This window comes from Artibeus jamaicensis, unplaced genomic scaffold (genome assembly GCF_021234435.1).
Source record: "Artibeus jamaicensis isolate MK-2021 breed Jamaican fruit bat unplaced genomic scaffold, CSHL_Jam_final contig_548, whole genome shotgun sequence".
Taxonomy (NCBI): domain Eukaryota; kingdom Metazoa; phylum Chordata; class Mammalia; order Chiroptera; family Phyllostomidae; genus Artibeus; species Artibeus jamaicensis.
In genome coordinates, this window is record NW_026521883.1 from 23,150,487 (window position 1) to 23,294,665 (window position 144,179).

A 144,179-nucleotide genomic window follows, 5' to 3' on the forward strand; every position below is an offset into this window, starting at 1 on the left:
TCTTTAGGTGAACACACCTTTGAAATGCCTCTTTACAGATCCTTCAAGAGAGCACAGAATCTTTCCTGTAATCTAATAATTCCCACCTTCATTTAATCTTCCTTACATTCCCTCTTTAATTCTGAATGCATAACAGAAACTGAAAACTATTCTTTCTGAAGTATTTGAGATGTTGCTTCTCAGCAATGTCACTGGTTTTGTTTCAAATAAATCCTTATGAAGATTTTCTACATGTTTAGACATTTCCTACCTAGATACCACTCAACAAAACTATCACCTCCCATTGAATTTCCCACTCCGTCCTCAGTATGACATCCATGTGCTATAAAAGACATACCTGCTAGATGCTCCTAATATATCCATCATTTTATCTTCATAAAATGATACACTCATACAACTCAATACAAAAAAAATCTGATTTAAAAAATAGGCAGAGGACTTGTATAGATGCTCAGCATCACTAATCATCATGGAAATGTATCAAGACCACAAGGAGATGTCACCTCACACCTGTTAGAATAGCTATTATAGAAAAGATAAGAGACAACAAGTGTTGGTGAAGACCTGGAGAAATAAAGGTTCTCGGCCCTGGCCAGGTGGCCCGGTTGGTTGCGGGGTCCATCAGAGGTTAGAGCCTGTACCTAGGTCGCGGTACATTTCCCTGGTCAGGGTGCATACAGGAGGCAACTGATCAATGTTTCTCTCTCTCTCTCTCTTTGCCTTCCTCTCTCTCTAAAATCAATAATATCCTCAGGTAAGGATTAAATAAAGTATTTTTTTAAAGAGGACCTTGTACACTGTTGGTGGGAATGTAAATTGGTGCAACCACTGTGGGTGATGGTGTGAAGGTTTCTCAAAATGTTCATGATAGAACTACCACGTAGCCCATCAACCCTGCTTCTGGTGTGCATCTGAAGGAAATGAAATCACCGTCTTGAAGAGGTATTTTCACTCTCATGTTGCCTGCAGCCAAGACATGGAGACAACATGTTTCTGCTGATGGGTGAATGCATAAAGAAGATGTCACAGACACTGAAATATTACTCAGCCATAAAAAATAACTCCCACCACTTGTGTCAAGATGGATGGAACACGAGAGCATTATGGTAAATGAAATGTCCAACAGCTAAAGACAAATATTGTATGATATTATATATATATGGAATCTAAAAAAGCCAAATTCATAAAAACAAAGAGTAGAATGGTGGTTGGTTGGGGGAGTGGGGAGAAATAAGCAGATGTCAGTCAAAGGATACAAACTTCCAGTCTTAAGATGAGTAAGTTCTGAGGATCCAATGTACCGCGTGTTGACTATGGTTAACAAAACTGTATTATAACTTGAAAGTTGCAAAAAGAGTATAGATCTTAAATGTTCTCACCAAACACACACACACACACAAATAGTAATTCTGTGAGGTAATGGATGTATTAATCAACCTTATTGTGGCAATCATTTTATAATATATATGTGCATTAAATTGTTATATGCCATACATATATATACATATATATATATACATATATATATACACACAATGGTATATAATAATTATATCTCAATAAAGTAGAGAAACATTTATTTAATAATTTTGGGGTATTCTACATATTCAAGTTCTATCTACACAATAACTCATAGTCTCTTATTTTCCTCAGTTTTTATTTTCTTTTCAAGAGATGAGTTAACTTTTAATCATGTTATCTGAGGGATTTAGTTTTATAAAAGGGGTAGTTAAATTGACATTTAATATTTTTCTTCAATATACATACATACACAAATTTGCAGTTTCTCAACATGTTCTCTCGTGTTATCCAATTAAATAGAACATTTAATTGATATGATTATTTTTCAGTTATACAATTTATTTTCTTTGCAGTAATATAGCTGTTGTCCTTAACAGTACATCTAAATATTACAGGTTCTTTATTACTTATTTAAAAGATTACCTTAAAATGGAGAAAGGAAAGAAAACATTAAACACAGCATTGCCTCAAGTATATTGTAATTCACAACAACCAGTGTTAAAAGTTTTCACCACATTAAGTTACACTGTGATTCAAACTGAAGTTTAGAATAAGCACATTTCAATAGCTGCCTTTTCAACATTATGGTCTAATCTTGTTGGATACACAGTGATTCACAGTTGAATTCTTCCCAGTTTGTTGTATGATTAAAATTTCCAGCCCAAAAAGTTGGAGAAAAAGGAAGAAGAAGGAGGAGGAGAAAGAGAAGAGAAAGAAGATAAAATAGCTTCTTTTTATTAATGTCTTCTTTTTGTGGTAGGATTATTTATAGTGAACTACAGTATTCGTATTTCTGAGAAATAAACTGAAAGAAGGAATGAGCAAGAAAGGACTATAGGTGATACTTCCATTAATAATTTCCATTCAAGCCTCAGGTTTACAGTGCAAACACACAAGCCTAGGGGTGCAGCCCCAGTCTCCAGCCCAGAGCAGGATCGTCTGAGGATGCCCCAGGGGGCTCTACAAAAGCCTGTAACTGGAGCTCAGGAGCACAGCAAGTACCTCTCTCTTCTGGGACTGAAATGCAAACCATGTAAAGGGACAAGTGAGGCAGATGGAGTGGATAAACGAGATTTTATTTTGCATCATTCTTCCATTGTTTTACCTTTTCTTTTGCTAAGTCAGGTGTCAGTAGCTAGCTGAAGCTTTAACTCTGTTCACTAAACAACAACCAAACAAACAAAAAACCCTACCTATGCAATGTGCCCTCTCAGAGTTTGCCAGCCAGAAAGCACAGTTTGAATTTGGATATTCAATTCTCAATGTCTTCAAGATCCTTACACACTTAAGAGCATACCCTGCCCACTCATCCCCATGGGGTAACTGGTGTTGTGGCTCATCTCCATTGTTTTCTAAGCTTGTGCTCTGTATTTCATGGAGACTCTGCAGCCCTGTCCTAAGGTGTCTAGGGAGAGACCATTCTGATCCTAGAATGCAACTCCTGTCTCTGCTGCTGTTGCCTGAATCCTGCAGCAATTTAAAATCAACTGTTCACCATGTTAAAAGAACTGGAACACTATCTCTAGTCTGATGCCCGAGACCCCAATCACCACTGCTGCTCAGAGTCAGAAGGGGAGGGTGGAGCTAGTGAGGGTGGAAGTCCAAGTTTCCCACAGAAATTCAGCTTGAGGTTTCAAAATGCCGCAACGATCAGTGATCTAACTCCTTGGCTAGGGGGCTCTGCGCTTACTTAGATCAGCAGTCCGTAGGCCAGCAGCTCCTCCGCAGTCCAGCTCCCAGGTGGAAGCCTGCTGTGTGTTCACACTAGTGAGTACTGCTGGCACCTGACTGAGGTATAGGGCAATATGCTAGATGTGCTTAAAGCCACACTCTTGAAGTAATGGTAGAAAAGGACTTCATTTTTACCTTAGAAAAGGAGTAAAGTTCCTAGAGCAAGATTACATGAGTAACTCTCATGTATGAGAGATATATTCTTTCAAACAAATCACACGCACACACACACAGACACACTCACTGTGCTAGTGTAGATGGATGTGGCAGATTAGAGATGGAAGCAAATTCTTTGACAGGCCTCCCACGGAGGGCGGGCCTCTGCCTTCCCTGTGAATCTGGCTGGCCTGTGTGGGACTGAGAGGACAGTGGAGGAAGTGAGTCTACACTCGACTGGCCCTGGTCTTTAGAGGACTTGCAGCTTCTACCCTCACCTCTGAGTGCACCGCACTACCTATAGGAAGTCCAGCTACCCCTGCTTGAGAAACTATGTGGAGAGGCCCAGAGACTACATGGAGAGGGAGGGGCCCCGCTGACTCCGGTCGTCCAGCCATCCCTGCCAAGGCCAAGGCATGTGAAGGGAGCCTCCGGCCCCTCCAGATGAACCCAGTCACCGGCTGAATGCCACATGCCAGCCGACTCCACATGATGCAGAGAAATCAGCCAATTCCTGACCTGTGTACAATGGTCCTTGTTTTGACTTACTAAATTGGAGAATGCTCTGTTATGCAGCCTGCTGGCCTGGATGCAAATTCTGTAGGAACCTCCACGCTGTGTTCCGAACTCCCATTCTCTCGTGACATACCCAGGCCTTGTTTTTTGTCCTTAACTCCTTGTCAGACTCCTTCCCACTGGGTGCAGACCTCTGGGATCCTCAGAAGTATAGTCTCCATGGCACCAGCCAGGTTCATTACACAAGCTTGAACTTCTTTCCTACTAGCCACTGTCGATACAATGACTATAGGCAAAGAGATATACTCAAGATACTAGAGTCCATCTGCGGCTCAGCCGGCACATCCTGTTCTACGTACTTTACTAATTGTCATAATTGTTATTTGAAAGTTCAAAAAAAAAAAAACCCAAAATGGTTGGAATATAAAGATTAAGCAGAAGAAAAAGTAAAGATTTTCAATTTTTTTCTTTTCAGAATGTCAGTGGAAAGAAATACTTAAGGTTGGGAAGTGCATAAATAATAATGGTACATTAATCCTATTGTTTTCTTTGTAATCATTGTTTCTCTTTCCTGAAATTGAACTCCTAAAGCCTGTGCTGCATTTCGGGATATAAATTCAAAAGTTCCCAATTATTATTCTCTGTTAGAGCTATTTTTTCACCATTTTCTCTTTCTTTGCCCCTGCCATAATTAGTGTTTCTAGCTTAGATCTGTAGTTGCTCTAGCTCAGTGTCGGATGCCAAGAACACCTTTTCAGCCTGGTTCCCAGGGTGCTGGCATTGATGTGCTATACGAGGCCATCAGTATGATGTTCAGTGATGCAGAGTTCTTTCTATTCTAAGGGCTACATTTGACTGTTTATAGAGCAGCAAGGAACAGCCTAATCTCTGCCTGCTGACAAAATGAATGTGGGTGAAATGCATCTCCATTCAGGGCACCAGTGCTCAGTGATCAGCAGAGTTCAGGTGTGGCTTGCAGCAGGCCGGAGCTTACTGGATGCCAGAGCCACAAATGGCCTCATCATTAGACATGGGCACAGACGGACCTTTCTTTAGCTGGCGAACATGAGAAGCATTCAGGAATTACCATGTTCCATTTATCAGGGGATCTTTACTTTCTGATCATCTCACAAGTTGTAGTGTGTTGGGGAAAAGCATAAAAAAAGACATAAAAGTTGACCGAGGAAGAATTGAATGGGTTAGTTAGGACTTGTTTCCAGTTATAGAAAAACTAGACTATTAACTAAACCTGTCAACAAACCAAAGTGGGGTCCGGCTGCCCACCTCCACCAGAAGGCAAACTCTGGAGGCAGAGGCTGGTGAGAAAGGAAACAGGTTTTTATTTAACTGCTGAATGATGTGGGAGAATGAGGGAGTCTGTATCACAGCCTCTCTTCTCCGCAAAATCCACGCATCCTCAGTAAGAGCAAAACAAAGGCAGTGCCCAGAATTCCTTCTCCACTTTAAAATTCCACCCTTTGGAACCCAAGGTATCTTCGAAGCAGTCAACCAGGTACCTTAGTTTGCTCCCAACTACCCCTGGCTTCAGGCTCCCCCTAGAGGCTATTTGTGGAGCTGGTGCTGCCATTGGTCACAAGGCTTCTAGGGCCCTGAGTTCCAGGGCTCCCGGGCCTCTGGTGCCTGAGGTTGTTTTTCCAAGGGGTCTGGGAAAAAAATTACTCTGTCAGTTCAAAAGTATGTTATCTTAGAAGTACAAAAACAACAGACAATTTCAAAGGTAAAGATTGACCTTGTCAAGGTAGTTATAGCCCAAGGATGTGACTACTGGCCCTGACCCACTTCTGGCTAGGAATTGTGACATTCAGACAACCCTGTGTAGTTACCTTGGTTTCTGGGTCTGTAAGGTCAGCCATGTGGGCCCTCCCTGAGCTTGTCAGGTTTTGTCTGTGGCTGCTTTTTCATCCACGTGAAGAAAGGAGATGAATACTGCATAGGTAAACAGCAACCATCTGCTCTATCAGAAACAAAATTGAAATTTAATAAACTGATTTTTTTCATGCTGTGGCAGTTAATACAGGGACTTCCTACATGTAATTCCAGGTTTTATCACTTACTATGTGATTCTGTACAAGTCGTTTAACTCAACTCTCTGTACAAGAGTTTAACTTAACTCTAACTTTCCCAACTTGGAACATAAGATAATCATAACTTCCTGATATGATTACTATGGATTAAATGAGATAATATATGCAAACTGCTTAGACTATTGCCTGGCATGTAATAAGGGCTTAATAAATATATATATTAGCCTCTATTGCAATAGTTATCTAAGTGATGACCCTTGGGGGTGTTGATGGGAATTTGTAAAGAAATGTTAAGGTATCGACAACAGAGAAATCCATTTTCTTGATTGAGAGGAAACAATGGAGGCAGAAATGAAAGCTGGAGAAAGGAACCAGGTTCGGACTGCATATGGGAGAAAAGAAGAAGAATCCCAAAAAGCAGGTGGATCAAGTCAGGTTTCAGAGGTTTTCCCATGGTTCCTGTCCAAGGTGAGCCTGTCATCCTTCTCCATGACAGCGGACTCCCTTCAGAGCCTTTCCAGTGTTTCATGGTCAGGAGATTCTCCCTTATATTCAAGACAAATCCCTCGGTCTGTGACATAAGCCTGTTTTACGTCTTCACGCAGGATGAAGCATGGGTGAAGGTCTGAGAGACATGGAGAGCTAATGTGGAGTGTTAGTGATATTGCAGAGGGAAAGTGACAAGCCTTCGTGACACCTGGGGCACAGAGCAGAGGGTGGTGTCAGATGCAGGCCTGTGCCAGCAGTGAAGACAGAGGAGACAACAGTTATCTCTGACAAAGAGGGAGCCGGGTTGACCTGCTGGATGAGAAGTGGGATCTATAAACATAAGGTATCACCAGGGCTTTGATAGTAAAATCAAAATGGTGCTGGAACAGTAGAAAGGACATTTTCTCTTTCTGTCCTGTAGCAGGCAAGTAGGCAGTTAAAAAGAGAGGAGAGGGGAAAACCTTGCAAACAATGGAAACTTGTAGCAATGTGCATGCATTCTGGCAAGGCTGACTCATTAGGAAATTATCAGAAATGGATATCTTGTCAAGTCCCGCTTCTTGGTGTGCGTGGGAGTCTGGATTGGCTTTACTTTGCCTCACAGGATCTTTGGTGGCAAAGTGATACTTTTTTGTGACACTAGCCAATCAAGTGAGCCTTCTACTTTACAAATACACCCCCAACTATTCATGCAGCATGTGTATGTGTAGCCCTTTTAATAGCTTTTATTTTTCTGCGTTTCCCTGTGCAGTTTTGGGGAGACTAGTCTCTTGTATTTAAAAGAGACATTATACATATCCAAATTTTGGTTGCTTATAAATATAACTCCATTAAATATAATTCTACCAAACTTAAAATAACCAGAGGTTTTATAAATACTTACTATAAATTGCTATACATGGAACACCTGCTAATCGTTTTGTATCAAACATAATAAAGATGAAGGGTCTGCCTCTGAAGTTTGTGCTTTGGTTTGGGAAGTACAAATATTCTATTTGCATAACTGATAGAAAATTGAAATTCTAAAGAGGATTGTGTCTCACAGGATATATATAAAAAATTTTTGTTACTTCTGTTCTTGCTCTCCCAGCATATTTTACTTACGTCTTACAAAACTTTCTTATCTACATTACCAAATTCATGGCAAATAACATGTTTTTTTTTCCTTTACAAATAATAGCTGCTTAAAAGCTAATCACAAATGAATGAATGAATGAATGAATTGATCTATTACACTTGAGAAAATAAGTTAGAGTCCTGAAGTGGTTCATGAGAAGCACTGAAATGTTGTGTGGATTGCTGCAAATTCATGGATACAATAAAGTTGCACTTTATATTATAAAGCATATCTGGCCATCATTTATTAATATGTTTAAGAATTTAATGTTTACTTAACCACTTGACCTACTACTGTCCACTAGTTTCAGTTATTTAACAACTTAAACTGACGTGGTAAGTATGTAAATGAAAGCACCCTAACGTGATACAGGTACCTTCCTAAGTGCCAATTATATGCCTCAACATTCCCTTCAATTTGAATGTGTTAGTAAGAATCTAATTACACTGCTTTATAGCTGATGGAATTACAGGAGGAGAAGATTCCTCTCCTACATACTTATTAGACCTCTATAAGTGTTCCTTTGCAATCTGTTGCTATTCAATTACCAAGTAATAACTGTCTTAATGAATCTAATTGAAATGCTTATTTCCGACTGCTCTTGCACACAAAAAGGAGGCTTCCGGGGAAGCTGCCGCTGGAGGGGCCTGACTTGTTTACCCAGAGAGAAGTGGCTTCGCTGGCAAGAGTGCACACCGGGAGGCTTGTTCAGAGTGTCAGGGTGTCTCCTTCCCCATTGTTTGTACATCACGCCCAAAACTGAAGCCCCTCCATAACACCGTGTAATGCGAGTCCATGTTTCCAGGAACACTCACGCAGTCATCCAGCCTGTATCTTATAATAAGAAACGTTGGTATAGCTTTCGTCCATGAAGACACAATGATAATACAACTGGAAATAGGAATGCTATGTAAGGGCACTTCCTAGTGCCAATGCTGCCTGAACACTTTACGTGTAGAAACTCATTTAGTCTCCACAAACTCCCTAAGATTAGGGATATATACTCTTATTGTACCCCTTTAACAATGACTAAACTGAAGATAGTTTAGTTTTTGGAGAAGAGCAAGTTCACACAGTTCATAGGCAAACAAAGGACAGAGATGGCCGTGCAACCCCAGGTCAACTGGCTCCCACCGCAAAAGCAAGACTTGACATAATGTTACAGTTTATCTGATGCAACCTCTTGTTGCCCAGGACATTGAGGCTACAAGTTCACACAGCAAAGAAGGGACTGGATGCTGAGTCCTAGCACTGTGCACTTTGACCTAAAACATGACACATTGTTTAAAAACAACAAAATAGTTACAAAACAAAAATAACCATAAAACCTCTTGAGAAAGATGTTCAGTGAAATATCCCCTCCACCTGTTTTGTAACTTTCGTTTGGGTCAACAACTGAGTCATGAAACTCATTCATCTCAGGGTGAGGGCTGAATTTGTTTGAAGGAATGCAGAAGAGAATTGCCCCAAACATACCACCATGTTTCTGTACTTCATGACGAGACTTAAATTCTACTGGCCCAAACACAAAAGCAAGATTGATTCAGGGAATTGCAGGTGCCTGACAATCCACAGTTCTTGTGCAGATGCTCTCATGCTGCTCCATTTGGATCCACCCTTGGACGGAGGGTGATGGCCAAGGAGGCTCTGGCACAGCTGTGCTCAGCCCAGAGCCACGCTGAAAGCTGTTAGCCTCAGCAGGATGTCGTCCTCGCCAGGCTGTGTCCTTATAGTCATGGTGATGGACGCACCCCACAGTCCAGCTTTGGGACGTATGCTGCATGGATTTTCTCCTCCAGACATGATGATGTGGTCAGGTGACAGAAACCTCAGTGATTGCAAAGATTTCTGGTGGAACAATGTCTCTATGGAAGTAGTGAGCAGTTTAGATTAAAAAAAAAAAAAACTATCCGACAAGAATAAAAACAATACTTTGTATCTACATTGTCTGGGTTTGCTGAAGCATCACCTTGTGACTTACACAGCTGTGGCTTTTATTTTTAACTATCAGTCCATCTCAGCAGTGACAGTGTGAGGGCTCCGGGTTTGAAGAGCCAGGAAGGGAGTTGCTCGGCCTGTTCCTGTCACACGTCCTCTGGGCAGCATTCTTCTCATTTCAGATTGTGATGTTTTCCTCCAGACATCCAGGCTGGTCCGTGCCAGTTCCAGGGGCTTGATGACTCCTTTCGCATTCACTTAGGAGCAGTTTTTAAGGAGCAATGGTCTTATCTGTCTAGTTGCTAGAGTATGAACGTCATGGAGGCTTTGAACAGGGAAATAACTTATTTTTATTATAGAAAACAAACAACATAGAGTAAGTTATTTTTTTTTAAAGAGTAAATTATTTACCCTCTCAAGAAAGCCCAAGTTTCTTTAGCCAGCCAGTTTAATTGTTTTGAGTTCCATTAACATGCCAAGCACTTTACTAGGGTCCCTGGCTCAAGGACCTAGAGCCCGCGCTTCTTTCCTCACCATGAGGTCCATGGGAAATTCACAGTGGAGGGCAGGGAACGCATCCGGGAGATACGAGAGTTTAACTAACTCCTGTCTTCCCTGTCCTGTCTTCCCTACACAGAAAAGACCCCAAGTGAGGTTCGTCTAGACTCCAGCAGCCAGGGACTGGTCCTATGCACAGTGGATTTGTGGGACAAAAGGAATTGCCAAGAATTTTTTAAGTCTAGAATTAACTTTTTTTAAAATGACTACTTATATGTATGGAAGGATCATATGAATTGCACATCTTCTAAAAATATTTTAAATATGGAATTGTGTAGATGTATACTATAGGTATAAGCAGGACATTTAATCAAGTATGTGGGAATAATTATTTTCCACAAGGGAATGAACTATATAGTATTCATAGAACATACACTACATACTGTGTTTTTATTTGATTTTTTCAAGATAGTGGGTTGTTTGGTGTTGGACTTCTAGAGGGATTATTTACTTTTGAAATGTGACTATGTTTACGTTGTTGATTTAAGGTACGTTGTGTCAACAGCTGTGAAGTGTTTGCATTGTTTTGTAGGTCATGGGAGGACCCAGCCTTCAGCGCGGCCGATAGTGGTGCAGCGGGGCCGCACGCCGGGGGCCGCAGGCCGATAGTGGTGCAGCGGACCCGCAGGCCAGGGGCCGCAGGCAGCTCCGAGTGAGGCTCCCGCCCTGCGGGCCTGCCCTTTCTATCTTCCCATTCTCTGTCTCTGTCTCTTTTTGCTGCTTCTTGGCTCTTCATTTTCCTCTTAAAACCTCAAGATCAATTTGAGACTTCTAATTTCTGGTCCAAAAAGTTGGCATGGATAGAGTTTAACAATCCAAGCTCCGGGTTTGAAGATCTTGATGCAAATGGGAAGGAAACAATCACAGGCTATTATGGGAGACCCATAGTGTGAGGGGAAGCACTTGGGGCTGAAGAAGGAGAATTTGTCATTCATTTAACATGTATTTACTGAGTGTTGGGTAGGTTCTAGAGGGTGAAGCCAAAAAGGAAACAAATCCTGCCTCTGTGGAACACACACTGAGTAAGACAAGTAGATAAAGCAACAAATAAGAGAATATCTGACAAGTGTTACGAAAGGCATAAACAGTGATGGGGCAGCCCAGGAGGAATGGGCTATTTCAAGTAGGAAAGGATTCTGTGAGAAGTAGCACTTGAACTGAGACCTCACTAACTGTGCAACTTTAAGGCGGATTGCCGAACCTTGCTAAATCTTTGGAGGGCGCAATCAGGTTGGAAGTCCCCAGCACTTAGTTTACTGTAAGACCGAAGGAGAGGAAAATATATATAAGTGGTCCAACAAATAATAGCTGTTATTGTCATTGACAAAATGCTGCATCATGTAGGGTCTGAGCAAGAAACTGACAGCACACTCCAATCAGGAAAATCTGAGTAGCATTTATTAAAGAAAGAATTCATAAAATTGTGGGCAGGGTGTGGGGAAATGAGAACAGGGCAGTGACTGGGGCCTAGTAAGAGCAGACGGCACTGTTCATCTTTAGACCTGAGTGGGAGGAAAAAAGCTTTCTCTGCACTGAAGGCTCTTCTGGCTGGTCTAATAGGCATGAGACAGAGGAACAAGAGAAAATAACCAAGTTCAGTACATACGTATATATTGGAACCCCACATGCGCGCAATCATCAGACACCCCACGTGCACAGGGGGTTCAGAGTTAGAAAGGGAACATGAGCATATAAGACATCCGGAGCTAGGGACGAGGTAAGTGCTTTGGGAGTTTTAAAGGCTCATTGCACTTTTTCCTGCCAGTGCTGAGCCTTGGGCATGTATCAGGACGATGGCACCAGTGCTGCAAGGCTGGGTGCAGGAGGAAGCCCCAGCAGAAGGAGCAGAAGCGTGACCCAGGACACCACGCTGCCAACACTAGGCTTGGCCCCGGCCGTATCCCATGGTCCGCGTGCTTGGAAACAACACGAGGAGCTGCGCCTTGAGCCCGGATGTGGGCAACTCCTCCCGGGGCTTGGAGTGCTGTGTACACAAAACAAGGATGATTGATGTTGTCCACAGCGCACCCAACAACAAACTGGTCCATGGCGAAACCCAAGCAGAGAACTGCGAGGTGCTCAGTCGGTTGGTGCTCATCGACAGCACCCCTTACCGACCATGGTTCGAGTCCCACTAGGCACTGCCCCTGGGCCACAAGAAGGGCGCCAAGCAGACCCCTGAGGAGGATGAGATTTTAAACAAATAACAGACATAGAAAATTCAGAAGAGACATTATGAAAGGGGAAAAAGTGCCAAAAATCAGTCGTCTTCTCAAGGAGCAGTTCCAGCAGGGCTAGCTTCTTGCGTGCCTTGCTCCAGGACCAGACTGACCCGGCCAGACAGGTGGCCCTGGCTGGAGGACCAGGGGCTGGAGCTCTGTCCTAGGAAAGCCCAGGCCCAGAAAGGGAGGGGGGAAAGGTCACTGTTATACAGTCGGATGAGGAGGAGAGCTGAACTTTAATAAAAAGAGCTTTGCCCTGCCCTATAGATAGGTCAAAAAAAAATATCTCTGAAGATAGTTTAGGAAAAACCTCTAATTCAAATTCCTTTTGGTAGTTAAGGTGGAGGTGGGTCAGTCGAATGTTACTCTTGAGCTTGAGACTAAACTTGCCTTTAGCTCAAAGCAACCTGTATCCCTCAGAAGCATGCTTTCAGGTAACTCCTTCTGGACCCCCACAGACGCAGGAGAGAAAACAGGGCGTGGTTCCCAGCACCTAGAGGCAGAGAGCCAGGTGGAGCAGGCAGTGACACTGAGGTATCCCCTGAGTGTCTGAAGGTCGTTATGTGCAGAGTTAGGTAAGGCATATGGGGGATGGCAGAGATGTGCACGGTGTCTGCCACCAACAAATAGGCTTACAGTGAAGACCGGAAAATGACGTGTAGCATGCAGTTCGATTGCAGCCTAGCTAAAGAATAAGGGCCCCAAAAGGAGCTCTGAGAAAGGTTAAGGAGTTCTCAGGGGCCAGATTACTTCCAGCCAACAGATCTGAGGATGTACCATAAAAGAGGGGGCTGTGTTTGGCCCACCCCCTAAAGGAGAAATGGGACTCACACATGTAGTAGTGAATATGGTAGGAAAACCCTACCTGTGCAGAAAATAGATGATTTAATTCAACTGGAGACTCTGGCACATGAAAAGGGTTTAGATTTTATGATTTCTGTTCTTTCTTCACTTTCTGGATATTTTTTTTCTTTCAACCTATACTTCTTCCCTCTTTCATTGACTTTCTCATTTTTCTCTTCCAGTTGTCCTCTTTTATGAGAGGAGGATTTGGGGGGAAGGGCAACTAGGAGTAAAGTGGAGTTGTGTGGAGTTTCAGAAAAACGCTGAGCTAGGTAACTGTGGGGGTTCAGAACGAGCCAAGGTATGACTCAAGGGCTGAGTGAGCTAAAGGCAGTTTGAGCCTCAGGCTCGAGAGAAACATGTCTTCCCAGAAGAACTTGAATTATAGGTCCTGCTCATAATAAGAGATCCTCAGAGATCTTCTTCTTACCTAGCTACAGAGCACGGAAAACTTCTCATCATCTTACCATCCTGCAATGGCCTTTGAAGCCACCAAGGCCCCTTACCTCCTCCCTAGCACAGGGTGTCTTATATACTCAATTCCCCTTTCTGTCTCTAAACTTTCACGTATGCAGTGGCCGTGACTCTCACACCTGTGTGGGGTCCCGTACATAGGATATTACACTTGATTTTCTCTGGTCAGTCCGCCTCCTATTGATTTATTATTTGGCTCGCCATGAGAACCGGAGGAGCTAAGGGGAATTTCCCCCTTGCCCACATTTTCCAGCCTCTAATTCAGTTCTATTCCAGGGATCACAGGATGGGAAAAAGACACACAAAGACCTCAGAGCAAAGGTTATTTAGTTTATCCCTTTAACTCAATTCTTTCGCTTCTCTTCCCACTTTCTGAGAACCAAAACCTACTTTGCCCACCACTGTATGTGTGGTCCATAAGAGGCCCTTGATACTTGTCTGAATGAATGAATAACTACTGAAGGAACAACCCAGGCTCCTAAGCATGACTTAGGGAAATGATAGAAAATAATGAGAACATGTCATTGAAGCCTTGTTTGCTGGGAAGGGCTTTCTATACAAAACTAAAGAAGTTGGACTTTCTTACTCATTCTTTTTGCTATACGGAATGACTGAAGCTTTATAAGGAACCAGAAATACTTTCACCACCAAGGCTGTTTTAGCAAGATCATTCTGATGGCTATGTAGATCAGTTGGTCTGGGACTGAGTTTGATGTATGGTACATCTAAGCTTCTGTTGCTTTCAAAAAGTGACAATAAAAAACTTCAATGAACAGAGAGCCTTTTGGTCCAAACATAGATATGGCTGTCTTAACTCTATAGTCTATTAATGGAAATAAAAACACTCTAGCCACCTCTCAGTCTGAGGGTTTGTATAGTTTTTTAATAGAATGTGTCCTCATGAAACTAGTGTGAGCGAATCCTGTTCAGTTACTTATCGTTTAAGTAAAGTATAAAGTCACAAGGAACACCTAGATCCTTAATGGCAAGCAAGACTATCTTCAAACTAAGAAAGAGAAATGACCTCGCCTATTATCAGTCCTGTGGGAAAGAGAATTCTTTTATTCCTATGTACCTTTAGAGTGCTGGGCCTCCAGTTGCCTGATCTTGTAGGCACCATGGGATTTGAAAGGTCGGACTTCTAGAAGCAGATTGCTCTGTTTGTTTCTGCCATCTGGGTAGTGGGCATCTGATGGTCACTCCTTAACCACAGTGCTGGTCAGCCTTCTGGGATCTTCTCTGTCAGAGCCACTGAAATGTGTTGGGCTACTGCTGAGGATAACTCAGGTCCAGCTATGCATGCTTTTGCACCTCTAAAACCATCCAAACACCTCTTTGTTAACATATCATCATAAATATCGGTTACTTGCTGTGACATATTAAATATAACTGTAATTTTTTTACAGCTCCTTTCATCGAGCGGTGGAATCTGCTCCCTGAATCTGGACTGGCCTTAAGACTTGCTCTAACCAAAAGAGAGTGGCAGTGTGATTTGGTGTGATTTTGCGCGATTTCCAAGCCTCTGCTTAGAAGTCTTGGAGCTTTCTCTTTCTTTTGGAACTCTGCATCTTGAAGCGAGCCTAGGGTAGCCTCTTGGAGGCTGAGAGATCACGTAGAGAGAAAGAGAAATTGGGGAGGGGAGAGAGAGAGAGATCATGTCACAAGAGGCCCAGCTATCCCAGACATCCTAGCTGACGCCCAAGATTATGTGAGACCGTCAAGAATGAGCCAGTCTCACAACCAGCTCCACCAACTGACTGGCATCAAAGACAACACCATGTGCAGCAGAGGTGAGCTGCCCAGCTGAGCCCTGCTTGGAATGGCAACCTATAGAATCATGAAACAATCAATGGTTATTGTTGTTAGCCATTACTTTTGGAGATAGAGTAGTAGACACAATTCTGAAGACATCCTCTGACCCCCAAGGTTCCCATTTCCTACTTATCAGTCAAATACTAATATAGGCACTGCTGTGAGGGGATTTTTCAAATACATTGAAAGCCCCAAGTTGCCTTGTGCTGTGGACCTGATGTGATCATTTAAAATGCTGAAGTGGGTGCTATAAAAGCAGCAAGTTTTCTTTGGCTGGTAGCAGAAGGGAATGTCATAGAGATTCAAAGAATGAGAAGGATGTGTTACACCCTTGTTGGCTTAAAGATACAGAGGGCCACATGGCAAGGAACACTGGAAGCCTCTGGAAGCTGAGGGGCTCCAGCTGACAGCCAGCAAAGGAGCTGGGACCTCCACCATACAACCAACACTGAATTGCACCAACGGCCTGAAAGTGTTGGAAGCAGATTCCTTCCCGGAACTTCCAGGTAAGAATGTAGTTCAACCCAGACCTTGAGTCCAGCTTGTGAAACTCTGAGCAGAGAACCCAGTCCAGCCTGCTCTCATCTCTGACCTAGAGAACTGTGTGCTGATAAATCTCTACGTTCGTGCTAATCTGTTATGCAACAACAGAAAACTAACACAAGTTGTTTTTTCAGTCTTAGATGACGGATACATACACTAAAAGTCGAATGACACATAGGAAAGGCAAAAGAGAGAGCAGGGCATTTCGATTCTGGCTGTGGATCAGAACCTTGTACACAGCACTTTAAAAATACCAATGCCTAGGTCCACCCTAGAGATACTGATTTAATTGATTTAATTGTTCTGGGATGGAGCCCAGGCATTGGTATGTTTTAAAAGCTCCCCAGGTGATTCTAATATGCAGCCAGAATTGAAAGCCACTAATATAGAACAAATCATATAAGAGCAGATAGAAGAGTGAGAAGATTTCTACCCTGTCATCCCTCCACTGCGAGATGACCACCTGGATGGAGCATGTCAGTGACTATCAGGTAGGACGCTTTCGGCGGAAGAAACTATATCTGATCAGCAATGGGACGATAAGAACATTAATCTCTCCTGTAATAGAAGATATGAAGGGCTTCCACTTGGTGAGATGAGCAACTCCACGTGGTCATCAAGGATTTGAGGGCTCCCCATCTCTGTGCTCTTGTACCTTCAGCAGGTGGGCCTTCCTCCCGTGCCACCTTCGTGGTCCCGAGGCGGCCGATGCCCTTATGTGGTGTGCCCCAGGCGTCACTCCCCGCCACCCACAGGAAGAGAGCTTCTCCTCGTGCACTCCCTTTCTGCTGGGGATGGAACCTTCCCCAACACCTTCCCAGACTGTGTCTCAGCTTCCACCGGCCAGAGGTGGGTTGTCTCCATGTTCTCACTGTAAGGGAGACGGGAAAAGACGGGCAGCAGGATTTTAAGGCCACTTCGTTCAGCGTTGTTCCATTATAACGTTGATTAGAGGCTATAGAAAATGAACTCTTGTTTATATCAATTAGCCTATGGTAAAATCGGTTTTGTTATAAGTCCTTTCTCTGCAGTTCTAAGAACAAATTTATTGACAATGTTCAGTGAAGACTTACTGCACTTGGCATTTTTAGCCTCTGTAAAGTTATTCACTGTGGTGATATCTGTAAAGAAGAGAAAAGCAGTCTTCCTCCAGATATCTCTTCATTCCCTGGTGGTGGGTGACTAATCTAAAACCAAGGGACACAAATCCAGATACAATCAGGGTAATTGTCTCCCATTTGCATCGTAAGCTTATTTTCTAAGAACAAGATCTTTCTATAGAAATGCCTTGGCTATTGACACTTGATGAGGTTAGAACAGTGGAAATACCAATGGAAAAAAATACAATGACATGTAGCTAGGCCCCTAAATGCCAGCACGCAAGTTGAATGCCATTCTGGCTTGCCGTTGGTTAAGATGGTCTAAAACAAAGTCTTTGGGGGACTTCCAGCCAAGTTGGTGGTGTTAGCAGACATGGCTCACCTCTTCACACAACCACATCAAAATTACAACTATAATACAGAACAACTGTCACTCAAACTGTCAGAAATCAAGTTGAATGGAAGTCTGACAACTACAGAATTAGAGAAACCACATCCATCCAGACTGGTAGGAGGGGTGCAGATGCAGAAGGGCTGGTCCCACACCCATGTGTGGTGGATAAAATTTGGGGCGGGATCTCTCAGGAGCAAGGAGTCCCAGCCCAATACCAGGTTCCCAGCCCAGGGTTTCAGTGCCAGGAAGATAAGTCCCCACAACTTCTGTCTGCAAAAACCAGTCGGGGGTTGAGTCAGTGGAAGAAACTAATGGAGCCTCAAGCAGTTCCTCTTAAAGAACCCACACATGGACTCACCTACTCACATTCACTCCCTCTGAGCTCCAGGGCTGGGATGGCAGCTTGAAAGGTTACCAGTGGCACACAGGGAGAAACTGAAGTGTCTGGCATCAAGGTGGGGAGAGGTCATTGTCCCTTTACTAAACCCTCCCCCCACAGAGCTGGCAAGCTGGTGCCATGACTGAGACTCCATCATCCTGGTTAACACTGTTTGACCTGCCTCAAAGATCCCCAGAGCCTGCATCACTCTACTTATGGGCCCACCCAAGCTGATTTTCCAAACGAATGGCTGGTCTTGGCTCATACTTCCTAAATCCTATCAAACAAGCAACAGCTGTCTTCACTGAACCCCAGGCCCAGCACTAGCAGCAGCCAACCTAGATTCACAGCTTGGCTTTGCCTAAGAATCTCCAAGCCCAGCACAAGTATCAACCATCTCAGATTGGTTTATAACTCAGGCAGGGTGCCCTTGGCCTGCACCACCTGGGAAATCCTATGGCCAGTGCACCCAGTGAACAGCTACAGCTCATGCTGGAGTACCACCACCCTGCCCCTGCATAGCTGATCCTCCACAGAGGATAGAGGTTGGTCACAGCAAGTCCTTGCAGCTGACCAGCCTGAGTAAATCCCTTTCATTGCTCTGCCAACAGCAACAAAGTCTCAATTACAAGAGGAGGATACTCGGTCCGCACAGAGAGCACACATTGAATACCCAGCTTGGGGGATAGGGGAGGCTGTGCCACTGGACCCTAAAGGACACCTACTATGTTAGAACATCCTAACAAGACAGAGTCAAAGAAGCTCTACCTAATACATAGAAACAAACACAGTGAGGCTGCCAAAACAAGGAGAAAAAGAAATGTGGCCCAAATGAAAAAACTTAAAAGATCAAAACTCCAGAAAAAGAACTAAATGAAATGGAGATGAGCAATCTATCATATGTAGAGTTCAAAACACTGGTTATAAGGATGCTCAAGGAACTTAGGACCTCAACAGCATTAAAAAGATCCAGTGAGAAACAAAGGATACACTAATTGAAATAAAGAACAATTTACAGGGAAACAACAATAGAGTGGATGAAGCTGAGAATCAAACCAATGATTTGGAACATAACAACAACAACAACAAAAACCAGTTGGAACAACAGGAAAGAAAGAGAATCCGAACAAATGAGGATAGTATAAGCAGCCTCTGGGACAACTTCAAGAGGTCCAACATTCTCATCATAAGGGTACCACAAGCAGGGAAGAACAAGAAATTAGAAATCTCTTTGAAAAAACAATGAAAGAAAACATCCCTAATTTGGTGAAGAAAATAGACATGCAAGTCCAGGAAGCACAGAGAGTTCCAAACAAGATGAATGCAAAGAGGCCCACTCCAAGACACATGGTAATTAAAATGCCAAAGTTTAAAGAAAGAATCTTACAAGCAAGCAGCAGGAGAAAACAAGTTAGTTACTTACAGGGGAATTCCCATAAGACTGTCAGCTGATTTCTCAAAAGAAACTTTGCAGGCTAGGAGGGATAAGCAAGAAATACTGAATCATGAAAAGTAGGGACCTACAGCTAAGATTGCTCTACCCAGCAAAGGTCTCATTTAGAATAGAAACGCAGATAAAGAGCTTCCCAGACAAGAAAAAACCGAAGGAATTCATCATCACCAAACCATTATTATATGAAATGTTACAGGGACGTAATAAAAAGAAGATCAAAACTATGAACAATAAAATGGCAAAAAATACAAATCTATTAACAATTGAATCTGAAAAACAAGAAAAGCAGAGACAGAATCCTGGATACAGAAAGTGTTTTGATGGTTTCTAGATAGGAGCAGGGTACGGTGAATGGGTGAAGAGGTGAGGGTATTAAGAAGCACAAATAGGTAGTAACAGAACAGCCATGAGGATGTAAAGTAAAGTACAGGAAACGGAGTAGCCAAAGAACTTATATGCATGACCCAGGGACTTGAGCAATGGCGTGGGGACTGCCTGAGGGAGTAGGGGGTGCTGGGTGGAGGGGGGCAAAGAGGAAAAATCAGGACAGCTGTAATAGCATAATCAATAAAATATCATTTTAAACAAAGAATAAAAGAAGCTTTTAAACTCTTCAAGGTGGTACACAGCTATAATAGAGAGAGGGGGCAAAATCACTTCTTCAAAGGGAGAACTTAAATTGTAAAAATTTACCTAAATTGTTTTTTTAGAAAATTCACTTTTTAAAGTGGGGATGTTATACCCAGCTAGGAAAATTACAGCTAGGGCATTACCCAACCCTAAATCTGCAGTTCCTGGAACAGGGTAATGAACAAACATCCGGGAACAATTGGGTTTAAAATTCTAGCCAAATAAGGTAACTAACCCGGCCCGCCAGAAAGGGCCCGCCAGCAGCAGCACCCACCAATCAGGGACCCTCGCCGTTTTTAAATAAGCCAATAGCTAACCGCCACCTCTGCTTCTGTATGCCTTTGCTTGCTTGCTAGAAAATATAAATACCCAGTAATCTGTAAGCCAGGCGCGACTTCCATTTTGTAGCTCTGAGTAGCTACGTGACTCCGATCACAGTTGGGGAAGTTCGCCCCTACGCAGGAAAAATCTTTGGCCATTAAAATTTTGATCAATTCGGTTCCAGACTCCAAGAGTGTGTATTTACCCGCCGATCGTCTACAACAGGGAGAGGTGAGGAAGCCAGGGGAATGTGAGAAAGGGGCTGTCCCTGACAGCCGGAGCTGGCAGGCTGCGGCACAGGAGAGGATTTTGCTCCACTAATTATTTCGTACTTTCACAAGTTGTCATTACCATGACAATCTCATTGTCCTCAGACCTGCCTGCTCCCTACTCACTCACCTCCTTGCTTTCTGTTATTCTGGAAGAGCAGACAAAGGAGAAATTAGGGCGGTGAGTTTCTCTGTCTCTGCCCTTTGAGACAGGACAGGACAGAGCGGACGGGTTCAGCTTCTCATTCTGAGCTCCGGCTCTGGACCCTCCGCCGCCTACTCCACACCCCCTCGGCTGCCGCCTGCTGTCCCGGCTGCTCCACCAGGGTCTCTGTTCTGTTCTTCAGAAATCTCTTTTCTGTGTTTGGTATTTCTAAAATGTCCATATTTCATCCATTGAGTCCCAGCATCTCCAGTGACACAAACAAACAACGCAGAGACACACTGTGTACACCCTCCAGAGACCTGGGGGCCCCAGGTCAGCCACAGTCAGTGACATCTCCCTCTCAGTGAAAGCAGACCTTCAGGGAGTTTGTTCTCAGTAGCGAGCCGAGTTCACCTTTTCTTGAGACCAAATAACGAAGTCAAGTCAGAATTTTTTTTAACAAATTTATAATCAAACTTAGAAACTTTCAAAGTGTTCGTTTTAATGACTATAAGCAGCTATTTTTGTGCTTCTTTCTAGACCCTCTTTTCTCCTATGGGTATATTTATTTACATTTAAAGTAATTTGAATTCTATCACTTTCTTTAGTATTTTACTATTTTCATTAAATAAGTTTTTGATATTTATGTAAATTAAGCAGACATTAAGAGTTTAGCGGTTTCCACCTCTCTGGAGGTGGGTTGGAAATAATAGCAAAGTTAGTCCTGAAATTCAGATGGACTTATTCAGGGGGCGGCCTTAACTTAGATAGTCTGAGGAGGCCATCAGGTCAGGTTTAATCTGGTTTCGACTTTAACATTATGAGTTGCCACTGTTACATACTGACCAGCAAACACCCAAAGTGCTTGGACTAGTGAATGGTTCTGTCACTCAGCCTGCGATGTCATAGAACCGTGGAGTCTAACTCAGATCCCAAATGCTCACGAACACCTGGTTTTCAAATTCACAGAAGTACCCTAAAGAAATATTCCATTTCCTTTTTACACTTTCTAAAGCTATCCCCAAACCCATGGGATGCCCCTTTCAGAATGTTTAAAGAATTCTCTAATCCTCTTATCTGGGGACCTGATTTGTAAATGCTTAAGACAGGGGGAGGAGCCGGTATGTTTCTAGTAGGCTTATTAGCAGTAACAATCGCAAATATCCAGCCAGGCCCAGCCACCTGACTTAGCATAAAACTCTGAGGGACAGTCATCAAATTGGCTCCTTCAGCAGACTTTTTCTGGGTGCTTACTCTGCACCTCGCAAAAGACTAGGCGGATCGAGCCACCAGAAAACATTCTCCTCTAAGATGAAGTCTGTCTCCTGTAGCTCCCCCAACCACGGGGGACTGTGGAAAAACTACAACTGTATTTATAAACTCCCAGTGTGCAAGCCTAACTCAATATGAATAAAGTGCATTCTCCCCTGACCGTTCCCAGATGCAGGTTTGGCAGGACGACCAGGGACCTCGGTGGGTGCGAGGAGGACGCATCAGGTCAGCTTCTTTAACATCTCACAGTCCAGTCTCGTCGGCTGCTTTCAACCTACTCTGCAACTCAGTCCACGGATTTTTCAAATAATCGATTTGGCATGTTCACCATGATGGCTCAGCATGTGACTGATTCACTCGATGTTTTATTTTTCGCTGGGTGTTTGGCACATATCACTGGATACTGTAATTATTCGACTGTTTTTGCTTCTCCTCATTATACACGAAGCGCTGGAGAGAGGCCACCCTTTCTGACCGAACACTGCTGTTCTCTCTCGTTCAGCCCTTTCACGGAGTGTGTTGGTGTGTACACAGGACATGAGTGTGCGAATTGGTGAATTAGCCTTCATTTTGAGTCGGCTGTCATCTGTATTTTTTCTAGTTGTCACAGCCCCCATGGACTTCGTTTCTGTACCTTGAAAATGGGAACGATGTATCTTGTCCCTTTCCAATAGAAAGCATGTTGGAGATTAACTGAATAGGCTTCAGAATCTCAAAATAAAACACCCTTAGAGAAGCCTGTCCACGCAACCCAAGTACTGACCCTCTCCCGAGTACCAGTGGATGTGCTCCTCACAGTGTCTAAATAGGAAAAGAAAACAAAACCTCAGACTAGATCTGTGATTGACTGGTGGTCGATTGTGAGACCAGCTGTCCATGAAGCAAACGGGTAGATAAACAAAACGTACGAAGCGCGTCTCATGCTCTCATCAGAGGCACGTCCCCGTGGGATTGCTGCATCCAGAGCAGCAGCCTGACCTCCGTCAGTGGTGGCAGGAGCGGTGGCTTTCTAGAGCAGCGCTGTCCAGCATGTGGCGGCTTGTGGCACTGTCTACATGCCAAGTGCTCAGAAGCCACGGGTGCTAGTGGCTGCCACACTGAGCCACAGAGGTAGGGAACATTTCCACCAGCACGGAAGGTTCCACTAGACAGGCCTCGTTGGCAAATCTTTCTTCTTACAGCCCCTCTAACTGGAGTCAAGTCCGTCTCTACAGTGGCAGCAGGCAGGTCCTCCTCTCCCAAATGAAGAAGCTACCAGTAACGGTACCCAAGAACAAATGTCATAGTTTCACACTTTCCTTCACTTAAACCCAGCATAACAGGCTGAGATGAACCGAACTGTATGTTACAAAGAGATTTACCCACCAGTAATCAATACCTAACTTTAAAAAGAGTCATATTATGGGACAGTATCTAAAAGCAGTTTGTTTTCCTTGGTGTGTAAATTCCACTTGATTTAGGTCCAGGATTTGATCACTCCCATCCCCTCACCCTGATTCCCATGTGAATTAAAGTGTGATTTTATTACAGATCCAATCCTTCCTGTTTATGGTATCACATCTCTTTGATAAAGAACGCAACATTGGCAGAGATTTGTTTCCCGTGTTATATGTGCAAAAGAGGTGAACACCAAATAGAGACCCAAGCTAAGTGGCTTCCAGTGCACTGTTTATCATGCCTTATTCTATTGCTAATTTCACATGTATTTCACATCTCACAGGCACAGACCTCACACACCCCTAAAAAGCCTACAAACTAAGCTATCGAAAGGGTGATATTTAAGCGTAGCATTCATAAAATAGGGAATAGAACCGTAGAGTTGACAGGTAACATAAAACCGTCAGATACGGAGGTCGACCCGCCCCTTTGCAGAGATGAGAAAACTGAAGACGAGCGACATACACTGCCACGAAGTTGCTTTGTGAGTGATGGAGTCAGGATTAGAACCCAGCTCCCAGACCTGGGCATGGGCCATTTAAAGGATGCTTTTTTTCTTTGCCCACTCCTCTGACAAGGAAGATGGAGATGAGCTGGGCAGGGGGGGGAGAAAGTTGGCCTCGCTCAGAGGACAGGAAGGTCAGTCCTGGGGCACCTGGCCAGCACCTCAGCCATCAGGTGCCTGCTTTGCACGGGACGTGCCCTTTCTTCTCAGCCTGCGCCAGCACCTCAAGGGGGCCACCAGCTTCAAAAGTGCCACACCCCAGAGTGACCTAAACGCCTAACCAGTGGGATTTCCGGACCCAGGTAACAGGTGGTCTCTCCTGGTTAATAATTTGTGCCTTTACGGCATCTTCCTCATGAAAAGCTCCTTCTCTTAAATGACTCCACAGTATTTATCTTGAAGATTCAGTTTTAGGGGTCTGGAAATCTCCTGAAAAGTAAAATTCAGCTCAGGCTGTGGCATTATTATCAAAAAATGTCCATAATTGAAAATAGGTTAAGTCTACCTCTCAGCGGAGAAGAGAAAGATGTACTTTTTAAGGAGGAAAAGAAGCAAAGAACCCAGGAAAACTGGTCTAATGGCCATAATACATAACAAACACCAATGTAACAGAAATACAGAATGTAAATAGGAGAGATATCAATGCTCAAGAAACCCAGAAAGAAACGATGAAGATGTATTTCCCTTGTCTCTTGGTCCATTCCTTTAAATTCTGAGTTACAAATGGACTTCCTGCAAGTCAGCGAGAGGGAGACCCTCCCACCGTGCTCGCCGGCGTGCAGTGGGGGCCAGGCTCACACAGACTCCCTGTGGTGGACCACAGGGCACAGGGTGCCAGTCAGGCTCCGTGACTGGTGGCGTTGCCCTGCTACCTGTGCAGCAGTAGTGGTGGGAGCCTTTTAAAGGGGCAAGTAGGTGTCCCATCAGTGTTGCTCTCACGAAAGAATTCCTGCAAACTCTTCCTTGCCTCTCTACACTACGCCATGATAAGAATGAAGAGAGACCCCGATACCATGAACTAGCATGGGACTAGTTCCCATTAGATGACACAGTGAATGAAAACTAGGACCAAGACAGGAATAGGGCAGCTTCTGCTTCTGCAGAGATGCTGCTGGGACTCTTGGAAAAGAAATGTGGCCACAGAGGAGATGCAGAGGGGCTTCAGCCAGGAGCTGCAGCTGGACCAAGGGGGCAGGGGTTGCTGCAAACATTCCAATCGTCTCTCCCAGAAGCGGTGTGACGCCATCAACGTCCACAAGAGCCAGTGGCAGCAGCCACCAACTCAGTCCCTGCTAAGGGAACAACTAAATGGAATCATAATTTTACCTTCCATGTCAATATTTGGGGGATAATATCTATTACTATGTTGTATTCAGTTAAAACAACAGAATTAAGAAATGCCACATTCCGAGCAGCAGGAAATGTTCACAGGAATTGGGTATATCAGCTGTAATTTTGGGACTTAAAATGGCATTGAAAAAAGTGGGAATAGAACTCATGCATTTTAAACATGTTTGAACTAGGTGCGTGGACACACATGCCACTAGCGTGTCCGCGGGCAGTGCTGACTGTTGGCGCAACACCGTTCATCTGGTGTCCGGAACCGTTTCTCAGTGTTGCAGGGCTGCCCATCAGCACCGGCCTCCCGAAAATGGGGGTGCAACCCTGCGAGGCAGCAAATATTCCAGGCAAGTATATTTTGGTAGGTTTTTTTTTTAAAAAAAGGAACTCTCACTGGTGTTGATTCAAAAACATTTTGGAAACACGGTACATTACAAACCTCTTCAATATCAAAAGGCAGGATATAATGATTTATATATTTATTTTGACTTTACATGCGGTGTTAAAAACCCAAAGTACATATTATTTACACTTCCACAATACAAGTTTACAAGATATCTACACATGTTAAAGTACTCTATAAAACAGTATAGAGCCACTTCACGTTAGGGTTACTTTTTATGCCGTAACATTAAAAAAGATACAATCTGTGTTTACCTTTGCACAAATGGATAAAGCATTTAAAAATTAAATTAACAGGATAGAGACTAGATTCAATGTTAGAAATTTCAACATAAATACTGATAGAACTCACATTACAAACTACAAGGCTGCACAATGTTACAAAACGTTACCCGGGGACCACACAGAGTTACTGTTCTGTTTTCCGCTCGCCGGGATTAATACGGGTAAAGTGAACGCAAACACGTTTGTCGGCGGTGGACTGAGCAGTGTTTATCGTTGGTTGGTTTAATTTATTATTACTCTGTAATATTTTAGTTGCAAAGCTGAAGTGTTTCAAGAACAGGAGTTTTAGCTTTTGAGCTTCCAGAGATCTCAGGGCATCATCACATTCTTCATAAAACAATATTCTCAAAGGGAAAGAATAACTCTATCAGTATTCTACATTTCGTATAAAAATGCTCTGGTCTTCTGTCACCCAGCCTCCCCCAAGTGATGTCTAGTATCAGCATTACCACAAGGAATCGGCTGAACTGATTCGTCTAAGTCAGGATCCCCCTCTGCCTGAGTGCTTTCTCGATCGGGGCCAATTAACGGAGGTGTGATGCTCAGCAGACTGACCACCGACAGGGGCGTTGGGGCTGCCCGTCAACAACTGTAAGTGGCTTCTGCAAAGCTACACATAAATGACTCTGGTTTCTGCAGGTGACACGTGACCCTGGAAACCTCACTTGACTTCACAATCTCGCTGTTGCATCCTTAGGAAAGCAGAAGTGGAATGTCTGTCATGGCGAAGGGCGTAATGTCGTTGTTTGGGTGGACTGTTTTACAATGGATTGTTCTAGGTTGTTTGTTAGGGTTTTTTAAAAAGTCTTTGCAGGTGCTGGTTGAAAAAACATTTACAACTGGCACTCAGTAAATGATGTGCTATACTGAACACACTGGACATATTTTAGTACTTCTATCATTCTCATGAATAAGGCACAAAATGCACAGATTCAGGTAAACTCACATGTAATATTTACAGTATTTTGTCATTACCTGCATGACTCAGGAGGAAAGTCTCCCGTAACACAACACAGACGACGAGATTGCACCGTTAGGTTGTAATAGACTAGTGTCTGTTAAGCCAATCACAATTCTTTTCACATTTCCTTCTTTTGTCTTTTTTTTTTTTTTAATTTAAATCTTGGCAGTGGGAAGAATTAAAGGAAGACACATTTGACCACATGGGAAAAACCAAACACAATAAAAATAAAACCATGTTAGTGTGTCCAAGGTTAAATAGAGTGACTCAGGCTTGGATTCACAGTGGACTGGTAAATTTTACTACTGTAAAACACCATGGGTAAATCAAGGATACCGCTTAACCTCTCCATCTCCTGAAGCTGGCAAGACTGTAATAAAAAGTTTTAACAAATAGCAGCACACAATTACTTAGAACTCTTATATTCTGGCATTGGGTACCCCAAAAGTCAATCATATGGATGGTCAAATCAGCCTTGATTTTATTTCTTCCTCAAAGCTGAACCCAATGGACCACTGTGGGATGTACTTCTTGTCTCTTATCCAGTCACGCTCCATGTAAACAACTCCATAGCACAGAAAGATGCCGTGGGCACCTAAACAAATCCTACTGGGCACAGAACACACACGCACACGCACACACACCACAGTTCATTGGTGGCATGAAAAAAATGCCCCACACGGAAAAAATGCTACAGTTTGGGTCAGAGACTGAACTTTTAGCAAATTGTTTGGTGATCTACAAGTTTGTTTCTTTGAGACATTACCATTGTTTTTGACACTTGTGCAAGAGGCAAGGTGAATGCATACATAGTAAAATGTTCACATTGAATGGGAAGACCACACATAATGGCAGTCTAAATGGAACCCATTTTCAAGTATTTGCTCACAGACTCTTCTGCGTACTGTATCAGCTCTTTACACGGGGGAGGTAAGGTAGCCCCTCGGGCCGCGCCCTCTCTTTAGCTCCAAACAAAAGAAATGGAATGGCCAGCACCTTCCTTTGTTTTTCAGGCAAGTACACAGAAGCCTTGTTGCAGTAGCTACATGTGGCAAGTTCTGATGCTGCCAAAGCTAGAAAGAGTTTCTTTGGCCACTTGTTTCTCTTAAAAGACAAGTAAGTCTCTTATCTTAAGGTACCCTCACAACATCATCCTCTCAACAACACGGACAGGATAAAGCCACATGGGGAACGGCACGCGTGAGGCCTAGTAAGTGTATTTGTTCAGTGGTCTGACAGACGTCGTTTGAGGAGCAAATGAAGGCTTTGGTGGCACGTCAGGTTTTAAGGACGGCGTCCTCTTTAGCCCCGTCCTAGGAAGGGTGCCATTACTGGTGTAGCTGCTCTGCCTGGAGAGGGAAGGCTGCAGGTGGACACCCACTGGTGTCCCCTGAATGTAGTCCACCTTGGTCCCCGTGGCTGTGGGCACATACCCGCCACGGTTCACGCTAGGCTGTCTAGACAGCAAAACGCCATTTGGCGAGTTTAAGTTTTTAGGCATAGCAGAGATGGAGTGCCTCTGGGAGGAATTTTTGTGGTAGCCTCTTTGTCTCTCTAGAGAAGTCATTGGGACTCCAGGGGTGGTAGGGACGTCCACTCGCTTGGTCGGGCTATTTCTGGGGAGAGTGGAAGGAGGAGAGTAGAGTGATGCCTCCCGGTTGGGGACCTTGGGCGGGACCTCCGACATTGGTCCCACGGGGTCCAGCATGAGGGTCTGGTGGGCCATCTGGATGTCTCCCATGATGGCTTTGGGGTTACTATTTGGGTCGTTTAGATGCTTCAGGAGGTCATTGAGGGTATTTCTGGAATCCACAGAACGCCGGTGATCTCTTTTACTGGATGACTTCGTGAGAGGGTGGTCAACGTGTTGAAGCTTTTTCTCAGCTTTGTGAGCGTTGGAGTTTGAAAAAGACGTGTTGTAGTCATGGGTGGCGTTAGGGAGCACAATGGCACTGGGGATGTGCCCATGGCTTAACGGGGAGTGAGGTGGAGGGCTGGATGGGAAAAACTGGGGGGTTTCTTTCCTGGAAGCTCCATGGCCATGGGCCTTGTCTGAGTGGCTCTTCATGGCCTGCAGGGTCTTCTGGTGCAGCACAGGGGTAGACTCAGGTGTGGGGAGAGCGGCCAGCTCCGGAGGTTGGCCTCGATGGTCCATTACCATAGATTTAGTGTCTCCAGTGGGTGGCAGCTCTTTCCGACTGGTTAGCAGGTTGCTGTACAATTTGGGAGAATCAATATTCTGCTGATATTCCTTGACCGGGCTGTCAAAGAGACCATTCAGTTTGGCAAAACTTCCACTGGAGTCTGTGCAGGACTGGGCAGATTCTGCATCTTTGTGGATCTTTCTGTTTTTCCGAACGAACATGTCGCGATAGCAGTATACGGCCACACCTGCAATGAATGCACCCAAAACAAACGCAGCAAAGACACACGTGATGAGGACATTCATGTGGACCATCTGATTGGACTCTCCAGACTGGACTTCCCACCGCACACCTGCAACAGACACAGGTAAACAGTCTGACTGAGGTGCTCTTAAAAAAGGATATCAGCCAGCAAATGGCTTCCATTGAGCCGACACTACCTTTACATGGTCTGTATGCTTAGCTTGGAGGGTCAGGTAAACTCTAAAATTCCATATATATTTTTTTCTTTAATTACAATAGGATCCCCAGAGACAAATTGAGATTAGAATAACTCTAATTTCCCACTAATCTAAATTCTCTGTCTTTTCTCCCCCAACCCCTTTTAAATAGTTGTGGTATAACATCAGCAATTTTAAGAGTTTCTACTCAAAAATGAGAATAAAAAAGAATATATTTCCTAAATGACCTGTTTTAAACTCATGGAGTGTTTTAGCTCATGGTTTCCTCCTAATTCATAAATCAGCATTAAAGGGCAGTGGCTAGGATGAGGGAAATGTATGAACTGGCATAAATATATATTATGGTAACATTAATTATGCTAATATAATTTTGCTACCCTAACTGGAATAAAAACACATAATTTGTTCACAAACTAAAAGCATCTGCTTGGTCACTGTTAGCTACAAACACAGACTTTTGTGTCTGCTTTGATTTTTCTTTTCTGTTCCATTTTGGGGTGAAGCAGCCTTGAATTGCCTGCTGTGAAAGAAATCGAAACAGTCTAAGGAAACACTACTTCGTATTAGTTAAGGAAGTTGACTCAAGTATCTCAAGATATTTAGACATCTTTCAGTTAGACCAGAAGAAGAGTGAATTAGTTTTCATTACTGGGATTTTTAATGCAACCACAGACATCTCGCAGTCGCCCACAGAAATGTTAGTTTAAGAGGTATCAGGTCTGTTACATGCTACCAACACAGCCGTCCCACAGTCAGGTAAGTCAGAGGGGTTCGAAAGATTTGGTTGCTGCAAGTTAGTACTAAGGCCTTTGAATGTTAGTTGTTTTTCACCAGTGTCCAGGGTTATGTAATTCACTTTGAAAGACAAAGAAAGAAAAGTAGGAATGGTACTGCTAAAAAAAAAAAAAAAAAAAAAAAAACAAAGCAGAAAGAATGATCATATAATTGTTTACAATGAAAATATATAAAACCAAAATCAACAGATGTAAAACATAAATGACAAGACACTGTCATAGAAACTGACTGGAAACCTGATCCCATAGTTTAATAAGCTCTAATGTATAGATTTTTTTCCCCTGTAGTAATCTATCTAATAAGCCTACTCCATAGGCAGCAATGTTATAACTGCTTGTATTGTGGGTTGAAAAGGATAGTTTTGGATAAACACTGTAATGTTTTATTGCTTGTGGCGTTCAAGCAACTTAGCACCTCACATATCCTTTTCATATGCATTTTGAACTACAGCTAAACAAACGACTGGGAAGGGCTCTTGGGCAAAACATCTGATATCTGGGTATCTGCCATGAACAAGTTTTGTTCTTTGACCTGGCTGAGTGACCCTCAAAATCACAATATCCAGAAGTCTGGTCCCGCTCCTTCAGACAGAAATCAACAGATCAGATTGTCTGAGTGGCTGTTTCACTACTCTTTCTTGAACAGCTCTCTGCCTTTCTCGTCTTTTGAGGAATGCACTCCAGTACATCCACAGAGCACCCAGTGACTGCGGCCAGTGCAGGTGGTGGGAACCTGAACGGCCTCTCCTCCCTGGTTCGCGTGTGCAGGGCCCCCAGTCCCTAGGTTCTCAGAGAAGGTCGGAATCAGGTTTCCACTCAGTGAGAGGTGATTTCCCTGGTGAGGCCTTACCCTTTGGGATACCTGATAAATGATCAGTAAAATCAGAAGTGTTTGGGTCATCTTGAACTACAAATTTCCGGGAGCTCGTCAATTTAGGTCTCCAGGTATCAATCACTTTAGGTGTGATTTCTGGGGTACTTGCTGTGGTAACAGAAGATGAAGATACCTCCATGTCTGTGGTGGCAAACAGATTTTTATTAACGTGGGTCGTGTCAGCGGATTTTTCTGACTGGTCTGTTGCATTTTTAAGGACAACTGAAGTTAAATTTCCTGAGGAAAGCCTGTTCCAAGATTTCACCAAAACACATTCACAGAGGCTACACCAAATCCTTTCCTCGCAAAGGGAAAATAAAAACTAAACATTAACAGTAAAGCTATATCAAGCAGATTTCAAAATGAACAATATCCAAAACACTCCTATGCAAAGAAGCCCCTGTGGTGACCCATACGTGACACTTGTGGAGAAGTTAACTCTAATCGCAAAGATTAATCACTATTTTTTTCATCCTTTTGTGAGACAACATCATTTCATTTCTTTTTGTGTATATTTTTTCAAGCACTTCCATAGACGGCGGGAGACGTGTATTCCTTCGCTGGGGAGCCTAAGTGTAACCTCATCAGAAGGCACCTGGGCAAGTCCGCGTAGACACTTGCCTTGGGACCAAACAGACCAGCTCTGCCTATGTCGTCCTGCTTTGCCAGGGCCCCCGTCCACCTGTACATCATTCACTGCACTGAGGGCTCACTGTCCAGGGTGAAGCACAGAAGCAGGGATGAACCTTGCCCATGCCTTCCAAAATGCCTGGGGAGTTGCTTCCAAAGAGTTAGCAGCAACTCGTGCAAAAGAAACGGCATTTATAGGCTCAATTAGGATGTTCTGATACGTTAATCTGTCACCCCTTCCCCAGTCCCTGCCCCAGAGGAATGAAACTGCTGGTGGGCTTTAGAAGCAGCAATAGGATCGGGAGGGACTTAACCTCTTAACATGTCTATTACTGACACTTTCCCTTAAGATGTAAGCATACAATTTTAGGTTAAAACTCCGGAGACCCCAATTCAGCCTGGTGTAAGGTCACAGATGAGGACTCCAATACAGATCTAGACAGAGGGGTGTGGGAAGCCCAATGAGCAACTTACTCCATCAGAAACCAGCTTTACTCAACCACGTTTTTCACACCACTGAGACCACAGCACTCAAAAATTTCCCCGATTACGGCAAACCACTCAAAAAAGATCTCTAAAATGTATAAATACACATTTTGGGGAAATGTGTATTTGTTTACTAAGTCTGAGGAAAGGTGAGGAGAGGAAGGGGAAAATAATGAAATCCTGCCATCCGTTACATGTAGATGGCTAGAGGAAGCATTCGCAATGCACAGGGCGGGGAGAAAGCTCGGTGGACGACGCGTGCAGCTGGAATGTGGTCTACGTTAATCCACTTGCTTTTCCTTAGAGGATGTGCCTTGGCCAATGATGGACTGTTAACATGCTCCACGGGGTGAAGTACTGAGCAGGAAAAAGTCTTTGGTGCCATCAGTAGGATTATGAGTCAAAGCACAAAAATGAAGGGCTGCCACACTGTGCAAAAGGAGGGAAGGGGGGGCTGAAAATGCTGAACCGGAGGAAAGAAAAGGTCGTTAATTCAAAAAAATTAAAAAAACTAACCAGATGTTGGACCGCCAAATATTTTGTAATCTGGTGTAGTTGAAGTAGGCAAAATTTCTAAAAGAATTAAAGGAACAAGTAATCAGTAAAAAGTAACCAAAAGAAAGCAAAAATGTATGAGTTCCAATTAACTAAAAAAGTCAAAAAGAAAAGACTATAAATGAAAAGATTAATCTACTGGTTAGACTACCTTTCTCTAGATTTCCTACAAAATTGTAAATGGTGAAGAAAAAAAAAGTAAGATTCTCTAAGGAAAAAAAAAAAAAGGTTAAGATTCTTCTCTACTATTACCCCCATGACCAAACAGCTCAGCTTTTGCGAAGTTTAAGTTACATACTAGGTGGCATGTGTCCTGTGTCATTAAATGGCTGGTTGTAAAATAATGTTCACGTGCAAATGTGGTCAAAACGAAATGCCAGGAGGGCCGGGAAGAGTGGGCCTTACCGTGGCAGTCCCCTAGCTGGGCTGTGTTGCCTTGTTCCGTGTCCTGCTCATATCCTCCAGTGCTGTGGTTATGGAAAGCAAAGAAGTCTTCAGTTAACAGCCTTCATAGGAACACAAGTGACAACCAGAGCAGAACCAAAAACACAAATCGATTAGTAGCAAGAACAGGCAGAGAGGAAAAAAACGGACATTTTGACACAGCTGGGTAAGTTGAGTTTGTCTATTAAACATTTGGTGACTGGAAGGTTTTAGAAAGCAGAAGGGAATTGCCTATTCTCACAGGTATTAGACTGTCTATAATGTCCCTTCCTTCCCACGGCTCCAGATTTCCCTTTTCTTTAATTACTTCAAAAACAACCAAAGGAAAAACAGAGAGAAAGAAAGAAAAAGAAAAAAGGGGAAAAAATAAAGGTAGCGCTATTGAAAGTTTTCTAAAATGTCTAGCTTTAGAGACACAAGAAGGACAGGAGCAGATGTGGAGATCTTGGCTGATGTGACAAAGTGTACTTACAACATCCCCTGGGTGACTCTACCACAGGCCCCCTGGCTTAACAGCCAGCCACAGTATGGGTCCCGAGATGCAATACAAGACCTGCGCAAAAGCGGAGAGAACGTAACTTGGATTTTCTCATCATCAAAGCTCGTAATGCTTCAAGACCTGGGATAAGAACAGAAACATCAGCTTACTTTTTACATGATCCGTAACGCTCACAGCGACTGAGGGGGATGCGGATAACGCAGCTGGAGAACGCCACGTACAGAGTGTGATGATCTTTATCCAGCTGCAGTGAGATGACCTTTTTGTCCTCCTCATTCTCAGCGTTACACCTGTATTGCGGGAGACAGTTTGAAGCCATACGTTTAGTTAAGTCAAAAGCTGCTTGAAGTATACAAGGCAAGTGGGGTTTGCTTTTTGCAATTAACTGAGAGCTGGGGAGGTCGTAAGGAGTGTCCTCAGTAGCAAACCAGGCAAGTGCGAAGTTTGGGAAGTAATAAGTATGTGATTCATCTTCTACTGCTCTGCATGGCTAGTTAAATCTCAGGCTGGATAAAAGGTTTTTTAAAGACTGCTTTCCCATTCTGATGATTGAAGGAAATTATATTTGTGAAGCCTGTGTTAAACTACAGGAGAAAAAAAGGAAAACGTTTTAATGCATTTATTTTATTTTTTATCCTTACTCGAGGACAATTTTTTCATTGCTATTAGGGCGGAAGGAAAAGAGAGAGCCCCGACCGGTGTGGCTGAGTGGGTTTGGCGTCATCCCATAAACCAAGGGGTCACATGCCTGGGTTGTCGGTCACATCCCCAGCTGGGGGTGTGGAGAGGCCATGGACGGATGTTTCTTTCCCTCTCTTTCTCCCTCCCTTCCCCCCTCTCTAAAAATAAATAAATAAAATCTTTTAAAATATATATATAGAGAGAGAGCAGCATTGAAGTGAGAAACGTTGACTGTTGCCTGCTTGTAGGTGCCTGACCAGGAACTGAACCCATGACCCTTCAGCCTGAAGGATGATGTTCCAACCAACTGAGCCATACCAGCCAGAGCTATTTTAATGCATTTAAATCCTCCTGTGCTAAATGTTTCTGGGATCTCTCCTTAGTCTCTTGCTCCATTTCTCTCATCTAATTCTGTTGGGAGCCGCCCTGCCTGGTTTTAGGAGCTGTAACCCCCCGGCCATGGCTAAGGCTGAGTGAGCAACCTTCGGACCATAAGCCACTAAGGAGACAAAGCTTATCTCCCTGGCAGGAACGCCGCTTCTGCTCCTTTTTTCATAACTGGCCCCCAATGCTTGATCAGTCAGCCAATGACGGGTAAGATTCCCCAAGGGGGGAATAACCTAAGACAGGCATGATCACGTAAAGGCCCCAGGGAAGAACTATGGGGACTATGGAGAAGGGGGGGTGATGGACCCCCACCCCTCGGCTTTGATGAAGCCTGAGTCCTCATTTTGTCCACAAAAAGTCTCCTAAATTCCTTGGCTATCTGCCTCTTCTGCCTGCCTTAAGCCTGAAACAATGACAGAGGGCGGTGCAGCCCTGAGCTGGAAAGGGTGGGCTCCCCAGGTGATCAGGCCTGAGAAAGGATATGTAGAACTCTGTGAAGCCTGCTTTGCTACGAATGCTCTTAGTTAAATGATACAGGCCCGAGCAGGAAATGAGTTTGTTTCCCAAAGTTTTGTAGCCTTTCAGCTAATAGACCCTGACTCAGAAGAAGCCCTAATAGTTCTTTGCATGCTATCATTTGATCCTTACTGCCTGACAATGATTAATGAGCTGTACCTGTATTCCTGTGCTAATTAAACACAATAGAAGCCTGTCTAGGCAAGGGTCAGCGTGCTCTCCCCTTGAGAGAGTGGCCAGGCCATTCTGAGGTGCTCCCCCCTTGAGGGAGTAGCCATGCCATCCCTTTTCCTCTACAGGACTCTGTAGTCTGTGTGAATTTGTCTCATGTCTCTCATCCATGATGCTGCAGGCACTGCAAGTTGATGTACACGTCATATTTCTTATTGGTTTTAATGATCTAAATAATCTTTTATATCAATGGTTGGAAAAATTGCATTCTCTGTGTGGGTATATGTGTGTGCCTGCAACTGTCAGCTGTGTGTAGCATCCCAAAATTTATCTGCGAGGTAGGAAGGCTCTCGAGGTAAAAGGCTCTCCACTTCCACAGGTGAAATGAAAGGGCTGAATTATTTTTAAACTCATCAACTGCCCACCTCCAAGCCCCATTAGACTCAGGGAGAAAACAAATCCAGGATTTATTTCCATGAGAAGAAAAAAAAACCCCAAAACACTAATATGGCAAACCACTGCTAATTTAGAGGGCTGAAAGGAAATGACTAGATGAAATAAACTCCGGAAATATTTGAGCAGTGCTGAAAAGCATTCTCGTAAAATATACCTACTTTGCATGGTTGTATGCTTCAATCTCTTCCAGTAATACACTGTCATTCAAAGAGAAAGAACTGGTCTTTGCCAAAATTTTAAGTACCACACCAGCTTCAGAGCCAACGAAGATGACAGTGTGGTTCTGATAGGGTCCGGCAGAATGGTCGACAGCGACGGCCGTCAGTCTGTACCTGTCGGACGAGGTGAGCCAAGTCAGAGCGTGAGGCCAACAGGGTGGGAAGGTACTGGATGGGAGTGGATCACCCTTTCAGCTCAACCTCACCTGATCCGAGTCTTCGTGAACCAGGGCTCCTCTGCAATGGGTGGGACGGCAGAGTCCATTAGGGGGTGGGACTTGATGAAGGACAGGGTGTCATCCGGGAAGTCAATGGAGGTTTTATAAGCTTCAGCAAGGCCATGCTTCGCACAACAGCCAGGCCTGAGAGGAAAACAGTGTTTTTTTCCCCCATGTCACAAATTCTATCTAAGGAATAAGTAAGTGTCCATTTTGAAAGAAGAGGCCAAGAGTAAAGGAAGGGTAAGTGAAAACCAAAGAGCAATGCCATTTCCCGGACTTCAGCGGGCTGTCTACACTCATGCTCACAGGGGCACGCTGCCTGCCCGCCCGCCTGTCTGCCATGCTGCACAGGGACCCCTTCCCGACGTGGGCGTTGCCCCCATCTGCTCTCTGAGGACGGACGCTCCCAGTGGCCGGATGGTGTTTGCTAAAGACAAAAACCCTTTTGTACAAAGACCCTTTTGTCTTTCCTTACCTTGGCTTTGGTACTTTGTCTTCCGGGACTGCTGTCCAAACAGAATCTGGAGTTTTCTGTTCTTTAAATCGTCCTTTGAACACTTTCTCAATGTCATCCATGCTAAATGCACAGACGGCAGAACCAGGAATGCTACAAAGGGGGGAAACCATCAGAAAACCATCAGGTGGCAACAGGCCTGTTGAAGGGTCCCACAAGCACGGACAGAGTGTCATCTGAGGTGCCCAGGATCGGTTCTCACCTGTTGAGCTGTGTGGTGAACACCCCGACCACGGTGGGGATGCCGTGGATCTGTATTATGTCCGTAATCGACTGCAGGACATCAAAGTAGAAAAACGAATCTCCAGGGACAGAGCAGTTAAGCCGAGCCTTCAGGAATGACGTCCAGTGTTTCTCCAGGACCCGCTGGGAGCCGCCCATGTCATTTTTACATATACGGGCCACACGGGAATAGACAGCCTGCCCGCGGGACAAAGCAGGGCAAGGGGTCATGAGCATGGAGGGGAAGGAAAACCCAAACCTGCTATTTGTGGGAGGGACCCAACACACTATAGCTGGAGCTGGTTCCAAAGAATCTAGCATTCTCGTCTGTAGGGATCTGTGGACTAAGAATGTAAACAAGATCTACCTGCGGGGAAGAGAGGACATTTTCCTGTTCTGCCAAACAAGCTCTCCACAAATGGCCTGGCTGAATGGAAACCATTCCTCCACTTTGGCTTGCACTTCACTTCCCCTGTTGCTAATGAAATGTGCCGTCCTTCAGCCTGGCAGAGCAGTAACTGAAACTCACGTGGGCTTTTACCGAAGCCCTCAAAACTGAACAAAGGCCTCTACTTCCATCCTGCCTTTGACACAGGGGAACAATAAACTATCGATGGACTGCTGAAGAGTTAAAGAAGCATCCCAAGCTCAAGGGTGCCCAGAGAGCACTCTCTTCAGAGACTGGCAAAATGAAATCATCTCCAGGTCCAAGGCCGCTGTTCCCATTCAGGTCACTGCTCAGGTGTGTGTCAGCAATTACTCTCATTAGCTACTGGCCTCTCCGCACGGGGCCCTAAGTGCCGTGAGTGCTGGAGGACACGCAGAGACCATCTCTCTGCCACAGTGGGCTCAATGCCAGGCGGGGCAAGTCCACAGTACAAGCCGGGGGCATATACTTGCCTTGCCTAAGTTATTGTGTTCCACAGCAATTTCTCGGAAGAAGAAATAGACATAGTTTCCATATTCTATGGCATGAAGGAAGTGTGGCTCTGCAAGAAAAATTACAAACAAACTGGTTCTGAAAGGGTAACTGAATCAGTGTACGGCCCTGACTGCTGGGCACGACTGACAGATGTCACAAGGCTACATTCAAGCCAATGAGAACGTCGATGCACCAATGGGTCTGAGGAGTCCTGACAGGGGGGACTTGAAGCTCCAGGGACGGCAGGGTCTTTAATGTCAGTTCACGGGCTATAAACAGCCTACTGGGAACTGAATTATAGCAAAGGCCTGTGTCTCAACAGATTTATTCATTAATCTATTCAACTGGGGAAGGAAACCTCTTACGTTGAGAATTTCTTTAAAACCTTGAGTTCTAGACTCCAAAGAATAAAATGATTCTGCAGATACGATCTAATTGATTCTCACTGTTGACTTTTCAGGATAGGCAGATGAGAGTGGGCAAGGAATGTTGTGTGCATTGAGAGTTTGGCCAATTGGCATACTGAAATGAGATCTCGCTCTCTCTCTCTCTTTGAGGTCATCTAAGCTAATATCCTGGATGAATCTACTTTCTTGCCTTGGCTACAGGTGTCTCCATTCCCTGTCAATGCCTCTGTTTACAACCAAAGCAGCTTATACTTGGTCTACCTAAATAATATAAAGTCATGCTCGGGACCTCTTGATGCCCATGGCTCCTGTTCCCACCTGGCCATCCCACAACACTGCTCTTCAAAGGTACCTTTTATCCATTTGGAGTCATATTTTATTGTACGAAGGGCAGATCCATCACCCATGCTTCGATAAATGACAGCGTCACTGGCCAAGAAGTCAGCCACTGTGGCAGAATAGAGCTTCCCATCTGAAACCAAAGTTATCATTTGAGTGAAAGAATCGTAATCATCCTGCAGTGTGTTGCCCTATGCAGTGTGCTGTGCTGTCTGGAGTGTGTTTGCCTGTCGTCTCTACATATAGAGATAAAGCTGAACCTGATGCCCACCATCCACCTGACAGGTCGGATGCCCACCATCCAGCAACAGATTGGCGCATAACATTACTTATTTTTATAATAGAAGAATCTAAGCATCAAAAAAGGTAAGCAACATATTCAGGGTCACTGGCCTAGCCGACAACAGAACCAAGTGTCAGAATACTGTACTGTAATATGCTTACTTTTAATTCTCTTTTGGAAAAATTTCCATAGCTTTTAGACTTTGAAACACCTATATTGAGGTAGCTACCTTAGTTTTGAGCTTTTATCTTCCTTTAAATTCCTTTTGCACCTTCCATGTCATTAATCATTTATATTCATTACACTCAAAGATCTTACCAGCAAAAAGGGCAACATTGGTTTGTCTGGCATCGAATGGGCATCTTGCCAGGCCACTAATTTCTTCCCCATCATACTCTAAGGTATTCAACTGCAGAAGAAAAATAAATAGCTAGTGTCGCATCTGTTCAATGTACCTGTGTGAAGGCAATACTGTTTTATTTGTACTGAAATTCTACTTGAAGAATTCTGTCTTTATTCTTCCATAGTGTTAGAGATAAAACAATTACTAGGTTATAGTAGAAAGGGTTCAATTTTAACAGCATACCAGTAAAGGAAGAAAAATTAATGAAAAAAACACGTTATATAAAGTATACTTACCCTATAGTATCTACACATGGGATTAAATGCATTGGTACCACATACAAAAACCATCTCATCGTTTCTTGGAACAAAGACTTTAATAAAGTTGTGGCATTCATCCTAAAGAAGGTAATAATGACATTGATATTAGACATTCCATATGCTGACATTGTAGGGTCAAGACCACAGAAAGACACGAATGTGGCAGGCACTTGTCTGTTTTACTCACTTTGTGTTTGCCTTTCATAGCACAGTTTTCTCGATCCTGTTGCCTTGACCGCCATGTCAGCTTCTGCATTAATCAAGCAACACCAAAGTCCAATTTTTAACTATGAAAATTCTGAGAGGGGTGGGGGACATTCTCCAAGTCGTGCGGGAATGCAAATAAATTCGCCAACCACACTCGCTTACCTTGGTTGGTACTACTTCTGTTTTGGGGATTTCATTTAAGTTCACTGTATAAACTTGATCCCTGTTGGAAGCAAGGCAGTAAGTCATACCATGTGAATGCATAAAAATGTTAAGCTGCTTCTTATTTTATTTTTACAGATCTGCTTTTATTGTGTCTTAGAGATCATTTGGATTTTCTCTGTCTCCAGCAAAGTCAACAAAGGGTACTTTTTCATTAGTGAGAAGCTTTTATATATCACTATGGCTAGGGAGCAAAGAAAGCCCTTCTCTCCAGGCATGGGTCAGACCGCTGCTTGTATTAGCATAGGCACACTTCTAATATTTGCTCAAATAATTCCAAGTTAAAAAAAGAAAAAAAAAAGATTATTTCCCCCTGCTGCTTTAGGAATAAAGAGCGATGTACCCTTTCTTGATGGCAGTAATAAAACTGTGCCACTGAAGGGCTTTGCTCTGTGTTTTGTTCCTGGTACACAATGCTGACTCTTCTCTGTGAATATTTTTGGCTACTTGCGATTTTTGATCACAATCACATATTAGTTTTTCATGAACTAGACACATTAATGCAAGCACCACGAGAGAAAAGAATTTTAATCTAATAAACCAATGAGAGGAAAATTACCTGCCAGCAATATAAAGTGTGTCTCGAATTTTCAGCATCAGCTGAAAGTCCAGCCTGTGCTGCGATTCATTGCCTGAAGGGCGTCCTCTAAACACCGGATATTGCCTTGAATCTGCAAGTGAAAATGGGCTAAACCATCAGTCAGGATTATGGAGCTGAAGAATCAATATACAGCATTGATTAACTGTATATACTAGTTGTAGAAGGGTTTTAACCAAATTCCTCTCTTCGGATCTTGAATATAAATGAATAAGAGATGGTAAATGCCAGCAAATGGTCTTTTTCTTTTAACTGAAAATATATAACCTATATGAGGACTGCTTTAGGAAAGCACCCAACAAAATTGTCCCATTTTCTCCAAACACAATTGGGGATAAAGCAATATGTAAAACATTATAAAGACATATATATATAACTCTCTTTCTAAAAACAAATACGCTTAGAGAAATCAAAACCAGAAACTCTCCCTTCTTAGGAAAGGAGGATATTCTTGGGATTACTTACAGTGATAGTCCACCGTGTTGAGGGGCTCGTCGTCTTCAGGAAAGCTGCCCGCCCTCAGCTGGGGGACCGTCAGGAGCAGCGTGTAGGCACAAAGCAGGAAGACCCTCATGGTGGGCCACCGTCAAGTGAGAGCAGCCCCTCCTCAGGAATCCCACTTAGCTACCTAGAAAACAGAAACAGTTGGAAAAGACCTCTGTGCTGTGATGAACCTGTTTTCTTATTTGTAATCAGCTCAGTTTTCACCACCAGCTCTCTCCAATGCCCTGCTCCCACCAGGAGTCCCAGCCATGGTGAAGGAGGTGTCTCTGAAAACACAGGCAAAAGACGACAGCGGGCCAGTCCTGATGAAAGCACCTGCTGGGCATATGGACGTTCTAGGGAAATTTGCGAGAGTTTTTGGGGTAACTAGGTATGTCATCGCAGCAAAATTCCCAGAACCACAAACAGAAATGCTGGCTGCTGACTTGGCAAGAAGAGGGGCGATGTTGGGATTAGAATTTTAATTAAACTCCAATCTGCTTCCCTGCCTCCAGCCCTGAAATACATCCAGTAGAGCTCGCCTCTGCCCCTCACAAAGTGCCCCCAGGCTGCCTAGCAAATATCTGGGGAGCTGAGGGTCCTTTTGCCCTCATCTGATCTTTGCTTAGGGCATTGCCAAATTCCCAGCATTACTCAAGCCTCAGCCCCAAATTCTTAAGTAGAGCAGTTCCCTAAGCTTAGTAATACCAACGTGGAAGCAATGATATGAATGACCTTGAATCAGGGTGAAAGGGAATTAAAAGAAATGAAATGATTTCACGATCAATCAATCAAGCAAAGCAGGGCAGGGATGGAGCAGCACAGCTGCTGCCAGACCACTGGGGACGTCTACACTTTTCCATAAAACCATTTGGACGCAAACCAATACCCTAAGTGCGCCTGTCCTCTTAGCTTTACTGAACTTTAGAGCCACAGGGGGCCTTAGGGACCATCTAGTCCAACCTCCTCGTTTTTCAGATGAGAAAACTAAGGGCTGGAAAAATGAAGGGACTCACTGAATTCCATGAAGCTGGGTAGGCAAAGAGCGGAGTCCAGACTCACATCACCTGAGTCCCCATTCAGGCTCTTTTCATCAAATTAGATGATGGGTTTTTGTCTTCGAAAGTATTGCAGTACAAAATATCTCTCTGGGGTAGTGAATACATTCACCATTTTAATTGAAGCGGTGTTCCACAGGGGTATGCATATGTTAAATTTTATCAAACTGTACATTTACATACGTGTAGTATGTTCTGTCAATATATCAACAAAGCTTACAGCATTAATTGTGTACTATTAAGTGTCAATTTTTAAAAAATCTTTAAATGCTATCCATTTATTAAAAAAATAAATTAGGGCCCTACTGGGCCAGTGGGCTGGGTATTTTCGTGAAACTGTAAATGCTCCATTTTCCCATAACACCACCCCTTCCTCCGCTGAAACATCACCTACAACCACTGTGTGGAACAGTGAAAACATTACGGCTTATTCTCAGTTTCATGCATCTAAACTAAGAACTTTAGGGGAGAGTGTAAGAAACACCTCAAATTCTGGGGGACTCTGGGCACTCCACCAGGTACTTACCATGCTTCTGTTACCTTCTAAATGTTAAACACACAGACACACAGTCACCCACGCAAGGCTTCACCATTTCTCTTTCCCACTATAGTACGAGCCAAGTCTATGTGAGTTTCAGAACCCTAGTTTTACAAAAAAGAGAGAACACTACTGGGATAGAATTTTTCTTCACGAATAAGCAACCCAGCACTAAGTCAGCGGGACCCGGGCAGTGCCCTTCTGTACTCGGGTGAGAGAGTGTGGAGTTGGCTGGCGGTCTGACTCGGAGAGAACTCCGTCACTTACTAACTAGCTCACTGACCCAGCAAGATTCCTTTAATTTCTCTAGCATTAGTTTTTTTAATGTATAATAGGTGGATAATACCACCTTCTCCACATGGTGAAAAAATACTAAATGCCTTGTGCATCCAGATTCTGAGCGAAGTTAGACCTCCTCACCTATCTCCTTCCCACTGGACACCAGGCATGTGACCAAGTGAGCGGAGCAGTCTGAGAAGGGTCTGGGAAAAAGAGGTCGTAACATGTTAAAGGCATTTGGCCAAATTTCTTCTTCCCAAATGAATGGTTATTTTTAAATACTAAGGAGTTATTTTTAAAGTAAATGTTACAACTTGAGCCTTTATCAAAACTGGAAAAACAAGGGAAAAAGAAAAACCAACAATGCTACCATCCTAACGCAGCAACTCTGATGACTTGGTTCTAGTCTTCTCACCGTAGGCACGTATTTTCACTCATTAACAAAATGACCTCTGTCGAACCGTCACTCCCCCTGAAGCAGTATCTTCCTGTCTGGCTTTGCCACAGTGTCTTGCCATTTATAAAGACCCCACAGAGCTGAAGCACTAGGAACATACAGAACGTGGTCCTGAAAACCAAATTCCATTATGACATGAATCCCAAGCTTCATTCTCTGGAAATAAAGTCACTGATGTTTCTGCAGCGTTGTCAGGGGAAAAAATAAGAAACACCAATCGGTCCTGAAAAAAACTTAGAAATAACTGCGTGACAACAAGAAGACAGTTCTGTGCATCTTTGTCCCAGGACAGGTGAGTGAAGAGTTCACACCGTGGGGCAGAGCCTGGCAACAGCAGAGCAGGGAGCGGTCTCACCAGGAACAGTGCCCATCACAGCTGCCTGTGATTCCCGTACTGAGGCCGAGGATGAGCTCACTGCTGACTCACGGGCGAGCACCAAGCTGCTGGCTGGGTGAGCACTTCCTCTAACTCATCCATCTGACATGGCAGAAGGCAATTTCTCCTCAGACCCTGCCCCTGCCAATCTCATCCTCCAAAAATAAAGCCTCGCCACTAATTGCTTCCTTTCCCTGAATACAGCCATTTTTTAAAGAATTACTTTTAGATTTGCCATAGACATTATAAACGGAAGTATTTAATGTAAAATGCGTATCAGTGTAAGGCTGAGTGGGAGAGGGAAGGACCTGGAAATACCTGAAAGAAGGGTACCAGGAAGGAGATTTATTTGCATGTACACCCCTCAGACTATGTAGCTCTTACCGTACCAAGGAAGTATCTCAAAATTCTAGGGCTCAGTAAAATCATGAAAGCAGTTATGCTGAAAGGGGGCCAGTTAAGAGGCAGGGCAAAATGTTGGAAAAAGAGCGTAGTCATGGGGTTAGAATAATCCAGGTTCAAGCTTGCATGTGCCATTTGCATCCTGGCTCTGGGACGTGGTTTAAGTACACCTAACCTCCTTAAGCTTCAGTTTCCTCAAGTGTAAAATAGAAATAATTACATTTTCTACCTTGTAGGCTCTTCTAAGGATTAAAAGAGATAATCTATATAAAATATCTAACATAGAACCTGGTCCACAGTAAGTCTCTAGGAACCTTTTGTGAATATTATCATGACGATTATTGTTACAGCTTTGGGGCAAAAATGCAAACAGGAAAGGAGAAAGGAGAAATGTTTACCCTTTGGTCTTGTACAACTGTTTGCAAAACTGTGTTCGTATGTCATCGTAACAGTGCTGGGGGGATTAAGGCACAGCCTCCTAGATGCAGATGCCTCCGAGGAGGAGGTGGGGCTAGCTTCCTACGTGTAAGATTATAGTAAAGAACAGAACTATATTATTATGTTATTCCTTTCAGCCAGAGAACAGAGATCGCACAGGATATTTTGTCATTTTTGGTATTGTATCAGCTTCTCCCACATATCCCTGATGTTAAAGCCAAATAACAATGAGGAAAGTTCTCAAAAGGAGCGTAGAGCGACCAAGACAGCCAGACTCTGAGTGGCGGGATCCTGGAGAGAAGGGTGGTAGGAGGACAGGGGCCCACACTTGGCACCTGGTTTCACATTATGAGATTTGCCAATTCTTAAATTGTATACAGATGAAAGAGCCGCTATAAAGAAAAGGCAGAAGTTCGGCGGTCTAAGGTTGAGGACCCACCAGGAAGGGGTTCTAGTAAATATCTGAAGGCTCTCATCTGGGTCTCTGACCATCTATTCCCCCCAGGAGAGGAGGGAAACATGAGATAGGCCAAACCTTACAAAATTCCAACTCAATCTCCAGTAAGCTAAGTTCTAGATTGAATAAATGTTACCTCCTCCTAGTCTAGCTACTTGCAGAAAAGACAGAGTGAACCTTCTCTAGACAACAATACCATCATCCACAGACTACAGTTTTTACATAACATAATGTTCAATCAGCATTTACCAGAGATTTTAAGAGTTAAGACTAAGAAAGAAAATAAAGACAACAGAAATAGACCCATGGGTAAATATAAGTTATTTGATATACATTTAAAAATACCTGTATTTATTTTGTTCAAGAAAAAAGATAAGATGGAAGAAAAAAGATAAGATGGAAAAGTTACCAAAGAAATGGAACCTATTTGAAAAGAATTAAATGGAAATTATACAACACAACAACAAAAAAACACAATAACTAAAGCTTCTTAATAGATTTTTTAATCAACATATTTCTTGCAGCTGAAGAAAGGATTTGTCAACTGGAAGATGGGTTATCAGGCAGAAATATGGAGAGCAAAAAAGGTTGGAAAAAACAGGTAAGAGACACACAGGCACTTTGGAAATTTCCAACATACTGGAATCCCTGAGAGTGGAGAGGAGGGAGGGGGAGAGAGGGAAAGAGAGAGAGAGAGAGAGAGGTGGACAGAAGCACTATTTGACAAGATAATGGCTACATCCTATTTCAAAACTAATGAAAGACCACAAGTCATACATTCAAGAAACTCTATGAACTTCTAAATACAAAGAAAAACACACCATAGTCAAGATGCTAAACACAATAACAAAAAAAGTTAAAAGCTGAAAGATATATTACCTTCAAAGGAGAACAATACTGACAGCTGACTTACCAATAGAAACAATGGAATCCAGTAAACCATAGAGTGACATTTTTAAAGTGCTGAAAAGAAATAAATTTCCACCTTAGAATCTATTACCAGTGAATCTATTTTCAACAATGAAGGCAAAATAAAGATGGTTTAGACAAACAAAGACTGAGAAATTTGTTGCTAGCACACCCAAACTAAAAAAATTTTAAAAGGGATTCTTCAAGCGGGAGAATTTACAGAGTTAGTTAATGCAAGTTCTTTTTATGGTTACAGCATAGTAGCCACATTTGAGATTAATGAATCCCAGATAGAAAAATTGGTATATGATCTTTGCCTCCCTGAAAGCCTCATTAATTCAAAGGAAATGAGAATTCAGAAATGGAGTAAGCCGACTTTATCCCCAGGCCCAAGAACCCAGGAAGAGACCTTGCTGCTTGTAAAGCTCCCCCGCTGGCTCTCTGCTGGAGAGGCCGCTTCTCATATTCCATCCACCCCCCGGATCCAAAAGTGGCATCAGTCCTTTCTGCTTCCCAATGATCCTTTGAGTCTCTGGGCTTCTGTGGTCTTAGAAAGAAAAATCTTTGCTTTCCTGAGGCTCCGCCTCTCCTCCTCTCTTTCAGTTGATAACTCTCCAGTAACTTCCTCTGAGAAGGACATTCCGAAGTCTTTAGTAAGCCCAGTGTGTGGTTCCACTCTGGGACTTGTTATCAGCCTTGCTTCTTCACCTCCGAGATCACAACATCAAGCATTACCTGCTTTGCTGCCCATCTTGTTTTTCCAGCCTGCTTGTCTGACCACTTTTGCCACGACTACTTGTCCTTCTTATCAGGACCTTTTGTCCTGCTAACTAACTGCTCCCCCTTTTTCCAATTTAATGGCCTTCCTGAATCTTGACAATTTTACACATCTTACCTGGAACAGTTCATAGTCACTCGTTTTAATAATATAGTTGCCTATACCTTAGGTTCCCTCATCTTTTGTCTCTGTGTCAGCCTTTCTCGCAAAGTTCTTACCCTGGGTGAGTCTGGCTGTTCATCTTCTGCGCCGGTCCCAGTGCAGCTGAGCTCTCGTGAAGACAGCCACACTCTGGGGCAATTTGGCAGTGACATCACAGCACTCTTGATCACCAGCTACAGCTAGTTTTCTAAAACTCTGTTTCTCTATTAGATTTGCTCACTCTCCAAATCAGGAAGTTTACATTTTTTTTTCCGTTTTCCTCAAGGCCCTCATCAGTACTCTCTCCTTACTCCACTGCAGTCTTCCTCCTGCCCTCCGGCTCCCTGCCCCAGCTACTTCACCTAGAAAATAAAAGCTACAGACAGGAACTTCTTCCATACCCACCTCCTGTTACCAACTATATCAATGTATCAGCATCTTCGTCTAGTTTTTCCTCCTTCTCTCCTGTTGTAAGGGCAGATTTCAACCCCCAACTCCTCTCCACATGTTTAACCCAACCCCTTCTGTCTTTCCTGAAGCAGAAAAAAACATCCTTTTCTGTTGTTTTCTCTCTCTAAATATTCTATAACTTTGTATTGATTAAGTACTATACCCCAGCACTTAAATTTGCCAAGTCTCTCTCATCTTAAAAAAAAAAAAACAGGAGTAAAAAAGGCCCAGTCCCCCAGACCCCCCGCGGCCACCACCCATCTCTTCCCCTCCATTCACAAACACTGGAAAACTTTTAGGGCCCACGGTTGTCATTTCCGCACCTCTTACTCATTCTTCCACTTCCTGTTTAGCTCCTCTCTCAATAAGGCCTTTCAGTAAAGTCACTGATGGCGTCCAGGTAACTAAATTAAACAGACCTGTCTCCTGTAATTGCTCAACAGCTCTAGAAACAAATGAGTGTCCACAGCTTTTCAAAAATTCGTCCTTTCCCTGCCTTGTGTCACATTCTCCTGCCCTTTCCCAACCTTTCTGTCTGTCCCCTGCTGGCGTCCCACTCGTTTTCTAGATGGAGTGAGAATTACGATCTTTAGTCCGGTAACTTCATAATCCAATAGCTTCCCACAGCTCTTAGGAGACAGCCCAGATGTCTGAGCCCTGTCTCCCCCTTCAGTCCTCACCTGGGCTTCTAGCACCCGGGCTCTGCATCTGGCTTGGATCGTGTCCTGCCACCTATGTCCACCCAGCTTTTTCTTCTGCTCTCCTCCTGGTGGCCCTCCTTCTCTCCCAGTCTTGGCCTCCTGATTTGTCAGAGCCTAGGGAACCTTCTTCTCACTCCCTTGGGGCAAGCCTTTCTCACAGTTGTCAGTTCTTGAGACAACTGCGAATGAGCAGTGAAGGAAGGAATAATCAAAGGAACCAGTCGGTGCCCTGAATCGCCAAAGCCCTGCTGAATCCCTCAGGGCAAGATTAGCATTCTGGACTCTTGTCAAATTTAGATTTATTTAATGCTGTTAAATCAACAATAACAACAACAAAAGAGGGCAGGAGACCCGCGAGGGTGGACACCCTATTCCCAGGAGGCAGCACTCATTTTTTTTAGCTGAGAGTGCTAGGAACTACAGGAGCGAATGGGGGCACAACCAGACCTGCAGCTAGAGGGGCACCATTCACTCCGCAGTCCCTGAAGCTCCAAGGTGCATCATTCGCACGGTAGTTTGCACGGTACTTGATGGGAATGGCAGACCCTGGAAATACAGGGCTTACAGGTCCACCACCCAACGGCCCCACATGATCCAGTGGAAGAGGAGCCAATGATGGGTTTAGGTAGATTGAAAAAAGAGCCACGAGAAACAAGTTAGTTGCTACTCCTTGGAGCCTACAGAGAGAGGGCTGTAACTGAAGGTCGTCAGGAAAGAGCGGCTGTATTTCCACAGCATTCACATGTGTAAATTCTAGGCAGTGTGTTCTGTGCCAGGCTGTGGATTGTAATCAGTGCACAACATCAGTATTTAATCAGAAGGGTATGGTGCCCAAAGGGGACGATGCACCACCACTACACACACGGGTTTCCAGGAAGCTCCTAAGTGAAGCTGAGGCAAGGGCCCTTCTGAGCAGTGTGCACAGCTGCTTGCACCCAGGCTCCCCAAGGGACTCAACTGCTGAGGTCTCCTGGGACAGCACTGTCTCTCTCGTTTAAGGAATCTCCACTGCCACCCCACCCACCGCTCCTTGGAGCCCCACCCCCACAATCCGCTCCTGCACACAGGCTTGGAGACCGGGTGCCATGAATGACCAATATATCCTCCTCCCTTACTCTGGACCAGGAAGAGGTGGCCGAAAGACCCTTGACTCCGAGATCCTTCCTCCCTCTGGCAGCTTGGGTGCTCAGGAGAGACAGAGGCTCCCGGCCGTGCTATGTTGATGACACCCTATAGTTAATCACATAAAACTTTGCCCCACGGCACTTGAGGAAATGACAGCAGTTCTCTGACTCCCACTCTTTGGGGCAGAAGCCCTGCTGATCAATCAGAATCTGGCAGGATGTGCACGCTGAAGGAGCAGGGAGAGCCACCCTGGGGGCCTGGGACTCAGAACCGGAGGCACATCTCAGGGATCCTTTTGCTCCCACTGACAATGGCAGGGGGAGAGGAAAGGGCCCAGGTACCAGGTCTGGTGTCGTGGGTTGGCTATGTGACCACACACAGGTCACTTCACTTTTCTGGCTTGAGTTTCTTCATGTGATAAAAGGCGGGTAAATTGAAAGTGTAGGAACACCGTTTTCAATCCGAGTCCCTGATCTCCTTCCGACGGCTGGAGGGGAGAATCCTAAGTCCCCGACCTACTCCGGTCAACGTCCTCATGTAATCCCCACTGCTTCTCAGGTTCCCTCTCCTCTGCCTGCCTTCCAGCCGCTCCGGTGGGCCCCAAGCAGATGGTCCGTCCCTGTTCTGGAGGCTGCCTCCATTATCTCCCCGTCTCTCCAACGTCTCCAGCTTCTTTGAGTCCGAGCCCATTGTCTCCATTTTCTCACTTAAAAAATTACTAATCCATGTCAGTCTAACTTCTGCTCTTGCCCATGAACACCTCAATGCCAAAACCAACTCAATCCTCATTTTAAATCTTTCATTTCCCCGAGGAATTTAATCAAGTTGGTCCCTCCATCAGACCTTGAGACTGTCCCCTTGACTTCCACTGTTGTCTTTCTCTAGCTCCTCCCTCGCAGCAGCCCTCCCCAACTCGCCCAAACACACGCACCCTCACACCTGGTTCCTCCTGGCTCTTTTGGGTTTCACCCAACACTACACCCTCCTTCTTCACCACCACCAATAATTGAGGAATCCCAGTTCCCAATGTCCAGCACAGCCCACATCCTTCAGTTTCAGATCCAGCTGTCCAACTCTCTGCTAGATATTTAAACATAAGCAATTTAAATTTGGTATGTGCAGAACTGAATTTAAGATACTTCACCTGGACTTGTCCTCCTGCTCAATTCCCCAGAGAGCGCAGGCTCTGAGCTCAGAGTGCCTGGGTTCAAATTCATGTACCGGCCACTGAGCCTTGCGTATACCTGTTACTTCACTTCTCAAAGACTCGAGTTTTCCTGCCTAATTATAGCACTAATACTATAATTTTTCAATAAATAGTCTGTGTAAAGCATGTAGCCAAATCCTTTGTGCCTGGCAAGGATCCAATAATTACAGACATTATTAATATTCTTGTTGATGCTTTTGATATCCTTATAGTCACGTGAGCCTTAAACCTGGGTGTCATTCTAGATTGCTCCCTTTCCATTGTCCTCTTTCCAAATTATCAGTATGTCCCCTGATTCTTTCTTGCCATTGTCCCAGAGTCCACTCTTACCTGGTTCCTGCTTTCCTAGACTTCTACCTCGTCCTCTACCAAGCCACCAGAGCGACCTTTCCGAAGCACAAATAGTGTCATGTTATTTCCTCCATGGTTCCCAAAGACCTATATGATAAAGCCCAAATTCATTTCCAAGACTTACAAAGTTTTCCATAATCTAAATTTCTTGCCAACTTGTTTCAGCAATCAATGCTTCTCCACCTTAAATCTCAAAGCAGCGTCTTTTGTATACACTATTCCTTTTCAAATGCCCTTCCTGAAAACTGTCTACTCACCAGCTCAAAATGTCCCCGGACATCTTCCCTGTCCCCTTCTTCCTCCTACACCCCAAATCCCTCTTCCTTGGCCACACTGCTCCCCTCAGGATGGCTGATCATACTCTGATACCATGTAAATGCTTCTGTACGGAACTGACCGCCTCCTAGTGATGTTAACGTATTTTCACATTTGCTCTATCAAACTGGGCTGCTTGAGGAAGACAGCACACCTTCCTCGCCCTCTTGGTCTCCAGCACCAGGCACAGGGCCTGGCACCGCACAGGCCCTTAGTCGGTGTTCCCTGGACAGAGGAAGAAAGTGGCACACGTGCCCGGGCTCGGCCGCGGCACAGGCTCCACATGACCCTGACCCCTCTCCGCCACCACCCCGAACACCTGGGCCCCCCAGTGCGCCCCTACAGCACTGGCGTGCGTCCTTGCTGGTCCCCGTCCACGGGCTTCCACGTGCTGCAAAGCCATGAGGCTCTCACAATCAGCAACAGATGCCTCTTTTCACACGACCCGTCATTCACAAAGTGCTCTTTGATGCCAGAGAGAGATGGGCAACGCGGGCCAAAGGAGGAAGTGATTTCTGCCGCCTCCCAGAACAAAGGCAAGTAGACCCACTCCTGAGATTAAAGGGCAGGACATACCGGGCTGGCAGAGAAGGTAGCCTAGTCGGCTCCCTGCGACCCAACAAACAAAAATAAAATAAAAATCAGTTTGCCTAATGGCTGGCTGATGTTGGGGTTTCTGCAATGGGAAACTCTTTTCTTTGGCTGTTAGCCTTTTTTTCCAGCTATAAAGTAAGTAGTGTTAGAGTGTAATATAAGCCAGAAATCCGTATGAATACATTCGTAACTTCTGTTTCTTGCAGCTACATTCTGATGGAAGAGAAAAGAAAGAGAGGTGGCAGCAGATACCACGGAAGGGAGGCCAGGGCAGGCTGCGGAGTCCAGGGTCTGCTGGGTTCTTTAGTACTGCCTTGTTTTTATCACCAACATTTTCCTCAAAGGTAGGGCACTGTGTTTATGTTAATTATACTGTGCATGCATGAGGAAAGCTGTCTATTTAAAGGAGCTTCCTGAAAATGAAAGCAGCTCTTACTGAAGATTTTCACTTTAAGTCTGACTTTTCAATGCTTCTGGACAAATATTAATAATTCAAAGGGAAATTGAACTGTAAAGGAACTGGGCAGGAAGGGACACGAGACAGGATCTAACCTGTCTTCGCCCAATTCTGAGCAAATCTGGACAGGGATCCCAGAATCTGACCTCTGATCAGCACCGTGGTGGCTCTGGGGAGCAACATCCTAGTGGCAACCTGCCTACAAGTTTTTGCCTGTCCACCCTTGCTGAAATCAGGCAACATTTTAAAGCGAAAACACCCCCGAAACAGTCTTCGCTGAAAATGAAAACAACGCAAGAGACTAATGAGCCCTGTCTCTAAGCAGAGGGAATCTGCTTCCAGGCAGATGACACCACACATCAACTTCTCCAGAGATAAAACTGAGGACTTGCTTTGTGAAAATACAAAACATGGGGAACCTTCCACAATCACAAAAGAGAAAACAATAGACGGCAGAAGGTGGCAGAAATGAGCGCAATTATGTGTTGTGTGTTCAGGGAGGGCCGTGAGGCTTTCGAAGGCTAACTAGTAACAAGAGAAGTTACAAGCCTTTTCCTTTGTTGTCTTCTCCACAGAGTGGTCCCAGCGGAGGGGGCGGTGGGGGGAGGACGCTGCCGCCCCTGGACATCCAGGAAAGGAACCATCCCAGACAAAGGGAGGGCCAGGGTTCCAAGGGACGAGTGAAGACGCCAGAGGACTCCGCCTGTCTTTGGAGCATCAGCTTATTCTACCAGATGACCTGCTGGGGCTGCCATATGGCCTGCGGGTGACATTCTGTTCAGGGTAATAGGGCCTGGGTCCATGCCTGGCTCTGCCCTCAGAGCAGGGATCGCAGAAGTAGAGCCTGTTTGCTCTCATTCCACTGACTTGTCCGATGCCACCACGGCGGAGCCACGGCCTTCAGCATCCTCCCCGGTGCCTTTTCAGGTTTTCATAGAACATGACTAATACCCAAGCAAGGAAGGCCTGTGCATGGACCGCTGCTGCTCTTCCTGGGTGAGAGTAAGATAAATTAGGGGACTTAAAAATCCCAGAGTGGTTAAGCCAGCGCAGCACCCAGGTGTCACAAGAGTGCAGTGATCTATGTTTATCATCACCGCCAACGACAACAGGAATTTGCTGTGTATGAAGGCGCTCGTGTCTTCACGTTTTATATTCTGCACATCACCTCACCAGAGGTTCCCAGGTGATGTCATGGTTTAAAACAGTGGATGAAGGGTTCACAGAAGGGTTAAACAATTCTGAGAAAGAAAAATGGTGTTTAAAATTTTTTTCAAGCCAATAATTCCTGGTCCAAGTCCTGTGGTTTTTCGGTTACCAAAAACATGGCCTTTGTATGTGCCCTCTGCATTTGAAAACACAGTTAACAGTTGTTTGTCTATGGCAAACGTGGAGAATGATTACTAATTGTTCCAAAGGCTCTATTACCACTGTCCCTGTTCCCTTACAAAATTCCATTGATTTGCTTTTAAAAACATCCTTTCTGGGTGATGACGACACGGACTCACTACTGTCACAGCTCCCTATGAATGTGTGTGCACACATATATGTACATGTGTCTCACTGATGGCAGTGAGATCCCAAGGGGTCAGGCTCAGCCCCACAGCCCTGGACTAAACACGCAGCTGTAATCACGAGTGAGAACAGGAAACCCAGGGGAGTTTTATAGTAAAGGCTTTCCGAGGGCCCACACTGGGCCTGAATCAGTTCACGGTGACTCACCGGTAGACCTTCGTCTGGGCTCCATATCGGTTACCTGACCTTTCCATACCTCTGGGCCCACAGAGACAAAAAGGGAGTTTAGGTAAATTGTTGTCGAGAGCTGATTTTTCTCAGCTGACTCAACACCCAGAGGGCCTGAGAAACACCGGGCCCTTCCTCCTCTGAGCGGTGGAATCTGCCTGCAGGCCAAGCAGCGCGGCACCTACGTGGTCACAAACACGAACTCCGGAGTCTGAATGCCTGGGTAGGGGTTCCGGCTCTTCCACTTAATTAGCTATGATCCCGCCTTGGATCTGTAATCACAAAGTGGACTTGTGTAGACAAAAATAAAAACTAGGACCCAGAAAACCAGGAGCCCTGGTGGGAGCAGACCACCGCACACGTGTGCGGACTCACCGAATCCCAGAACAAAGCAGCTGCCTCCTCGGCCTTGGCGCGTGCTGCGTCCACCTCCTGGAATGCGCTTCTGGTCCTTTCTTCTTCCCGAACCTGCCCTTGAGCAAGCTGGTGACCTGCCCTGTACCTCGGTTTCCCTGTTGGGGAGAATACTAGCAGCCCCTCAGAGTCGCTGTCGGGATTACTCGAGTTGGGGCATTTCGGGACGGCTGGCCCGGCGCGCACCAGGAACCCTGTTTCTCCTCGCATCAGGGCTGAGGGCGCGGAGGAACTGTTGTGTGGTTCTAGCGCTTCAAACGCCACCTCACCCTCACCTACACTTACTCTTGCCTCCCTTTATGAATCACCCCAGGGAGATGTTAATCTTTTCCCAGACAGTGAACACGCCTGGAGGGAACAATCAGTTAAGATATCTGGATTCTACTCTTACTCAGCTTCTGAGAAGCGGAGAGGCCAAGCGATGGCCATTCGCCTCCTCCAGCGTCAGCTTCCTCACCTACGCAAGGCGAGGTTGAGCTAGAATCTCAGTAACCTCACAGGCCCCCTCCAAGTCGGTAGATTCTACAAGTCTGAGTTTGGTGTCTGGGTCACAAACTGTTCTTTATGAAAAGTAAAATGACTCTCAATTTACACTTCTAAAATTTTCCTATAGCATTGGCATTGGCTAGGATACAGAGTGCACTGTGCTTCTTCTGAAGCCCCAGACAGGAGGCTGCCGGGGTCCTGATCAGTCACCACAAACAGGTTTTGTAGTGCAAACGGGCTGATGCCTCCACAGTGACACCAAAGGAGTCTCCGCCGGCCCTTACAAACACGGATTTGGCATTCGGACAGTGTCCCAGATGGGATGGCCCAGGATGCATTTCTCCCCTCACAAGCACGTGGCCTTGGGAAATGCTGCCTTTAGGAGCTGCCTCTAGCTTCCCTGGACCCAAGGGGTAAAGTGGTGCAGGCCCTCCCGCAGTCAATAGGTCACTTCCAATTTCCTCTTTAAATTCTTCAATATGCTTGTGAGAAGCTCTGGTCGAGTACACCCAGGACCTCCTGATTTCTTAGCCTTCCCAAAAGTACTCTGCAGCTGATAGAACAGGGATTGGTCAATGAGCTTCCACTTTTACATCTTATGCTTTCCAAAGCGAATGTGCCTCACCTGTTCTGGTCTTTAAAGGTTTTGGACAGAAGTTATTATCTCCAGTGAACTTCCTGCCAGCGTCATGAGGACAGAAGTTAGCACCAGGTCTATTCTATTTTTCATCTTTATAAACCACTATGGTTCTGGGTAACCGGTATCTACTGAGGGAATGCTGGCCAGTCAGTCCGTGCATCTCCACTGTACAGAAGAAGAGTTACAGAACTGCCTGAGGTTAGGCTGGTAATGGGGTTTCTGGAACATCTGTCTGCAGGTCCACTGCTCTGTCACCTCAGTGGCTAATCGCAGAGAGGTTCCAAGTGGATTTGTGTGGCAGAAATAAAAACTAGGTTCCACAGTGATCTCACAAAGATGAGGCCCAGGTGGGAGCAGAGGACAGCATTCGGATGACGCTCTGTTCTCTGTACAGATTCTCCTAAGTCCACAACACACCGGCTTCTCCTGCTATTCTGCTGCCTTTGTGTGGGCTGCACCCACCACCTGGAATGCCCTTCTGGCCCTTTCCTCTTCCTCTGCACGGCCAACTCCTAATCAGAAACCACTTCCCACCAGGCTTTTCCCTCTTTTCCTCCTTCTGCCACCAAAATCTGGGCTTATTTTTATCAGCGCACGTACCAAACAATATTACATTTCCTTACTTTGTCGACTTCCTCTCCCCTCCCCAGCCCCACACTGTGAGTTCCTTGAGTGCAGAGACTGTGTCATAAATAAATTCCTTTCATAGTGGTTGGTACACAGGTTTTTAACAATTGTTTGCTGAATGAGTTGTGACATGCAAGCCTGCACCTTATCAAGGGAGAAAAAAGCTGAAAAACCTCCAAAGAGCACTTTTCCCACTGACGGTGAACTGCTAGCGAGGGTCACCCAGGTCCGCAGCAGCGAACATGGACACCCCCCTCACGTGACATTATGCCGCAGCCTGAGGGGAGGGCACTCCTCTGACAGCTGCTGACCTGACCCCAGTAAGACCTGGGCTTCCACTGCGCTTGCAGTCCCTGGGTGGGCACAGGGGACCGCCAGTGCCCCGGTGTGTGCTCTGGCCCGCGCCTGGACCTAGGGTCCCAGACTCTGTCCTAGTCACTGGAAGCATCCCCAGGACGCAGAGGAAAGAGTGCTGCTTGAGGCACACTGACAGGGCTTAATTACCTTTGGAGGGAAAGGTGTGGCTGGCTGTCCTCACTCCACCTACCCTTTTTACAGACTTGTGGCTCCTTGATAAAAGGAAAGGATTCCAAAGTCATGGAAGGCGGAGGGTTTGGGGTCTTTTGTATAAAGGGTACAGGGATAAAGCGGGTTTACAACCAGCGGAAGCAAATCCTTTAAAAGGATCTGGAGAAAAAACACAGAAGCACCTCTGGGTTTTTCCCTCCGCTGTGTTCTACACGGAGCTGGGGAGAGAGGAGCGCCGCCTGCGTACAGTGCGGGCTGCAGCTTCCAGGGCGCCTTCGGAGTGTGGAAACTCCAGGAGAAGCAGCTGTTAACGCGGCTCCGAGGCAGTGGGCCTGGGGCGGGGGGTGGCGCACTGCTTTCCGAGGCATTCTAATCAGAAGTTCCCAGGCCCTGAGCACCATCTCAGGTCAGCTGTTCACACCTTCTCTGCCCACTTGCATTTTCTGCAGCATCCAACCTGCCCAAGGGGCAGGAGGAAACAGAGGCCACTGAGAAGGATTGAAGGGACCCTGCAGTACGGGCATCTGTGGCCCCCCGGGCCCCCGACACACTGTCACCTCTTTCGAGGTGAGATGAGGGAGCATCACTGCTGACTACCTCCCTGTGGTTTTTTTAAAGGACAAGTGAGAAAATGTGAACAAAAATACTTTGTAAATTGTAAAGGTGCTATAGAAGTGTGAAGAAGTCGTATTATTATCAGTGCTTTCTTTAGTCGCAGCTTGGCTCAGCACGGCACACTGAGAGTGCTTATGCTGTGGCCCAAGTAAATGTTAACCTCCCTATTTCCACGGAAGCAGGCACTCTGCAAGTCTCAGCCCCACGCAGCCTCCTGCCCTGGGGTCCCACTGCGCTCTGGACCTGCACCGCCTTCTCAGGCTTCTCCGACTGCCCAGTTCCTAACAGTCCCTGCGGACCCATCTCCAATTTGAGCCCCTTCCCACCTCTCTCTGCGATCTCTCTTCTGCAACACTCCATCCATTTGGAGTACAGGCTTACCAGGGTGGGTAGCACCCACCCGTCGTCCATACTTGTCTTTCTGATTAGACTGTGAGTTCCCGGGAGGGAGAATTGATGCCATATTAGTGGATATAAGCTTATAAGCTTACGTGGCAATGCACAAAATATTTCCTGTGCCCGTTCCACTGAGAGAGCAGTCTGCCTCACAACACACTCTTTCTTGTTTCCATGCGACACACCTGGAGTTACCTGTAACATGCACGTGCTGGAGGCTGGGAAACTGGAGACAGTAATGATCATAACAAGCCATGGTTGAACGCGAAGCAAGTGAGAGGCGCTGTGATAAGCACCCCCTCGGAGGTTGGTGCTATTTTTCCGAATTCGCAAATGAGGAAATAAAGAGGTAATCTGCCTTCAGTCACACAGCTAAGGATCGCGGCGGCTCTAGTGTCTGTGGTCTTAATCACTGCACCAGACAAAGGTAATGCAGAAAAAAAGGAGAAAGAAGGGTTTGTGATTTATTAAGACAGAAATACTGTCCTATGTGTAGCTTGGTTTTATTAGTATTACTTTAAGATACAGACAGCACTATTTCCTCCCAACCCATGACTCCTTCTAGTCTAACTGTATGAGACAAATAAATAAACTTTCTGTGAAACAATAAAACAAGAGAGGAGTTCCATGTGGGGAGTGAGCTGAGGTCCTGCCTCTGCAGGTCTTGGGAGCTGGTTTCTACCTCTTGCCCCCAAGTGTCCCTTTGAAGTGGTCAGAGGCCCCTTCCCTGCCATCTCGGACCCAACATCAAAGCCTTTCAGTTGTTTCCGGGAATGACAGGGCAGGGGCTGCAGCAGCACCCCCCCCCCCCCAAGGCCAGGGAGCTTCCCTGCTCAGGTGCCCTAGTGTGGGAACACAGTGAGGGCGGAAGCATGGGCTCCCGCAGCCCCTCGGCCCTCCCCAGTAGAGAGGGGCTCCCTCCGAAATCCTTCCTCACAGCGATGTGGGGGGGACGCATGTAAAGGAGTCTCCTCCTTTCCAAGCCTTGTCTACTTTCTACCTTCAAGGACCAAAGAGAGACCAGTGAAGGGTGAGGATTTCAGCCACACCCTATAAAATGGCTGAAGAAGCGGTCGTCAATGTGTGAAACCCAAGTAAGGACCCCTAGGAGGATGAGTCATGTCCTCACCAAGCCTGGACCAAAAAACCCTCATGCCATCCAATGAGGAAGCACGGCTTACAAACACCCTGGCTCTGCCGCCTGTTAGCTATGTGAGCTCAGAAAAACGACTTCACCTTGCATCTGAAGAAAACAGAAAACAACCGGACTTATTTTAAAGGGTTGTTCTGAGTGTTACAGACTTAATATACAGAAAAGCTTTAAAACCGTGCCTAGCCGAATAAGTGCAACAAGTATGAGCTATTATTATGGTTATTGCTGTTAGTATCATTAGCATGGCTCTGCTTTCTCTTTCTCTCTGCTGTGTCCCCTCCCTTTTGTATGATACTCTAATCTTTCTTGAAGACCACCTCTGGTGATTTGTGTTGTCTTCTACGTTCCAGATTTTCTCCTGGCATATTCTTTGGAAGACTGGACAGAGAAGCTGCCTTCAAATAATTTCCTTTCCCTGGCACTAGTAATAGGAATGCCTAAATCAGCCACTTAGCAATCAGGTGAGATTCTCATAAATATTAGCTCTCGGCATATTAGAAGTTAAGCATTTTCCCAGTATAAATAGACCAAATACATTTGATGTCATTATTCTTGAGATGCATCGCACACGCAGGCCCACCTCTACTATCTGTCTTACTAGAAAAGAGCCGTGCCACAGGCGATGAAAAGCACCGAGACCCAGGGGAAGACTGGGATGGGGCGGGGCTGCAAGGCACACGGGTAGATTTCCAGGAAGGAAAAAAATCAGTCCAAGAGACACTGGCCTGAATTCCTTGCTGTGGGAAAGGTGAATTGGGTGGGTGGAGAATTCACTGCTGGAGCATCCTGAAAAGCAGAAGTGGAGGTCAGTGTGGCAATGCCTCCCAGCCCATAGGGTTCTAAATACTGAGATTTTTCTGTCTCTCAAAGGGCTAGACATAGTCCCCAAGTATTTTTATATTGTTCCCATAAAGAAGTGGATATATCTCTCCTCCCCTTGAATCCACAGTATCACTGCTTGAATGACAGAATATGGTGGCAGTGATGTGTCAGTTCTGGGCCCAGAACCTAATCAATGGGTAAATTGTTGAACCCAGTCACCGTCATATGAGGAAGCCTATACGCTGCCTTGGGAGAAGCCTTCATGAAGAGCCCACCTGGAAAGGCAGGAAGGCAGTGGCTCTCAGCCTCAGCTGAGCCCCCAGGGGACAGGCAACACCCCACTCTAGCGGGCCCCCTCAGAAGTGGACCCTACAGCCCCTACCCAAGCCTCAGTTGACACGACGTGGAGCAGAAATGAGTCTCTACCCAAACTGTAAACTCGTGAGTCAAATCAATGATCATTTTTTTACACACTCAGTTTTGGGACAGTTTCTGGTGCAAGTAGATAACTGATGATTCTGTGGTTTGGGAAGAATCCTTTGCTGGTCCTATCAGGTATTCTCTCTATCCCCAAATATTGCTTTCTTTGCTCTCTCCTCTTAGACCAGCTGAAGACTGAAATTAGCTGTCAAAGCTGGATATACTACAGAAGGGCAGGGAGCCTTTGGTCAGGATGCAAATGCTATGACAATTCCTAAGTAATAGTCTTCAGACTGTCTATTTATGTGTTAAGCAGTACAAACCTTGTCTGCAAAATGACTGGACCCAGTCTCTTGAAATCAGGCTTCTTGTTGTTAATCACAGAAATACAAATGATATCAACGAGATGCAATTTCACACTGGCCAAATTAGCTGGCTTTTTATAAAAAGGGTAATAAATATTTAACGTTACTGAAGTTGGGATGAAATCAATATATTGCCTACGACAAGATAAATTAGTACAACCACTTAGAAACTAATTTGGCAAGTGTAACATACAAGCTCCCATCCATGCACATTAACAATGCTAACCTTTGACTCAGTAATTTTACTTCTCATAATTTATCCTAAGTGACTAATCTAAAGGAAGAGAGGAAAAGAAAGAAACTTATTAGAGGAAGATGCTTACTGCAGCCTTATTTATCATGGTGAAAAAATTAGAAACGGATTAAATTTCTAAACGTGAAGAAATACTTTAAATAAAAGTATGTGATGCCCTTGTCATGGAATGTTGTGCAATCATTCAGATGCTAATAATGAAGATGAGTTGTCCTCAGCTTATGATGGGGCTGTGGTGGGAAAAAATGAGAATGCAGGGGTGGGCAAAAGTAGGTTTACCGCTGTGAATATGCGAAACAAAGTCTATTCTTGCATTATTATTTATTCTTCTATTATTTATTTTTCCATACAAACAACTGTAAACCTACTTTTGCCCACCTCTGTATAAAACTGTATGCTCCCCGATTACAACCTAATAAGGAGATACACATAAACAAGCATTAAGAGAGCAGATAAAGGCAAAAAATTATTTTATATAATAGCTTATACTAGTTTTTTCCCTTTTAAAAACAAAACTTTAAAAAAAAGATTTTATTTATTTATTTTCAGAGAGGAGGGGAGGGAAGGAGAAAGGGAGAGAGAAACACTATGTTCCGGAGTTAACACGGATGGTTGCTTCTCTCCTGCGCCCCGACCTGGGGGACTCAGCTCACAACCCAGGCTTGTGCCCTGACTTCAAATACCAAACTGCTGACCTTTTGTTTTGCCAGACGGCACCCAACCAACCGAGCCGCACTAATCAGGGAGAAAACACTTTGTATTTTTTTGAACATTTTAAATAGAAGGGATGGGGGGGTGGTTCATTAAAAACAATAAAATCACCCTCCCACCCAATTAGTGCCCCAGTTATTGCCCTTCTGTTGAACAAAACCAAGAACTAATACTGGATCTAATGGAATATGTTTCTTGAAATAGATAACTTAATGCTAAGGTACTTCAGTAACTTCCTTGAGAATAAGTCCTCTATCAACTGACATATTTATACTCCGGGGGTTTAGTACAAGAAAATGGAGGTAATTCAGAGATTGTGGTTAAATTAGCATATGATAATTCTGGCTTTGTTTCCCTTTCACCCTCCTACTTTTCTTTTCCCGGGCTCCTAAAATATAGAGCGCTAAAATAAAATCGGCAACAACAATTTGTATTTTTGGAGTGAACTTTAATCCGAATTTCACAAAGATTCGTGCCAATTCAAAAAAATCGCTGCTGCTCTCTTCCTGCTGGTGACACAGGGGCGGTCTATGCGATTACGCGTTCAGAACTGCGGTCACGTGGAGCACGGAAACGGGGCTCAGCCTCCTCTGTGGTCAAACCTGCACCCACAAAACCGAATGGACAACTTATTGCAACTGTGTGCTTAGATATATTAAGCCCAAACCATTTTTACTCTAGTTCTTCAAATACTGGATTTAAGGTCTCCTTTCTCTATTCTAAAAACATGCACAGAAAAGTAGAAAAGGAAACCCCAGTTCATTCAAATCCCAAACTTCCAGTTAAAGCCCTGCATGGGCCGTGGCAGGAAGTCCGGGTCCTCCCTCTGCTGGTGCCTCGCTCTCCAGTGGGTCAGTGCCCTGATGCACCACCATCCAAAACCAAATACTGTTGATCTACAGTGCTAAGTAAACTTTTATTTGAATGTGTAGCAAAACACTGAGTATGTGTTTTCATAAACTAATTCCCAAGTGTAACTGTGTACATTTTACCTTAAAGATAAATGGCTGCTGGAACACTGAATCTATTTCAGAATTTCAGTCACACTGAGTCATTCTTCTTAGTCATAAAAATGAAAATACCATAGCAGGTAAGAAAAATTCTGTAATTCTAGTCTAGCTAACCAGACTAGTTACTAGCTTTCAGCTCTCTCTGTGGCCCTTTTCAAATGAGCCCACTCAATGCTAATACAAATATAAATATGTCAGTCAATCAACCATCAGGGCTGAAGAAATATCTTGGGAGCTAAAAATGTAAACTCCTATTTGGTTCCCAGACTTCTAAGCTAAGCATCCTATTACACATAACAGGCAGAAGTCAAGATGTTCACCACCACGATGAAACAAAATTAAATAAGGTTAATCTAAACTAAGGAAATAAACCCCTAAACTGAGTAACTTTTAGGAGGCTCAAAGACATGATACTTTTAGCTCTTGAAAGAAGAAACATTTACCATTCTTGTTCTTTCTCTCTAAATTATTGGAGTTGTTTAAAAGAATCTACATTAACACCTCTTGATCAATGTCAAAGTAAAAATTGCTTAATAGTTAAACGATGAAATCGGGACCACTAAGTATCATGGCTTTGATCTTAATTGGCTCTTTGGTACTGTGTCTTAAGCTGGAGTTGTCCGTCCGTGCGCTTTTAACACCACAGAAGGTCGCCCCCCCACTACCCCAATCTCTTTTTTGCTCAAACAGGCTGGCGGCATACTTGTAAAGTGGAAAGGCCCACTTAATGATGCAAATGTTTGGGTGATGATTAGAGACTCTCTGAGCTGCAAATTCTCGTGTGATCTAAAATTTGCTCAAGTAGAAGGTGCCTTCAGGCAGAACTGAAGGTGTATCTACCAATGACGATTGCAAAACGTGATTTGTGTCTGAAGTCTGCTTGCCATTAAACAGCTATAAGTTTTAATTTGGATAGTGTAACGATGCTCTCAGGGATGTCGGAATGACTGAACCAGGCAAGATTCTGGTTCTCTCAAAGAGTAGAGAGGGGTACCTCCTTCTTACATCTTGGAGAGACAGAGTCTCTGTAGAACTAGATATCTAGGCCACCGTTAATACAGTGGCATTTTTCTAAAAACTAACATTCAAGTGTAAGACTACATGGCATTCACCCAGAGCTGGCATCCACTTGGTACCACACTGTGGGGTCCATGTTAATTGGTCAGCACCTGTGCCAGAGGGCTAGCTAAATATTTTGACCATCTTGCAATAAATAAAACTTCCTGGATTATAAATTACAGAATTTGCAAGGGTGCCAATACTTCCATATTAGAGTTTTAGGGTCTTGGATACAGATTTTTTTAAAGTGTGGCAAAACTACTGAAGTGAGTTAAATTTCCTCTGAGATATTAGCATAAAATCTATAGAGAGGAAAGTTCAAATCCAAATGAAATGAGCAGAATAATGCCAGTGCTCAATCAATTTGATTTTCTACTGTAAAACCACCAAATAGCATGTTTATGTACACCTAGTCCAGAGGTCAAAGGTTTCAACTACACAGCTCGACTTCTTAAGAAAGAGTTCTGATTTCAACTTTGTTTTCTTCTGATCCCATGACCCCCAGCTCCTCATTCTGAGTGCTCAGAGTGTGGCCACCACAGTTACCATCCAAATTCAGGCCTGACACCGTTTTACACTCATGTCTTACTGTCCCGAAGGGTGAAGATGAACGGCAGTGACTCCGGAGACAGGTCCACGTTGTCTTCGTTTACGACTGAGAGAACAAGGCCCAGAGAAATTGGGCGGCTTGCCCGAGTAAGTGCTACAGTGGGAACTGGCCCAGTCTGGGCCTCTTTCCAAAAACTGATGTATGTCTACTCAGATTAACACAGAGTAAACACCAATGGTGAAAAGGAGCAATCAGAACAGGCCACCTGATTTGCACAGGCCAATACAAAATGAAATAGTGGGGCTCCTTATAAAAAATATTAAAAATTTCAAGATGGCTAGAGCAGAGCACTCTGGGCATAGGGCCAAGTGTGACTCTGCGGGTTCCTATACCCATGAAACTGACTAGCAGTGAGCTTTCATTGTTTACTAGGCTTTGGCTCTATGAAGGCAAAGGGGAAGGAAGACTCTTTGATCACTGAAAATGCTCAAAAATGATCCGTTGCATAGATAAATGAATAAGTGAATGAGTGAAGGAAGGCACCTAGGAAATCGCTAAGACCCAGAGTCAGGCCGAGTGAAGGCGGTAAATCACCAAAAGTACCTGGTCCATCTTTTTAAGGGTCATAATTCATAATCTGAAAATACTTTACCACATAATAAACTTTCCAAGCCCCAACACAATTAAGTCACCAGAATCACGTCCAAAATAGGAGTGGCAATGAATACCTGTGATAGCATTATTGTGCTTTTACGTGATCAAGAAATGCCGATTATTTTACCAAAATCGTTTTGTAGTTTTTTTCTGTCTCTGTGCATTTAGAAATAGCCATCCAGATGTTTTATGGAACCTATCCATATGCAAAATCTACAATCCCTTCAGATATGAATATTTCATTCATACATTGCTAGGCAACCTTGTTTTGAAAACAATAGTACTAATAACAAAACTAGTACAATATATTGAGTTTTTATTATGTCAGATACCATGCTAAATCCTTTGCATACATTCCCTTCTGAAGAAAGACATCACATCTCTAAGGATAGACACATTATCCTATTTTCCATAAGGAAAACAAGGTTCTGAGAGATTGAGTGGCAGAATCAGAATCTGACCTGGGGCCATGTGGACTCCTGCAGAGACGAGAGTTTTCTGGAGGGAAAAGAATGCAGGTTCATATACAGAGAACATACCACAGGGCTGTTTCTCATATGAAAGAATACGACTTTCATTTGATAAGGCCTGCGTGAAGTTTCACTTTGTTGAACAAAAACACAACCATAAAACACCAACTGTAAGTTTCCGATACTGAAAATCTAGATGGTTAATTTTACAGCACACTGCCAAGGCAGACCAACTGTACAAAGGCAGGTACAAAGTTGAACAAAGAAAGAGCCTCCTCACCCATATTTTATTGGGCCCCAGAGACAACTTTTTGCATTTATTGTACCAAGAAAAGAGGTTAGTTAAACAATCCAGAGTGAAGGAAGAACCATGTTAAGCTTTCCAGCCAGGGAACCTGAAATAATAAACTTCATTCATGAACAAGGAAGAAGAGGGTAAATTTCCCCTGTACATACAGGATTTGTAATATGTAGCCAAAATACGTGCAACTTTCACTTTAGAGCTTCAGGGGTTAATGGTTGTTTTGAAGTAAGAACCATGAGAAAATGCAAATTTCTAAGAGAACAAAGCTAGTGCTTCTGTCTCTACTTGAGGAGAGATAAAGGTGCCTCCACACTGATGGCTTATGTTTATTATGATGTTTCAAAGTGTTAATCTGGCAGGGACATCTTATTTCTCATTTAAAACAAGCTACAGGAAAAAAATTAAGAAAAAATATGTAAGGATAAGAAAGGCATATTCATCTTGCAGATTTTTGTCCGCATTTTTGTAGTACTGCCCTCCAGTGTCATGTCTTTTAATAATTTTTAATTGCCTCATTAAGTGAAAATTCCATCCTAGGTATGAAAAATTTTCAAATAATGGGAGAAAGATATTTCTGGCCAAATATGTGAATATATTTATGTAATATACACTGTGTTTACACCATATGCACATGTAATGATGTAAAAATGCAAACACTTTGCAAGAAAACACTGATTTTGTTCCCATATCCATTGGTGAGTATCCTCCATCTCGGTGCATCCTGGCAGTGGTGGTCTCTCCCCTGCCCGAGACTACATCAGTCTCGGCGTGAGCACCAGCAGGACGCTGTCCACAGAGACGGAAGAGAACTCCACTGCTAGGAAAGGTTTCTTAGGAAGGCTCGGCCTCCTGATCAGCTTTATTCGCACCTGGAGCGTGCCAGTCTTCGTGGGTCCAGGCGAAGAGCTAGCCGAGAACAGGTGGACAGGGTGAGCACCGCAGAGAACGCAGGCAGCCTGGAAGTCTTTGATGACGCTTTTGAGCCACCTTGCCTCCGGGCTTCTCACTATGTGACCTGACATTTCTTCATAGTTTATGCAATTTCGAGCTGGGTTTTCTCTTACTTGTAGGTAACACCTACTTGACTGAGCACTTACTGTGTTCTAAAAAACAATACTGGCCAATTTGTACAGTCTCTCTAATGATTTTAACATTTCTGAGTCTAAGATAAAGACTGTTTTCTCCACTTAAAAGAAAAGGAATCAAGAGTCTTGGAGAAACTAGTGATATACCCACTTTCTTACATCAAGTTAGCAGCCAGGGCAGGGTTCCAATCTAATCTATCTAACTTTGACAGCTTTCACTTAAAATCTCCATATGTGTCTGTGTATATGTGTGGTGGTGGTGTATTTTAATATATGTCTACGGTTATACACCTATGGTGAAGGTGTTATTTGTAGTAACACAATCATTTATCTCATTTCTGACTCTTTGATAAAATGTTAATAATAGTGGGGGGCGTAATTGAGGGCATATGCAACAGAAGAAAGCAAATGGTTAGAACTGGGAAAAGTAATCATTAGCAAAGTGCCTTCTCCATTAGGAGTTACTTATTTTCCTTCTCCTGGGTCAGATAATTCAAAACTCTGTCCTGCGGTTAGCCAAGACGCTATGCCAGATAACATCCTCATTAAATACTTATCACCAAGACCATTAATGAGTAAGTGTTTTAAGGGTGATATGTGTCTCTAAAGAAAATTCTGGATCAAAGGTGGCAAATTTTCTATGTGGAGGTTACAACCATGCACTCTCTCTGTCCCACAGAATAATTTGCTAATCAATCAGGGCATTCTTTCTCCCCCGACCTTGCATGCGGACCCACAAATTTGTACAACACAAGCTGGAGCAATCGCTACCAAGCAGCTGGGTTGGGCTTTCTACTTTGAAACTCATTTGCCTTGTCGGCCCTACACACGTGTTCAGTGGGGGCCGGTTCTCCAGGGGAAAATTACTGGGAAATTGGGCATTGGGAGTGCATCAACCTGAGAGCTGAATGAGGTGCAATTACTGCTCACTGAAAATATTATCCGTGTATGTCTGAAAATTGAGTCTAAAAACTATATTAACAGCAATGAAGTTGAAGTGATCCCGAAAGAAAAGGGCAAAGTGTTGTAAAATGTAAATGGCAATAATAAATTTGAGAAGTTAGATGATTTTTTGTCTGTCTTTTTACAGATAGCTGGCTAGATGTGCATGTGTGAAGTGGATTCATAGTTTTTAAATCACCATTAGATCTGACCCTAGGCCCTATGTCATGAAAATACAAAAATAAAGATGGCATTAAGGAATCCTACTACTAAAATATCCCGTGGAGATCATCCAGACCCTCTCTGCTGCCCACCCCCCCTCACTCTGTTCTACTGAGAAAACCAAGGCCAGCAAGACCAGGGCCTTGCCCATAGAGATCTGCTTGGCTAGCAGCTGAGCCAGGCTGGGCTTGGACTCCCAGCTCTGTCTTCTTCCTCCTTGTTCAAACTGTTCTGTTGGCCTTGGCAGTGACGGGGGCACACTTTGAACTCGATAATTACGTTAAGCTTTAGATATCACCTAAGCGTGCAGAAAAGAGAAGGGGGGCAGGGAGGGGGGAGGGAGAGAAACGAAATGAGTGGGGGAGAAAGAGCTGTCTAATGACATGTTTACAGTTCTCTGGAGACTTGGCAGAACACAGGTTTCTGATTTTCTCACTGACCTCTGAGGACATCAAGTCCCATGAGCTAGAGATGGTCTTGGATTTCAGTGAATGGGGAGGGGGAGTTTTACCTGCGGACCCCCACCCGGCCGGCCTAGAGACCAGCAAAGGCAGAGGCAATGCCAGAGCCAGCAAAGGATGACTGGCTTATCGCCATCCCTTTTTGTCAACCAGTCTTTGTTAAACTGGTGGCTCCGTTAGAAAACCTTCCTAAAGTCTTCCCGAATGCTTCCCTGGTCCCCAAAAGGCGCCTTTATTCACTCACCTCACAAAACACAACTGGATTTAGGGACCCTGTAAATTCAGTTAACTAAGTAAATAATATTCAAGCTCACAAGAAAGCGATAACTATACATAGCATGCTTTGTGCAAAGTAGGACATGAAGATCAGTAAGGTTCATTTCTATGCTGTTACTACCATAATGATTACATTTAAAAGCCCCCAATAGATTATTCTAAAAGTAACAAGGCCTCCTCACCACTCACGCGCTATGTTTTTATTGTTTCTTCCACCAAATGCGACGAGGAGGTTTTATAGTAAGTGGTTGAGATGACGGGCTTTTAGGTCACACGGGCATGGGCATGAATCCTGCCTCCTCCTCTGGGTGTTCTTAGCAAGGGACTTCACTGTGGCAGACGGAACAAGGTCTCCATCCCTCCCCAGACATGTCTGGGCCTTAATTCCCGACCTGTCATATGCCGCTTTAAACAACAAGAGGGACACATGTGATTAAATAAAGGGTCTTAAAGTAGGGAAGCGGTCTTCGATGACCTGTGTGGGCCCACTGTCACCGCAGGGAGGCAGGAGTCCAAGGAGGCGTGACCTCGAAAGCAGAGTCGGGGAGTTGGGCACCGCCCACTGTGGCTGACCATACAGGGGCTGCAGGTGAAGAAATAAAGGCAGCTCCTAGAAGCTGGAAAAGACAAGAAAATGGGTTCTCCCCTTGAGCCTCCACAAGGAACAGCCTTGACTTGATCCCAGTGAAACTGCTTGGGGCCGTCTGACCTCCAGAACTGTGAGGTATGACTTTTGTGTCATTTTGGGCCTCTCAGTTTGTGGGAAGTTGTTACCGTAAACGGATGCTCCTTGAACATCTGTGTCCTCGTCTATAAAACGGTAAAAAAACCTATGTGCCCCAAAGGGCCGATACAAGGATTACGTAAGAAAATGTAACTAAAACACGTCAGTGCTGGGCAGAGACTGAGATCTCAGTAACTGTTCCTTGTCATGATGCACATGATATCATCATACAGAGAAGCGATGTACATATTGCTGATTATAATGAACGGTGATTCTGTAAGTGTCATTTATTGTATCGTAACAATACCTCACATTCTGAGCAGCACTTAGGTGGTTTTTACAAAGCACCTTCACCTCCTCTGTATCACGGGAGGCTCGTTACCCTTGTGAGTCCACAGATGAGGGGAAAGTGCTTTCCTGGGGCACTCGGAGTGCGCTGCTGGACCAAGCAGAGACCTAGGTCATCTCCTTGTAAACACAGTAAGTTTCCAGTCTCATCATGCGGCTTACAGAAATACGCACAGAATGAGGAACCTTCACGTGAAAATGAAACTGACGACGGGGCTGTTCACCCCACATCAGACCTTTTCCCAGATGAATTTATCTGGGGGAGTTTTCTGCCAGGGCCTGGAGGCCGGGCTTCCCCAAACACAGCCTGAGCACTCTCTCTAATGCAGCTAGTCAATTGTGCAAAACACAAAAGAAAAAATTCCATCCTGACCGCAGCAGGCAATCACCTTATGCCCTGAAGCATGAAGTTTGATTACCCTTATCTCTGTTTATCATTAAATCAAAAATGTTGCTGTGAATACTGGCCTACAACTCCATTTATGAAATGATATAGGCCAGCCAGCAGAAATAAGTGAGTGCCCTTTTTCTTTCTTAGTCTCTGCTCACTGTCAAGCTCCTTTGCAAACTGGAAAAAAAAAAAAAAGCCCTCTTTAGCTTTGAGCAGATTTTATTACTCTTTTGCTCTTTCACGAGTCAGCTGGGAAGCCTTCGGCTCCTAAGCATTCTCCTTGTGCCGCAGGCAGAAGGCTTCGGCCCTCCTACTGAGTAGCCTACAACACTGGCCTTGAAGTCCAGTGCCTGGCCTGGGTGGAAATCTGAGCCCAGCTGCACTCGACCATCGTTTCTCAAAGTGTGGTCCAGGGACAAAATGGGGCACAAGTCATTCGAGGTGTTTGTTTACCATGCAGACTCCTGGGCCCATCCCAGACCCACTGGTGCTGGGGCCCTGAGAATTTGTATTCCAACCCTAGGGGATTCTAAGGACATTTAAAGTTTGAGGACCACTGATAGTGATCAAAGATGTGGGTGATGGCAAGGATGGTCCAGGAATGTGCCTGAATTTCCAGTGTTATCCAAGCTTTCCTCAGCCCAGGGGGCCACCAGCAGAGAACACATGCCAATCATCTACGTTTGTCCCTGGACACAACCAACAGTGACAGCCTGACTTTCTGACATCGTGAGTCTAAACAGCTGAAATCTGGGTCAGGGGTAGGCAACTAGACATCAAGGTCGGGTAAATCTCCCGGCTACTGGACCCCTCCTGCCAAATTCTCCTTTCCAATCAGGCTGAATCTGTGTCAAGTGTAGTAGGCCTGGGGGGGGGGGTAGCTTGGTTGTGAACCTGGCTTCAAGGTATATGCGTCAGTTAAAGACATAAGATAAACTCAGGTGAAAAGGTGGTGCGGTGTCGGGGGCCAGCACGTGGGCTCTGTGGCCTGGCTGCGTTCACTTTTCCTGAACAGACGCGGAGACGTATACAGCACTCCCTGCACACCAAGCACGACTCTACTCGCTGCCCAAACAGTAATTCATTTACCTCACAACCACCCTACCAGGTGGGTACTACCCGTCATCATCCACCTTTTATGTGGCGAAACTGAGGCTCAGAGATATTATGTAATTTGCTCAAGATCACACAGCTTAGCAGTCACACAGCCAGTACTCGCACCACAAAAAACTGGCTTCCGAGTTCCCGTCCTGAACCCCCTACTGTGCTGCTTCTTAGGATTCCAAGCCCCTGGTTTCACTCCTTGTCAGCTGTTCGACCTGGGGAAATCAGATGAGTCTCCCATCCCTCAGTTTCCCACTATGTGCTGATGTTATTAATAACAGTATCCAACTCATAGAATGCTGATCAAATGATTTATTATTTAAAAGATTTTATTTATTTATTTTTAGACAAAAGGGAAGGGAGGGAGAAAAGCATCATTGTGTGGTTGCCACACCCCCTACTGGGGACCTGACCTGCAATCCAAGCATGTGCCCTGACTTGGAATCGAACCCTTGACCCTTTGGTTCGTAGGCTGGCACTCAATCTACTGAGCCACACAAGGCAGGGCTCAAGTAATTTAATATATACACTTAATGAGTATCAGACACTTAGTCAATAAATGCTACCTCTTAGCTATTAGTCCTACACTCTCAGAGGCAGCGTGAGGATTAAATTAGGTAACATATTTAAAGTTCCTGGCACAGTGCCATAGCACACGGTAAGCACACAGTAAGCACACGGTAAGCACACAGTAAGCACTAGCTGTTATTATTAGTCGAGCTGAGCCAGGCCAGGTTATTTTAGGTCCCGTCTGGAAGGCAACTGTGCTCTCCGAGGGGGAGGAGGGGGACCGTGCCCTTCACTTCACGGAGTAACTGGGTGGGAGCCAGACTAATTACTAGACTCAACAGGTTCTCTGCTTTACATCACTGGAATATTCCTGAAAGGTTCCTGATATTGAATTTGTGTAGGCTTAATCCTTTTCCCCACTGACCTATTTTATAATTTCTGATTGATCTTTCATTGGCAGTGATTCTTCGGACTTAAGACTCTGTCTGTCATGTAACTGTTAACTTGCAAAAGACTTAAATATACCAAGGAAAATTAAACTACTGGAGCAATTCTTGGCAAAGCAATTGGCTTAATCACTCCCTAATGTAAATGTTTTCATTCTACTTTTTTATTATGTGTTCTAATAAGCATGCTTATACTAGACAGAACTTCCGGTCCCTCCTTCCACAAAACATATCCAGTCCACTACTACACTTAACCACTGGTCGATTACAGTTTGTGTTAACTCAAGGGGTCAATGATGGCTTGAGAACAACCCCCAGACCCAAACAGTGCAGCGGCTTGGAGTAGAAATGGGCCTGGAGGGAGCTCCCACAGTGGGGTCTTGGGGAGCCATTGACGGGGCACATGTTTATCTCGAAAGATCAGACTCAGAAGGGGGTGCTGAACCCCCAGAAACTCTTAAAGATGGGGTTTTCAAAAAGGAAGGATTAGTAACTTTCCAAGTCATTTACTGCTTGTACCTTATTACGAAAAGACAGTCAAGAGCCCCAACCCCATTTCTTGCACAGCTTACCAGCCACCGCAGGCTCTACATGCAATGTATTAAAAAGTCAGACTCAGTGAACACTTACTGAAATATTTGCTGCTCATCAACGATGCGTCATCACTTTGCCAACTTAGAGGGAAACAGATAGTCAGGCCTCTTGGGGCTGCAGGCTGTGAGCACCTAGAAGCCAGCTCCTTACCATTTTCTGTTTCAAGAGTCTACTCTCTCTTCCACTGCCTACCTCCATAGTCCCTTCTCCCACCACCAAAAGTTCTCATATGTATGCAATTTACTCTTCTTTATAGAGTCTATGTCTAGAATCCTTTCATGTTAAAAAAAAAAAAGATGAAGCCTATGAGGCAATGGACCTGCTGGGCTGGGTCTGCTAAACAACACTGTGGGAGAAGCCCCATTCCTGGGAAATTCGAGGCGAATCATGCCATCTCCTCCTGCGCAACGTTCGCGTGTGACATCGAACCATTTCACAGATGATGTGGGGGAGGGGGGTTCAGTTCTGATCAAGGAGCAATCTGCTGAATCATCACAGGATTGATCCCATTCATTCTGATGGCTTCAGCAGCAGGGCCATCTGCAAATGGCTAAGGACAGTAGACCAGGGACAATAAATGTTTGTGGATTGCAAGACAAACTGCCTCTTCACACCTGAAATGCAAGCCTGTCCTAGGTTAGGACTCAAATGTGGACAAGTGATCTAGACCCCCACCCCCGCCCCAGGACTTTTGCCTAAGCTGTTCTCTATGCCTGGAATGCCCTCCTTCTCCCCACCTCCCCCACTGCCCCTCACTGTCCACCTGTCCAAATCCTACCTAGTTCAAGGACCAGCTCAAATATCAGTGGCTCCACAAAGCCTTCTCTGACCACCCTCGCCAGAAATAACCTCTCCCTCCTCTCAGTTTCCACAGGTCTGTGTGCATGTTTCCCAACACTGAAAACACTTGCCCTTTTATTTTGGCTATGTTGACCTCGTCTTTTCCAGATACCGCTGGGTAAGACTCCTGACAGAGTTCTGGAACTGCGTCATGTTCCTCTCTGAACCCTGTCCCTACCCTGGCACCAACCTGTAAAGCACAGACACTTGGGAAAAGTGAGCTGGATGAACAAATGGCAAAAACAGAAACATTCTTCACTGAAACGGCAGCATTCTTTATTTCCCCCTCCTGCAGCTTTACAAATATATTTACTAGCCCTGGCTGGTGTAGCTCAGTGGATTGAGCGCGGGCCTGAGAACCAGACAATCACGGTTCGATTCCCAGTCAAGGCACATACATGCCCAGGTTGCAGGCAGGTTCCCTGCAGGCCAGTTCCCAGCAGGGGACGCACAAACGCAACCATACATTGATGTTTCTCTCCCTCTCTCCTTCCCTTCTCCTCTAAAGATAAATAAATAAAATCTTTTAAAAAAACCCCAAATATATTTACTCCATCCACCAATTACCCAGGGGAGATCTGGGGACTTACTGATACCTGCAGACAATGCTGCAGACCAAAAGAGCTCCCGAGACCCTTAGAATGACATGCAAGGCCAAGGCTGACGCAGACGCAGGGGGAGTCTGAGCCCCTGCTCTTCTGACAGCCGGCACCTGAGCGTGGAAGTGGTATTTTCTCAAAGAGCTTCATCTGCTCCAGTTCATACGTATGTGCCAATTCCTCAGCTGAGCAGAAACGCCAGACTTTATTTTTAAATACAGACTCCAATAATAGGCTAAGTAATTCAGATCATCTTGAGGCCTTATTATACATGTACCAACAACAGATTGAACTTTGTAAAACCCGTATTTCCTTCCCAAAAATATATGTTGGAAAACCTGAAGTTTCGGCCTTGTTACAGTAATGTGTGTTTGTTTTTCTTCCCTCCCATAGGAATACTGAATAAAAAGGAACAGCACCACGCTGATGCAGAAGTGCCCGTTTGTTAATGAAGTGTCTGATGACTCATGGAGGTGAAAGGATTCTCTCACAATCAGTCCTAACGAAGACAAATGCATATTACAAGACAATACCTACTCAAACTTCAGCACTACACTTTCCCTTCTGGTGTCATGAACGCTTGAACAGCTGCAGTTCTCACTGTCTCTGCTGATGGGGCCCATAAATACTCCTGGGAAGTGGGACAAGAATACAGAATGGGTCTTTACCTGCCAAGATCAGGGAATGAATGTCAGTCGCTCCCTGATGCAGGAGCACTTTTTGGTGGAGAGTGATGGATTCTGTCATTTGTCCCCCGCCACTGTAATTTTGGACAGGAAAGTCTAACGTGCAGAAGAATGGCGGGAGAAGACCACTGTTCCATGACACTTGACAAGAGCGTGTCACAGTTATTTGGCCACCAGGAATAAAAAGGAAAGAAGAGCACAGTGTTACTATTTAGTTCAGAGAAAGGTTAACGTTTAAGTGCACACCCAATCTGTACATATCATTTTAGGCAGTAGAAAATTTTCCTTCAGAATCTAACTCTATTTTTTTTTTTTTAAACAAATGTCAGAACTATCAGGGACTCAAAAAACTGCAGAATGGCCCTGGTTCCTGGAAACAGTTCAGCGCAGACCTGGTTCAAAGCCTGCCTCACACGCCTTCTGCCCTGTGACCTTAGGCAAACAACCTGACTTCTCAGGGGCCTGCGTGTCTTTTCTGGTCATGCAGTGAGGCATCTAGAACCTGCCTGAGGCAGTTGTGGGGGGTAAGATGATATAATGAAGATAAACATCTTGGATGGTGCCTAGAATTTTGTAAGCAGACCAACAACAAGTGGCTGCGTTTTCTCCTCTTTCTCTTTATCATCAGAAGCATCACGGCACTGAAGGGAGCTACAGTTTTGCCACCCTGAAGCAGCCTTTCTGGATACTGATTTTCAGCTGTTTATTAAGAAACAAAAGACTCAGAACTGTGACCCTTCCCCCTTCCTGCCCTGAGATTCAGACAGATAAACCTGCTTCAGGAAGGAGACTTTAGGCTGTTGGCCTAACCCTAATTTGAATTAAGTGTGGTAAATCAGAGGGCTTTTCAGGCAGGGGCCTGTCAGCTAGGTAACTACTGGGTTGCCTAGCAAGAATTGAACTGCCAAGTGTGTTCTGTTCTTCCTCAACTACCTGGAAACCGCTCATTCTCATTTCTGAAATCCAATGCCCCATTCTGCCCATTTATCCTTCGTCCACAAATGTCTTACACACCCAATGTGGCTTCACTGTCTTTGGAATTCTCACGCCTGTCTGAAACACCCATGCGCATGTACTGAATTTGATTTTTCTCCAGTTAACCTATCTCTGTTAATTTGATTATTATCCCAGCTAGGGGAACCTGGAAGGTGGGAGGAAAAGCATGACTTCCTTTTTGTGGTCTGCACACGAGCACCCCAGCTGTTTGTGGCTGACTTCATCAGTAACTATTAGGAGAAGAAGCAAAGATGCCGTCTCCCTCCAGAACATGAGGTGCATCGAATGCCCCTTCTTCCTACATCAAAGTCCAAAGGCAATACTTCTAATTATACCAGTTTTGTTTAAGCTTGGCAACACCCCTTAACAAATATATCCACCTAGTTCACATCACTCTTGCTTTAATAAGAAATGACTGCTGTAGCAGATCTCTTATCGAGTAAAAAGAAGGAGACAAAGTAGTAGAAAGCGTTGGGCACTCTTGGACATGGGTCTCAGACTCAGGGATGGCATGTGTTCCTTGTGGAAAGGAACAGAACAGCAACCTGTTTAGTTCTCCAGAGAACCAAACTGGTTATTTTCTGTGGTCAGCCTTTTGGTATCACAAGCTAAAGGACACTTCATTTTTCCTTCCTCTTTTCAAATAGAGTGAATTCTGAAGCTCTAGGATTCAGTGGTGTCCGAATGGCTCCTGCTAATTCTGTAATTCTGGTGGTTTAATCTTATCAGGCTTAAGGAGGCCTTCCAGTGGGTCGTGTAAGGTTGGAACGTGGTCCCTCTTAAGTGGGACACGCCACTGCAAGCCAGCGTTTCTGCAGGTGTGCTCCCCAGGACTGGACAAGGGGCCCGGGCCCAGGTTGCCAAACAATGGAAACTTCCCATTCTGGGTGTTAACTTTAGTTACCACAGCCAGACAATGCCGCCAGTGGTGTGGAAGGAAAAATTGCTGTAGCCAGCTGTGCTGTTCACAGTCAGATGGATTCTGTGTAGCTCCAAATGGTGATGGAGCCAGCAGCCTGTTGTAGCCAAGGACAGGATGATGGATGATCTACACACTGTGTCCAAGTAGAGAGAATGGCAGAAGTTCACTTCAGGGTTGTTAAAATGCTAATCTGGATGAGTTAACAGAAGCTTAATAGAAAAGAGAAGTTTGAGAAATAAGTATACCTCATGTGTGGTACCTATGTAAACCACTGATTGGATCGCCCTTGGTTACATAAACAGTTGCTTTTCGGAGGAGAATGTTGCCCCGTTTTCTTGTTGGGACAGTTATCAACTGTCATCAGGGGCTGAGGAGAAGTTAGCCAGACAGCCGCCACCTCAAGTAACAAGATTATGATATGCTCAGTACAGTTATATGATTTTTATTCTCTCCACATGTCATGGGAATATATCAAAACATACTTTTTTCTCCAACTGGAAGTTGGCAGCAAGTTTGCAAAAATAAGCAGCCACTTAAGACTCTGGCTTTGGTATATTGTAACACTACGCATCCATTCACATGATCCACGGAAAGTGAGACCTTCCACTTTAACGACACTTTCAGTACATGAATTAAACGCTAATCATACATTGGGTTATTCGTGTTTAAAGCAGGAAGGCTGGACCTCTGCAAATATTTGGTATAGTTAATCTTGCTTTTAAATTTCTAGGACAAAATAATATGCTTCCTGAAAAGGGGTGCGTATTTACATTTCTTGCCTAATGGCATGTTTGCCCATCTCTGTTTCTTTTCATGCTGATTTAACTTTAACATACAGAAACATGTCCCCTCACCTGGTGTTGGAATGCTGACGAGCATAGCTTCTTGCGAACCATAACACTCCATAGATACTGAGTGCCTCTTGCTTCTTCTAGAAATGAATCTAGAATGTGCAAGTTTAGAGTCTATTAATTGAAATAAAAGGTAATATTTTATCCTGCAATATGCTAAGGAAGGAGTTCACCTCCTATGGTTACACCAATAATGGTTAGGCATTCGGCCAGGCTCTTAACTCTGCATAAAATGCATCAGGAGGCTGAAAAATGACCCTATTTCAGATGCATTTTTCACTCCCTGTATCTTAGTGAAATTCACAGGCAAGAACAATGACTAAGCTAATTACCAAGGTTCATTATGATGGAGCAGCAAGACGTGAAGAACTTCTCCAGTTTCAGTAAATCCTTAAAAATTATAGGCATCTTTGTGAATCAAAGCTCTGATTCCTGCCTACTTGCCTGAGTGTCTTTGAAGCAGCAGGAACCATGGCCCAGGATCCAGGGGCCCACTTACCCAGAGCAGTAACTGGACGGATCCCTCCTGTGCAGCCAGCAGCCAGTGAACTGAAGTCCACTGGATTTCTAAGTGGTCCTCCCTCTAAGGACTAATAGGTTTACGTCACAGCTATCTTTCAAATCCATCAAACCAGGGGGAACAGGACAAAAACAGGGCAGAGTGTCCACACACTAAATCAAATTCAAGTTAACCAGCTGTTTGTTTGGTGGTGGAGAAGTCACAATATTCCTGGCACACTGTTCCACATCACGGAAACATGCCTCAAAAAGAGATGATCTATGTAGAGCGTCTAATAGAAAGAAGGACAGGGAGCAATATTCTGCAGGAGCCAATAAGAAACAGTAGTTGGTTGTTAATCTAACCAAATGTGCCAATGGAGGGAAATGGTCTGCTAAATAACACATTTTGGAAATCTGAGGGTTACTGTGTTTTTGAGAGTACATTCTAGAGATCTAAATCAAAGCACATACAGTAATTAAAGAAAAAAAATAAGATCCAGCTATGGCTGTGCTATACTTTATATGGCACATCTTCAGATGTTTAAGTTTGTGGTAATATACATAGGCCCAAATCTCAGAGCTTATCTGGCAATTTCTATTTACCTAAGGCAGGGTAAACGTTTGTGTAATACTTGCCAGGCTGACAGAATATGCCTGTCACTCACTACATTGAACATGACTACACACAACTTAATTTCCCGACTTAGACAGCTAAGAGAGCTCGGGGGGTTTTCAACAACAGGAATAGACAGGCATGGAAACCTACTGTGTAAACCACCTACAAGGAGAGGAAAATCATCATCCTGAGCTCAGATTTCTCAGTTCTACCAGGAAAAGACCTTGTGAAGATCCTTTAAATAAGTATTTCTCCTATTTTGCGAGACAGAGACAATCCAATTTAGAAAAAAAAAAAAAAACTTTACCCTAGGGCTTCAACCTTGAAATAAACAAAGTAATCTACTTTATTGCCCCAAATATAGGTAGATTCTGCAGACTTAAAATTCTTAATAGCTGGAAGTTCTTGGGGAAATTGCCCTAGACACTTATTTTCTTTAGAAAATGGAAACACTGCCGTTATTTTTATGGGAAAGTAGCCGCCTGTAGAGGTAGACATAGGTCCAATTACTGTTTACAAAATCTATATATCTAGAATAACGACCCAGTGTCCCTTCTGTGCGAAAATCATCCAGCTGAGAGAAGTGAAGGGTTGGGGATGTCAGAACTTGGGCTACTGACTGCTCACCTCCGAACTGGGAGCTCTCCCCTGACTTCCTCCAACACTGTAATTAATTCCGCTACTTCATTCCGCCTTAGCTTCTTGACATTTAGCTTTTCACAAGTTCAGGATTTAAACAATCACCTGACAGCACTGGTCCCGAGAGTCGATTTAACAGAAATTTTTCAAACCCAGTTCTGATCCACACCTTAAAGTCCTTTATGACCTCTTATTTCAATCCAAGAGTAAGACAGGACGAAGGAAACGTTAAACCCGTCTGCAACCCAGGAACAGACAATCGCTGACAAGACTGGAAATAAAAGTTTCCCTACCTTCCTCCTCACCATCCCCCTGCCAGCGGCTGCCGACGAGAGCGGCGGTTCCCTCCCGGCTCCTGGACGCCTCTAGCCGCCGGGGAAGGGGCTCATGCAAAATTGACTCTTCCTTATTTGTTTCCATCCATAATTGATGGGTAGATGAGAACGTAACACATTTCAGCGCCGGGCTCTTGCTGCCTGGCGGAGACCCTGTCCAAGACGCTTCCGTAAATCATTTCCAGGCGGAGAACAAAGCACGGAAAGTTGCGGGGGAGAGTGGCCGGGAGCAGAAACCCGGGCGCCGGGTGGGAGGTGGGGTGGGCGGCGGGCAGCCCCCGGCCCCCGAGCGCGTCCTCCGCGCGCTCCACCAGCAGGGGGAGAGGGAAGGCGGGCAGTGGCCGCCCTCCGGGCAGGAACCCGTGCTGGAGCTTCGAGGATGGGGGAGGCCAAGTGCCCCGAGCCCCCGCCCCTCGCCACTGGGCGCAACAAGGGGGGCGCACTGACAGGTCGCCGGAGTAGGCTGGGGAGCTGCTCGGGTCCCCGCGGCTGTGCTACGCCCCTTCTTCAGGCGCTGGCGAGAAGTCGCCTGTCCGCTCCCAGCCGGGCCCCGCGCTGCCGACCCCAGCGGTCCCAGTGCGGGTTCTGGGGCGGGCGGAAGTGGGTGGCCGAGCCCGCAGTCCGCTCCAGGGGCCTGGGCTCGGCTCCCTTGCTGGCTGAAGACGCTGTGCTCAGTACAGTAGCAGCCTAGGTTGCCCCTGATAAGGTAAGAGCAGCGCGGACCTGGCGCTGCCTGGAAAGAAACTTTTATTTGCCCCCTTTTTTCGCTTTTTCCCCACAAGGGGTGCACAGTGCAGGGGGGCCTCCAAGTCCCCATGCCCCTCCCCCAGACTCCCAGCTCAGCCAGTTTTGACGGGTCCGCCAAACCTCTCCAGCCTGTGTGCGTCCCTTGCACGGCAGGCGGAGAAAGCTGGTTAGAAAAGAAATCAACTCTCCAGTGACAACGCACACACACACGCGCACACTGGCTTCGATTCAGGCTCGGAGGATCTAGGTCCGATCCCCACCAGGCGAGCACAGCATTAGAACATTTTTACCCAAGGGTCTTACCTCATGGGGGTAGGCTGGTAAAAATAAAGCTTGTCACGTTCAAGAAAAAAAAAAAGAAAAATAAAGGAAAAATGCAAAATATACATATATATCCCTCTGTCTCTTTAGATCTTGGCTTCCTTGATATAATCCTGAAACTCGCCACCACCAGTCCTTGCAGCAGCGTCAGCAGCAGCAGCAGCAGCAGCAGCGGCAACAACAGCAGCAGCAGCCGCGGGACCAAGCAGGAGCAAAACAAATCGAGGCACGGCAAATGGTGTAATTCGATCCATCTCCGAGTCAATCCGTCAGGCGGCGCGGGGCCCACCCCCAGGAGCGGACAGCAGGAGGCGCGGGTGGCCCGGCGCACTAGTCCTGGCCCCGCGGCCAGCGCCGCCTGGAGGCCCCCAGCCCGGCGCCGCGGCCCCGCTGACCCCTCAGTGGCCTCAGCGTCCCTCCTCCCTGACGCTCTGCTGCTCCCTCTCCCTCTCCCCACCTCTGAAGAGCTACTCCTAACAGCAACTCCCAGCGCCTCATCCAGCTCCTGGTGGCTGCTGCAGCCTGCGAAGAAGCAGCGTTTTTGCTTTTCTCCCTCTTTCCCTCTTTCTCTCACTCCGTCACTTTCCTCCAGCTACCCAGAGGACAAAGTATTGAGCTCAGATGAGCTGCAGGCGCAGTTGCTTTGTAAAGTTCTGCCTTAGTTTCCTAATCTAAGATTTGTTTTTTAAGCGCATCTTTACAAACCCGCCCCCATATTATCTTTCTCGCCCTACCCCCTTCCAATTTTTCTTTATAACCACTAACCAAAACAGCTGGGAAGAAGCAATCAAACATTGCTTTATCTTTATAAAAATACAGAAATTGCCTACTAAAAATCCCATTTCTAGTTTGAGCGAAAGCCATTCAGTACAGTATAATTTTGCAGGCTAATGAGCCAGTTTTACAGGCAAGTGTTTCGTGTAATATGTTGTGGGAGAAATGAGAATGTCCTTGAAGTGGCATCATTTAAAACTGACTGTCACAGATGAAAGAAAAAAAATCATGTATTCCAAAACAAGAAGACCTGAATCCAAACTTCATTTCCAAGAATGGGCTGCGTTTTCCTAACTTCCAGTTGAATTATGAATCACCGAGGGCTCTAAATGGCTGGGATGAACCATGGTGCTCTATTTAAAGGAAAAGAAAGAGGAGAGCCTTTTCGCCAAACTTTTAATTTTCATTTGAGTATGGTTAATTACCCTGAAAGAGAGAAGATGGGGGCAGAAAAAGGATTTTCCTTCTCTTGAGGGTTCCTGCTTTTTCCTCAGCACAAAGTTACAAGATTACATTGGGAAAATATCCTATTCTGAGTTGTTTCTGAACCTTCCACTGACAGCCTTGAAAAGAAACTCAGAAAAGACACCTCAAGGATCTGCTTGCTGCAGGACTCAGGAGGACTGTTTCCTGGGTAGTTAACACTTTCTTACCAAAATGAAGGAGGAGGAAAGAGGAGGGGGAGGCTTTTAAGATAGAAACTCTCTTCCTGCTGTTCTTTCTATGGGAAGTAAGGGGTGGGGGGGTGGAAAGAAGAGCTTTGGCAACATAGCTCTTTCATTTTTTTGTTGTTGTTAAGGCTATTGTTGGCTGGGTGGCTGGTTTTTTGGGGTTGTGCTGGGATCTGACATCATTGCAAGTTACTTGGCAGTCAGGGCCCTTCCCCAGCCAACTTCTGACCCAGAAAACTATGCTTGTTTTACTGGCATCCAGTCATTCTGTGTTTTGTCCATCAAGGGAGCGAGCCCTGCTGCAGGCAGAGGGCTCTGTGCCCTGAATGAAGATGCGGGAAGGTGACCACTGGCTTGATGAGGAGTCAGATTGTCACCCACCTGGAAGCAGAAAGCTCAGGAGTTGTGCTGCGTCTGCTGCAGCAGCAAAGAGAAGAAATTCAGTTCTCTAGATTCCTGAATTCTCCATGGAAATTCAGCGATGACGACCTCTCCAGTGTCACCTGACGGAGCGCAGGTGACAGGGTCCTAGACTGAGTTCTTAAATCCAGGAATGAAACAACTTTAGAATGCAGCAGGATGTGGCAATAAGTCACTTCGAACCAAAAATTAGACACGTTCTCACTTTCAGTATCAGTCTAGACCCTTAGAGCCAATCCCTTAGGCTTACTGGGGGGACAGAAGTTGGGAAGTGGGCAGTCCACTGACATCCAAGGAATCACCCTTCGTCTTTTGGTCAGGATCAACATGATTTTGACTTATGAAGGACTGATCATTTCCCTGGTTCCCAGGGAAATGGCACTCTTTTTATTTGGATTTTAGTGGAAAGAATTCTAAGGAAACTGCTCACCCTTTATGCAGTTTAGGGGCATCTGGCCCTTTCCGTTGATTTCATACACTTTTAACCTGCTAGCCTTGTTTACTTCTCTAGTCTGACCCCGCACCCCAACCACCACCTTATGCTGTAGACAGGTAGCTCCCCACCCTGTGACATGTCTTTGTGTCTTCACTTGTGGCATCTCTGATTTCTGGGGTATTCATTCCCCATAACTGATGCACTTTAATTTCTGCTTTTCTTGACTTTGAACAAAAATTTTGGTTAGGTGTCAAAATTTTCCCCATCCCACTGCCTCTGGAATGGGTTTAGCCCCCTCTCTTCTGTGCTCTCCTAGTAACTTCACTTATGTAACTTACCAGATTGAAGGGAAAGTATCTGTTGAGGATGTCTTCCCTATTGGCTGCTGCTTAACTACAGAGATTGTATCTTACTTACCTGGGCAGCAACAGTGCCTAGCCCAGTACCTGGTTTTTAATGGATACTCAATAATACTAGTTAAACAGATCTGATCAGGGAACCTTGAACTTGTCCACATTATTTTATGTGCCAAACCAGACAGTATAGTCATCTTTAAATTACCCGCTCCTCCAAAGTAGAAATTTATTCACCTGGGCAAGCATAGTACCTGTGAAAAGATGTTTGTTGAAAGAGTGAATCATGAAGGAAGGGAGGGAAGGAAGATGTCTGGCTTTTTCTGTCCCCGGAAAGGCCACTTAAAGGGCTCAGTGATGTAGGTGGTTGGTGACTATACTTTATACTGTTATCTGCATACATCTCTCATCCGTGGTATGTAGTAACCTAATTTACAATCTATTTTTTGTTTATTTACTTCAAAAGTAAGGTTCAGAATTTTATGTCTGTTTTATTTCCAATCCAGTTTTAAGAATGAAAGCTAACTGAAATTTATAGCAAATCTGTGTGTAATAGTCAATAAAACTTTATCAATCATCAGAGAGTACCACTCTTTAACTACTACAGTTGTTAAACAAAACACTGATGCTCAACATTCGCCAAATGCTGTTCTAAGCAAATATCATCTCACAACAGGTCTATGATGTAAGCACTACTATTGTCTTCATTTTGTATAAGAGGAAATTGAGGCTTAGAGGGTTTAAATGAATCGCTAAGGTGCACAAAGATAGTAACTAAATAGGATCTGAATCTTACCTATTAGTTTCAATAATAGTTTTAAGAGTGAGGGCCCAGTTGATAGAAGGTTTTGGAACATTAGATGACTGGATTCAAAATCAGACACTTCCTCTTGGGATAATTTATTTAACCTCACTGTGCTTCAGTCTCCTCATCTGTGAGACAGGGCAGGTGGCAGTGTTTCAAACTGATTTCACAAAGACTGAAGGCGGTAATGCATGTGAAGTGTTTAGCATGTTGCCTGGAACACAGCCAGCACCAAATGAATATTAGTCAATGGTACGGCACATGCCCTGAAGGCATGCATCTTAGAATCCTGTGGAATTGAATCAGACACCTAATCCCACCTCACAATAAATGTGAGATTTAAAATAAAAGTATTGGGTATCTGTCACACAGTGGGTTTGCAACTAATTTTGTTCCATTTCATCTCCCTCATTCTCTTATCGGAGTGTGTGTGCTTATTAATTCAGGTTCACTATTCACTATCCAAAGTGAAATAACATTTGTATGAATTTTAATGAATAATACAGGTTAGGATGCAACCTTTCATGTTTCGAAATAAAAACATAGAGGTATTGGAGTTTTGAAGGTAGCTCCAGCTTCTGTGATTACTTTAATTTGAAGAGCACATGTTGCATTCCTTGCATTTGCACATTATAGAAAGTGCTTCTGTGGCCAGGGATTGCTTCCAAAACTAATCTAAGTTCTCCATGACGTGATAAGTCATTAATAATATAGACCCAAATCTCGGTATCCGCATAGGCACAGCTGGCCTCCTTGTGTCAACAGTCTGCATATATGAAAGTGACTCTGCCTAGATACTTCACTTTAATGAAAAATATTTATCATGGTAAATCTTCAACCTCAAGAGTTTACTGACATAATTCATTTCTATTATTATGTGCTATGAGAGGGTACCACCACAGCTAGGCTTATATTTGGAATGATAAAAATGTGCTTTTTAAGGCATTTTGATTGCCCTCCCCTTGCATGAATAATTTTTGCAGTACTCTCTGAGTAAAGGGAATGCACCGTGCATTTATAGAAATAATAAATCAGTTGCTTATCTAATTTTGCTAATGACTCTGCAGGTGCTGCGTGGAAGGACACTGAGTGTGCAAGCCCAATGAAAAGAGTTAAGCTTTCTTTTTCCATCAGAAAGATGAACATCAAACAGCCTTTATTAATGCTAACTCGTCTGAAAACAGACAAGAGATAGGAATGCTATCACTATTTTGTCAAAGATCTTTTGAACAAACAGAAGCAAAATAAGTTTTTTGGAGGGAGGCTAAAATAAAAAGATGGTAATTCCACCGGAACTGCATAATCGTACTTCTGTGTACTTTGGGAAGAAATAGTCAGGGTACAGGGGTTCCAGCTCACATCCCAGCAGATGGAAACTCCTGACAGTTGTTTCTCCACCAGTTTACAGTGACCAAGCCAGTGACCTTGAAGAACTGGGGCTGAGTGGTACCTATTAAATACTTTATTTATTTATTTTCCGAGAGAGGGGAAGGGAAGGAGAGAGGGAGAGAAACATCAATGTGTGGTTGCCTCTCATGTGTCCCCTGCTGGGAACTGGCTTGCAACCCAGGCATGTGCCCTGACTGGGAATCGAACCGCGATACTCTGGTTCACAGGCCCACGCTCAATCCACTGAGCTACGCCAGCCAGGGCTGAGTGGTACCTATTAAATGTTAGAATGTCTTAACAAGAAAGAGGGAGAATGAAAATAACCTAAAGTAGTAAAGAATTAGAACTTTTTATCTGTTTTTCTAAAATACTTTTAAATTTGTTTTTAAAAACAAACCTCCCTTGCCTAATCTTTCATCTTTTTTTCCCTTTAAGTCAATGTTAACATTCAAATCAACAAAAGGAGAAGAAACTAACTGGATACCTGTTTCATCCCGGATACTGGTGAGTCACAGTAGTGTCACTTAATTCTTACCACTGCTCTTGGAGACAGGCGTCATTCAGGAACAGAGAAACCCAGCCTGTTAAGTTACCCATCTTATCAGGGTTTTCAGCCCTAGCAGATGATGGCTCTAGGGTCCAACACAGGTCCGCTGGGCTCTCGGGCCTACTTTTCTTTCTAGGACACTGTGCTATGGAACCAATGGAAAGAGTATAGGTTTGAAACGGTATGTCTTGGATGACACAAAATAAATCATCTAGAAACACACAACCAGATGCTCAAAGCTAGGTTAAAACGTGCTTCAATTGCTAGTTCTTTGATTGTTTTGGCTCGTCACATACAAACTAGTGTCAGGCACTGTGCAGTGGGGTTGATAGCAGAGTTAAGTTTAAACCTCTGTGCATTATAAACATTCTCTTATGTATGCATCTCTGAATCACTTAGAAGTAATGAGAAAAAAGACCCATTTACTCGCATGCCTATTTTTATTAAATTAAACCTTACTAGTTAGTTTATAAATGTTGCAATTAATGGTTAGGGCAGTACAACTGCAACTTTCACGCACACACAGAACCGAAAGAAAAACACCCGGATCCCTGAATGCATACGGGAACTACTGTAGTAGGTAGAGTTTCAAAGCCAGCTGATTGCCAGAAACCGTTTGTGCTGCTGGTTGGTTAAAAAGGAGAGTATAGGCAAGGACTGAAGGGGGACAGGTGTATGGGGGACAGGAAGAAGTTGACATTCTGGGATAAAAATCAATAGCAAACACTCTTTGAGGTCCACCTTAATGACAGGACTTTTCTAAAATCCCAAACGTCCCGTTAAGCTGTGATGCAGTGGCGAGGCCCAGCAGCTCATGGGACGACACCTTTGGCCAACAGCGTCTAAATCTGGGTCTGGGGCACGGTGTCACTGAGTCAGCAGCAACACAAAGGAGGTGACCGGAGGCAATGCTCTCTCCACCAGCCCCAGTTACAGGGGTTTCATCGATGTCCTAGAAGGAGGCTCAGGAGAAACCTACAGTCTGTCTAACCTTTGGCTGGTTCCACGGAGTGCTCTGCCTGAGTTCTCCTTGTCCCCAGAGCTCTTTGAACCAAGAACCTATCATCAGTTGACAGCCAACAGGTAAAAACACTTAAGGCTTATGAATGTTTATAACAGACTTTCTCACCAGGTTGACGCTAGCAACCAAGTTAGACTTGAACATTATCCGATTCACTCGACTGTGGTCAAGAATGAGCTCCCCCTCAACGGCTGTCTTCTGGATCCCCTACCCCAGGATCAAATAAAAAGATGGTAATCCCACTGGAATTGCTTAATCATACTTCTGTGTACTTTAGGAATAATAGTTAGGGTACAGATTTTTTCAGCTGAAAAACCCCTTCAGACTTGTCTTTTCAAGGAAAGCTTGGATAAGGATACTCACAGAGTTTGCCATTGTCTGAATTTGTATTTCAATAAGAAAGCTGAAGGAAGGAACCGTTTGGCCAAGAGCCCTTCTGGAAAATCTGGAAAGGTCCAGAGGACTGTTTAAAGGTTTTTAACATCATCACACAGCCATTAAATGAGAGTATTTCCATGTTAAGTTTGTGTTCCATGATGGACTTTTAAATTCTTAGTGAATCTGGATCCATGCACATACACGGAGGGGGGGCATGTTTCTCTCTGAGTTCCTGTCTGAAGCCTTTGTGAGTTCTTTGCTATGTTAAAATCTTTGGAACTGTGCTCATAAACCGCTCCAATATGTTCTGAGTCTGGGTCATAATTACAGAGCAAACGCATTCATTTCTCATCAAAAATTTTAATTAAGAATTCCAGTTGTGCAATTATTTGCTAATGAATAATACCTACTCAGGACCAAAACACACTATTAAATATGTTTACTCAAAGTATGTTTTATAAAGATAGTTTCCGTGGGTCACTTTCTCATTTTTAAGTCATTGACCTTATATTAAAATAAGAGGAAACCACCCTGGCTGGTGTGGCTCAGTGGATTGTGTGATGGCCTGCAAGCCAAAGGGTCATCGGTTTGATACCCAGTCAGGGCACATGCCTGGGTTGCAGGCCAGGCCTGCAGTGGGGGGCACTTGAAAGGCAACCACACATTGAAGTTTCTCTCCCTCTCTTTCTCCCTCCCTTCTCCTCTCTAAAAATAAATAAATAAATCTTTAAAAAATAAAATAAGAGGAAACAGTTTTATCTCCTATTTTGTTGAGATGCGTGGGGATTCAGGAGGCAAGAATAGCCTAAAATTTCTGGGAATAATTTAATATTAGTCTAATCAGTCATGATTTTGTCATTAATATCAAGTTACTGAATTCTGTGGTTTAACTGTATCTAGGTCATTTGGTGAGGCTCCCGGGTCGCCCATTTCTTGGCTAGGCTTTGCTTAGAAAAAGGGAGGCAGTACAGGCAATTATTTGTGTTTTTATTGTGCTTTCAAGAAAAGTACCCCTCTCTAAGCTACTGTTTCTTTAAATATGCTCTTAGCTTCCATGTAATAAGGGAATAATCAATTTGCTTTCATTGAATGTATTTGTGATTTTTTACTTTGATGAACCAAAGATATATTTACATAAATAAACAAATAGGTAATCCATCTTTGCTTTTAAGTAATTGTGCAGCCTATAGGAGAGTGCTTCTAGAAAAAAAATTGCAAACATAATTAACCCTTTCAAGTTTAACCACTAGAAACATGCAAGGGTTGAGAAAGTCTATTGGCAGAAATGTCTTCCCTAAGAGACAGCGAGTTCTAAGGGAATAGGGACCTTCCGAATCAAATTAGGCATTGCAGAATCCAATGAAGGTGACAAGGAGGTATTCTCCCGATAAGAATGCAACTAAAGTGGAGGAGGGCAAGATCATTCACTCATTCATCCTTGCATGCATTCATTTCACCATTTATTAATAGCAGTAATCTGCTTTGTGTAAAGCACCTCGTAGAGATAAATGAGAAATACCTTGCATTTAGACAGCAACTTAAAGTTTGAAAAGCAGTTTTATCAATCAGAGACCTGGCAGGGAACAGATGGCACATTTCACTTGGGTAATTTGCAGAGCCTTTAATAAAGGGATTATTTGTAGAAGTGCGGGCAGAGTGCAGAGAAGCCACAAAGGAGAGAACCCTGGGGCTTGCCTGCCCCTAGGACGAAGGAGCCAGAGGAGAGAGCAATGAGCAGAGCCTGGAGACATAGAGGTGCTGTGGAGAGGCATTTAGAGGTCGACTTCTAGAGGGACAGAGTAGAGAGGAAGGACAGGGAGTGGATCTGGTGGAGCAAATGGAAACTCACTGTTTACTTTTACTTTGATCCTTATAGAACACTATGTAGTAAGGATACTAATTTTGCAATGAGAAGATTGAAACCAGGAGATTTGCTTATCATAACTTAAGTTACATAGCAGTGCCAGACCTTGAACACCTGACTCTTGAGTCTAGGTCCTGTGCTTATCACTCTACCTCCCTAATTTTTCTCCTTTGGACTTCCTTACGATGCTTATCTCATCATAATGCATTACTAACAAGTTTTTATCATTTACTGGGCTGAGCTTCTTTAGAGAGAGAACTAGGTCTTTGTGTCATTGGTGCCAAGGATAGTGAGTGGGGCAGGAAACCTGGAGACACGTCTCATGGAAGGAAAATCATGAGAGTGTGCAACCTATGCTAGAGATGGTGTCAGAGGCTAACCTCGTGAGCGGCAGGACGCTGTAGATGCTAAATCCAGAGGTGGAGGGAAAGTGTTGCAGACAGAAAGAGGGGGGATGAATAATAGTGTGGGTTGTAAAAGACTTCATGACATGGGGTCACAGGAGCTGAACCCCCAGAACACTGAAAAGTATGTCAAAGGTAGAGGAATATAACCAAGTTACTGTGGGCTGAGGGGGCAGCAGAGGCAAGAGAGGGTGGTAGGGTTTGGGTATGATTGGTGTTCATGGGGGCAAGCGGTAGAAGATGTGACTGGAAGGACAGGAGAGAATAATTGCATGGGATTTCTGAATTGGCACTTGCTGGAGTTTGAATGTTTTTCTTGGGGTATTTAGAATCTGTAGATTTTTGAGGCAAGGAATACCATAACCTAGGCTGAACTTTTGAGAGACAATGCATGCTAGAGGGAGCAACAGGTTGGAGAAGCAGGAGATTTCAGAAGCAAGGATGCTAGTGCAGGGCTCAGGAGAGAAAATGACTTCGGTGGTGGTGGAATCAATAGAAAAATAAGAACACATAGTAGAGACACAGCAGACTGAACTGATGTTCGAATGTCAGCAAAGGCAAGGAAGATGTTTCCAAGTTTCTTAGTCTGGCCCAATTTAAGAAAAGTTGAATTATTATAAGAGATGGGGACACAGGAGGTGGAGCAGGTTTGCAGGGGTCATAATTGACTTTGGTCTTGGACAAGTGGAGCTTGAAGTGCTGGTTTGGTAACCGTGGGGGGATGCCCAGTGGCAAAATCAGAAATTGTTATTATAATTACAGTTGGTAGACAGGGGAAACTTTTTGTCTTCCAGAGAAACGCCATCATCCAAACGAGCCAAATACATGTATGAAAATAAGAGGAAATCTAATTTTCAACAAAAGACCCGGCAGAGCCTATGTGACTGAAGTCTCGTGTGCTCAGAAACATTGAAGTGAGAAATGTCAGTCCTTCCCACTCCGGGAATGTTCCATCCAACATGGAAACCATACTAAGGAGAGTCATGGCGTTATTCCTGCTCTCTGCTCATGTCTTACAAATGCGGGAAAAGTAGGCCTGGCCATTCATCATAGTTTATCTAATTCCTTCTTAAGCCAGCTGTTCAGTGATGCCTTTGCAGAATAGTATTTTTCAGAAAATGCTGATAGTTGCTTTTAAAATGTTTTGTGAAAACATCCAGAAGTCATTTTCGAAGTGTTAAGGGAACCTTCGTCTTAGAGTGGTGTAGATGAGAAAAAATGTTCAAAAATTAATTTACTTAAGCCATTATCACTCCATGTAAAATTAGGCATCCTTTGACTTTGATTATCAATCTTTGCTGCTAAAGTCTAAATGAATTACAGAAATACAGTTCAGTGGCTTTTTCCCCCAATTATCTTAAACAACATGAGCATTACCATTTTTCTTTATTTGAAATATTAACATGAAATATAATAGAAAATGGATCATTTCAGAGTAAGAAATCACATTTTGACAGCCAGATGATAAAATGTTGTAACAATAAAGATTAGATCACTTATAATTCTCTTTACCAAAAGTTCTGGAAAAAAACAGAATATGATTTTAATTCTTCAAGTGTATTTTCCCTTTTAATTGGAAAAAGAGAGTCTATGGAAATGGAGTGGTGGAGCTGTGTGCATCACGAGATCATTCAATGACCAGGGCGAGCTTTGCAATAACTCCACTATATATATATATATATATATATATATATATATATATATATATATATAAAATGCCATAGTGTGAGGTTAAAAAAGTGGCCACTTTATGTGTTTCTTATGGTGATCAGTTTCTTCATTTGTATTATGCAGGCCATTTAAAAAACTCATAGCATTCGGCTAGCATTTAAGGGAGGACGAGAGGCAGAATAAAGGGGAAGGGCAGGAAAAAAGCACAGCAGAGTGAAATGAAAGGAGGACACATGAGAAATCTAATTACATTTAATGGCACATTTCCAAGAAAAAGATAAAGTCTTCAGCAACATCCACAGTTTCAATTTTTGAACTGTGAGTACTTCTATTGTCAGGAACTTAGTTGTTTTTTTCTTTTTTGTTTTAGTATTTGCCATTAATGGAATGAGAAATAAAATAGACATAAGTATTTGTTAATTCCTTGCAAACCATTGCAAATTACAAAGAATGTCATAGACTTTATGCTTAATTACATGAGCAACCTTTGTATTAAAAACATCATTTTACTACCGTTTGTAAACATTTTATAGATCCATTTAGTTTATGGTTAAATTAAGAGGAAGTGAAAGGCAGGGAAGAACTACAAAGGATTCTTTCCTCATCTTTTAAACTGACTTCATTAGAACCATAATTTAGTGCTATGTATATCTAAGCAATTCAAGAGCAGAGATGGGGCAAATCTACACTTGTATTATTCAGTCAAATGTTGAAAAAGTGGTGTTTAGCTTTTGATGAATATTTAACATGCCAGAGAGCTCTCAAGACTCCACTTTAGCACTGAGATTTGAAGCCATTTTCAGCAGAGACTGAATTGCCAATCTGGCCTCTTGAGCTCTCTCTACCACTTTTCTTCCTCAGATATTCCTTCCATTGCAGGGAGGTGGAAAAATACAACACCCTGTTGCTGAACAGTCTCCTATGTGTGCTCTGTGGATGAAGTAGATTAGGAAGAGGACTCTGGGCCTGAGGCAGTGCCCACTCTGGAGCAGGAGTAGGAGCAGAAGCAGGAGCAGGAGCAGGTTCCCTTTGATCTGAGGTTGCAGGAGTGTGGCTATCCAGCAAAGGTGTATGACTCCCAGTGATGGCCTTAAGCCTTGAAGGCTCAATAGAAGGCCACATGTTTCACACCACAGCATGGATTTGGGCCCCACTTTGAGCACCCCTCCCATGCCCCTTGATCAGCTCAAGTCAACGAGGGACCAGAACACAGGGCTTTCACAGAGCACTGGTCTTAGGTATTTGTGCAGAGGGATTGATTGGAAAGTACTGGTTGGGATGGCCTGGTGTGACTCTCGGACTGAAATGGGAAATGGGGAACTTTGGGGTAAAAAATCATGGAAGAATGAATTCTAGAACTCTGATAAAGATTATGAAATTATTAAGTCATATATTGTTATCCAACTGTTTTTATTAAGGTATGTGCAAGGAGCATAAATTTTCTTTTTGCTTAGCTTTGGTATTCCAACAATTCCAAGTTTCCATTTCGTCTTCTGTAATGTTGAGATAATATATAACATGAGGTTATTGTTAGGAACAAATTAATTAATATTTGTGAAAACATTATCTAAACTTTATGGAGTAAAACTGTAAAACCCCATAATAAGTTTAGATTTTACTAAAGCCCAGTGTTTAAGCTCATGGCCACATAAGAATCACATGGGTGCTTTGTTAAGTGTGTGCCATGCCCGCCTCTCTTGCTTCACCTCCAGTGTGCCTCTTCTCTTCTCTCTCACGGAGCATCATCGCTGCAGTGATCCTCCGTTAGACTGTTCCCCATTAGTTCTTCAGAGTAATACACAGGCTAAAGTAACTGCCCTCAGCAGTGAGTGCTAGAAAGCTGGAACTGTATTTGTATCCCTAGTGCTTAGGACAGACAGCATCTGGCTAAATATATACATTGAATAGACAGGTTGAGTGATAACACAGAAATTATAATCAGCAAGATAAATGTATTCCTATTACTATAATATACATTTTTTAAAAAATTCATGTACATCTTGAACACAGATCTGAAACAAAACTAGAAAAGATAATTCTCTAACATGGGCAAAATGTAATGTGCACATATCAAAATCCAATACAGTTCTTAGTGGTAAAATATACCAATCTTTTCCAAAGGAAGCCATAGATATCAGTCACCAATTACTACTATTACATACCATGTTTCTAAATGTGCCAGCTAAAGCAATAAGTCAAGAAAGTGAAATATATTAATAGATATTAGAAGGAAGTAGGCAAACATTATACATTTTTTAGAAGGAATGAATGTTTACTAAGGTTAATAGTTCACAAAATAATGCAAAAGTCACTAGCTTTTCTTTCTTTTTTTTTTTTTTTTTGGAGACACAGTTAATTCTTTATTTGTTTACCCAAGTAATACTGACATGATCCTTTGGAATATGCCAAATATCACACAAATATTATGGCAACATATAATGGGGAAAATACCACACTCACAAAGGCACATTAAACACAGATCACTTGCACATAAACTTGGAAAGAAATATGCTAGACGTATATGAAGAAAATTATAATGCTCTTCAGAACAACATGGGAGAAGACAAGTAAATGAAGAATCAAATTTTATTCTTATATGAGAAGTCTCAGTGTGATAAATATATCCATAATCTCTAAATTAATATTTAATTAGTGCAATTGTATTAGGTTTCCAGTGTTTTTTTTCTTTGTTAAGATATTAATGACTGCTTTTAAAAACATTTGAACTGTAATGATAGTATATGACTAGTTTAAATAGAGCTGGACAAAGAAGGTAACACTTACTTTAAAGGTACAACAAATAAGGACTTCCAACCAAGATGGAGGCATAGGTAGACACACTGTGCTTCCTAGCATAGCCAAAACAAGGACAACAACAAATTTAAAAACAAAAAACAACTAGAACTGACAGAATATCACACTGTATTGAAGTCCAACAATCAAGGAGTTAAAAGAGAAACATTCATCCAGACCAGTAGGAGAGGGCGGAGTTGGGCAGCCGGGCAGAGAGGACTGGTGGACTGGTGAGACAGTGGCTTACAGACTGGGTGGTTCCACATTCATGTGCAGATAAACCAGGAGGAACACCTAGGGAGCGAGAGAGACCCCACAACCCAGGGGAAGACCCCACAACCCAGTGAGGGGAAATAAAGCCTCAAAGCCTCAAAGCCTCTAACTAAAAATACCTGTGGGGGTTTAGGCAGCAGTGGGAGAAACTCCCAGACTCACAGGAGAGCTCGTTGGAAAAACCCACAGGGTCCTAGGATGTACACAAACCCACCCACCTGGGAATCAGAACCAGAAGGGCCCACTTTGCTTGTGGGAAGCAGGGGAAGTGACTGAAATCCAGCAGAGAGCAGAGCAAGCACCATTGTTCCTTCTTGGACCCCTCCCCCACACAAAGTGTCACAATGCAGCGACCTGGGTTGCCCCACCCTGATGAGCACTGAAGGCTCCGACCCTTTACGTAAAAGGCAAGCTGCTGAGACAGAAAAAGAAAAAAGACCCAAATGAGAGAACAGTTCAAAGCTCCCGAAAAAATACAACTAAGCGACAAAGAGATAGCCAACCTATTAGATACACAGTTCAAAACACTGGTTATCAGGGTGCTCTAGGAACTCACTGGGTACTTCAACAGCATAAAAAAGGCCCAGGAAGCAGTGAAGGTTGCATTATATGAAATAAAGAAAAATCTACAAGAACCAACAATAATGGGAAGAAAACCAGGACTCAAATCAACAGTTTGGAGCAGAAGGAAGAAAGAAACATTCAACCAGAACAGAATGAAGAAACAAAGATTTTACAAAATGAGGAGAGGCTTAAGAACCTCTAAGACATCTTGAAACGTTCCAACATTTGAATCATAGGGGTGCCAGAAGGAGAAGAGGAAGACCAAGAAATTGAAAACTTATTTGAACAAATAATGAAGGAGAACTTTCCCAATCTGGTGAAAGAAATAGACTTTTAGGAAGTCCAGGAAGCTCAGAGAGTCCAGAGAAGTTGGACCCAAAGAGAAACATACCAAGGCATATCATAATTAAATTGCTCAAGATTAAAGATAAGGAAAGAATCTGAAAAGCAGCAAGAGAGAAGGAGGCAGTTACCTACAGAGGAGTTCCCATTAGACTGTCAGCTGATTTCTCAAAAGAAACCTTATAGGTAAGAAGGGACTGGCAAGAAATATTCCAAGTCATGAAAGGCAAGGACTTACATCCAAGATTACTCTATCCAGCAAAGCTATCATTTAAACTGGAAGGGCAGATAAAGTGCTTCCCAAATAAGGTCAAATTAAAGGAGTTCATCATCACCAAGCCCTTATTATATGAAATGTTAAAGGGGCTTATCTAAGACGAAGAAGATCAAAACTATGAACAGTAAAATGACTACAAACTCACAGCTACTAACAACTGAATCTAAAGAAAAAGCATGCAAACAAACTAAGCAAATAACTGGAACAAGAACAGAACCACAGAAATGGAGATCACATGGAGGGTTAGCAGTGGGAGTGTGGGGTGGGGAGAGAGGGGGAAAAGGTACACAGAATAAGTAGCATAGATGGTAGGTAGAAAACACACAGGGGGAGGTTAAGAATAGTAAAGGAAATGTAGAAGCCAGAGAACTTATAGTACGACCCATGAACACGAACTAAAGCGGGTAAATGCAGGTGGGAAGTGGTGTGCAGGGTGGAGGTGAATAAAGGGGGGGAAATGGGACAACTGTTATAGCATAGTCAATAAAATATATATTTTTAAAAGTACAACAAATAAGACAATGCTACAGTGATGTTGGAGGAAGCATCAGAGTCAATGGAACAGAATACAGAGATAGACACAAATTTTAATATAAAAGTTAAAATCAACATAATATGCAAATTAAATATATAAATATGTAGCATTTTAAGGAATTGGGAAGAGATAAACTATTAAATAACCAAGTTGAAATAACGGATTATCCATTTTAGAAACAAAAGCTAAAATCCTCTAGTGTACTTTGTTGTCCACCAAAAAATAAATTTTTAATGAATCAAATTTCTAAATTTTCAAGAAAGATTACAAGAAAATACAAGTGATTATTTTCATGAACCTAAAGAAGAGAATTTCTAAATATGGCACAAAATTGATGGATAGATAAATAAAAACTGATAAATAGATAGAAAGATTGATATAATGACTACAAAAATATAAAAATTTATATACAGTGAAAAACAATAAAACTTGAAAAAAGCAATTTAAAGCCATTTGCAATATAGGAACAAAAAGATTACTCTTTTAAAAATAATAGCTACATTGAGACATAATTCACATGGTAAGAAGTTTATTCTTTTATAGTATACAAGTAGTGATTTTTGCATATTGATAAAATTGTGCTTCCACCACAATCTAATTCTAGAATGTTCTCATCACCCCATATAACATCCCTGTTTCCATCAGCACCTTCCCCTGCACCTGGTCACCACTAATCTACTTTCTGACTCCATGTATTTGCCTATTCTGGACATTTCATACACATGGAATCACAGATTATGTGCGTGGTCTCTTGTGTCTGGCTCCTGCCACTCAACATAAATTGTCAAGGTCCATCCATATTCTATCATGTATCAGTACCTCATTCTTTTCTTATGGTTGAGTAATGTTCCTTTGTGTGAATATACCTTTTGTTTATCCATCCATCAGCTTATGGAAAGTTGGGTGGTTTACAATTTTTGGCTATGGTTAATGATACTGCTATGAACATTTACATATGAGATTTTGCATGGACATATGTTTTCATTTCTCTCCAGTTTATACTTAGGAGTGAAACTGCTGTGATAATCCTATGTTTATTTTGTTGAGGAGTGCCAAAGTGTTTTCAACATTGGCTGCACAATTTTATATTTTTACCAGCAGGGTATGAAGGTTCTAACTTTTCTACATTCTTACTAACACTTGCTATTACCTGCTTTTTTAATATAGCCACTTTAGTGGGTGTGCAATAATACCTCATGGTGGTATTGCTTTGCATTTTTTCTGATGATTAAAGATATTGAACATCTTTTAATATGCTGATTGGCCATTTGTACATTTTCTTTGGAGAAATGTTCATTCAAATTCTTTGCCCATTTTAAAATTGGGTTATTTGCCTTTTTATTAATGTGTCAAAAGAGGTCTTTATATATTCTAGATAAAAATCCCTTAGCAGATATACATAATCTGCAAATGTTTTCTCTCATTTCATGATTTGTCTTTGCACTTTCTTGATGGTGCCCTTTGAAGCCCGAAAGTGTTAAAGTTTGATGCAGCCCACTTTATTTTGTATTTTGTTGCTTGTACTTCCAGTGTCATATCTAAGAAACTACTGCCTAAGCCAGGGTCACAAGGATCTACTCCCTTGTTTTCTTCTAAAAATGTAATAATTTCAGCTTTCATATACAAAGCTAAGTTATATTTTGAGTTAATTTTATATGGTGGGAGGTAGAGCTCCAAATTCATTCTTTGATGTATGAAAAGACTAATATTCTTAATATGTTAAGTGTACTTCATAAGAAAAAGTACAAATGTGTTGATAATAGAATGGACAAGTGATATTAAGCAGATCATTTCAACCAATTGATTTATAAAAAGATTGACTTCAATAGTAATCAAAATGAAAATTAAAACATTTATTTATTATTTATATTCAATAAGGTTGGCAGTAATTTAAAAGATTGGTAAAAGGCAACATTGAGAATATGTGGGGACACGAGCATCCTTGAATGAGTTGGTGGAGTAACTTGGGACTATGTACCTGAATGTAAGGTGCCCTTATCCTTTTAACCGGAAGGTCCATCTCTGTAAGTTAATCCTCTAAACAAGAATTAGGCAACTGCACATGACTTAGGGCTATTTATAATAGCAATACATTTAAAACAATCAACATATCTATTCATAGGAGAATATTTAAATTTAAGTGTATTCAGTCAGTAGAATACTATATAACTATTTAAAGTTATGGAGCATATTAATATTTTCTACATAGAAAATACATGTACTATATACTAAAGATAAAGATAGGCTATAGATAAAGCTTATTTCATTCGCTTCTCTTTTTGAGAAACAAAACCAAAATGAGAGGTGTGTTTTAAAATAGCCCAAAGTTTTCCTTCTTCTCTACCCTCCATGTACTACCATAAAATTTTCTTCTTTTATTGAGAAAGTTAATTTTATTAGAAAAAAATGTAATCTTTATTAAGAAACTCTAACCCCCTGTAAAACTTTTCCATATGTGCCCACATATGATATACATGCACTCATGAGCCTACCTCATCTGCTTTCTTCTCCAAAAAAATCGAGAAAGAAAACTAGGCCATTATTTAATGTTAGACCCAAACCTTATTTTTATCTCTATTATCAATTTGGATATTTTAAGCAGGGCTTTTTTAAATCAGGATTATCTAGATATTAATTTTGTACTTTACTTTGATTTATAAAAATGTAAGTTCAAACAGTAGAAGGCATATTTCCCAGGCATCATTTTTCCCTGCAAGACATTTCTGGAAATAGTCACAAAGTGTGTCACTTCATAATGGGTTCTTTTCCCTCTTTCTACGGGAACAGTGATATGCCTGAAAGTTTAAATAGCTGAACAAAAGTGGGTACTGTTATTGATACTTATGGCATAAATAACTGCTATAGCCAATGTCATAAATTTAACTATGTAAATGTGGACCTTCATATTTACTTTAAACAGCAAAATATTTCATGTCCTATTAAAGGAGCATTAAAATATTTTATTGATTGGACAAAAGGCCCCAAAGTACTATAAAATGAATGTATAGCTACAAAAGTACTATTCCGCCATGCCATAAATTACAGTTAGCTAAAGCTAATGGGCTAGCTATAGTAAATATTAAATACTGGATTGACAATATGCACAACTGCATTAGAACTTAGACATTCTCTTGGACGGTTATGTCAATAGCTAATGTCATTTTTGAAAAAGTTGCACATGGAAACTTGAAATAAGAATCCATTTTCTCTTAATAATAAATTCATGGAATGGTATTCAAAATCCTTCCATGCTTTTCTTTAAACACACACACACATATTGCATCATAATCAGTTTTTAGAAGTGTTGACAAACACTCTGCTGCGAGAGGGTGATTGGAAAGTAGGACTAACTTGAATTTTCTTGATTTTCCTGTTTTCTTTTCTCCCCCAAACATTTCCCTTTCTTCCTACCAAGTCGATGCTCCATGCAAGAGGGCTATTCAAGCTTCATGTTTAGGAGTAGCCTGCAGAGAAAGCCACTATTCTCTGTGGCTCGTAGCTTAGGTTTCCAGGATTCAGTTTGCTTATTTGTTAATAAAAAGAGTGCCAAGTATCTGAGGTCGTTTTTAAAGGTAATTTGATGTAGTAGAAAGAAGACTGCATAGAGACAAAGCAGCCAGGTTTGTATCCCAATTCCACTTCTTAACAGCTGTTTTACCTTGGAAAATTTACTTTAATTTGATGAGTTTTAAATTCCTCATGTATAAAACAGGAATAATATCAATATCATAATATCATAGGGTTGTTAAAAACTTAAATGAGAAAATACAGACAAAGCTTTTAGCATAGTGCTTGGCACTTAGTAGCCTTTCAATAAATCTTAGGTCTGGTGCTCTTTTACCTATAATTATATGGAGGTTGGCTTCAGAGATGAAAATATAAGTGCCAATTGAGCCATGTTAAATAAAGGGAGAAGGGAAATAAAGGCCTTTCAAATGCTGGCATAGATGTGCCCTTCTAATCTTCACTAAGATGGGTACAGAGTATGTGTTCAATAAATTGTATAGATAATTGGGATAAAAAAGCAATTTAGGAATTATCCTTGTTCATCTTCTCCATCTTTTATAATTATAGTTACTTCCTTTAAGTCTGCCATTGCTTTCGTGGACATTTTAATGTATTTATTTTTATTAAGAAAATTTTAAATTATATTTTATTAAGTATACTGTTACAGTTGTCCCAATTTTCCCCCCTTTGCCCCCACCAGCTAGTACCCTAGTCCCTCAGGTAATCCCTACACCATTGTTCATGTCCATGGCTCATGCATGTAAGTTCTTTTGCTATTCCATTTCCTATACTGTACTTTACGTCCCATGGTTATTCTGTAACTACCAACTTGTACTTCTTAATCCCTTCACCTCTTCACCCATTTCCCCACACCCTCTCCCAGTTTGGCAACCACCAAAATGCTCTCATATCCATGATTCTGTCTCTATTCTTCTTATTTGCTTAGTTTCTTTTTTAAATTCAATTGTTGATAGATATGCACTATTTTGCTATTTTATTGTTCATAGTTTTGATCGTCTTTTTCTAAGTAGGTCTCTTTAACATTTCATATGATAGTGGTTTGGTGATGATGAACTCTTAGGGTTTTTTTTTTTGTCTGGGAAGCTCTTGATATGCCCTTCAAATCTAAATGATACCTTTGCTGGGTAGAGTAATCTTGACTTGTAAGTCTCTGCTTTTCATGACTTTGAATATTTCTTGCCAATCTCTTCTAGCCTGCAAAGCTTCTTTTGAGAAATCAACTGACAATGGAAACTTCCCTGTAAGTAACTAACTTCTCTCTCTCTTTCTTTCTTTTTTTTTTTTTTTGTGGCTGCTTTTAAGATTCTCTCTCTATCTTTAAACTTTGGCATTTTAACTATGATGTGTCTTGGAGTGGGCTTCTTTGCATCCATCTCGTTTGGGAATGTCTGTGCTTCCTGGACTTGCATGTCTATTTTGTTCACCAAATTAGGGAAGTTTTCTTTCATTATTTTTTCAAATAAGTTTCCAATTTCTTGCTGTTTCTCTTTTCCTGCTGGCACCCGTGTGATTGTGAATGTTCGAATACTTGAAGTTGTTCCAGAGACCGCTTACACTATCCTCATTATTTTGGATTCTTTTTCTTCTCGTTGTTTTGACTGGCTGATTTTTTGCTTCCTTATGTTCCAACTCATTTATTTGATTCTCAGCTTTATCCACTCTACTGTTGTTTCACTATAAATTGTTTTTTATTTCAATTAGTGCATCCTTCATTTCTGACTATACCTTTTTATGCTGCTGAGGCCCTCACTAAGTTCCTTGAGCATTCTTATAACCAGTGATTTGAACTCTGTATATAATAGGTAGCTTATCTCCATTTTGTTTAGTTCTTTTTCTGGAGTTATTGTCTGTTCTTTCATTTGGGCCCTATTTCTTTGTTTCCTCACTTAGGCAGCTTCCATTTGTTTATATCTGTGTATTAGGTAGATAGAGCTGCTGTGACTCTCTGTCTTGGTAGTGTGGACTAACATCGTAGGTGTCCTTTGGGGCCCAGTGGCACAGCCTCCTCTATCACCCAAGCTGGGTATTCAAGGTGCACTCTTTTCTTCTGAGTACACTCTTCTCTTGTAGTTGAGCCTTGATTGCTGTTGGCAGGTCAATGAGAGGGATTTACCCTGGCCAGTCAGGAGCAAGGACCAGCTGTGATCGCTGACCTCCAACCTCTGCCTTCTACGGAGGATCGGCTATGGAGGGGCAGGGTAGTGAAACTCTGATGCGGTCTGCAGTTGTTCATTAGGTGAGCAGGCTCTGGGGTTTCCCGGGTGTTGTAGGCCAAGGTCAGCCCCCAGTAGTGTTGCCCATGGCCACCGTGCCTGAGCTATAAAGCATTATGAGATGGCTGCTACTTGTGCTGGGCTTGGAGATTCCCACATGAAGCCAATCTGTGAGCTGGCTGCTGCTAGTGCCAGGCCTGGGGCCGCTTAGCAGGAGGTATGAGGGCTGGGGACTCACTGAAGCTGGCTGTTGTTTGAGAAGATTTAGAAATTTGTGAAGCACGAGACAAGACCAGTTACTCATATGGAGAAGCCGCTGTTAACAGCTTTGGTGTGCTGTGCCATAAATTGAGTAGGATGGAGCCTCAGGCAATCTCCTGGGGTGGGGCAAACAGTGTTAGTCAGTTGATTAAGTCAGATATGCTGCCTGCCCGCTGGGTCTGTTGCTCTTTTGTGGGAAGGGTTCAGAAAAGAGACAACGGAGTCTGCCCACTTTTCTGTCTGGGATAAAGCTGTCTCCTAGCTCTCACCTTGGTGCCAGACACTTCTGTTCCCCCTGTATGCCAGTGGTGCCTTTCAAGCTGCTATCTTGGTGCTGGAGCTCAGAGGAAGTGAGTCTGAGTAAGTCCGTGTGTGGGCTCTTTAAGAGGAACTGCTTAGGACTCCAGAAGTTTCTTCCAGTGAGTCAGTCACTGCTGTTTTGTGCACCAGAAGTTATGGGGATTTATCTTGCTGGCAATAGCACCCTAGGCTGGAAGGCCTGGTGTGGGACTGGGAGTCCTCACTCCTGACCTGCCCCTTCTGAATTTTTATCCACCACATGTGTGTGTGGGATCAGCCTGTTCTGTATCTGAGTCCCTCCTACCAGTCTGGATAAATGTGGTTTCTTTAATTCTGTAGTTGTCAGGCTTCCATTCAACTCAATTTCTGACGGTTCTGAGTGATAGTTGTTCTATATATTAGTTGTAATTTTGGTGTGGCTGTGTGAGGAGGCGAGCTGTGTTTACCTATGTCTCTATCTTAACTAAAAGTTTCCTCACAGGCCTTTTTAAATGTAAGTTTATTGAACGATACAATGGAGACGGATGTGGCTACTACTTTGAGGATGGTGGTGGGCTGTCACTGGGCCTGGAAAGCCATGTTATTGGGAACCTAGTTTACAGGAGGCCATAAGTGTAATATACTGTGCCAGCTTTGATAGATAGTGACTACAGGAATTGTTGCATTGACAAAAACACCGTGGCTGCAGGAGGATGCACAGGAAGGGATGCTCTGGTTGATTAATTATTCCTGCCACAGGCACCAGAAAAGGGGCTCGGTGCCTGTGCACCGCGTCTTTCTACTTCATCTACGTGAATCAGCTCCGCCCGAGAAGACATGGAGGGAGGGACCAAATAACAGGTGATTTCCGGACAGGAAGGGAATAATCAAGTGTATGAATGTTTCTCATTTAGTAGATTCACATTTTTACATTTCATCTAGATCAAAAAATTTTCATTTCCCTCTTGAGAAGTTTTCCCTGGTAGGAAGATTTTAGTAGCCATGCTGTAAAGAAGTCTTAAGAGAGTTTTATTTTTATTGCTGGAGGCTTTGCAGTAGAAGCAAAAAGCATTTATAAAATGTTGTTCTTGCCATTGGAAAGTTTGGTCATTTTGTCTGTTAAATACTGCCTAAGCTTATACTGGCCTTCTTCTTCTCATCTCTCATCTCTTCCATTGGTTACATAAAGAGGGAGGCAGAACATCTAAAATAGCTTGCACTGAAATGTTTATCGACCATTCCCCACTTCACCATGAGCACTGTTCACGTGTGACATTTCATGGATTACAAACAAAAATATGTGATCCCCAACAGATGTCACTAAACCCATGTTGTAATAATGTGATATAACTGTTTTGAGGGAAAATTTAGAAGTATACATAGTGCCTACAGTCATTTTAAAGGCCAAGTGACTCTGGTGGAATAGACTCAGGGTGGAAGAGCTTCTAGAGATCATCTATGGCTGAGTCTTCTCTTTTACTGATAGAAAACCTGAGGCCCCAGGGAATTTAATGATCCTTTTGCTTTAGGGAGTTAGGTAAACAACACGTTGAAATGCAACCAAGTCTCTGAGACTCAGTCATCACATTTTTTACTAAATGTTGTCCCTGCAAAGAGCTGTCAGAAATAAGATGGTAGGAATATGTATTAAGGGTGATAAGAGGCTTGTCTAAAGGAAAGGGTGAGTAGGTTGAATTTGAAAACTGAAGAAGATTTAGTTAGTGATAGACATAAAATTAGATTAATTAGAATTCATCTCAAGTCAGCAGAGCTTCTCAATATAAGGAAGAGAGATTTTGAAAGAGACTGAATGACGATTGAAAAACAAACAATGGGCTAATGCTTTTTTGGAGTCTGAATTCTAAGAAATATAATTTATTGGATTATTATCTGAATATGATTAAAAGTTACAAGTAAAATAGGATCAATCTTGGAATCCAATGAATATTAGTCAATAATCAACCAAAGGGGAAAATCTTCCACAACCTTTGTTGGTGGGAGAGCAGAAGGGGCAAGGGATGGCGGCAACCATCATGGCGGGCCCTCCGTCCTGAGAAGTCCTTACGGGGAGTTCAGAGAGCAAAGCGCGGCAGGACTTGCTGTTTTTGGAGAGCAGGATGACAGCTAAGACTCCAAACACAGACCAGGATACCCCTGTGAACAGATGCGCCCTTCCCGTGCTCCTCTGCTGTGGCGGTGGGGAGAGATCTTCAGGACCCCACGTCCCATTCCCTTGTTTCCAACAAGGTCACAGATGCGCATTGTCCTTGCCTGTCCTGCACAGAGGAAAAGCAGCCAGCACATCCTACTGTGTGTCTGATGTGAGAGTGAGAGATGCAGTAAATATATCCTTTTCCCAATTTGATAATTTTATAAAATGTATTAGACTCTTACGAGGTGCCCAGCAAAGTGTACCATGACATAGTCACATGGGTAATAAGATGACAATGATGATTCCCATGAAGAAGCTGATGATGACGATGACAGTCATAGCAGTTTCCATGGATTAAGTCTCTACTGTGTCAAGTACTTAATTAATTACTTTACAAATGTTTACCTTTGTAACAAATCTGTGCAACAGGCACTGTTATCACCAGTACTAGATGTACATTCTATGTGTAGGCAGTCCCTACAACATGGTTCAAATGACAGGTCGATCACCACCTATGTGTCTTCTATGAAATAAATAAACTGAGCCTCAGTTCCTTATGTGCAAAATGGGAGCATTAACCCCACACTTCTGGGATTTGGTAGAGTGTCTTTCACAGCACTTAGCCTCCAAAAAGCTACAGAGCAGATGTCAAGTCCTTACCACTGCCTCTGTCCTTTCCATTCATTTTGGCAGCAAAAAAGTCACATGGAGCTTTTGCCAAGTTTTCTTACCACAGAGACCCCCTCTTGTTCCCTCCTCCCACCCCTACTTCTAAAAATAACTGGGGAGAGTTGCAATCCTTGAAAGCAATGTCTAAAGTGTGTTGTTCAGGCTGAGAGAAACCTCTGGAAGTCCCTCCTCCCTCTTGAACTTAGCAAGAGACCTCGTTCCCCAGGAGACTTTTAGAATTTCAGCAACGGACAGCTTTGACTTTTGGGGATGAGTGGAGATTGTCAAACTTCCAACCAACACTTAGAGTCGATAATACGACCTGCTGCATTTGATGGCTGAGTCATCTTAAGAGACTTTGGACTGCCAACAAGTTTTTAAATTCCTAATCAAAGTGAGTTTGGGTTGTCTTCTTAATCCATTGATCATTGACTGTCATCAAGAAAGCACATTGGAGGTGAGTGAGGGAAGGTTTCTCTTGTGTTAAGGAAAAATGTTATTTTCCTCCAGTGGGTAAAGGAGAGAATTAAACATGTGTATATGCATACACTATTGTAAATATGCATGTTCCTTCTTGCAACAAATGCTAGAAAATGTGTCCTGATTGTAGTAATACCTTACTGAAACCTATGCTTACTGGATATACTGATGGCTTACTGGTTACAAAACTGTCAGCTTAGTTTATCACAGATCGATAACTCATTACATGTCACAGAATATACAGAATCCAATATGAGTCAACTTGCTGTCACATCCAGGCATTCAAATCCCACACCAATATGGACCTTCAGTCATGTGACTATTTATTTTTACTAGCTTTGGGAATTAACATCCATTTTATATGTTGTTAGGTAGGAAAATAATATGTACTAAGTTAAGATTTCATTTGGAAATGTTGACAGGTGAAGGGAAGGCATCCGATGAAGGTAAGAATTATGAACTTTATTTAACAAGCCCTGTTCAATTGTGTGGGGGACACGGGGGTGCAACTGTGTGTGCACACATCTCCTCTCTTTCCTAGTTAGAAGTTATCAGGGCTTCCACAATTCAAATTAGCACATCTTTTCCAGCTGATTTTAGCTGAGACCAATCTTGGCATCTGTCAAGGGAATGAAGATATCCAAATTGTGTCTAGATTGTTTACGCCGTAAACTATCAGAGTCTGAAGCGCAGCTTTGTTGAAGGGAATGTGGTTTACATGGCTGTGCTAGCAAGAATCTTACAGGCAAGCAAGAACGAGAGCATATTGCCTTTTTTGTTTCCTTTATTGCATTTGAAAAAGTAGAATTTGGGTTTGGCATTGGTATTACCCATCAGCTTGAGTCCACAGAAGTTTGATTTACATTTGGGCACAGATGAGGAACTTCATTAAGTTGAGCCCACCAACAAGCTTGACCACCTAGTGGTTAGGCAATCTGCTTGTCTGGGTAACTTAGGTTTTAAGTCCTGAGGGCCTATCGCAGGCACAGTGTTGCCATTTAATGAATAAGTAATCTTCATCAATATTAGCTTTAATTTTTGCCTAAGGCAATGCCCCGCTCAAAAGTCTAACGATTTCCAGGGGTATAGATCCTCTCTGTGGTACTGACACACATTACTGCTATCTCAGTAACTGTAACTCGAACTCTAATTGAATACAGATGTATTTTAATTACCAACCTTCTCTGCCATGATTTTTTGTCTTTGTCACTTTCACATAGAAATGATCCCGACTTGAGAAAAGCTGCCATACTCTTCTCCAGCCCTGCTGACAGACATAACTTGCAGTTGACTGGCCACAACAGACACATGCATTGATCTTTTCACAGCTGGGTTGTTTGTATTCACGTGAGCCTAGGAAAAAATATTGCCATTTGTATCAGGTGAGTGGATGCACAGCTGCACCTCAGGCCTGGAAGCCACTACAGGGAAATTGATGGCGACAGCGGGAGGCTTGGGCTTCACCCAGGCAGCCCCTGACTCAGCCGGAGAGGCACAGGTGAGCAGGACAGGGGAGAGAGAGGCCTTTCTTAAAAGGCGACTTATTTTGCAGTTAAGAAGGGACAAAAGGCTCTCTCCTAAATGCATGGTCTGTTGGACTGGAGGGAGATTGGTGTCTTAAGTTCTCAAACGGGATCTTTAGACCCTGAGAGACATGTCCACAGATCAAGGTATAGATCTTGAACACCCTGACAGTAAATGTAAAATGTTGGATACATACACTTTTCTTTCAGATTCTACGAGCTGCCATCGTGTAAAACATCAATGTACTAGACCAATCTATTTCAAATGTGAGCTCATGTCAGCGTCATCTGGAGGGCTTGTGAGAGCACTGACCTCTAAACCCACCCTGGAAGTTTCCGGTTCGGCAGGGCTGATGTGGGGCCTGAGAATTTGTGTTTCTAAGGAGTTCCCAAGTGGCTTGGATGCAGCTGGTCTGGGAACCACATGTTGTGAACAACTGCAAGGTTTCCAAACCTATTTTCACCATGGAATCACTTAAAGAACGTTTAAATCATACCAGAGGAAAGTATCTGTCCTAGATCTTTCCCCTTGGCTTATAAGAGGCAGTCTTCTTCATGTGGATTTCCCTCTGTTCACATCTCTGTGTCCAAATTCCCCCTCTTTAGAAAGACACCAATCACACTGGCCTAGGGCCCACCGTAATGAACTCATTTTAACTTGATTACCTCTGTGAGTATCCTGTCTCCATATAAGTCACATTCTAAGGTTAGGACTTCAATGTATGAATTTGGAGGTGGTTAGGGAAGAGAATTCAACCTATAACACATGCAGTTTTTTCCTAAGACTGTGAATATCGGGGGGTTGGGGAGGGATACTCTCTACTCCTTTCTGCAGATTTCTTATTCAAACCAAAGCCTTTGATAATTGCAGAGAGTCAATCTTTTGTAAATATTGTCTTCTCAGCCTATGATTGCAGATTCCAAGCTTTTCATATGATGCTTTGAGGCAGAACTGCAAAACACCAGAATGAATTCCAGGGTCATTGCTACACAACTAGAAAATAGATGGTCATTGGTATACACTGTGATAAGCTCATCCAGTTGACACCTGGGTCACATCTAAGACTCCAAGAAAACTGGAGCACCCTTTCCAGTTCAGCTGGCCTAGATTTTTCCAACAGGTTTACATGATTCTCCTTTGCTCTGAGCATTGGAGAATCAGGTATAATGTGTTTTTAATGTAATATGACAATATTTCAGGTGCTAGACAACCTTGTTTTCACAGTTTAACTCTCTGTGCTAAAGGGGTGCTATGTTTGCAGCCTGCTCAGGGATTTTTGAAAGCAGAGCAAATTGCATAATCAGCAAGTGGATCTCAGCAAGATCATTACCAGGGTGGTAGAACAGCAGTTGGCATCGGAGAGTGGGAAACACACCGCAAGTGGGTGCACGTTCAATATTCTGACATGTTCACAGAAGAGGAAGGAAAACTATGGAATAAACAGCACTTTTAACTATGGGCAGAATTGAGATAAGGGCTAGCGGCGGGGTGGAGGGGTAAGCAATCCATTTCTAACACCACCAGCGACTTAGAAAATTGCCTAAAACCGAGCAGGAGTCTAGATGGTATTAATGAAGAAAGAGAAGAAAAAACGTGAATGAGCTTTCTGAGGAGTGTTGGGTATTAAGTACAGGCAGCTCTTCAACTCTTCTGTGTGGCAGCCATTCTGGCCACTTTCCATTTCCTCACACACCTCCGGCGCTTTCTCACCTCAGAGTCTTTCTCTTTGCTATTCCTTCTGCAGAAACACTTTCCTTTGGCTCTCTGTAGTCAGCAATCCTTGCCATCCTTTGGGTTCCATCATAAATGCCACCTCTTCAGGAAAGTTTTCTTTTACTAGTCCGTCTAAATATGTTTCTTCTCCCATTTTTCTTTTATGAGAGCTTCCCATTTTATATGTTTTCCATGTATTCGTTGGCTTTTCTTTTACTGGAGCCTAAGTCCCATAAAGGCAGAGACTGTACAACCAGCATCTGGCTTCTGGTAGGCATTCAACCTCATTCACAGAGTTTCTGAATGAGTGAGTGAAAGAAGTTAATGCAAGTTTCATGGATGTGGACAGCTGACCAATGTTACACTGGGACAGAGACATCTGCCCTGTCTCCCATCAGACATGCTTAATACTCGTTGTTAAAGCACCAACTGTGAGCCCAGCCCTACATGGAAACCTGATATTTATAATCTCAACTATTCAAACCAATCCTGCAAGATAGATACCGTTGTTATTATTTCGTAGAAGTGCAGGTTAGTAACTTGTCCAACACCACAGTCTTATGATTTGAACCGAGGATGATCTGACTCATTCGTTTGCATCTTTTCACGAGCATAGCAATAGTCCTCTCAGTCACTATAGTCCCCTGCTACCGTACACTAGAGCAGCTGGTGACAGCGGAAAGAGGGGAGAAGTATTTACACTGCCTACCACTGCAGTCAGTATAGATACAGACGGGAAAGAGCACGTTTCAGTGCTTTATTGCAAGCCCCCTGAGGTGCACGGTGATAACTATAATGGGTTATGGGCTACGTGAGCTACAGGGTATCATCTTGAAACCCTGTCTTTTATTAAAAATAATAGTTTCAAAGGGAAAAATAGTAACTTTTATAGTGGAGAAACCTGGGAGACACCATCATTGGTAATAAGACGTTGGCATAATTACCTTCTGATACGCTGTTCTGTGATGGGCTCAGTATTGCTTCTTTGTTACTTTTGAAACGTATGTATAGATATCTTCATTTTAATCCCAGGACAACATTAGTAACTCCAAACTGAGGCACACGCTAACAAATAACTAGCCAGCACTCTTCAAAAGTTTCATAGGCCCAGAGAAACAGTCCCAATTAGAGGACATGAAAAGACATGACAACTAACAGCAAGGTGGACCCTGGGTTGACCCCTGAGCTAGAGGAGGGACACTGGTGGGACAAGTGCCGACAGTCTAATGAGGTCTACAGAGGAGTTAATACTACGACATCAATGTTGATTATTGTTCTACGATTGTGCAAAATGTTGACAGGAGGGGGAAAAGTTGGGCCAAAGCATTAGTAGAACCCTGAATACACTTTTGTAAGTTTTTAAAGTTTAAAATTAATACAAAATGAAATGTCAGAAAAGCTACAAAACTATTTCCATTTCTAAATATTAAAACCAAACAATAGCGCACCAAAGTGAGTTTAGAGCAGAGTTTGTTTGTACGATGGGCAATGTCAGCTGGGTTTCACTGGGCGCCACTGTGCAGTGCCCAGGCTGTTCCATGAATTATGAAGGTGCGATGTGGTAATTCTCTGTCATTACTGTGTCTCCTAGAAGTGGAATCAAGAAAAAAACATGGGGAGTCTCCAGGATCACCCCCATACCCCATTTCTTGAGAAAATGAGGACTTCCTTCTGGAAAATAGTAATTAAGTCTGAAATCAAGAAAGGATGTAGATACTAATTGCCTATCCATAACTACCACTCTCTCTTAAAATTTGTGCTTCCTCCTTTCTCCATTTATCACTAAGGATTAATTCAAATGTTACCCCTTCCCTGTCTTTGCCATACATACCATGCCTGAGAGAGACCAGGAAAGGTTCCCAGTAATTTAATTATGAGTCAGCCTCTGGGAGCAGTGACTCCTCAAAACCATAGAAGAGAGTCACCTAGGTTTTGACGCTTCTGAGCTTTGCAGTCACTCCGAGTTGTTTCCTGTGGTAGCTGACCTATAACTTCATAAATGGGCAAACCGCCATGCCTGCAGAAGGGCAGCCCTGGGTATAATTGATGGAGGGAGCCGGTGCCTCTGTCTTTATGACGGTAACACTCCACTTAATAAAGGGATGGAGACATAACGGCCGTGGAGGAGCTTTTAAACAGCAGAATGGGCCAGCCTAGGCAGTGTGTTTCAGGGAAACACTTTGCTCTAAATCCCTGCTTTCCCCGCCCCATAGCAAATCTGCTGCTGCCCAGGAAGCCCCCGAGGAGCTGTGAATAGGAGAGATGATGATGAGCAAAATTCATGCATACAGAAAAGCCGTGTGCCCCAGCAAGCTCATTTCATCAGACTATTGTGGAAGCTGATGCTTTCGGGAAAGGCGTGCCAAGGAGGAGCCGGAATGAACCCTGCAGGCCAGTTCATTTCCCACGTAAGCTGGCAGTGCAGCTGCGGGATGCGGCAGGCCCAGTAGAAATTAGGCTTCATAGAGGCCAAATATCCCCTTTGCTAGAGCTTGTAGGCTGACTGGGCCTCTACGTTGAAGGTTCTGAAGGGAGGAGAGGAGCTTTTTCATTTCATCTGATGCCCAGGGCCACCCATGACACACTGACGCTCTGGGAAATACGCTGCACAAAGCAATGCTAGAGACTAGTTATTTTATTATTTTTTAAAATTCTCGCCCAAGGATATGTTTTTATTGCTTTTTAGAGAGAGAGGAAGTGGGGGTGGGGGAGAAGACAGAGAGAGAAACATCCAGGTGAGAAAGAAACATGGATCAGTTGGCTTCTACTAGCGCCCCAACCGGGGATTGAGCCTGCAGTCTAGGTACATGCCCTCATTGGGGATCAAACCACTCACCTTTTGCTGTTTGGGATGGCACTCTAACCAACTGAGCTGCTTGGCCAGGGCCAGAGACTACTTATTTTCTAATGTTCTTTCCTGTCACTTCTTTGAACTAGAAGGTGACTTTACAAAGCCAGAATCCTTAGTCGAAGGTACAACCAACTGGCTAAGCATGACAGAATTCTCTGGGAACTGCCATCCAATTGGTGTGGTTTTATACAGACTCATTCATGAAGGAACCAAACCAACTTGGACCAGGAATTCAGTTGCATGCTGTCTGTAACTGCCTTCCTCTAGCAACTCTTAGGATTTCACCCCTTCTGAACAGGCCATCAAAACCTAGAGATGTTCCAACTACCCATGGTAAAAGGAAATTCAAAAGAGTTACTAAAATTAGAAGCATACATTTAAAAAATCTGAATGTAAGTATAATTGTTCAGCTTGACGAGTATGAACAAGTATCACTGGCATGTACTGTAATGAGAAATCTAAGCTAGTATCTGCCACTGGCCTCTGGACCCTCCTTTTCCTGGGTGGGTCTTGGAGCCATATTAAATCCACTAAACTCATCATGATTCAAAATGGCTTATTCATCACTCAAAATTGGCTTACCCTGTCTGCCAGCTTGCACAGTGAGCCAAAGCTTATTTCCTTTTCCTCCCCAGTCCTCTTTTTTTTTTTAAGTCCTTCCATCCAACCACAATAGGCATGAAATAAATTTGCATAGTTAAAGTGTATTGGCTATATGTGGGAAATGTGGGAAGAAAATTTTGCCAGAAATAATAGCTAAACAGTACAAAATGTGACAGAATTCCAGGACCTTAGCAAACATTCCGTCAATCCCTCACCTTTCAGTCTGTTGAGATTGCCAGGTTATGCTATTAAATGGCCAACTCAGAACCATGAAGCAAGTGCTCTTCTAGGAAGTCCACCAAAATTATGTTGCCTCGTATGTGTTCCTTTCTCATCTGTAGTCAGCATGAATCATAGAATCTGAAGGTTGGAAAGTACATTAAAGGTTTGTTAACCTTGCCATCTGTCTGATCTTATCACTCTATAAAAAATTTACCAGCTTATGCTTAAATAAATAACCCTGTGACCAGAAATGACTTTTTGACTTTAATAAATAATTGTGGAATAAGTGAATGCATAATAAGTATAAAGATTTTTTTACTTATTTATTTTTAGAGAGAGGAAAAAGGGAGGAAGAGAGGGAGACAAGCATAGATGTGAGAAAGAAACATCAGTCAGTTGCTCCTTGTACGAGGCCTGACCGGGGACCGAACCTGCAACCCAGGCACAGGCCCTCCCCAGGAACTGAATCAGTGACCCCTCACTGTGGGACAACACCAAACTGACTGAGCCACACCAGTCAGGGCAATGCATAGTAGTTTTAATACAGCTTCTGATTGCCTTTTTACTATTTGATGAAGAATCTTTTACTTAGACTGAACATTGATGCTTGCTTTAGTCATTCTTAAGTCTCATCTTGATTTTCAGTCCTTCATCACCTGGACTCTCTCCTCTGATGCTTCTGGTGCTGTGTCCACTGTGACACTCAGCGTGGTGGATCAGCTCCAAGGAGAACGGGACTCTCTGCTCCCCTTATTTAGAGCCCCAAACTCTATTAAGATGTACTGTCATCATTTTGCCTTTTCGGTGGTCACATCACATTGTTGACTCTACATATTCTACCACTAATTCACTGGTTTTATTTACTCCCATGGCTTTAGTTATTATGTATATGTTGATTCTCAAGTATATACCTCAAAATGCTTAGAACTCACTCATGAGTTCTAGGTTCTTATGTCCAACCACACCCAGGTTGTCTGTACTGGGGTAGCTCATTGACATGTCAAATTCCACATGACCCAAATTTTAGTCCTTTTTTTCCTCTCCTTAAACCCTCAATCTGTCCCCTTAGTATTTTCTTCTCAGTGAATGGCTCAATTGTATAATCAGGTTCCTACCTGGAAATGGTGGAATCGTCAGTGAGTTTCCCATCCCCTCCCCTCTCATGTCCAATAACTCACCACATCAGTGGATTCAGCCTCATAATGTCCCTCTACGTCTTTCCATTCTCACTGTTCCTGGGTGTCAGCCTGGATCTCTCCTACACATGCTTACATCCCAAATGCTTCCAGGTTAACACTTCAAGGCTCATATCTACTCATGTTACTTCCCTGCTTAAAACTGTCCATTGGACTTCTGTTGCTTTAATAATAAAACCTAATCACTTAGTGGGGCTTTCATAATCTGGCTTTTGCTACATTTTCCAATTGAATAAACCGTGCCACACACTGCTCCCTTCTGAAACAGCTCTGCCTCACCGACCTAACTTCTGATCTTTCTTTAGATTCCAGCCTAAAGGTGACTTCTTGGGGCTAGGAAGACAGCCCCCAGGGAAGTTAGGTACCCCAACACTATGGCTACTATCACAGCACATGGCCACACATTCTCACCCTGCTCCTAATGACTTTCCTTCTCTGCTTAGGGGCCCTGCTGAACACTAGGTGCTGGGAGGGCAGGGCAGTGTCTCAAGCTTGCCCATGACTATATCCACAGTGCCTGGCACAGAGGCAGGTACATAGCAGTTCTCAAAATCATTAGTATCTGTGGAAGGATGAAAGTGCAGGAACTTCTATGTTAGGTCTGTAAAAGCGTCATTTTCCTAGCTCTGTTCCATTGCTTAAGACTTTCGAATTCCTTAAGGGTATTCTGTCTGTCATAAGTCATTTAGAGTTTTGATAAGGCTATCTTTTGTGTGTTTATTCAAGGGATTTGACACACGTGTTGAACTGGTGGTGAGCTCGCATGCTGAGAGATGGCTGTGACTGCCGGGGTGGGGCAGCTACGAGGGCGGCCGACCAGAAGGGCGGGACAAACGACCGTGCAGCTACGCTGGCGCCTCACCTGGTTTGGCGACAGTGAATGCGTATGATGCCTTTTCACGGTTTTGCTCGTCTGAAATGTGAGCAACCTAGGTAAATGTATTATCATTGAGAACATCTTAACCTCTTTGAGATAGCTTGTTTGGCAGAATCGCATTCCATGGAAGCATGGGTATCTTTTCTCTAAACAGTGTTGGAGTCTGTATAACCATGGTTCTATGCCTAACCCTTTACGTCTCGGGGGAAAAACTGCCATTGAAGCACCTTGTAGACAGTTTCAGAAGGTTGGAACTTAGCAAAATGACAGGTCTAAGATGTAAAAGCTGAAAATTTTTCCTTTTTGTTCCCAGTCCACGACTTAATTTTAATTTTACTTTTGAACCATTTCAAATTATTTTGTAATATAGTTCTTCTAGGAAGTTTTAATGGGTAGTTTAGGTAGTTATAAATGACTGAAGTCTTCTTAACAATATATCTTTCCACCATGCAAGAACTCATCATCCACTTCTTCCACCTGGACAGCAGCTAAGAGTAAATATCCACATTTTCACTTAAATAAATGATACCAATATTTTCATGTCTCTCTCTCTCTCTCAGTCCCCCCCCCCAACCTCTCCCTTGAAGGAGAGGGAGAGGGAGAGAAACATTGACGTGAAACAAACATCAGTTGGTTGTGTTCAATAAGCCCCTACTGGGATGGACTGGAAACCTAGGCAAGTGACCTGGCTGGAATTGAACTGTGGACTTTGGGTTCTTGGAAAAGGTACAACCGATCAGAGCTATTTCTGCTTTTCCCTGTGTATCAAGACCCAACTGCTGCTAAGTGGACTCTCTGTATCAGTCATCACACACTGATCCACTGGCCAATTTCTCAGATTTACTTTTTTTTCTTCAGGAACACTGGGATTTTAATTTTGTAAACCATATATTAAGTAATCAATAACAGACCATTGCCCATAGAGAACTGCGGCTTAGGCTGAGACCTAAAATTTTTCTTTTCCCAAATGCAAGATCATGTGTACTTCAATAGCTGTGGAGAGAGCTGGATTCTTCCAGACGACTCAGAGATGAAAACTGAGGCGCAGCAGCTGCTGGGGCGGGTGCGGTCAGGGTGCAGGGCGGATTGCTCAGCAGGTTGCTCAGCGGCCTGTGGGAGCCTTGGCCTCAGGATGACTTCCTGAGGGTGATCCCCAGTCACACTGCATCGTCATCTGCCAGGCCCCTCAAAGAGGTGTTGGCACTGGGCAGCCGCAAAATGCCAGAAGAGGAAGTCAAGAGTTGGTTCAATAGGTTCTGGAGAAGTCTGATATGGTGGCAACATTTGCCACAGCCTCACAGATATGTCTTATAAAATCAGGCCGTGTCCCCCTCTGTTACAAGTTCTCCCACAGGTGTTGAATGCAGTGGAAAGGAGATGTAGAGCCACAATGGCAATGTGGTACATCTTCCTGGGTTCAGTTTTCCTTGTGGGTTGTATTAAACTCTTCATGGGGTTGAGCCCAGATCTCCTGGATCTCACCTGTCTCCAGGATCCTTGGTCACAGCTCCTATCATAACTGTATTGGTTTGGGGCTCCTGCTCAGGATCTCAGGAATCTCCCCTCACTTTTGGTCTCAGACAAAGAACTGGTCTCAGACAAAGGGAGTTATCTCACCCATGAGAGGTGAGAAGAGGTGAGAGGAGTTATCTCACCTGTGAGAGGAACCCACCTGGCTCTGGGTTCTCAAAAGGTTCATGTGGTCCAAGCCAGAATGTAGGGGAGATAACTCCCTGTGGGGGGGATTTCATAAATATGGAACAGAATCAGCAGATAAATTGCTGCATTTCTTCCTCCATCCCCCCCCCCCCCCCAGTGAATTGTTTAGCAACACAGTGCTCCCCACATGGCCTTCAGAAAGACTTCCGACCAGACCAGACCAGGTGATTAGCCCCGTTTGTTCGTGCTGCTCACACTCACTGTCCTTCCCTGCCTCACCCCCTCCCTCCTTCCTACCTGCCTTCCTGGGGTTGCACTAACCAATGAAGATGTTAGAGTGAAAGCATTTGAGTCAGGCTCAGTTTTCTAGGGATTCTAGGAAAACTTATTTGATGGTATTACACAAGCATTTCATAAATGTTATGATAAAATGTGACTCTCCAAAGTTATTTAATGCTCACACGGGGCCCTTTGTGATATACAACCATCCTCCTTGGAAAGACAGTCTTGCTCTGTTCTTAGGAGTTCTTCATTGGGAACATTTGAGAAGGACTGGAATTAGGTGTGAGTTTTTCAGTGTATTATTTAATTTTACATTTTAGCCCTCTCTATCTTCCCCTCTCGTTTCTTCTTTCTTTACACTTCATTATTTCACTTTGTTTATCATTGGCTTTTATATTAAGTTTCCTTATATCTCTGATTTTGGCATTGAGTCTGGCATAAAGAATCCATCCAATGAATATTTTAAAAGTCAATATTTAATTGTGTGAATGTATGAATAAATGGATGAGTGGAATAACTCATTTCTCTATTATGATTAGATTGAATAATTGAAGCTGATTATAGTTGGAATAGATCTGCCAATACAAAATTTTAAAAACAAAATTCCCATATTAAAAAGTCTTACAATTTGCTAAATATTTAACTTTCAAGTATAATTGGGTAACTCCCATCATAGTAACCTTAGACAAGTTACAGTCATTCATATATTCAGTAGATAATTATAGAGCCCCTAGTATGTGCCAGGCATTATTATAGACTCTGGGAAACAGAGAATTGTATAAGTAGTCAAAAACTGCTGCATTTGTAGAGTTTACTTTCTATGCCATGTCTCCATGCTTTCATATTAATTGTAAAATGTGTATAGTTCTTACCTCAAACTTTTTAAAAAGAGAAAACGATGATATATGATATGGTTTGCAATATGTATGTTTTTAAGATAGTACCAAACATGTAGTCAATGCTCAATAAATACTAGTTTGTTATATATTGTTTTTTATCATTAGTTCTGGGAATATTCCATAGAACTGCATAAAACACATAAAAATAGTGAAGCATGACCCCCCCTTTTTTTATTGCAGCAGTATTTGATGTAGCCTTAGGAAGGCATTAGCATCTTTTAGGGATAAGGCAATGGGCCTGTAATGCTTTTCTCTCTGCTAAAACTGCTGAGTGTGAAGAACGTTGACTGGCATGGTGCAGAGGACTCCATATCGACACAAAGCATATCCGTCCCTTTAAAGAATCCTGCCTGTTTACTGTCTGTTTTCAGCACCTCCTGGATTTCGCCATTGCCAGGCATTAAACTTGAGCAAGGTCACTAAATTCATGTTGCTAGAGAGAAATAACCTTAGTTAGACATTATCAGAACTGACCTCAATGGAGATTCAATGCATTTCTTTGTGCAGTCAGTATTTCATTCAGCCGTGGCCTCAGTGCCTCGACTCCCAGGGAGGAATGAGCCATTCATGTACTAGCACAGCCACACGCATCCTTAGGTGTATGATACTAATGCCAGCAACACTTAAGTGACCATTTGGGCATGCTCAGATAGAATATGCCACCTTGTAAAAATGGAGCAAGTAAGTAACAAAACAAAAACAAAAGCAGAACAAAAATTAAAAAAAACAATATTAATATTCAAGGTTGATTTTCTTTCTGAAAAGAATACAGACAAGATATACAACTAAGCATTCTGCTAAACAGTACATACTCAACACAAAAAGTGCTGTGCTTTCCAAGTGCAGAGTTTATAATATCATCCAAATTTAAGGATTTTGAGATTTTTTTATAAACTACTAGTTTTTCTGTTTTTGGAACTTGGATATCACCACTTTTTGGCAGTAATCCTGATGTGAATATGTGCACAGATTTGTCTCCATGCTGTCCCGTTTGGACTCCCGAAGCAGCCGTGGGGATTAACCCTGAGCATGGTCACTGTGTGCAGGAAATCAGTCAACAGCATTCTTAAGCTCTTTTGCTGAGGACACCTGTCTCCTTCCTCCCAACTGGTGTTTCTGTGGTACCCAGGGACCACATTTTTCTCAGTGGACATTTGTGAGCAGAGTTCTATGTACTCAGGCAAATGAACTCCCATAAAATTGATTTAATTTTCAGCTTAACTAGAATATTATATTATTACTTGGCAGACTTGTGTTATTCTTAGAGTATAATACCAATTGATTTGCAATCTATTTTAATTGGTCTTGTGGTTGTGCAGCATGGCATGGCTAAGAAGAAGCCGTGCTTCTTCAATGTCCTGGTGAAGAAGACTGTGACACTTGGCCTCCGGGTTGGGCAAACCAAGCCCTGGAATTGGGGGGATCAAGAGGGAAGCCCACGAGACACCAATTTTGTACATATTTTGTTTGAGATTGGGAGATATGCCTCAGAATGACGTACGTACTGCAGATGTAATTGTCACAAAAGTGCACGTTTGGGTCATGCGGTGGCACCTTTGCTTCCTGGCACATTAACTGGTGCCAAGAGACCTAAGAGGTAACTTTACCCTTTTGGGGTCTATCCATGTTTCCTAGATCTCACCTCCCTCAGTGACAGTAAGATTAGTTTTGGCTCTTATAAAATTGAATATTATTTGAAATAACTATGCTTAAGATTATGCTAAGCATAACTGAGCTTAAGAAAAAGTTTTAAGCTTTTTCTTAAAATTTGTACTGTTGAAAATTACTTAAGAGTAATTTTTATGGCACATGCATTTAGTACTGATTACACTTGAGAAATTTCACCAACATCAACCACATATCCCTGTGATGATCTCTTCTCCTAGTGGAGAAGTACTAATACAATTATGAGAACAATTATAAACCCATCTTTCATTTCACATGTTTTACAATTAATAACCACTTTTATACTTTAGAATGCTTTACAATTAATTATGTCATTGCAACCTCACATTGCCACTGTATAGAAGACATTACTATCTAAAGATTGGAGAAGTAAATATCATGTCCAATGTCATACAGTGATTGACAGTGATTGAATGGCAGAGATTGGTCTGAAGCAGAAATTCATTCATCCATTTGTCCATTCATCTTTTCTCTTCTTTACTGTGATAAATGAAACATAGCAGGAGATCTGCCCACTGCCAAGTTCGAAGTGCAGCATTGTTATCTATAGATGTGATGTTGTATGGTGGACCTATAGACTTTTTTCATCTCAGGTGACTAAAACTCTATACTCATTGACCAGCAACACCTCATTTCCCCTCCCCAACCACTGACAACCACCATTCTACTTTTTTGCTTCTATGACTTAGATTGCTTTAGATACTTTTTGTGAGTGGAATCACGCAGTATTTGTCCGTCTGTGACTGTGACTGGCTTAGTTCACTTAGCTAAATGTCCTCAAGGTTCATCCATGTTGCAACATGTATAAGAGTTTCATTCTTTTTTATTGCTGGATGATACTCTGTTACATGTAAATACCATATTTTTAAAGTTCATTTATTTGTCAACGGGCATTTAGGGTTCTTCTTTGTTTGTTACCTCTTGGCTATTGTGAATAATGCTGCAATAAATATGGAGATGCAAAGATATCTCTCTGAGAAGCTGATTTCAATTCTTTGTGAAAATTACCCAGAATTTCTAGCCCATATGATTATTCTATTTTTAATTTTTGGAGCTTCCATACTATTTGTCATAGATGCTGCATCATTTTACATTCTCGGCAGTATCGTACAAGGCTGTCAGTTTCTCTACTTCCTTGCCGACACTTGTTATTTCCTTCTCTCTCTCTTTCTTTTCTTTTTTTTTTTAAAGATTTTATTTATTTATCTTTAGAGGGGAAGGGAAGGAGAGAGGGAGAGAAACATCAATGTATGGTTGCCTTTCGTGCGTCCCCTGCTGGGAACTGGCCTGCAGGGAACCTGCCTGCAACCCTGGCATGTGCCCTGACTGGGAATCGAACCGCGATTGTCTGGTTCGCAGGCCCGTGCTCAATCCACTGAGCTACACCAGCCAGGGCTTCTTTTCTTTTTTAAGTAAAGGCCATTCTAACAGGAGCAAGGTGATATTTCATTGTCATTTTGATTTGCATTCCTTGATTATTAGGGATGTTGAGCATCTTCTCATGTATCTGTTCATCATTTGTATACCCTCTTTGAAGTAATATTTATCAATTTCTTTCTCAATTTTTAATCATTAGGTTATTTGGGGTTTTTATAGTTATTGAGTCATAGGAATTTTAAATATATTTTAGATATTAACCCTTTGTCAGTTGTATAGTTTGCATATATTTTCACTTTATATTGCACCATCTAGTAACTGTCTATATTGAGCCATTTGAGCAGTGATCATGGCTCTACTTTGCATATATATATACATATATATATATGACTTTTTGATGTGTTAAGGTAACTACTTTTATGTCACTGACTTCATTTATTTAAGGGGAAGGACAGAAAGTGCTTTAAGTACATGCATGTTATCTGGAAGAAGCAATATATTAACCAATTAGTACCTGTGCTTTCATATAAAAGTGAATTCTTTATGTGGTCAGAGCAGAATTTGTAAATAATGTAACACTGAATAGAAGACCTCTAGTGAGTGGAGAGTGCCAATCACTTGAAGAGAGAAGCTGTATCTAGGAGAATAGATTTTGGAGCACAGGAATACACTTCAGGGAGCGCCTCTGAATCACAAGAATTAGTATAAAGAATAGTGTGAAGATTGTGGATATATGCCAGTTGCTGCCACAGGTATGTGATGAAAACAGCAACAGAAACAAATATTTGAAGTTTTGTCATAAAGAGAGAAAGATAATTCCCATCCTCTTACCTGGGCAATACAGGGAGGGATCTATTTACACTCTGCTGCATTCTATCCAGGGTCTCCTGTAGGTAAACGGGGCAATTCCATGATGAGGGTATATCTGGTGATTCTTGGACTCTGGATCCTTGGCACAAACTGAAGCTGAATTCAAGGGCCCCTTTCTGCCATTTAACAGCTTGGAGATAGGAGACAGTACAGGTAGCCACTCAGGAAAGTCACTGAAACCATCTGCATTTCCGGGCTTCATCTCTGTGAAAGCCAGGATTGGTCTGAGGCCCAAGTGAGCCAAGAATTGGGGAAATATGCAGAATATTACAGACATATTATTTGTGATTATTATAATTATTTTCCTCCAGGTGTTTTAATATTTGCAAAATTTGTCAAGGGGAGACTTATTTTAGTTTTATAAATTAAAAAATATATATATGTAACCCACAAAGCACTTTGAGAAGAAGTTTTGAGGCCAAAACAAAAAAGACAGGGTGTTGCCTCTGGCAAGATTGAGAATCAGCAGGGTTCTTACATGGGTCTCATTTCCCTCAGTCATAAAACGTGGACCATACTATTGAGAGTATTTAGCAGTGTCATAGGGTCGGTGTAAGGGTCAAATACAATAACTTAGATAGCACTTTCCGGTATATAACCTATCCATAAAAAAGGATTGAGAAAGACAGGAAGAATGTCAGGAAGGAGGAAGGGAGAAAAGGAAGGAAAGATATGGAAACAGTTTAAAATCATAAAGCATTTTTTTCATTGTCAGGAACTAAAAAGGAATTTTAGTTCCTTTTTATTCTCTGCTGTTCTGTGGCTGAAAAGTTGAGAACTTTACCTCCTTGCTACAGCTCCGCTACTAACTCATTGTTTGGTGCTCAGGACATCATTTAATCTTCAGATTACGATCTCTGTAGGTGTATAGAATTTATACTCTTCTGCTCTGTCTTACTGCACTGGGTAAAATGATCTTGAGGTACCTTTCAGCTCTAATTTTCTATGATAAAATTATGTTTTCTGTGTCAGTTGTACTTCTTCAATAAAAAAAAAGTGAGACCTCAGGCTGGTGAATGTGTCAAATGCTTTGAGATTTGCAGGAGAAAAGCAACTCACAGGGTGGTTCTCATTGAGAAGGGTTACTCCCTATTTTCACACTCCCTTTTTCTATTGAGGTTTTTTAATTTAGTGGAATGATAATGCTTCTTTGCTGCTCTACAGCTTTCAAATACTGTGTGCTTTTGTGAAAAGTCTTTAATCATCTAATTTCTTACATTCTCTGTCTAAAAGCTACATCATGAGAATTGCTGGCAATTTAAGCTTTTTTTTTCCTACTACTTATTGGTTTTCAGGACCTATGTGGCTAGACAGATACAGATGTCATTGATCACAAAGGGCCAAACACTAAATATTTTCAGTGTGAATATGCTGTAAAAAATAACCTTGTTCAATTCTTTCACTTGAGAAATTGAATATCCTGTAGCTCAGAGAGGGAAGGCTTCTAAACCAAAGACGCACAGGAGTGGACCTCAATCTCCTGGTTCTTGGTAACTATTTCAAATTGCATTTTCTAATGATGGCTGTAATATTATTTCCTACTCCCACATTTGTCTGCAATGTGATGTTTGCCACTCTCCTGCTTAGATATGGAGGCTAATTCGTCTTCCCTTGAAACTGCTTGACCCAGCGAATGTGAAAAAGTAACATCAGAAAGTTGAAGGGCTAGGTCATGAGAAACCTTAGCAGCTCTTGCCTGGACCTCTTGGGATGCTGTCTTTTAGAGCCCAGCCCCTGCGCTGGAAGAGGCCCAGACCACATGAAGATGTTATAACACACTCAGTAGCCCCAGCCAAGCTCCCAGCCCATAACCAGCACTTGCTCCTAGCCCAGAGTGTGTTTTCTTGGACATCCAGGTCGGCAAACCCTTTAGAAGACTGAAGTTTGGTCACCCTCTGTGACCTCATGAGATAGCCCAAGAGGGAATTCCCCATCTGAATCTAGCCTACCCACAGAACCATGAGAGATAATGAATATGTTTCAAGATACATGTCTTAGGGAGGCTTTGCAATAAATAACCTGAAGAATACACGACAGTTCGTGGGCTCTAAGAGTCCACACTACTTCTTTTTGATACCATATTACTTTTCAAACTATTTGGGATTAGCAGGATATGATGTAATTACTGCTCTGGTCTCAGTTGCTACACAGAATTAAAATTGACAGCCATTAATATGAGTTTGACTGGAAGAATTTTGAATGTCAGAATTCCTGAAGTTGCCCAGATAGTAACTTGCCATCTTTTGCCTGGATGGAGACCTTGCCTTGGCCTCTCCAACTGCTGACATTGGAATAGTTGTCTCCAAAAGCATCAGGCCTCATGGACTTTAACATGAAAGGAGTCAGGCACAGAGATATGGAAATCATTTTTAAAGAAACAGTGGCAGAAATAGCTATTTGCCACCCAGTATCTTCTTTCCTCATCTTGGAATACTAATTCGTTTGGGTCAGTGGACCAAATTAATAGACCACATTTCTCAGCTTCCTTTGTTGCTAGGAGTAGCCATGTGACTAAAGTTTGGGCAATGAGGTACAAGCAGAAATGTTAGATGAAAATTTCAGAAAGGTTACTTAAAAGAGCTGACTTAGTAGCCAAGAGACAAGACCTTTTCATTTTTTCTTTAGTTTCCTTCTTCTCTCCCAGACTAGACATGATAGAGGGAGCTCCTGCAGCTAACTTGGACAGTGAGATGATGTTGAGAATAGAAATTTCATCAGTCAGGGTCCAACCAGGAAAGCAAAACCACACTTTATATTTAGCACTAATTGAATTCAAAGCAGGGACTTAGTTGCAGAGATACTGGAATAGCTGAGAAGCCAAACAGAATGGTGAGAAGACCTCCAGATTAGCAACAGTAGGTTGTCACTACCAGTGCCATGCTGGGAGACAAAGGAAGGGGGCAGTGTTGCCAGAGCCCAAGTGCAGAGTCACCCAATATAAACTGTGCACAGTGGACCTGTCCTGCTGGAGCTAGAGTCCCAGAGAGACACAGCTGCTCTGCAGTAGGGACCCAAGGTCATTCCTCCTGTCCCCTGAACTCTGGTCAAAACCTCCTATGAAGCTTACCTCATTTGGAAGCCAATGATCTCAGGAACTAGGGAAATACAAATGGCAGAGGCCAGTTTCCCTGCATACAGGCAGATTAGGGAAAAAGTTAAAAATGATTCCGAGGAGCTAACAATCCAAAGACCACCACTAAAGCCAGTGCTCAGATGGTGAGCCAGAAGGACAGAAGGAGGCTGAGCCCTGGTGATTATGGACTGACATACAAAATGAAGGCTGACCATCTGTAAGTAGTCATTGTTTTGGATTTTCTCTTATATACAGCAAAGCACAATACTGATTTATATTAATGCCTGTTGGGAACTGCTCTGCCTGGTTTCAGGAGTTGTAACTGCCCCCCATGGCTAAGACTGAGTGACCTCCAGACTCTGAGCCACTAAGGATACACAGCTTGTCTCTGGTAGCAAACGCTGCTTCTGCTTCATCCCCCTGCCCCCAATGCATGGTCCCTTAGTCAAAAACAGGTGAGACTCCTTGGGGGAGAGGGCAACCTAAGCCAGACACGATCACTTGGGAGGCCATCATGGAAGGACTCGGGGGGCTGCAACAAAGAGGGAGTGATGGACCCTCGCCTCCCGGCTATTCTGACACAGCCTGAGTCCCCATGTCCTCTGGGAGAAGTGCTTCCTGGCTCTAATTCACTTAAGCCTGAAAACCTATGGTGGGGGAGGCGGTGCAGGCCCTTGCCGGCTAGAGCGGGATCTGGGGTGATTGGGCAAAAGAAAGGGTTCCTAAAGTCCTGTGAAACCTGCTTTGCTAAGAGTGCTTTCATTCATATGATCAGGGTCTGAGCAGGAAATGAGTATGTCTCCCAAAGTTTCTGCAACCCCCCCTTACCTGATAGACACTGACTCAGACTAAGCCCTCAGATTTCTTTGAAATGTTATCTACTGTTTGATCTTTGCCGCCTGTATTCCTGTGTATTACAACCCAATAAAAGCCTTTGAGGAAGGGGCTCCTGGCTCTTCTCCTCTGAGAGACTGGCCACCTTTCCTCCCCAAGCAGATCATGTCTTGGTAGTTTCACTTTCACCTGTGGCAGACGGGGGGACTTTGTGGGCAGTTTCCCCCACAAATGCCTCTTAGGGAGGGAGTAATAGTTTGTTATAGTTACCATGACAAAATGCCACAGACTGGGGGGCTTAAACAACAGAAATTTGTTTTCCCACATTTGGGGAGGCTGGAAGTCCACGGTGAAGGTGGAGGCAGGTATTGGTTCCTCTGAGCCTCTCTCCTTGGTTGGCAGGTGGCCACCTTCTTGCCATGTCCTTACATAGTCTTTCCTAAGTATGGGCACAGCCTGCTCTTCCTTTGTGCATCGATATTTCCTCGTTCTATAAGGACATTTCAATTTAATTACCTCTTAAAAGGCCCTATCTCCAAATATGGTCACTTTTTGAGGTATTGGGGGTTAGGGCTTAAATATAAGTTTGGGGGAGGTAATTAAGCTTCTAACAGAGGGTAAAAAGAAAAATCAGAAAATTGGAAAATTAAGTCCATCTAAATTGTATAGGCTAACTAGGACATACTAGTGTCGATAATCTCCAAGGCAAATCACGTAAGGGACATTTTTATGTGGCTTTATAACACTGTGGTCACTCCTTGGTTAGACACTTCCTAATCCTGCTCTGCATGTTACGTTGCTGATGCTCTGTTGTATAGCCCAGTCTCTTTGATTTGCTCATGTACAGGCCCCACCGTTAGTTTTTACTTAGACCACTGAGCCAGGAGTCTTCCAAGAGACCTAGAATTTGGCAGGTGCTAACTATTCACTAACCCCTCAACTAATAGGACTTCCCACTTCTCCTGGGGAAGAGAGGCAGATGCTTTGTGAATCCTCAATAAGGCGGCAGCTGCAGAAAAGGGTGTCACTTCCATAGTTTGCCCCTATAATTAGCTCCACCTTAATCCTCATATACACAGTGCCTTCTGAGACGACAAAAGCCCCAGCCCTGTCCGGCTGCCATCCTTCCCCTCTAAGATTGCTTTTAGCCGGACTGGGCTGCTTCCGAAGGTGTCATTTAATATTTAAAAAGCAAAGTCTAGCTCAGCTGGTTAGAGCATTGTCCCAATATGCCAAGATTGTGGGTTTGATCCTCATCAGAGCACATATAAGAATCAACCAATGAATGCATAAATAAGTGGAACCAGTTAATGTTTCTCTCTCTCTCAAAAAACCAGTAAATAAAAACATTAAAAAAAAAGTCTAATAAGTAATCTTGAGTGGTGATAACAGACTTTTCACTCTTCTTAACACAATGGCTATACACAGTGGGAAGAGAAAGCAGCAGTGGCAGTGAAGGGGTCAAAAGTGACACAGTAGGGGGAAACTTTGTTATCTTCTTCATCAGAGAATAGCTAATTGATGTTGTCAATGTGAATCAAGCTTTCTCAAGACTGTGCTTTATTCAAGTAGAATCACAAGGGCTTAACATGGCCCCGATGACTTCTGATGGCAATGGTGGTGGTGGCTGAAAAATCAAACACTACTGTTTCCACAATCCGCTTCTCCCCCCCAACTCGTCCTTGCCACGCCCTATTCTACTGGGGGAAAGAGCCAGGCTTGTGGATATTTCAGAGATTTCAAAATTACCCCCAAAATGATTTTTTAAATAGACACTGAGTTCTTATTTGGAGATGATTCCACTACCAACAACATATTTTCCACATTTCACCTTCTACTGGTTCAAATTGATAGGCTTCTGGAACACTTCACCCTGTGGGGTTCCAGGAGCCAGGGATTCTGCCCCATAGTTTGCACAGTGTGAAGGGAGATGTACGGAGGGTCTGGGGACAAAGTTAGATGTCACTACCCATAGGACAGGATGCAGCAGATGGGAGACAACGAGATAAGAAGCAGAGGGAGCAAGACACAGGAAAACTAGTGTGAGAAAGTAGTGGGCAGAGGGCACAGCCTGAAGACGCGTCCTAAGGAATGGAAGCACAGCATTATCCCTCCCAGGGAGACTTGCATCAGGCATACCTGTAGGTTTTCCGTGTGGTCAGAGGGGCACTTCTGCAGTCATCAGTGTAGTTGGGAAATTAACTCCTTGCTTTCTTTTCATTATTTTTCTTCTCTCAGTTATCCCGGTGTGCATCAGGCCCTCTCATTCCCACAGGACAGCTCCCCGCTCCTTTCTTTGCCTACCTCACCACAAGGTCCTGAGCAGAGCTGGCTTTGCCCCATAGGCTGGGCTGGTTTTCAGCTGATTATGAAGCTGACGGTGCTGCCACTGCATTAAAACAACATGCCTTCCCTGCAAAACTCATCCCTGGATGGAACGTGATACCTCCCACGAATACCCTCCAGTCCAGCCCAGTCACTGCCCGATAGTCATTCAGGCAGCCTTCCCAGACGTGGGTTCTGGGAGGCAGCCATTTGAAAGCAGGGGTTAAGCTGGAGAGGAAGAGGGGAGGGGAAGGGGGTTTTCGACTCATGCTGATTTCTGTCAGCTCTCAGTTGCGGTTTGTGAAGAGATAATTGTGTTATATTTTCTCATCCTTCACAGCCTGGTGGTTCCTGTATAATTATATATGCTTGAGCTTAATATTATTTCAGAAGAAAAGTATACAACAGATTTTTAGCCCCAGGCTCTTTATGATTGGGTACAGATTTTTTGGTTGCAAATAATTTCATTCTTTTTCCTTTTGCAAAGAGTAATTGTAGGGATGCGGCTCAAGTGGATAGTTGGCCATTGGGGGATTTTCTGGGGTCGAGGGAAGATTGCCAGGCTAAGGGTACGTGTCACTCAGGACCCAGTGAAACGTGCAGAAGTGGTCCTCCCGTGTTTTTGACAGCAACTGAGGAGACGACGGAGCTTTCTGCCTCTGGCCTCAGAAGCTAAAGAAGATGGCAATAAAAATCCCACTTGAAAAAGTTCCTTGTCATTCTGATAGCCCAACCAATTCATTAAATTGTGGCAACATTTCTGAATATCACTTAATTTTTGCCACTTACAATATTAATGTGATTAAGTATTATTAAGTTATATTTATTAGGTTGCACTGAATTATTCTGATCATTATTAATACATTGCCTGGAGTAGGAAAATAAAAAGAAGCAACTCAAGTTGAGTGTAATTTTCATATTGATGTTATATAATTATCACACTTAACCAGAAAGAGAAGCTGATGCAATTAGGAAAATAAAACCTAGTACAAACGTTTTTATTGATGTCATTAATACATGTGCTCAGGATTGGCAATAAACATTTTAATACAACTTGGTGATAAAATAAATTTCATCAGTGATATATTTATTTCAAGTTAATTAAAATATTTCTGGCATATATTTTTCTTAAAACTCAGGATTTAACACTACATTCTTCACTGTTTAAACCAGTTTCAGGGTTTGTCTCCATGACTTTTACATATAATTTTGAGTTTGCTTTTTTTTGTAAGCTTTTGTGGTCAATAGTCAAGAGAGTAGTCAGCATGTCCCCCAAAATGTCCATTTCTAAGAGTCAGTTTTCTATACATCGAAGGGGGAGAATCAGGGGGTCACTTCTCGGTACTGCTGGGCTCTGCTGCGCTGTGATTAGTCAGGGCAGGCAAGTGCTCAGCAGCGTAGTGCACATAGCCCTTCAGCACACAGACTCTGGAGCCAGGTGACTCGGTCCTGGCTCAGCAACTCACTTAGCCTCTCTGTGCCTCAGCTGCTTCCCGTGTAAAGTGGAGATGAATGTATCACACGAGGGTACTCTAAGAATTACATGTGGTGGTCGTAATATCACATACAGATGCTAACAGTCTTCTGTGGGTTCACCTGGGTAGTTTTAAGAATAGTGTCTGATGCATAGTGCTCACGGTGCAAATGCTTGCTTTTACTATTAGCAGACAACCTGTCATGCAGGACGTGATCTATAAATAGAAGTAGCTGTCGTTTTTACAAACATACCTACACATCCTTGTCCTCAGAACAGGGCGGTCCAGCTTCCCCTTCTACCATATGCATTGGTACCACATTCCTTTCTGTCATTTAAGGTCTTTCTCTCTTGCTTGTGCTTGTATCGACCCAGTTACCAAGCCTTATAGCTTCTTCTTTCACATCCCTTTGATTCCCCTTTATTGCTACTGCCACCAGGTTTTCAAACTGGAAATGCGGTTGCAGCCTCTGAACTGCTAGCCCTGCCTCCAGAATTCTCCCTTTCCAATCCATCCTCGGTGGTATTAAAAGATGTTTGTCCTGCTTAGTTACTGCCTGGACCTCCACTGTCCAGACTCCTTACTTTATCAACCTAAGCTTTTCATCTCTGGGCTCCAAATATGTTATTGCCTTCCATTACCCAGTACTCAGGCAGGCTTATTTATTCCCAGTGCTTCCACAAGCTATGGTCAGGGTCGCTTTTCTTTCATCAGAAGTCCTCCTAACTATTCAAACCCCACCTGCTTTCCCGCTTACATTTCTCTTCCTAACTCTCAGACATTGCTCATTAAGTCAATTCCTGTAGGTCTCATCTATACCTTTTATCCACTTGCCACAGGAACAAATACTATATTGTATTATTTTACAATTTGAGCTGTGTCCACGTTTTCTGTATACCTTTGAGGGCACAAGCTGCTTCCAACAGTCCTCTTGTACACCCTGAATTGTCTTGTACAGTGACGAGCAAATAACAGGTATTTCAAATATTCTTAGAATAACTACTGTAGTTGAAACTACTCAGTTTCATTTTTCAATTCAATTCAGCATCATTTTTCAGTTTATCTTCTCTGTGTATAATGAGATTTGCTTTGAGTTATCAACACTGCAGGGAAATGTTTAAATTAAAAGGAAAAAACCCACCACCAATTTCTTTGAAAATAGAATAAAACTATGAAGATATTTTTCTATATTCTATTATCAAAATTTAATCTAAATCCAAAGCTATCATCTTTACACTACCATTGTTTTCTCCAGAACACAAACTTGATTTACAAAATGTTCTTACCGAAAGTAAAACAAATGAAAACCCAAATCCTTATCAAACACTCCTGTGTAATATTTCTTGCTACCAAAAACGGAATTGGCTAACACCTGGAAACCAACAGAGCAGGATGAATACGCAGATGGCAAGAAGGAAATTACTGGACTGGAGCGTTTAATAGCAGCCCCTCAGAAATGCGTGAGTAAAGAGGGAGGTGAGTGGGCTCGTACATGTAGAAGCGTGTGTGCGTGTTCAGGCAAGAAACACAGGGGATCCTTCTTGTTCTTCAACCTTCAATCTCTTAACTATTTTAATCCCTTAGAGGACTTTTCTCGAACACCTGGGAGAGGAAATGTATGTACTAAGCCTTCTTCCAAGGGCATCAGCAATGTGAGGAAAGCGTCATCAAACAATGCTTCTTCAAGTGCCTTTGTGCCCAGGTCTCACTGGCTTTCAGCTGTGAGACGACCAAGACTCACAGTCTTTCCTCCAAAACTCCAGTCAGGCCCACCGCTGAGCAAGGCAGGCCAGACACACGGAAACCTGCCCTTCTCACTCAAGACATCTGTGAGGCACAACTGTGTATCGGATAATGCACCACGTCCTTGGTGGCAGGTTTGACACATGTGTGTGTGAGGCAAACGAAGACATGGCAGCTCACAGAGCAGTGAATATGACAGCCTCTCAGCAGGTGTTCACAATCCTACACAATGAATATCTTGTCATGAGGTTTATTGGAAGTTAAGGGAGCATCAAAAAGGGATCAACTCGTTCTGTTTTTTTGTTCATGGGTTTGAGTGGAGAAGGATACTGTAGGAATGTCTCATAATTAGTATGTCACTTAAACACGATCTTAAAAGATGTGCAAAATTTCTCCATCTGGAGAGTTGCTGGGGACTTTTCAGGCAGGGGCAACCTGCCCAAAGGCGCTGAATGAGTGACAGAACTTGATTTGCTTCAGGGAACTGAACAAGAATGGGACAAATAAAAACTGTCCTAGAGTAGTAGTTGCACAAATGCTGAAACTTACAATTGCCCATGATGACAATATATTTTCCATACTCTGGTAGAAGAGAGGCTGGTAAGAGTAGTAAAATTTTAGAGCAAGGATTCAAGTCCAGGTCAGTTTGTTCTACATCTGATAGAATGGGATTTGATGAATCCCAGATGCAAAGGAAGAAAGACATTTTTTTTTCTCTGAAAAAGAAACAACTGAGAAAGAATGACAGAGACAGGTGTGGGGAGAAGGACATTGATGGAGAAACCAATAGATATGGGCAAAGAGACAGGGGGATCATCTTTGGCTAGTGAAAGGAGCAAGGCTGGGTGAGAGAGTGGGAAGAGTCCTGGACGGCAGCTCTGAACCATGAGAGAGAAGTCTTTGGACGTCCAAGGGGATGAGGAGCGTCGGAGTTCGGGGACGGGCAAACCACGAGAAGACTAACCTTCTTCAACAATTCATTAATTCGCTTATTAGTTAATAAACATGCATCACCTGCCAGCCACTGGGCTAGGCACTGATGACACAGAGAATAAAAAGGAGGAGCTCTATCCTTAGGTGCTGACTGCCGAGGGAGAAGATACAGCCTTATAGACAACTTCATGTATGTAAGAGTCACAGACGCGGAGACTGATGTGTATATGTGAGAAACAGGGGTGGGGAGTCTCGACGGAAGGGGTAAGGATTCCATTTGTGTGCAGGGAAAGGACTGTAAAGTGAACTTGGCCTTGTTCTGAGGAACTCTGTGCCCACGTAGTCAAGGGTGGAGTGATCCGATGGCCCTTCCCAACTTACTTTCAAATGATCCACCTCATGGAAAGGGAGACAGAAAGATCCGGATAAAGCCAAAGGAAACAAAATAATAACCAGTGAATCCATACAGGTGTTCCTCGTAATTGTTCCCAGCTTTTCTGTAACCTCGAATTAACAAAACAAAACAAAACAACTGGTGGAGAACAAAAGGAAATACCCTACTGTGAGAACTGAACCATAATTTGCTTTCCTGCTGGTGGGTGAGGGATGAGGTGGAGGAAGAGCTGGAGGAGAGGAAGTAGTTCCAGCAGCGGAAGCCAGCACAGCACGGAGGCAGGGGAGCGGGAAGGGAATGGCCTTGGGAAAGGTCAGAGCCTGGCCTCAGAGGGGGCGGTGGGGCGAGACAGCGGCAGACGGGCCAGTCTCGGTCAGAGAAAGGAATTCATCCATTAGGTCAAAAAGCAATGACATTAACATGTTGGAAGGGACTGTTCCTTCCCAGTCTGTAGAGGGTCTCACTCTGTAGGTTCAAACAAGCTTTTGGTTTCTTGAAGTGGAGCCTGCAGAGAGAGGGGGATGGAAGGCAGGGTGGCATTTATCTCATTGATTTTGTAATTTCTGAGATGTATGAAACCAGAGCAAGCAGCATGGAGCAGAATTGAGCCCATATATTACCCAACTCTTTATACATAAGATGTTGAAATAGTGTAAACGTTATAAACAGCAGTGTGGAAATGTGTTGGCTAAGACCGGGCTGGAATAGGTCAGATTTCATTTCAGTCTTAATGCTCGGCTGTGTCAGACCAACCAGGTTTATGGAGCAGGACACAGAACAAACTGACTCCAGTTATTTCAGAGCCATTGATACTGGGCGTTGTTTTAGATTATTGTTTTTAACAGAATATTTTCGAGGCTACAAAGAGGAAATGCAGTCAGGGGAGTTCACCATCAAGGATACATCTTGGAGATAAAGAAATACACCACAGTTGTAATGCTAAGGGGTTAACTTCTTGGAAAGAGATTTCACAAAAATCCTAGTTAATTATGTTTGCTTAAGAGGATTTTAAAACAAAAGATTAAAACTCTCTTATGTCACAATAGAAACAGAGAATTAGCGAGGACGAGAATGAATACAGAAGGAAACACTCTCTTCCTCTTGGCACCTGCCCAGGCGTCTCCTGGACACGCCCCTCAGTGTCGCAGCCCACGGAGCTGTCTGGGCCCCGTGGGGCTGCCCAACCTGAGGAATTGCACCTCTTCATGTAGCTTTGTGGAAAGCGCAAGGTCGCGTGTGCTAGGGAATGCTTTAGCTCACAGAAAATTAGACTGCATTGTGCTTGAATTGTGTGTTTAAATATCCTTAGTGTTTCGCACAACCATCTAGGGTTTCAGAAAATCAAAACTTCAGAACGATGAGTTCACAAGTGGCGATGACGGTGATTGCTCCAGTTGTTCTCGCTTTGTGACAAACCGCCCTGAAATGCAGCAACATAAAATGGCAGACTATGCTCACCGATTCTGTGGGTCAGGAATTTGGACGGGGCACAGTGTGGGTGGCTGTGCGCCCTGATTTTTGGTGCTTCAGCTGAAACGCTGTGCAGGCTGGGGGTGACGAGACAACTAGATGCTGGAATCATCTGGAAGCTTCTTCACTCCTGAGTCTGATGACGGGGCTGTGGTGACTTTAAGGCTGAGCTCAGTTAGGTGTGCTGATTGGATGCCTGCCTGTTAGTGGCCTCTCCATGTGGCTTGGGCTCTCTCCCCGCCTGATAGCCGCGGGGTAGCTGGCCGTCCTCTACTGTTGCTGGTTTAGGGCCATTTAAGGGCCATGCTGGCCCTTAACAATTTAGAAAGCAGGTCCCCCCCTCCAAATGCTTAAAATGTATCATGTTGAGAAGCTTCCTTCGCTGTTCATGATGGATGAACACACACTCCCTAAATGTAGATGATAGGGAACAGGAGCCAAAGGAGCTGGGGGTTCTGACAGGTGGGTCATAGTGGGAACGATTTCACTGTGTTTTGAAAACTCTGTGAGTAAAGAATTCTATAAGGGCAGGGAAATGCGGCTCTGTGCTCTGTACACAGTGTACAGACTTACGGTCTTGGTCTCTGTTTTACTGCCTCTACACAGTTTCGGTTTTGGAAAGATGCCACTTGCCTTGCTCAAAAGCGTTCGCTTAGGTGTGGCCTTCCCACTTCTCTGTCTAAATAAAACTAAAGCAGTTGGTGGCTAAGCATGGGATTATCCCTTGAATGTCACCATTTTGCCCCAGCGAGGCTGGTGTTAAATATAATTGCTAGCAGAGTTACTCGACAGGGGTAGAGTAGGGATTTTTCTTAGGGCACCGTTCTTGCTGTTATACATACAGGCACGTCTAGGCCCAACTTCCTGAAGCAGGAAGACAGTTCTTTTCTCCCACGGCCTTCTTATGAAACAGTGAAGAGCAAATACTGTTACAGAAGGACATCTGAGTAGGGATCTGTAAACGAAAGCATTTTTGTAAGTTTACAGAAAGGTATCCTGTCATCCAAAATTTAACCGTGAAATCCAGGTTCTCATGCTGCTGGGACCATCCATATACTGGATGTTCTAACAAGGTCCTAATTTTAGGAGAGAAATAGTTTACAACCTAAGAATTGGAACACATGGTCTAACAAGAGGAAGAACCCTGAAACTCTGAGTTTATACTGGATGCTCTTTGCTTTATTGTAGCCAGACGTAATTCCCTAAGGTTGCTTGCTCATCTGTAAAATGAGTGCTAAAACAGATCTAATGCTGATGAGCTCTTCTAGGTTCATCACTAAGGGTGGGGGTTTCTTAAAAAGGGGCTGAGTGTGTTTTCCCTAGACAACGTCTGTCCACACTCTCTCTGCAACCGTGACCCTCCTCTCTGTCCTCCTACTGTTCTGGCTTCCTGAACAGTATAGAGGATGGGAAAGGAATGGAAGGAAAAACGCAGAAAACAAAGACAAAAATTTGAGTAAGACGGAAAAAGGGAAAAGAGGCAGGAAGACTGGAAGAAGCAGATAAAAATCTTCCTTCAAAAATTTGTACCACTGGACAGTAGAATAGATGACCTAAAGTTGCAAAAAGAATGACAATCATTTTCCTCTGACCCTTTTCCTTCCTGCTCAAGGACTGAGAATACCAAGAATCACTTGAAACCATTGTTTAAATAAAAAAGTTAAATAACAAGCCCCACCAAGTCAACGCGCATTTACTCTGGCTGAGGTGGGGGCTCCTTGACAGAGAAAGACCTTCTGTTATGGGGCCCAAAGGGCTTCTGAGATGAGAGAGGGTTTTCTAGGTGGCGCTCAGACTGGGGTTTTTACCTACTTCCCCCAGCCAGGGATATGAACACAGTCCTTCCACCACAATGGCAGCAGCAGTTCTGTCTCTGCCACGGTGGCTGAGGTTGACCACTGAACCTGCCCAACATTTCAAATTCTGTGAACAGCATAAAGTTGATTGGTGGAATTCAACTCTAAAGATGAGCTTTGAACGACTGCAAAAAGAATGCTCGGTCTCCCATCCACGTACTAACCAGGCCCGACCCTGCTTAGCTTCCGAGATCAGAGGAGATCAGGCACATTCAGGGTGGTATGGTCGTAGACACCTTTAACAGGAAGCTAAACAACAAAATAAACAAGCAAGCAGAATAAAAACAATGACACTGAAATAGAGAACAGGGGGACAGCAACCAGAGGAGAGAGGGAGGGAATTTCAGGGGGAAAAGGGGAAGCATTTACAGGAACTAGTATAAAGGACACATGGAAAACAACTAAGGGGGGTGGAAATGGGAGGGAGATGGGGAGCACGGGGGTGGGGGGGTGGGCTGGGAGGGGAGTAAAAGTCAGAAAACTGTACTTGAAAAACAATTAAATAAAAAAAACGCAAAAAGATGCTCGGAAACTTTGCAGCTAGGTGTTTAGCTCTGGTACTGAGGAGTGGCTAATCACCACAGACTGACGTGACTCTAGGACAAGACTGCCTCCTGAGCACAGAGGGAAAGGGACACCACAGGCAGAACCAAGGAGGGACCTCAGTCCTGCTGAGGGAGTGTCTTCAGGGAGGCACCGAGTGATCTGCCTGGGGTCAGCTCCTGGTGAGGAGGAATTGTTAGTTAGGTGCTCAAATTGCAATTATGCCTACTATTGTATGCTACTTGTTTCTGAATATTTTATAGCTGGGATACATGATAAATGACTCAGTTCCCGTGACAGTACAGATTTGTGTCTACGTAATTATTTTATTGTCTTTTTAAGTTAAGCAGACTTCTTAAGTGAAATTATCAATTCCTAACATTTTGCCTGGCACATGTGATAAGAGCTCACTAAATACTGTATAAACAGGGCTTGACTTTCACCAAGGTGTGGAATCTTAAACAATAACTCAATCAGAGCTAATTCACCCGTAGTTGTGCCTGCATTTGCAAAGCATTGGGTAGGCATCTGTCAATGTAAAAGAAGTGTTGCCATTGTGTGTGTGTGTGTATGTGGGTATAATTGTATGTTAGCAGTAACTGCAAATAATGGTACCTGCAGTAGATACAGTACCACAGGTTAAAAATTATTTTTCTTTGAGCCTCTATTAATAAATTTGGATTTGTCTATTAATAAATAGACGAATTAATTTGCTTTGAGCCTCTATTAATAAATTCAGTGCCATTTGTTTTCAGATTTCTCCCAACACTTAGTTCTAGATTTTTATTCATAAGAAATATCTATACTGTCAAAATGAAGAAGTGTGACCTAGTAAGGTACAGACAGCCCCAGAAGTCAAAAGACTCAAGTTCTGGTCCAACGAGTACTCCTTATAGTCTGGGCGTCCCTGGGCACCCGCTTTGCATTCTGGAGCTGCATTTCTGCATCTCCGAGCAAGGGAGTTGGGTTAGAGGAGGTTAAGTATCATATCCAACTGCCAGAATTTTCAAACGTTCTTTCTCTTCTCCCATTCAAAGCACTAGAACATCTTGGAAATTATAGCAGTTCAGTTTTCAAGTTACATTACACAGGAAGCCTTAAACTTGGAGAAGCACTGAAATCTTTTGGTCAGTTTTGTTTCCAGAATTTTGGTGAAGAACTGTGATCACCATGTTCCAGGTGTTCCCTTCCAATGACACGAAGTTTCACAGGTTTTTATTTTGGGGCATTAGAAGGCCTGGCACTAGTTTACGTACTAATGTCTCTTTTTAAAGCTCCCAACTGCTATGAAAATGAAACAAAGCAAAATCCTGAATCTGTTATTTCAGAGATCAATCCAGGATTAATTCAGGATATGGAAATAAGGTAATTCAGTTCTAGTGACACTGAATTGAGTCAGAATGAACAGTTTACTAGCCCTAGAAAGATTTCAACAGCCTTACTAGTTGGAAACAGGAAGTTTCCACTGTTGCACATGGCGACCTTTTCCACAGCGAACAATGTGCTCGGAGCATTCTCTCTGGACATTGTCAGTGTCTGGGTAATCTCTAAAAGAGCCCATTTCCCACAAAATGAAAAAATCTTGATGTTTATCAGGCACTTACATTGTACCAGACACTGTTACCTGCCTTATGTATATTGCATGTGATGATCAAAATTGCTTTAAATTATGAGTACGTGACTCTGACCTTCAGTGCTTTCTGGAGTGTGGTCTGAACTTACCTTTTGAGCCTACTGTTCATTCCCAGCATATAACATGGTGCTGTTTCATTGCCACTGAGCTATTTGCTATTCCCCAAACACACCCTTGATCTGCTACAGCTATAACTTTTATCTTTCCATATGAGTTCATCCTTTCTTTTTGTAAACAATAACTACTTGGAGTTCCAGGTAAAAATGCCATCTGCTTAAAAGAAGTCCTTTGTGCTCCACTCAACAAAAAGCACATAGCGGTACTCAAAATATATGTATTGTGTTGAATTGAGGACATTTATTCTTTGATTAAAATACAAGTGCAAAAAAAATTAAGTGCAAGAAGTCATGTAGCTTGTGTACATAGATAGTTTCTAATGAAGCAGGTTATTGCTGAAATGTATTTGGAGGCGTTTAGGGCTCAAATAGAGACAAAGGGAGATAAATTCTAACAGAATTCTAATCCCTCTAACAGAATTTTCTGGCCTTTCTGATTTTACAACAGTCATCAGCAGATAAAACGGAGACAAATGCTATTTCATAAAGATGTGGTTAATTTTAAGTTTCAGTGGTGCATTCAGAGAGAGCGGCAGAAATCACAGCAATGGATGGCCGTCACACTGCTGCTCGTGCTGAGGGTGCTCAGGACCATGGGGACACAATCACACGACACTCCTCCCATCGCCTGTGTGTGGGGGCAGTGGAAGTACTCCTGATGCAATGCCGCATCTCTTTTGCATGTATAGCCTGTCGGACACGCTGCCAGCTGCCACCTTCTCCAACCCCGTGGGCGTGCCCTGATGCACTCTAACATGCAACACCATTAGGTCTTGAGGGGTGGTGACCCCAAAATGTACCTTTTGGGATATTGATTTTAAGCTACTTATAAACATGAAAGGGAAAAGAATCTTTCCTATACCCTCAAGGTTCTTTCAGCTGGTATAATAATCAAATAGACATGAGATAGGTTAACAAGAGAAAATAACCAAATGTAATACATACATTTGTGTGGGAAAGCTCGCCCCATACATGAGAGAGTTGGTGATTCCACTTGCATGAGACATTCAGAGACTGAAAGGGAAGGTGAGGTACACGACAGGTTCTGAGCTGGGGATAAGGTTATATACTTTACGGCTTCAGAAGGTAATTGTGTAAGGGTGGGAAATTGTAACCCATCCAACCATTCTTTTGACATTGTTGCTGTGAGTGCTGACACTGAAAAATACGTGGCTTGTAGATAAACAGCATGTTTGTGTAAGAATCCTAATTTCAAAAGATACAGACTCCAACCTTCAAGCATCCCAGTTCTAGGGGATTTACTGACCTTTAACTGTGGAGTCAGGATGATGTGCATCCAGGATGACTCTACCAGGATGTTCAGCTCCCGGGACCTTCACTTGCCTTATCAGAATGGACTGTGCCTGTCTGCACGTAGAGAACTTTTCAACTCCCTCCCTCGAACAGTTTGTTCTGTTTCCCCCTCCCTCCTTATGAAAACCTCTGTCTCATCTGAGCTGTGGAGATGGGCTTTGATCCCCACCAGCTTCCAAGGAGCTGGGCTTCGTGGCAGAAGTCCTCCCATCTTCCAGATGGGGGGCATCTGAATAAGCCACTTTCCTTTTCATCAGTACCTGAGTCTTGAGTACTGGCCTTCGCAGCGGCCCGCAGTCGGACCTGCTTTCGGCCACAATTGCAGGGAGAGCACGCGGTCAGTAATGATTACTTTGGCCTGCCGCATAAATAGCTTCCAAGTCATTTCTGTTTTGAACTCTTATCCAAGGCCAGGCTCCTAATTTAAATTCTTCTAGATAGTTAAGGAGAAAAAGCACAAGTTTCTCTTGAGCCCGCAGGGTCTTGGTTGCCTTCAGCTCAGAATAGTCCACATACTGAGATGTATCTTGGGGTAGCTGTTTTCAGAGTCCTACATTAAGAAACAACAGACTCAGAAAGAAAGCTTGACCCTCTTTCCCCGCCACTGCCTAAGCAGAGTTAGATAGGAAAATCCGCTTCACGGAGGGAAACTGAGCGTATTCGCCTTAGCACCTATGAATTACCACATATTTGACTGGACGGGAGAATCCAGCGAAGCCAGTTGCCCTCTGTCCCACTGTTTCTGGATGGCCCAGCTAAAATTTGCTTACCAGGTGGCTGCTCTTACCTTACCTGGGAACTGCCTAAGGTAAAGCAACTCCCTTAGGAATCCCAGATCTTTGTCTCCCTTCTCTTTTGCCCCCGGAGCATAAAGCCTCAGCTGCCCAAAGAGTTTTTAGTTTGTATTCTGACGGCACTCCTGAACGTACATTCACGTAATAAACTCTGGATGTTCTCCCCTGGTAATCTGTTTCTGTTCATTTGGTCATTGGCCAACTAGCATTTAGAAGGGGAGATGAGAATTACCTTTTATTATTTTTGTACTTCTACACTCTACTTGTACTTCCAAGGTGAGGCAAATCACATACATACCAGGGCTTTGCCTATTCCATATGCGGTCTGCAGTGACCGGCTGGGAAGGGGACTCGTGTGAACTCGTTTGTGATGTTAGGAAGACCAGAAATGAAATAAGGCAACTGAGCAGTTTTAACAGATTTGCACAAGGTATCAGAGCTGATTGGTTGGTTGGTACAAAAATGTGTTTAAATTACAAAGTTCTCTATTAGCATCCCTTTCTTAAAATTTTGCTTTATTTTAGAGGCATGGGTTCTAATTCTACTTCTGCCTGCAGTTTGGACATTTAGAGCAAAATCTCTCTGTAACCAGGCAACACGGTTTTGCTTGGAACAAAAGGACTTATGCATCACCTTCTCAGGACACAAGCTGGTCATTATTCTTCTTGGAAGCACAAACATTATTACCTTCAAAGTCTCCATTTTCCCACAGAGTCAGTTCCTCTGTTCACTTCCTGGAATGAGCTTTTCACTAATGCTGTTTTTCTCTGTGAGTTCCTCCCTTCAGGAGAGAATGTGAGAAGCCAGCTCTTCATGCAGTTTCCATAGCTTCACCCCTCACCCAGAAAATTGTAAGGACCGTAGATTTAGCTGGGCAGTGCCAAGGTGTCGACGCCAAAACAGATTTAAAAAATTTTAATTCAGCCTGGTAGGCAGAGATTAGGATATCATCAGTATTTTCAACATCCATTTGTGTGTGTGTGTGTGTGTGTGTGTGTGTGTGTGTTTTCAAGTAAGAAAAAAAGATGCAGAGGTATATAAGAAGAAGGAATTTAAACAGCCCATCTCAGAAACAGAGTCAAGTTTAATCTTCATACACATCTCTTATGAGACAGTTTCTAGGGGAAGCGCATACTGGAAATTTCAGGGAGGAGAGGAGCGAGGGAGGGGACTGCTGGGAAAACAGTCAAAGAAATGTACAAGGACGAAGGTAGCGCCTACAGCCGATCAAAAAAGGAAATCTACTTTTCTTTTACTTGGCTTCTTAAAAAAAAATCAAATGGTTATGGAAAACAGCTTACATCTGTCACTGAGAGTCCAAACCTGACTCTCAGGCCCTTTTTCACTCGAAGGAGATATTTGGCAAAAGTCTCTCTACCCCAACCTGACGTTATCAGCAGACGAACGCAGCAGACTGCTTGCTTTCCAGATTAGTTCAACCTGCCTCTGAAAATATGAGTCTCTCTAACTCTCCAAACAAGTGTAAAGAAATAGAGTGAAAATTCAGCTCTTCAAGATCTTCAGGAAGATTGTGAGTCATTCTGGATACAGAAAAATATTGCTTGTAAAATCACAACTATTTTTAAATAAGCTAGACATTTTAATTAAAAAGCAATATTGTAAATTTGTTTATGAAATTAAAAAAAATAACAAAGCAATACACATCTCTGATAAAAATTCACATATTTCAGAAAGTGTTCACTGAAAGGTATGTGGTCGCCTTACTCTGGTCACTGGGTCAACTAGCTCAGAGCAACTCTCCTTATTAGTTACTTGTTTCTGCAGAAACAGGCAAATAGAGCCCATGCAAGCATGTCTGTCTACACATGTTTACATGTGACTTTTGCCCACAGAAAACATCCATTTTCCTGTACTCAGCTACTATTATTTTTTCAGCTTAGAACATACCATAGGTCTCTCTCTCTATTTACATAGAAATCCACCCCATTACAACAATAGCGAATTATCATATTGTGTTCATCATCTCCATAATTTATTTCTTCTGGCCTCCCATTCATACACAAATAGATCACTTCCAGATGTTTCCTTCAACACTTCAAGAAATTTCTTCCCTTACAAGAAGCACGGCCTCAGGGAAGCTATTTCATCAATGTCCCACTTTCCTTATTTACTCATTGAGGACAGCAACAGGACTTATCTATACCAGAGACTTTTGACTGCCTCCTCAGCAACGATATTCTCCCTTTACAACTTCAAAAAGTTTTAGAATGGTGGCTTTGTCTTAGAGGCTATCCAACATGCTCAAGTAGGTTGAGTTCCCCTCCCCACATTTCTTCATCCAGTCTTAGAGGATAAAAAATAATTTCTTAGCAAGATTGGAGATAATATTCTGCTTTGTTAGTGATCAGTTTGAGCATAAGCACAAGATCAGGCAACATAATTTATTATTTAAGAGTGTGACTTTGGAGTTAGCTGCCTGGGTCAGAATTCTGCATCCTGCAATTATTTAGCTGTGTAAATTTGGGCAGGTTACTTAAACTCTTCGCTTCCCGGAGACCATAATAGTGCCTACTGTGTAAAGGACATTTTGAAGACCAAATGAGGGAATAGGTATAAAAAGCTTAGAGAAGTATCTGCTAATTAGTAAGTGCTCAATAAAGCTGCAATTAATATTATCTGTCCAATGAAACCTAAGAGAAAGCTTGTGCTGGGTGAGGCTTCTAGTTAGATTTTCAATCCTGATCCCGAGAAGGACTAAGGAGGCATCAATTGGCCGACTTCCTACTTCTGAGGTTCCATGTGAGCTGGGTGAGACTGTGACAGCTGCCGCAGCCATCCTGCATCCTTGAGAAAGGTAAGAGGACTGCCTGGTCACCAGCCAGAGCCCAGACTGCTGCACCACAAGCTTACACTGCAAATGTGCACCAAGAATATAACACCTCCAAACTTCCTGTTTAATTGGGTAACATACTTCTAAACTGCTTAGCCCACTTCAGTGGGCATTTGGTTATTTGCAGCTAAGAGCACTCCTAATTGATACGTAGTTTATAAGGTGTTTGTGTGCATTAAATACACTAATAGTATATATAAAGCACTTAGAATAATGCTTGGTCTATAATGAATGTTCAATGTGATAATTATCATTAATATTTGTTTATTGTATTTGAGCATATATGTAATTACATACTTTATATACATTGCTAAAAGAGCAACTTCTGGGTCACAGAGCATGTGCATTTCAAACTTTAATATGTGTCATCAAGTTACTTTTTAAAGGAGTTACATCAACTTAAAATAACAGTATCTGTTTCAACACACCCTTGCTAACAGTATAATGAAACTTCTCTAATTTTTAGGTTGAATTTTATTTCAATTTATGTATTTATAATTGTTGATGAGGTTAAGCATCTTTCATGTATATGTATAATAAGCTATTTGCATTTCTTTTTCTATGACCTGTGTATTCGGGTTCTGCACCCTTTCCTTTATTGAATTTTAAGAACTTTGTATATATAAAGTAAGCCATTACTTCATTCCAGGATACAAATAAAAATTTGTCTCTTAAAAATACTTGTGTTGGGCAATATCTTGTGTCATGCAAATTTTGTAATACAATTTAAGTCATTAATTTCTTTCTTACAAAAACATTCCCCACTCCAAGTTTGTAAACAACAACACAAAAATTATGATCCCATATATTCTTCTATTACTTTCATGTTTAGAAAATATTTGACTGATATGATAAGAGACATAGCTTTATTCTTTTGCAGAAGGCTGGCCACTTTCCCAATATCATTTCATTGAACAATTCCTGCTTCTCCATTGATTTGAACCTATATATATATATATATATATATATATATATATATATATATATGAAATTTTCTAAGATAGAGAAAGTGGACTCTCTATCTTATCTTATTATTTTACTGGAATAATATGCTAGTATCAAATTGCTTACTGTAGAAATATATTTATATAGCAATTAAGTTATATCTCACTTATTACTTCTATTTTTATGAAATTTTCTGGCTATCCCATGTATTCATTTTCCCACAAGAACTTTAGATTCTGTATTTCTAATTTAAACAATTCCATTGGTATTTGAATTTGGATTTCATCAAATTAATTCATTAATTTGAAAACTGACATCTTAACAACATTGAGATCCACTGTTCAAGGATAAAGTATG

The 144,179-nt window shown here is 43.1% G+C and overlaps 1 protein-coding gene and 1 pseudogene across 7 annotated transcripts; one reads left to right on the top strand and one right to left on the bottom strand.

Moving 5' to 3' along the window:
* The first annotated feature begins 9,277 nt into the window (after nucleotides 1–9,277).
* Nucleotides 9,278–12,402, top strand: LOC119057621 (40S ribosomal protein S8-like; annotated as a pseudogene).
* Nucleotides 12,403–25,673: 13,271 nt separating this feature from the next.
* On the bottom strand, nucleotides 25,674–80,807 carry SEMA6D (semaphorin 6D). 7 transcript variants are annotated; one of them, XM_053670103.1, is made up of 21 exons: nucleotides 79,556–79,789; nucleotides 77,510–77,598; nucleotides 74,720–74,878; nucleotides 41,239–41,401; nucleotides 40,735–40,846; nucleotides 40,116–40,176; nucleotides 39,934–39,996; nucleotides 39,723–39,824; nucleotides 39,402–39,492; nucleotides 38,814–38,933; nucleotides 38,033–38,121; nucleotides 37,113–37,330; nucleotides 36,872–37,003; nucleotides 36,382–36,537; nucleotides 36,116–36,289; nucleotides 33,896–34,036; nucleotides 33,720–33,800; nucleotides 33,209–33,309; nucleotides 32,765–32,821; nucleotides 31,109–31,273; nucleotides 25,674–29,355 (listed from the first exon to the last, which is right to left on the bottom strand). In XM_053670103.1, exons 4-21 carry the CDS (start codon nucleotides 41,345–41,347, stop codon nucleotides 28,067–28,069), a joined length of 3,261 nt encoding a protein of 1,086 aa, XP_053526078.1. In that variant the 5' UTR covers nucleotides 41,348–41,401; nucleotides 74,720–74,878; nucleotides 77,510–77,598; nucleotides 79,556–79,789; the 3' UTR covers nucleotides 25,674–28,066. The 7 variants fall into 7 exon arrangements, with proteins under 7 accessions (XP_053526078.1, XP_053526079.1, XP_053526081.1 ...); XM_053670104.1 differs by lacking the exons at nucleotides 74,720–74,878; nucleotides 77,510–77,598; nucleotides 79,556–79,789 and adding an exon at nucleotides 80,648–80,807 and having other exon boundaries at nucleotides 33,209–33,270; XM_053670106.1 differs by lacking the exons at nucleotides 32,765–32,821; nucleotides 74,720–74,878; nucleotides 77,510–77,598; nucleotides 79,556–79,789 and adding an exon at nucleotides 80,648–80,807 and having other exon boundaries at nucleotides 33,209–33,270.
* Between the last annotated feature and the right edge of the window lie 63,372 nt (nucleotides 80,808–144,179).

Excerpts from the sequence above, each read along its gene's own strand:
- SEMA6D (XM_053670103.1), bottom strand. The coding sequence starts at position 41,347 with ATGAGGGTCTTCCTGCTTTGTGCCTACACGCTGCTCCTGACGGTCCCC. Across the intron at positions 40,847-41,238 it reads CAACACGGTGGACTATCACT|ATTCAAGGCAATATCCGGTG; the intron begins GTAAGTAATCCC and ends TTTCACTTGCAG. Across the intron at positions 29,356-31,108 it reads TTTATCAGGTATCCCAAAGG|GTGTGCGGTGGGAAGTCCAG; the intron begins GTAAGGCCTCAC and ends TGTCTGTTGCAG.